A 144,179-nucleotide genomic window follows, 5' to 3' on the forward strand; every position below is an offset into this window, starting at 1 on the left:
GAAGAAGAGAGGGGGAGAGAAAGAAGAAGAGAGCGGGAGAGAGAGAGAGAGAGAAAAGAAGAGAGGGAGAGAGAGGAGAGAGGGGGAGATATAGAGAGAGAAGAAGAGAGGGGGAGAGAGAGAGAGTGCCACCCCTGCGCACCCAGGCCACACTGCTCACCTGCTGCCACCAGTGTGTCTCCAACCTCGTGCCGGTATGTATCACAGTTCACCAGGTCACACATCTGAGAGAGAGCCGTCAGCTGAAACAGAGTCCAGATATATGACTGGCACAGTACACATACCTGCACAAGACAACATTGTCTTCCCGCCCATGCACACCCAGGCAGAGGCACTCCAACCCCTCCCACCACCCATTGGAGCATGCCCGCCCATGCACACCCAGGCAGAGGCACCACCAACCCCTCCTGCAGCCCATCAGAGCATGCCCGCCCATGCATACCCAGTCCTCACTGCTCACCTTCTGCCACCGGCATGTAGACAGGAGGTCCCACCACAAGCCACAAGCCTGGAGCCCGGGGACATGGCACCCTCCACTCCATGCAGCCACACTCCGCAGGCCAACAGATCTCACGTTTGGTGCTGGGTCTTGATTACTCCATGGCAGAGGACATACCAGTGCACCTGGCACCATCGCAGGCTGCACACCCGCTCAGCCCAATGGGTGCCACTAAGTCTGGGATCCCTGAAGCGATGCCACATGGCGGTAGGCCCGTGCTGCCCGCTGGCTCTAGCCTACACTGTGGTCCAGCAGGGTACACTAAACCTGAGCTGTCCAGACCGCCGGGACAGGGCATCATCGCAGGCTGCACACCCGCTCAGCAGCTTAAGGTGTTACTGACTCAGTGCACCCAAAGTCACCATCCCGTGGCGGGGTGCCTGTGCCGTCCACAAGGCCTCAGATTCCCCTAACCCTGTGCAACCCCAGTCTGCACCACATGGCCGTAGGCCCGTGCCGTGCTCCAGGCCTTGGATGCCACCAACCCTGTGCGCAACAACTCATGGGCCCTTTATGAATGAGAAGCGTGGAGTAGCCATCATCCAGTCACCACCGGAAGAGGGGAATGTGACGTGGTCAGCCGCTTATGTTGGCGGAGTCACATGGCCAGTGACGCCTGTGCAGGATGGGTGTGGTGTGTGTGCAAGCCTGCCCTCAGGGAGTGGCTGTGACATGCTGACGACTAGACCAGTGACCTGCACACCACCAGCGTGTACGCCTGTGACGGGTAGCAATGATGGCCCCCCTCGGTGTGTCATCGGAGTGGTCTGGCCTGCCGTATGCCGGACCAGCGCAGGGCTTGCCACAATGACTCGTAGGCTCAGGGCGTGGTCCAGTCCATGTCCGGACAAGGAAGTGACTGATGCGTGTGTCCCTGTTTTAGTGTTCATGGGACCAGGTACACAAAATGCAATTTCGCACACTCTGACTTGCATCCCACCGGATGAACATCATTGATGCAAGGGAAGGCACTGTCCCCACATTCATCCACACATCCATACCTGAATGATGTAAGACATGACACAGCAGTGCATCACTGGATGTTTATTTGCAAATCCAGTGCAGTTATGCAGCTGGAGCGGTACAGGGCAATGCCGAGCACACTACACAATATGGGCCCGTGGAGGGCCAGTCAGAGACCATCCGGGGATGACATGTACTGCTGAAGAGGAAGGGTACAGTCCGCAGTCTGTCCGCCGTGTCATTGGTCAAAGAACAGGATGTGGCAGTCCATGTTGCTGTCCAAGGTGAGTGCATCGGAGTGTATCGGGGGTCAGTTGAAGGTCATGAGGCCATGTGCGGCACCAAGCAGAAACAGGTCTGGTGGCGGAAATGAATGCTAGTGCCTCCTGATCCCGAACCCATCCATGTCCTCGTCCCCGGATGTGTGCCCTGCCCCCCTGTGGGTGTTGCAGTACCGACTGTGGCACTGTGTGCCACTGACACATCAGGGGCCTGAGTGGATACGTCTGCCACACTGTGAGGCACTGACACACCAGGGGGCAGGGATGTGGATGGTGTGGGGGCAGCAGCATTCATCAGCACCATGCCTTGTGGCGGCAATGCCATGAGGGAGGTCTGCAGGGCCTGATAGTTCCCAGCTACATTTCGATGATGTGCAGCGGTGGCTGCCATACTTTCCGCCTCCATATACACCATGTCCTCTATGAGCCTCCACATGTGTGCCAGCTCACGGCTGGTATCGCTGGAGCCACTGTGAGCAGACAGCTGTTCTACTCTCCGCGTTAGGACTCCAGCGATGTCAGTCAGGGCTCGTTGGAGACCATGGGACAGACATAGACACCCAAGGATGGCGTCCAGTTTGGCAGCCATGAGTTCGAACCCCACCCGCACCTGCTCAGCCGTCTCCCTCTGACCCTCCAGCACACGGCGTTGGAAGGCTATTTGTTGTTCCTGGGGGACTTGGGAGGTTGCCGAGGCTGTAGGTGCCTCCTGCTGGGTGGTTTGGGTGGTGGGTGGGATCTCCTCGATGTAGCTGGGCTGCCCTGATCCTTGAGGTGAGTAGCGGATGATGTCAATGATGTCTAGGAGGGCTTGTGCGTCGATGCTGGTGTTGTCCTCCTCATCACCAGTGAAGAGTAGCTGGGACTGCTCTGCAGGAGGTGTTGACGATGCCCCTGCGATGTGAAGGGGAGATGGTGTATTACAATGTGTCACAATTGTAGGGTGGAGTGCACTCCACCCTACAATTGTGATGTATTTTAACAGCCTAACCTGGAATAGCACCCTCAGATTAAGACAGTTAAAATGGATGAAATTAAGGTCACATGTTAAACCTATACTCCTCACTAAGGGGAGCAAGCTTGAACTGCTCCTAAAACAACAACAAACGGGATGGACGTTTTGATGTTACACACTAAAGCAAACGTTATATCATATTGTTATCCAGCGAATGTATTTCCATCTTGAAATTCCTTTTAACATGTGTACTGTTTAATTAATTGAAGCTCAGCAATGACATTTTTGTAATAGGTGCCAATTTTTTTTAATAGGCGCCGATTTATACATCGTAAGAGTGGGCGGAGCAATCTTGCGAATGCTGGGGGTTGTTGAACCGAATGATGGGATAGAGCAATGCTGCATATATAGGTGATTTTGACATGTAGGAGCCGTACCAGTGGTTTATGGGTCTCGTAGTAAAAGTGGTAAAAGCGTAGATAATTATAAGGGGCGGGTCTCATAACGCGATGAGTTTAAAATGGAGGCAAATGTGAGAAAGCCGTTAGTCGGCTCGAGGAGTGAGAACTAGGTTGATGAAAAGCTACACAGGTACGAGAGGGATTTTTATGAAGTGTGGAACGAGAGTTAATGGGCAAGTTTTGTTATCTAAGAAAGTGGGGAGACATTCTTGTGGATGTTCTTTAACGTGGGACTGTATTGCATATACAGATGAAGGGGAATTGATCTGGTGCAGTCAAGCGTTGGGAGGAACTAGAGGGAAAGCGCCGGTTGAGCCTTTTTTTAAACAAAGCACACAATGAATAATGTTAGTGTAGCGATATGACATGTGTTTTAAAATATGAAGTATAAAATGTTGTTGTCTGATTTTGTAGTGAACCCCTGACGAAGGTTGATGAAAGCAACCGAAATGCATTGGGACTTTGATACTTCCGAGGATAAACTATGTATGTTTCCTGCTGTAAACATAAGGCTCGGATGGGCATATTTACCGCATCAGAATTGAATACATATTGGTTTTTCATGTGACGGACTAAAAGGATTATAATATTGAGAATTGGAATAAATGGATTAAAATTAAAAAACTGGATGAATCTTTTGAATTTTTCTGCAACAAAGTCTTTCAGCAGTGCTTCCAGCATGGGTGCAATATTACGTTCCCTAACTCATTGTATTACAATGTGTCCTCATGTATGTAGCCGCATGGTACAGGTTGACATTCTGACAGCATGGAATTGTACATTGTGACAGCCTGTGGGTCTGTGCGAGGAGCCAGGGTCATTGTGGGTGTGTACTGTGCCCTGCTTGATTGTGCATGTGTGCCATCGTGCCCCTCTCCACCCGTCCCCTCAGTACCTGGTGGTCACTCACCCTGTTGCGGTTGTGTTGTGGCCTGTCGAGCAGTGTCCGGTTCCCCGACTCCGGCCACAGTCTCCACACTGATGACTGTCAACACCAGCTCCTCCATGTCATCCAGCACGAGCTGTGGCGCTGGGCCCCCACATCCGGTCTGCATTGCTGCCTTCTGGTTGGCGGTGAGTTTCTCCTTGGTCTTCCGCTTGATGTCATTCCATCTCCTCTTGACCTCATCCATTGTCAGCTTGTGCTCTCCGACGGCATTCACCTTGTCGACGATGTCCCGCCATATTCTGGTTTTGGATGCCCAATGACACGTTGGAGGTGACGAAGAGTTGTTGATGGTGTTCCATCACCTCGATGACTATGATCCTGTTCGCCTACGGACTTAACTTCGTCTTCCTCATCGTCTTGTCCTTGCCCTTCCCTGTCCCTGATGTGCCGGGCTGGTCGTCCGGGGTGCTTGTGGGTTTTCGCCCGTCCTCCGGCTGCCTCCATGGTGCTTGGGTGTAGGTCAGTTTCGGTGTGGGTGTTTTTTCTACTTTTATGGTGATTTTTTCAGCCTGCCAGGTGTGTGTTGCAGGCCTGGCACTGCTTATCTCTGATTTCCTCATCGCGCTTTGGCCCATCGCGTGTTTTGTGGTTTTCTCTCCATCGTGGTGGTTGTATCGTGGACATTGTACGCGGTGTCGGTGGACTATGGCATGGTACCGCCTTGTTGTGAATTGCACATTGACACAGGGTTATTTTCCCGCGATGAGGTGCGATATTGAAAGTTGCGTTACGCTACTCTTGCGGTAGTTATCACAAGTTCTTGTGAATATACCCCTCAATCTAGATTAGAATAATGATATTCAAGCTTTCCCGTCACGTAAAACAAACTGATTAAAACACTGCAAGACACACCATATGTTAAAGGTAGGTGGTGATAAGTCACCCCCTCTGAGACAGACAAAGGTAATTGCATGCACACATAATAGTCACTCACATTCATTATATTAATATATTCATATAACAATTAATAACAGTTAATAATATCCACATGAATGTTAATAGAAAGACACTACCAAAGCAAGCTTGAATACATCTACGTTTTAGACTAGAGTTTGGCTGTGCAGTCACTTCTGCTTTGGCCATTTTGTATTCTATAAAAAATAAAAATCTATCTAAACCTATAGACTCTAATCCACTCAAAAAAATTCTAAAAATTGTAGTGTAATCCTGCACTGCAAGGCTTACTTCTTTACCACTTTCTTTTATTTCCTTCTTCAGGATTTCAAGATCTTTAAATTTGTTTTCTTTTGGTTGGCAAGGTTGCACCTAAACTTGTCACAGTTCTCTTAAGGCGGTATCAATTTGCTTTCATCAACTTGCTCAGTGTCAGAACTGTCTCTGTTGCCCTTCATCACATAATCATCTCCTGATTTATGTGCTGCACAAATTATGGACAACCCCAAACTCATATTGACTATCAGTGAATATGGTTACCCTCAGTCTTTTGGCAATGTTGCACGCTCTAATCAGAGCTATCAATTCAGCAATTTGAGGGGAGTTTACCCCTTTTAGACAGGATGCTTCTAGAACTCCCGCTATGGTGCAAACAAAATAGGCAGGGCATAATTCACCTGTCTCATTTGTAAATGTAAAATGTAAATGTATGGTTTTTTATATAGCGCTGATCACCACTACAGGTATCTCAGCGCTGTATTCATACCGCTGAAGGAACCCTTCCTGGCTTTCCATGTGAGGTGTCCACTCCTGGGCACCTCCATGGTGAAGGCCAGGCATCCCAGCACTGTTGGGGCTGTTGTGGAGATTAAGCAAGCTATTGCCCAGAGTTGCAGCGTGGGACCCATGATTAGAATAGGCACTGAGGCGAGAATATCCGGTCTGCGGAATTTATAGCCCGAGACTCTGCCGCGACGGGAATCGAACCCTGGTACCGGACCAGTGCTCTGCGTCGAGGTCTGCCGCTCTAACCATTGAGCCACACTTCTCCACTTTCTTAGACATGACCCATCCACAAACATCCCACAGTCTGATCCTTCCAATGGAACATCCTCTATATCAGGCCTGGGGTTGGTGCACAGTCCTGTCACATCCAAACAATCATGATCCGCTTCCTCTCTCACTTCCTCACAGCGAGAATTTGGCAATAGAGTTGCCTGGTTTACAGTTGTGCACCTCACCACAGTCACATTCTCGGCACCCAGAATCACTCTCTCATACTTAGTCAGCCGACTAGAAGTCATGTACTGCATCCGGGCGCGAGTTAAAAGAATCTCAACAGAATGTGGCACATACAACTTGACTCGATATCCAATCACAATCGCTTCACTTTGTTCCAGACTCACGCAAGTGGTGGCTACTCCTTTTAGACAGCCAGGTAACGCTGCATTTGTAAAAGACAATATATCCTGTCTAGTCCAAGGTACGTGAACATATCCACCACCTGGAACCTGTCTCATCGGACATGCACTTACAACTTGCTCTGTCTCTTTCAATGGACACATAGACACTACTTCACCAGCTGCTTCTTCTTTCTTTTTTGTCCATCTATTTTTCCATCGATCTACATCTCCCCATTTTTTCAAAATATTCATCAATTCTTTTATTTGCAACCTTTTTCCAGACGCATTCAAACTCTCTAAGTCCTTATCTGTAAAGGCCAATCTGTATGACTTCTGTAACACCTTTGACTTTTCTATGTCTATTCCATACACACTAGCAGCTTTGGATATTTTCTTATGAAGATTCTTCCCTCTCCAAGTAATGCTTTTATACAAAAATAACAGCTCTTCATCACGGTAAGTCTGTCTGGACTTATTGTACCAATAATCATCTCTTCCAGATATACTTTCAATTGACTCACCTTTATACTCTGGGGTTGAGGTTTTGGCTTTGCCATTTCTTTTATCCAATTATTTAATTCTTCTGGTGAAAGACCTGCTGAACTGCCTGCTACTTGAGTTACATTCGGCCCTAATTTTCTTTGGTCAATTTGAATGCTTCTTCTAGGGGTTTCTGTTATCATATCACAAACCGGTAAATCTAACAATGTCGTATGCAGGTCAGCCTGTCTATTCTCATTTGCTACTGTCATTTCACTCCTGGCACTACTTCTTGGAACTGTCAACGTATGCACTTGCGATAAATTCTGTTTTTCTCCATATAGTGGGACCACTGGACCAATAGTTACCGGAACTGTCAATGCTTCTGTATTCAGACTTAACTGATTCATTTTCTGTACCTGCTCTAGTCGTTTCTTATTCAGCAGATTCACTTCATTTTCTCGCATGTGTTATCCAGGTCTGCCTGTTCACTTTCATTTGTTACTATACCTATTTCACCCCTGACGCTGCTTCTCGGAACTACCAACGTATGCACTTTTGTAAAATTCTGTTTTTCCCCATACAATGGAACTACGGGACCAATAGTTACCGGTACCGTTAATGCTTCTGCATTCAGACTTATCTGATTTATTTTCTGGACCTGCTCCATTATTGCCTTATTCAACAAATGTATTTCATTTTCCCTTACTACTCTAGCTATGTCAGTGACTTGTGGAGTTAATGGGGTTACTTTCTGTGGTGCACTCGGAGTTACTTCCCCTGAATTCTCTTCATAAAATGGCGGAGGTCTTTTGGTCATAATGTCTACTATCAATTCATCATCAGAATCATTAAGATCATCTCTCGAAGTCTCTATATTTTTCTTTTTCTCTTTACACTTGCCTCCTGTCTGATCTTCAGCAAGTAAGACTGGGTACAGACCTTCTGTTACCACAGCTCTCCTCCATCTTTTCAGCTTATCTTCCCTCTTTTCAAAAGGATATCTGAACATCATACTCCTGTAACTTCTGTTATGTCTATATCTCTCTCTTTCGAATGCCTCAATTTCCCATTTCTCTAATGCTTCATACTGTGCAAGTCTGGGATTTGGCTCTAGTGAATGCATTCGATTTCTCAAATTCTGCAATATCCTTACAAGAAACGTACCATGTTGTTAAAAAACTATGACACCATCACTCTTCGTAAATTCCACCCAGTTCTCTAACCACATACACGTATGGTAACCTTGCTCCAACATCATATAAGAAGCAGGCGTTCTTGGGGGTGGAATCGGAATTCCCTCTCTAGTAACAATCGGTTTATCCTTTATAAAGAAATTATTTTCATATTATTAAGCAACTTTATTTTTCTAACTCCTTACGCTAATGTATCTCAATAATCAAAACATAGAAACCCTTCCGTAAGTCTACTTATTCTATTTGTCAACTCTCGCCCTATACCAGCGTGACTCACACCAACTGTCCAATCACGTCTCACTACGTAATTGCTATCTCAACCAATACCAGCGCAGCTCACACCAACTAGCCAAACAGAGCTCAGTACACTCCCGCTGCTTGACCAATGCCAGCGCAGCTTTTTCTGATGTCAGGATTTCTCCTTCTACTGACCCTCCCTTCACAAAATATTACAGCAATACTTTTTTGAGTTTACTTAAAAAAATTCTGTTAGCAACAACACAAAACAATGCTACCTTGTCCGCTTCACTAAATAAAGAGTTAGTCCTCACTCTTCAAACAGATTTTTCTTACACTGCAAACAATAATAACGACCAGCATTATCTCACTTCTCTAACAAGCTCCAGGAGGACTTGTTACTCCTCTAGGAAAAAGGCCAAGATTTCACAAGAGGACTTTTTGGTGTGAAAAGAGGTATTGTTAATTTCCTGGGGATACGGCTAGAGTTTCGGAAGTGGACCCTTCGCTATTTCAAACACTCTACTTTTATAGGACATTTCCCTAATATAACACCTACAGCCCTTTGTTGCTTTGGTATTATCACAGCAGACAAAGTACTTCTGCAGTGTGATTTCTTTACCACACTCTTCTTCAACCTATATCAGGCTAAATTCCATTCCGGGATTCCTCAGGTAGCTCCATACCTGTGCTTCTAGACAACATAGAACAGGACACTAACTCTTCGTGTTAAGGACATATGATCACTAATCAATGTTCATTACCAAACTAATCAATATTTAAACCATCCTCTGCTAACAAGAAATTGATCCAGTGTAAGGCCAATATCAGATCAGGGATCAATACTCGATAATATCACAGAACAAGGGCCCATACACCATTCACCCAAATCCCTGATGCGCCGGGGTCAATTTATATACGTTCAATTCTTTCCCTTCTATTATCCCTGTGTGACATCATAGAATACGCATCAACTTTTCTCCTACTTGGTTGATGAACCAACTGGTTGAATAGTTGATGGTAATGATATTACTATCTAACTAATTATTCAGTCAGCTAAATAACCACAGACTCTTGGTAAGGTTAATAAAGCTTTATCTCAAGTTAATTGATAAAAATGCTCTAGGCATACAGTCACAAATGCAAATAATTCACCAAAGGGAGAGAAAACATCAGCAATCTTAGATTTAAAGACAAACTCATCAATCAAATAATGAAATTGTGCATGAAGGAGTGGATAGATTAAAATACATCAGTTTCAGAAAATTCAAATGCGAAAACAAAATATATCTAATGGAGGGGATAGATGAAGAGACAAAAGATTCAGAGACAAAATACATTTGCAGGTAAATTGTCAGAATAATGCCAACCCAAAGGATTAGTAGAAAGCCACCTCTCTGGTCAAAGTGATGGTGGGGGTTTCCTAAAATAGTGTCAGGAAACAAAGATTACAGGGACAGGAACAGGAAAGGACAGGAACAGCTAGGCCTCTCTGCAAACCGACAGACAGCGACACATCTCCCCTCTCTCTCTCTGTAGCCAGCCTAATTTAACCACACCCCTAAAGGCACCCCAGTTATACCCTAAAACCTACATGACCGTCCCACATCAGTTGCAACATTTCTCGAAACTAGACAGATGATTGGAGAGTTTAGGAGGTGGCTCTGTCACACCACAATGACTTCATTCAAAGTTTGGGCATATTAATTGTTCTACACCCATTCCCACGATTTCATATTTGTTCCGTTCACACGTTTTTATTCATGTTACAATTGCACATAATTTAAAGCAATGTCTGTGGAAAGAGTCCTTTTGTCCCACGGTCAGGCACATCACTTGGCAGGCAATCATCACATTGGCCTTCAACTCCTACACTTCTGCTGTGCTCAGCGCTTCAGTGTGGTTTTGACAGATCAATTTCACTTGTTTATCCTGCCGCTCCTTTATTCGGATAAGTTAAGATAAAATGGCGTTTCATCCAGCTCACTATAGCAAATGGAAAATGAACATTCATTAATGATGTAATAATGTAGTTTTCATTGTGTACCACCCACCCTTGCGCTATTCTCTGTTAGTGTTTATTTTTGTTTTCCTAGCATAGCTTTAAGCAAAAGCAGCGTTATTTATTATTTCAAAGCAAAATGCAAGATGCAAACTACAAAATGCACATGCAGCCTAGTCATGTATAATTTCTTGCTTCTTTCAGAACTCACTGCAAATGCGATTTTTAGTTCTTTCATATATTATTTTAAATAAGTGCATTCATGCGCAAAGCTGTTTCCCTCGTGTTTATGTAGCTGTGCTGCCCCAGTCGCAGGGCAACAAAAGGCTGTTTATCTTTTACATTGGGTTGACCAAACAGATATATGCTCACTATAATTTTACAAATAGAATCACCAGAGAAAGAGACATCATATAATGGAACCAACAATGGGAGAGACACAAAAAAAGAAAAAATATATAAAAAACGTTGAGAAGATCAGGGTCCGTCACAAGCCTCCCTGGCAGGCTTCTATTGTTCACTCCTCGGTGGTGCTATTGAGTACTTTTACGTTGGAGCCACACTATTGAAGCCCATCAGCAAATGTTCACTGTTCTCAGGATAGGGCACTCTCCCTCCTTGGAAGACACCCTCAACTTATCCTGTCCTGCGTCACAGACAGTGCACCAATCCTCTGATCCCTAGTCTAATGAGGAAAAGCAGATACAAGGGGCATTGTCATTAATCTTATCAACAAAGTTCATCCCTGCTATATTCACTTCCCTTTTAGTGCACTATCCTTCCATCGAGAACGCAAATTATACTTTTCTACTCCAAGCACTGTCTCATCACAGGGAAGAATCTGAAATTTAGGGGGTGTTAGAGACCGATACTTAGGCTCCTGCGGATCAGATGAAGAAGAAGCCTGGGCAGCCTTAATTTTTGGGGGAACTGCCTCCTTCAAAACTGCCTCGCTCTCTTCCTCCGTCTGTGCCCAATTCAGCTGGGCATCGGAAAAGGGAACAAAACGTGAAACCTTCTCCATTTCGTGGTCCCCTATCCCTCCTCTAACCCATCGATCATAGGGAGGGGGAGTGGCACATGCCGGCAGTCAGAGGTATAGATCCAATGCTTCCAGCCATCCACTCTCACTCTCGTCCTTGTCATGATGAGGACCAAATATGGTCCTTTCCACCTGAGTTCCAAGCTGTCTCATTCTGGAAGTTTTTTACAAGGATGTAGTCGCCAGGCTGTATAGTATGCCTGGGCCCCTCTGGTGTTGGAGGCAAAGCTTCATGTATCTGTTGATGAACAGAACGTAAACTTTTAGTGAGATCATATAAATAATCGACTAACAGAGGATAATCAATTTAAGAAAACTTTTTTGGTCTAGGGACCCCCCACACATTTGCCGGTCAGCCAAAGACCACCTCATATGGTGATAATGCAGTTCTAGAATGAGCTGTCATTCTGGCGGACAATAGAGCAAGGGGTAATGCATCTGGCCATTGGAACCCAGTACTTTACTTAATCTTAGCCAATTTTAGCTTGAGAGCACCATTGTACTTCTCAACTAAACCTGCTGACTGAGGTTGATTTGCTGCATGGAATTGATGTGCAGACCATCGCACTCCAATTGGTTCACTTTTGCATTAAATTGACTTTTATTGCCACTCGAAATCAAATGGGGCAAACGGTAGCGCAGGAAGAACTCCTAAATAAGAGCCTTCGCCGTCGCCATTGCTGTGTTTTCTTTCGTTGGGTAAGCCTCAATCCATTTACTAAATGCACAAACAACCACTAGTCCATATATCAAATTATTAACTAGTTGCATCATGATGTAAGCCATCTTGGGTACCTCGAAAGGGAGAGAAGGTGGCGCAAAATTACCAGAAGGTGTAGTGGTACCTTTTCCAGGATTGTGCTTCATACAATTCATACAGTGTTTCACTAAGTGCACAGCAACTTTGGAATATTATCATTTTGCCATGGACCATGGTAACTACAGGAAATACATATGCATCAGGCAACATCCATCTCTGCTTCTCGGATTTATCAGTCCAACACCCTTCATTGTCTAAACACCCTGTACTTTCCTGCTACACTGTCAACTCCTCAATTGTTGCCTCACTCTGTATTTCCCTAACACGCTCTTACAAATTTTCAAACATAGTAACATCTGGTACCCATCTAGCAGGTCCTGCCACAAACAATTTTGTCGTTTTTGACCTGGCTGTATCCTTTGGTATCTGGTCTGCAAAGGCATTTCCCCTCCCCGCATCATCAGTAATTGCTTTATGAGCACCACAATGTAATATTGCCAGGTGTTTAGGAAGAGTCGAAGCTGTCAGAAGCCTCTCTATCAACAGACCATGCTGTATTTTGGTCCCCTGTAAAGTCAAGAATCCTCTTGCAGTATAAATATTGACAGTCAGTCCTTCACTTAATTCACATGCTCGCAAAAGAGCTATTAGCTCCACAGCTTACGCTGATTGGTGAGGAACACGCGATGTCTCAACTACAGTGTGAAGTGTGGTAATAGCATACGCCGCTGTAGTGTTGTCACCTGACAATTTAAAGCAAGAGCCATCGACATATAGTTCCCCTTGAGGGTCGAATAAGGGAACATCAGTCAAGTCTACCTGTCCCTTCATCTCCTCCTCAGTATAAAATAAACAATCAAGGACATCTTTGTCCTCTTCTTACGAAGAGAGGGTTGTAACATGGCTGAATTCAGTGTGGCACATCTTAATATGAGGTGCGAATAATGTTAATACATAACCAGTCAGACAAGCACTGGTAAGGTGCTGAATCTTTGTTTTGTTCAAAAGTACATCCACAGCATGCGGTACCATTACTGTGAGATCATGATTAAGGACGAGCCCTGCTGATTGTCGAAGAGAGACCGCCGAAGGCGGGGCAGCTCTTAAACAGCTCAGAAGGGCTCTGGCGATAGGGTCAAGCGTGGCAGAAAAATACTCACACAGCCTCTGCTTACCTCCAAAGGCTTGTGTTAACACTGAAAGCGCACACCCAGCCGTTTCGTGTACATACAGCACGAAAGGCTTCTTATAATCAGGCGTACCTAGTACAGGTGCAGAGCAAAGCACAACTTTTAATTGTTGTTAGAAATGGGATTTCTGGTTGGCTAGGGCTTGCACCAAAGCCAGGCAGAAACCACCATTCTAGTCAGGGCTGGGGAGTTACACGCCAAAGATAACCCCTGCTCACCCCTTTGGTAGCTTGGCACAAGCAGTCAGGCTTATCCCGGAGGCAATGTGTAAAGCGTTATATATAAAAATAGCCTTTGTATTATACCAAACACATTAGATAATATTCACACAATTTACACTGTGCCAACTGGCACTGGGCAGAATTTTACAAGGGACTATTTACACGGGACAGGGCCACATGGGCCACTGTCAGAATTAGCACAAATCACCAATTTGTACATATAGGACATATACTAACTGTAACACAAATTAGCATGAATCACAATAACACCTCAATCACATTAGGGTCCAGGTCGCACCAGAACCTAAACGTAGCAGCTGCCCACTACTTGCTGGGCAGCTGGGGACAAGCACAGGGCCTAAACGCTGCAGCTGGCACTAAGTGCTGCGCAGCTGTGGAAGTAAAATGAGGCATGGGCTCTCAAATGGTCCTTGACACATTGTCAGGATCCAAAAGAGAACATTTTGTAAGGGGTCACAGCCCCTTTTTATACACATTTTTCTTTGTCTGCAAAGGTGCAGGGGAGGGGCGAACCAGATGCAAATGGTTCCTGAGCACTTTGTTTTGCTCAGCCCCTCTCCCTATTCACAGAACAGGCCAGAGTCATCAGTCACACCACAGGGGGCGGAGCCAGCATTGTGTGGGGAAAGCCCAGCCCTATTCAGGTCCTAGGTGTACTCCTCCCACTCATCAACCTGCAGAGCTCTCCACCCACCACTGGGGTAGACCCACCCTGACTCCTGGAGCCAGGCACACCAGCCAATCACACGCCAGACAGTCACTGCACATTTATGCCAGTGTCTAGAAGTGGCGCTTCTGTACTAGCTACAGTAACGCCGCACACATCATTGCGCAGCATTCACTCTCACGAGTTTGCACATATCAAACTCGACCCTGCACTCCCCACGCATCAGGAACTAGCACGGTCACTCAGATCCCCCATGCATTCCTATGGGAGGGCAGGTCAGTCTCATTCACCCACACAGAGCGCACGCGCTTTCCACTGGGACACAGTGTGAAAGCGCCTAGAGGCCTAAAACCACTAGTACAACACAGGAAAAAGGCTAGGATACTGCAAAAAGTTCTAGGGGTGAACTTGCCAGAAGGGCCAAGTCCAACAATTGTTCAAAAGCATGCTGACATTCATGCGTCCATGACAAAGGTTCATGCACCTCTTTAGTTGTTGAGTGAAGCAGAGGCTGTATTAATAAAGAATACGGAAGCAGATATCCAGTGCCGACAATAAAAGGTGATGCCTATGAAAGCACGCACATCCCTCTGAGTCACAGGGATAGGCATCTTAACAATGGCATCAACTCATTTAGGTGTTAGCCTCCGACCCTCCTTCAGCAGCAGGTGGCCTAAATAGGTGACCTGCAGTTGACAATATTGGAACTTAGAAAGGGACACTTTATGTCCATTTTTCGCCAAATGCATTAATAATTGTACCGTGGCATCCCGACAACCGTCTTCGGTATCTGAGGCTATCAAAAGGTCATCTACATATTGCAATAATGCATTACCTGCGGGAAGAGAGAGAGAATCCAATTGACTTTTCAAAGCTTGGCTATAAATACTAGGACTTTCAGTATACCCCTGAGGAACTCTACAGAATTGAAAACTCCTGCTGGCCAAAGCAAAGCCAAATAAATACCGGCTGTCTGGATGAACAGGAATACCCACAAAATCGTTTTTCAAATCAATGACAGAAAAGAATTTAGCTGTGGAAGGAATCATTGTTAAAAGGATGGTAATATCATGGACTACCAGAAACTGAGGGATAACTATTTTTTTTATTTCCCGCAGATCAATCACAAAATGATAGACATCAGGATGTGCATCAGGGGAACCCACAGGTGTCTTTTTAAGAATAGGGAGAATGGGGCTATTGCACATATTCACTACTGTCTCCTCAACCACACCCGATTTGATCAGGTCCTGTATAATCTGCATCAAAGCCTGTTCCCCAGCCTGTGATATTTTGTATTGGGAATACGAAGGAGCACAACATTATCTTTGACCTTTATAGAAACCGGTGGTATCTGCAACAACTCCACATCCGTATCCCCTGTGGCCCACAATGAGGATGGCACAGCCTTAAATTCAGCAGGAAGCGATGCATCCTTCGCCAAACACTGTTTTGCACTAACCACATTAGGTCCGAAAGTCATATAAACACCATCCGGGGAACAATAAATGGTGGCATGTAACTTCTTCAACAAATCTAATCCTAATATATTCTCCCCAAAACTTGCCGTCAACAAAAACGGGGAGTATACAGTGAAAGGACCAACTGTAAAAGCAAGAGGTCGGCAAATGGGGCACACAACCGGTATGCCTGAAAAACCTACTGAGATATTATTACGGCCAGACAGGGCTGCCCCGGGGACCAGCAAATGAGAAACAGAGCTATTCATTGCACTTGTATCCACCAAAAATGTCTGTGCCGAACCATGCAAATCTGCAGTGACATAAGGACAATGCTGATCTACAGGAATTTGGACTGGTCCCTCACCCTGTCCCTTGCTGTCCTAGCTAGAGGACATCCCTGTAACTTCATCCATATCATAATCGTCATGATAGTACAGCCTTCCCCGGGGTCATCGAAATAATTCTGAGCTGAACAACCCCCTGAAGATGTACCAGCTTGAGCCTCATCCCGACCAACCTCCCCATAGCCCCTTGCACCTGAACCCCGCCCCCTGGGTACTGTAAGTTTCTGTAACAGGACCGGACACTCGCTTCGCTAATGTCCCTCCTTTTTACAATACACACACTGATTCTGCCCCAGGGGCAAACGACCTCTACCAGCACCCCGTGACCTTTGAGTCAGACCAGTGCCTCGGCCCCTTCCGGACCCCTTGCAACCTGCTGTATCAACACCCTTGTCTTAAAATCCTTACTCTTTTTCTCCACCTTGTCCTTTTCCTCATTTTCTCGATGCTCATAATACTGAGTCATACTTAATATCACTGAAGGGGGGGAAGTAGTCCAAGTACTCTCAGAAGCTTGCAGCCAAGCTGCGATTTCAGGAAGCAAATTCGTAACAAACCTATTAACAAACAAACGAACACTGCCTTTGACTAACAAATTCTGCCCACTGAAATCCAAGAACACCCCTTCAAAACGAGTGAGAAAATCAGACATACTGTCCTTTTTCTTCTGACGACATGCCGTTACCTTGTCCCAATCCACTCGTCTTGGTGGGATAAGAGAATGCATATAGGTAATAATGCAGCTTGGCAATACCAACATTTCAGCTTTAGGCTTTTCACCAGCCTTTCTCTCCTTATCCCATGCCCTAATCTCATTCCAAGTGACACCTAGCTCCGGTGTGGGTGATCCTGCGTATGCACCTGCCGCCAAATGTCCACTGGTACCAAAAGGCCAAAAAACATCTCAATGTCTGCTAAAGTCATAACTGACAAGTAGGCAGCCTCTGTTAATTCTTTATAGTATGCGGTAGGATTTTTCCTAGGGTCCGGTAACTGACTCTTAAGAGCAAGCACCTCACTTCTTTTCCATGGGGTATAGACCCACTGTTCCTGAAAAGGAGCCTCTACCTGCTGCTGAACAACATCTCCTCGCTGATTACGCTGCTCTGGGATCTTGGGGTGAAAAACAGGATGCACCTCTCTCATCGGAAATTGGGACACAATAGTCAGAGTTAGGTGATATCATCTTTTCCGATAACCAACAAGTATCCCAACATTATTGAGAACTTCTGTAGGGGCCATAGCAGCTGAATAAACATGGTCTCGAATGTCATATAAATCATTTGAGGAGCTGTACCACCAATGCATTGTTCCCACAAACCAATCAATGGAGCCGACATATGCTGAAGGGCATGCTGAGGCACAAATGGCTCAAAATCTTTCATCACACTCCATCTATCCTCCACAGTATAAATCGGACTCCGAGCCCATTGCGCTGCCTGATTTGCCACAATCTTTTTCTCCTCCTCACCCACATTGGATCTAATCAATGCTCGCTCCAGTCACTCTCATGCTGCCGCCCAATTCCCTGTGTCTGATCCACATACCGGTGTCCCAACACAACACTGCAGATGAAATACTCGGTGAAGACACAAGAGACAGAGACATGGGTGACAAGGTGAACAATGGCTGATTTGTAGGTGTACGAGAAGGGGAAGAAACATAAACAGGAACAGTAGACACTGCCGGGGTGCCTGCAGTCCCCACACTCAAAGCTTGCGAAACTGCACCACGACAAGATAGACTCTAGCCCCAGGCCTTTTCAAGAATAAACTAGATTCAACAAGTGGCCTGGTAGAACGTTCAAAAACACTCTGTATCACAAGGGTCCGCAGACCCACCAAGTTAATCAAGACGGTGCCGCTTTTTACCAAATATCAAGATAAAGTCACCTGGTGCACACAGGTCAAACAAGGTTATTCTCCACTGCTGACTCTTCAGACCAAACGGTCAGATCTGAGGGTTTCACCTTTTCAGGAACACAGCCCAGATGACCACTAGATGAGGGGGTGCCCGATCAGACAGACGGGGCAGCCGCGAGAACCAAGCACTATCATATGGGGATCCCCGATCCACCCATCCACCGGACACAATCCTGACCCCCACGACCGAACAACGGGCCGAATGGGTCACCTGGTGGAGTCCCTGTTTGGGTGCCAACTGAAGGAAGTGGCCCACTAGGGCCACCCAGATCACTCTTGACCTCCTCTAGCCTTCCGATAATGAAGAGTCGATGACGCAGTAGAGAATACAAGCAAACTAGTTTATTCACAAAGTACACTGCAGTGGAGTCCAATCTGAACAGCCTCCGATGATAGCTGAATAGGGACTGCCTCCAGTAAGCATAAAGTTACATTATGTATGTTGCGAAGCCCACAAAGACCCGCCTGCTATGGAAAAACACTGATAGCTGTCGTAATATAATGGGGGTACAGAACAGAAGTTTCAATTCCACTGCCTGGTACGAGCTATCTACTGCTCAAGGTCGTCTGGCTTATCCTCCCCACTAGACAGGTGGAAGAAGGCCTCCATGTAATAGGAGAGGCATGCGTTAATGAACAAGATTCAGCTTTGAAGAAACTAATCTTACCAAGGACCATTTCTCGTAAATAATCAAGTAGTAGTTTTGATTGTAATAGAAAATGGTGTCTTCGAGAAGTAAAATGGTGGCACAGATGTCAGCCTAACTAACGTTACATCTGCATTTATTAATTGCGTCTACATACAGTATGCAAATATAATGTATTAGCTATATAAATGCTATCATAATATTGGGAAAAATACGAGTAAAATGACAATGTTACATTTCAATTCTAAAAGAAATGATGCTGTTATTACTATGCATATTAGATTTCATGCGAAGGTTAGGAAATATAAATGCACTCTTTATACTTGTATCTGTTGGTAAGCGCTTACTTCTTTGTGTTTCTTTCTTTTCTCTTTTGTTTGCAGATATAAGGGTCTTCGTGGCATCCAGCAGAGGGATGCAGCAATAGGTTTCAGAGCGGCGATGCGAAGCAATGTGGTGGGCTGAGTAGAGCAGGTAAGTTGCAGAGAGTTCTAGAGAGAGCAATCTGTGCTTTCTGGGAAGCTCGAGCCAAAGTACTTGAATGCAGGCTTCGGCATAGCTTAAATACAGAGCAGCGCCCAAGTATGCCCAGGATAGTCGCCGGGGTTTGCTAGACTCCTGCGAGAGTTGATCAAACTTCTGTGTTCACATGGGGAAATGTCAAAAGGCAAGAGAGGTGAGGGGCACAAACCTGGCAGCGAGTACTAGTTCACAATAAAATAGTACAAGAGAGGATTGGATCACAATACCAGCACACAATAAAATATGTACATTCACAAATCACATTAACAGTGATTACCAGGAGGTGCTGGAGGCTGAGATTGACAATCAGGATAGTGGGGAGTCGGTGCAAGGGAATATAAGCCACTGGGTAAAGGGCTGTAAAGCATCTCAACAATAATCAAGGCATGGGACTCCTGACAGTGACACAAGTGAAATTATTCCAATGCACTAGTGATGATTGTGAAAGACAGATTATTGTAGCCCCCAGAACCACATCTATTACATAAAATGAGGTGGTGTAAATGCTTTTGGGTTACAAACAGGGATCAGTGATAATCCAAATGATTGCTCATTAATAATTTAAGCACTCAAGATCACTGGAAACTGAATATGTATTTCAACATATTTATTTATTTAAAAATGCTGGGATCTAGTGAACATAATATTGGTAACATCATAGAAGATACTAAAAAGCAGATAAGCTTTTCAACAACAGTGAAAACAGGGAAGCATTGTAGCATCACAATTGATAGCGCTTACACCCTCACTGTGCTATCTCTAAAATGCCTGCATTTTCATGGTGTGCATGCCAGGACAACAGGGTTTGATGTCTGTTTGAAATAGATTGTCAGCTATTTTGAGCACATGGCCAAGAGCTAGGATATTGTGTCTACGAGAGAATATAATCCTTACATGAGTTTGTGTGTGCTTTGCAGAGCATCAGGGAGTCTTTCTTGAGGCTCTTTCAGTCAGGATGGAATCTGGTGCTATGCTCATCTGGATCTGTGAGCTGCAACTGTGACCTGGGTAACGTTTATTTTCTAGGTGACAGTCCTTATATATTGAATCTTATCAGAGATTGAAATTTCTGACATAAATTGAGGAATGTCTGACACAGATTATGTCTGTCATGGAGTGCATTCCATATTTTTCCTTATGGAAATATAAATTGACAAGATGTCAATTCTGACTACACTGTTTTGGATATGACCTTGAAAAAGGCACCTGTCCCAGACAGAAGTTGCCTTGGGGGGTTTGTTGATGTCTATATCTGAATGACTCGGCTTTTACAGTTCTTGGAAAGATAGGCACAGACATAATCAATGTCAAAGGTTGACATGCTGATGAGTGTGCGTTTGAAGTGAAATGGCAGCATCCATTGTCAAAGATGGCAGCCTCCATTACCTAGGATGGATTCGGACTAAATGTAAAAAGCTGGACAGGCTAACTAAAATGAAAACCATAGCAAAAATGAAACCTGTCCTATATGTGTTTCAGAACCTAAAACTAAAAGTAAAAGGTCAAAAAAGCAAGTGATTAAAATAATAGAATTAAGGAGGGAAATAGACATAAGACTGATGACATTGTTGGAATATTCTCAAAATAAATAGTTACTAAATTATCACTGAATGTGTTTTTGATTGATCTTGCTTATCAGAGATAACAATTATCCATTTACAGAATGAAAATAACATGTCAGAACTGTGCATTTGATAGCACTTCATCAATTGGTACATGTTCAAAAACAGATGTCTTCAAACTGAAATGAGAAAGGGGTCTCTGCACTGGAACACATGATTCTTACAACACATGAAAGATACATTAAAAAACATTCATTATAAAGTGCAACATCATATGTAAGGAATATAATCAAGGGATTTATGCCCAATAAAAAACAAAAGGGAACTAGACAAATGTATTCATTTTCTGATTATCGTGGCTCTGTGCAAAAAGAGAAAGACAAAAATAAAGAAGGCAAAAAAGTGTAACCAGTCTCATTTAAAACTCTTTCTGTTAAAAAAAAAAAACAGGTACAGTTAATTTGTGCATCGGGATGCAATCCTGTCACCTTTGTTTATTTTTCTTGGCGATGTGGACATGAGCTTTCCACTCAATTCAAAGGTTGAACATTGTTTATTGTTTGGCAACGGTTTGTGAAAACAACACAGTGGAGCAAATAGAACTGCAGCTTCTGGATTAGATAATAGAGCTCTCGATTTGAACGGAGCAGAGAAAGCACATCATTTTCTGATGTTGCTGGAGCAGATGAAGCATATTCTTGCTGCAGATGGAATCCAATGAAGAAGAGATGGCCTGTGGCCTCACTCTGGTGGGAGCAGGTTTTGGCCCTGCTAGTGGATTAGTATTTGGTGATTTTGATGACCCATAAGCTTCTGCATGCCTCAGGATTAGCAACTGCAGTGCAGTGCAACAGGTAAATTCAACCTATTTGTTTCAAACAATTCCTTTGCTGGCAGATTGACAGAAGTCAAGTGCTCACAGGTAGCTTCTCCGAAACTAGAATGCAACTTTTATGACACTGCTTCCCTGTAGATAACTGTATTCCATGTTGCTTGTTTTAAAATAAATATTGTTGTGCAACAGGGCACCCAAGTCAGGAGGGAATCCATTCTGTGAAAGACTTTCACTCTCAGCTCTATGGAGCAAAGAAAACAACTTTCTTGCCGCTTGAGATTAAAGTACCTCTTTTGGAATTTAGGTCATAACAATCTCTTTTTAATTTGCTATTGCGCATAATCTAGCAAATCTATTCTTGTGCCAAGGCACACTTTCATAACCATCTTTGTCACAATGAAAAATAATTCAATTATATTACAACACTTTCATTTTTTTGCACAGTTAGCATGTAGGCATAATATTAAACTTGCATACAGTCAAATGGAAAACACCATTCTGAATATCGTCAAAATGTAAATACCATTCTGAATCATTTCAGTGAAATTCCGATCAGTCACAGTAAGAATTTCAACAAAATGTGCAGTGTATCTGGGTCTGTGAGTGTTGTTTGTTTTTAATCAGATTTCGCTGAAGTTTCTCTATTTCTGGGTGTAGCAAAAAGCAGATGTGCTTGCTGCGTCAGCAACAAAACTTTTTCTGAAATATTTATATTTGTTTGTGTGCAAGACCTTGCAGTGTTCCTATTGTGTATAATGGGTGTAATTGTACATTTCTCAGAATTTCAATGCTTTTGTAAATTATATCCAGGATTGTGAAAACAGTACTTTTTTGGTAATTTAAAACATGAAAACATTAACCTTAATTTTTAAAGGTAGCATAAACAAACAAATCAATCACTAATGTTTTGTGCAATATTAAATTGCCATGGACCTGAAAAGGAGCCTGGAGTTATCATATAATTTATGAAGCATTTCAACACAAGTGCCAATTGCAATGTCTCAGTGGGTCCCATAACTTAATAAGAAACCCTGTCCCAGATTATGCCCTTGGGCCTCAGATAAATTGTAATTTTGGCAGCATAGAGATCTTGACGAGCTCTGTGGGATGAGAGATGCAGTTGAAGTTCTTAAACTTTGGGTTGTATAACAGCACTTTCAGGGACGCAATGTCCATTCATTAGCAGTAGAACAACCATCAGCGATGTTAGCCATATGATGCAAAAGAAACACTGTGGTATTGGGTATCTGTCACAAAACCACGGATGTGCAAGAAGAAATCAATGGCGTTGAAGTGACTGTGGATTGTGATGAAAAGTCCTCCGTGAAGAATTCAGATTCACTTTCTTAAAGTGATGTTGCTCAAAAAGACATCATCAATGTCGATGTGGACTCTATCCTAAGTGGTCAAGTGGCCGTCTTTTTATGCTGAATATTGTCAGAGATTGGAATTTCTGACATAAATTGAGGTGTGTTTGACAATGATCATATGCGTCAAGGAGTGTGACCGAGACATTTCCTTTTGGACATGTGAGAGGATGTCAATTCAGACTACACAATTTTAGCTATGGATGGTATTTGACCTTGCAAAAGGTACCTGCCTCAGACTGATGTCGCACTGGGGGTTTTGTTGATGTATATATCTGAATGACTTCATACTTTCACAGTTCTTGGCAAGATAGGCAGAGGCAACATCCACATCAAAGGCAGACATGTTGATGATTAAGCATAATTTGAGGAAAAATTGCAACTTCCATTGTCAAAGATGGCAGCCTCCATTACCTAGGATTGATTCTGGGCCAAAGGTAAACAACCTGGACAGGCTAACTAAAATGGAAACTATAGCCAGGGCCACTGGAATTATGCGTTTCTACAGCTGCTGCAATTTTTGCATTATTATGGGTTTGTCACATTTGCCACATAATCCATCATCTGCTGCATAATCTACAGATGTTACCCCCCAAAAACTAATTTTTTCCAGCTCAAACGGATCAAAAATTACAAAACATATGCGACTTAGGCTCCTGCACACCAGAAGGTTTTTGCAAACATTTATTTGTCATACTGTATTTGGATGTTAGATACTAATAGGGTGAACTATTTTCCCAGACACTGTAAGCAGGTGTAAAAATGATAGAATAATGAGTTAATGCTATCACAAAATGTGCCATACTATGCTGCATAATTTGGCTTTTTTGCCACATAATTTAGTCCTCCCCTGCTGCATAATTTCTGTGGGCCTGACTATATCTAAAATGGAACCTGTCCTGAATGAGTTTCAGAATCTAAAACTAAAAGAAGGAAGCCTAAAAGCAAGTGTTCCCAATAATAGAATTATGGAGGGAAACACTCATAAAATTGATGACATTGCTGGAATAATTTCTCAGGAAAATAGTTACTTGATCATAACTAAGGCTCCCGGTTTTCCGTTTAAACGGATTTTTACATATAAATACAGACGGAAAAATATTTTTCCTGTGTGTGTATTTATATGTAAAAACGGAAAAATGCCAATAAATATGCTTAACTTTGTTGTAGTCTTCGAGGAGAAGACTAGTCTGCCCGAGCGCAGGCGGGGGAGAGGGCTTATCTGATTTCAGCTGAGCCAATACAAAGGTCAATGTTAAGGGGCCATTAGGTTTCCTTTTGTTTAAGTATCCTGGCTTGGAGCAGAGGTGCGGCGGGATGCACTCTTTGTGGCCTCCTCTATAACTCATAGGGGAGGTCACACAGAGTTACCTTGAAGTGCTAAAAATGGGGCACCTGTTGCGCTTTCAGTCCGTTGATTACATGTCCCCAGGAGATAAAGGATGAAAGGGGCAGGGAACCCCTTCCTATGTTCGATATGTAGTGCTCCACCGATCTCTGTTAGTTAACAAGTGTTTCTCTAATTCAGTTTCATTCTGCAGTGTCGCCTTCTCTCGCCCCGGTTTTTCTATGGGGGTCTCAGACCAACATATCTTCAGTGACACTGAAACAGAGGCGCAACTAGAATGAAATTTCGTTGGGGTGGGGGAGTAATTCTCCCAGCAATCAAATTAAATCGGCAGAGTGAAGATGCAGGGGCACTAAGGGGTGAACGTAACAAGAAAGCCTCCTGAGCAAGTAAATGGTCTTTTAAAGACCTGTGAAGTACTCAGGTGCTGCTGTGCGTGTGCCAGGGAAACTGTCTCAGTCCAGACTGACAAACCCGATGGGGAGGGAGGGGGGGAGGGAGGAGGGTGTGTAAATCAATGCATAGGATGCGTTACATAAGACAGCGGGACTTACAAGGCCCTCCATAGCTCACTGTCTTATATTAGAAGGTTTGCAATTCATTAATAGCAAGTAACAAAATTATCTTTTTGTTAAAAGCAGTTACCTATCTGCATAAATCTATCTAAACCTATAACAACCAAGCATGCATCGCCTTTTTAAATAAATGTGAATAAATACTAGCTACAGCGTCCTTTTTTTGCTCGTGACAAAATAAATATGGATAAATACAGAAAAAATGACCAAAAAATAAATATGGATAAATGCAGACGGAAATGTAAAAAAAAAAAATACCATAAAACCGGGAGCCCTAATTCATAACTGAATGTGTTTTTGATTGAATTTTCAAATCAGCGATATTCATTACACATTTACAGAATAAAAATCACATGCCAGAAATATGCATTTGATGAGATAGCAATTCTTCAATGTTACACGTTTGTTCAATAGCATGTCTTCAAACTGAATGGAAAACGTGGTCTTTGTGCTGGAAGACATGAGCCTTACAACACAATTACCACTTGTGCTTTTATACACTGACAACAACATCATATTTCCCATCAAAGTATGCCATTAAGGAAATGATTTAGCATTTGCCGGACAAGTTGTCCCATCCGCCCTATCAAGTGCATTATAGCCTATGTTACTTGTAATGTGGTGGGTAAGAGAGCCGTCATATTTTGACACTGTGTCCCATCCTTCAAACTCTACAGCCCTAAGTTGCCACAGTAGTGGAGTGGCAACTAAACAAGAACTGTATTTTTTTTTTTTATCTCAAAATCTATTTTAAGAAAGTAGCAGCATCCTTTACTGCTAGGTAACATTTTGGTGTGCCATTTCTGAAATTAGAACAATGCCATATTCTTAATATCTGAAAGCTTTGCTAGAAGAAATAATGTAGAAGTCACAGCCTTATTTGGCAAGACCAGTACATAACAAACATAAGAAATGCAACCTATTCTATGGCCTCATTTAATCTTTATTAATTATGCGCCCAGTTTCCCTAAAGGAAAATGGGATGCATTTAAAAAAAAAAAAAAGAAACGTTTTTGTTTCATTTTTTAAGGGCAGGTAGTAGTCCTTGGGAACACTGCCTGCCCTTAAAAAATATTTTCAGAGCGAGTCACAATGGGAAAGGGGTCCCCTGGGGACCCCTTCCCATTTGTGACTCCATTACCACCCTCTTGAAGAGAGTGGTAATTAGCGAGTGGTTTGCGGTCGTAAAACATTGGTACATGGCTTTGCGGTCGCTATTAGGAAGGGAACAGCCCTTTCTAATAGTGAGTCGCAAAACCTATTTAGCGAGCCGCAAATAAATTGTGACTCACTAAATAGGCTTTGTACATGGCCATGAGATTTTTGCATGCGCAAACGGGTTACAAACCTGTTTGCGCATGCAAAAACGGGTCGTACATCTGGCCTTCGGTGTCCCAGAACTGCCATGACAGGAGGAAGGAGGCAGGCACCATGCCCGCACCACGCGTGCTGAAAAGCGCTGGTAGCCTTCCGGGCACGTCAGAGCCTGAAGAAGACTGGGCTGGGCCACCCCTCTTGGCTCTGGGACTCTCTAGAGGGAGTTTGGCATACCTGTGCGGGTTCTAAGGGAGGGTACCCATAAAGGAGCCTTGCGGGTGATTATAAAATCTACAAGTACGGGAATGTGCGAGGAGTTTTCTTGAACTTTTTTAATTCTGTCCAGGGGTGGCAGGTTTGCCAGGTTTGTCTGGTGTGACTGTGGTTACATTTTAGTCTTTTTTCTTGAGCTACCTGCCGGCTAACCTGTTTATTTTACCCTTGTCTGGGAACCATGGGGGAACACAAGGCTCCGACGTCAGTACCGCAGGGCCACCAGTCACAATGATGGACGCGTTTTTATCAAGAACAGCTGGGATTATAGACAAGGAAATTGAGCTGGTGGAACACTGACTTTTTCGTTCCCCTGTACTCCGTCCTTTTTCCAGCCCACTATGCATATCGGGGGTAGCATGTCACAGTCTGCCCAGGATGCACAGCTTGACCAAGGACCCTTATCAACACCAGTAAGATACTCGTTTCTGGGGACGGATGGAGGTCATGGCCTAGATTTAGGCCTAGCCATCAACACCAGGCCTGAGTCTACGGGTCCACCTCTATCAACTAAAGACCTGGGGTGTAGCGTCAAGCCAGGGGAATCGAGGGCAAGGGCTGGGAGTAAAAAGGAAAGGCTCATTGACAGGGTCTTAGGCGAAACATCCAAAGGCAGAGGGCCCAGGACAATGTGTCAGCAAACTGCAACCACTGTCTAAGGATGATATGGTGGCTATGATGGGCTCCTTGATGACAAATATAGACTGCAAACTAGACACTATCAGACATCATTTAGCAACAATGGAGCAGGAGCCTAGGAGGATTTGCCAACATAGGCCAGCTGAGAAAACTGATTCTCAAAGTACCCCAGGGGGGGATTTAAGTTGTTCCCGGACAGCAAGCGCTATAGCCTGTGATCAAGGTCCAAGTGGGTATACGCCACCATTAATACCTGTGCATGGTAGCGCCAATCTTCCTCCCCGGCCCTTGGTGGATTCAAACTCCCAGGAGGTGGACTTATTGGGTGTAGTGGTGGTATCAAAACTACAGTGCCCGACAGCCTATCCTGGTCCAGGCAAATCCACAGAGGGGGAGCCCATGAGAGGAGGGGGGTCGTCACAGAGGCCAGTATAGCAGATGGTGGAGAGACGGAGGCAGAAGCTACTTACTATACATCCACCACCAGAATCTTCACCATATGTAGCTGTACTTGGAAATGTTCTGGTGCTCCCTTCGGGTGCCGTTGAAGAATTTGACCAACTTAAGAACAAAGTTCTGTATTGGCTGGATTGTAATACTTCCCTTGGACTAAGATTGGACAAATTTATAAATATGGTGCATAGAGTTTCCTGGAATGGGAGGTCTAAAAAAAACTTGATAGGAGACTGTGTAAATGTTAACTTTAATAGACCCCATCTGGTAGAGAGAATTTTACATGCAGTGTCACGGTATAACTCATGTAGGGTTGCCTCATCTATTGTGGCTTTCCCCCTTGGGTATTTCTATAGATCCTACAGCAGTACGTCGACGACCAATAGGGTGGGCTCATAGAGGCTCCTGGTTAATCCTGGTCATACCGCTCTGGACCGGCAGATGGTAACTCAAGATTTACCCCTTTGTAACATTTTTACACCTCTGGAAATGTTGAACTCCAGTGACTGACTTTCCTGTATAGAACCTATAGAGACAGCATCCTTGCATCACATGAAATCAGGGCCTCTCCCAACAGGTCTAGGGATGGCAAGGCTTGTAAATTTATCTCATGGAATGTAGCTGAATTAGCAAGTAAATTTTTTTGACTTTTTTGACCCCGGATGGATCGCCTACAAAAAAGGATTTAATTTGATTTGCCTGCAGGAGACGTGGACTAATACCAATACTATTTTTTTAGAGGGATTTAAGACATTCAGTGTTCCAGCCACTCCTTCACTTGGATAATATTAATAACTTGGAGAAGGTATTAGTTGACACACAGGTGGGACGGCACGGTTTGCCTGTATTACTGTATGCGGACGATGCGGTCCTCATGGCCTGGACCACGAGGGGTTTGCATATTTTGCTTAACTCCTTTGTGAAGTTTATGGAGGACCGGAACCTGCCGGTCAACAACTCCAAGTCATACGTGATGCAGGTGGGGTCGAGTTCAAAGAAGACTTTTAATTTTAAGGTCAGGTGTAACCCAGTCCCTAAGACTAGCGCCTTCTCTTACCTGGGGGTTATTAAGGACGCCAAACTAAATTGGGGCCCTTGGAGAAGTAAAAAGAAAGGGGAATTTTTACGGGCCAACGCAGCAATTTTTAACTTTACCTCACGGTTGGGCAAAAAAACAATAGGTGCTATTTTGAAGATCCATAGAGCTAAGTGTCTAACACAGGTAACTTATGGCAGTGAAAATGGGGGCTATACATCTCACGAGGAGCTACAAAGAGTTGAAAACAGGTTCCTAAGACATCTCTTAATTGTACCCCAGGAAACCCCCACTTTTACCGTACATGAAGAACTGGGTATGTCTTATCTGTCTGATCTGTTGTCGTTTCAATCCCTATCTTATTGGCTCAAAGTGTGGCTGAATAAGGGGACTGCTCTAAACAAAGATATCCTAAGGGATTGTCTGGCTCTTGACCATGCCCATCGCATCCCTTGGTTTAAATGTATCCGGGAAGAGTTTAGGACTCTTGGAAGGTCGGATCTCTTTAGTTAACCGGATTCAATTGAAAGATAGGATCTTCTGTGGGGTGAGGAGTCTTTTTTTAGACAGCGGGTGGTGAACAGGGAAGAACGAGAGCTAATGATGCCTAGAGTATGTAGACATATTATCCTGAAAAACGCACAGAACCGTACCTCCTAAGGCTGGTCATTTTTCATTGACAAGATTCTGTTTTGATTTATTCCATCTCATCCTCGCTCACCCATGAGGGAGTAGAAAAGGCGAGTCTCTGTTGCCATTTAGTTGTGACTGCAAGTCCCCTCAGGATATGATTCATCTTTTAATATTTTGCAGTTAGTATCAGGTGCAGAGAAAACATTTTCTAATCTCTATTTCAAAGAAAGCTCATTTTTTTCAAGTGCATCCTGCCTTTATCTTTTTAGTCATGCTCTTAGGGTTCACGTGTAGCATGCTATTAGCTTTTTAAAGGCCACAGTTAGGCTTAGATCAAGCTGCGACTAAGCTTTATGAATAAGAGTAGGCTTGAATGTGAGACCCCTGTCGTACTTTAATATTCGGGACCGCGTAGGGAACAGGGCCCTACCTCTGTCTATCTTGGTATTAGCGAACCGCAAATGGTAAATGCGGCACGTACGAGTGCTTTATATATCGTTCTAGCTATGAATGCACTGCGTACACGTTATTTTGCTTCGCTACGCGGGTTCCATTTTGGAAGCAGTGGCCATCTTGTCATTGCCCTCACATAGGCTATAATGGAGCAAATACGGGCCTCACAGTACATGGGCTTCCTCTCTGACTTCTCTGTGACCTGGGCAGCTGGCTCTGCTGCCCCGGGTCAAACTGGTCTCACGAGCTCCCTTTCCTCTCTCCACCTGTGATTCGTATCAGGGCTTGGCCCGTCATAAAACCCTTTTCATCCTACACAAGCCCCTGGCTAATCTCTTTCGCACCTGGCTGTTCCTGCTTAATGACTTGCTTCCCAAAACAGGAGATGCTCATGTTTATTGGGGGGATCTGTAAATCTAATGTGGGATCTGAACCTTGTTGTGTAAATCATCGTGGGCTGGCCGAACTGGAATGTGGGATGGTCATCATGACTCTGCCTTTTCTTTGTAACATATCCTTGTATATTGCCGTTTCATAAAACTCAGGAATGTATGCTTGGGGCCAGAAAAGGCCTATTTAAGATGTAGCCTGTTCCTATGATTTTCAGCAGTCTCCTGAGAACATACACGCTGGTGTACTTCTAGGATACCTGTAATTGGTCTGCAGCCAATAAACGATTCTTTGACTTCACCCAGAAGACTCTGTGTTTCTGTAGGTCCGGAACAGGGTGAAACCCAGAAGTCATAGGGTGTGTGCCCCTGCACCGCTGGGTCTAAAATACCCAGTACTTCAGTTTGGCGCCCAACTCGGGACGATTTCAGCGGTACCAGTCCAAGCCAGAGGTTCGTGAGGAGCTTCGTGTGGAAATTCCGGAGGAAGGCCGCCACTTCATCGACCCCTGCATGTCGACGTGGTCCGAAAGTCTTTTCTGCGAGGTTCTCCGCGTCCCGACGGCTACGAAGGACTGCTGCCCTGATTAATCGACCTGTTTTGGACCCTTGACGAGTTTGAGAGAGCGAAACAATCGAGAGAGTCTTCTGGTGACGTCATCGATCAGCAATATTCAGTTAAGTATAAGTGGAGCGTCTCCCATTTGTTTTGGTATCCTTCGGGATCGTTTGGTTTGATTTGGTAATTTGGTGATTTGGTGTTTGCAAACCCCAAAGCCAGAGGACTCGTGTATTCACGAGAATATCGTAATCGATAATCCTCTGACGTTTGGATCTAGACTAGTGAGCGAAGATGCCTGGTTCTGGACTATTTGGTAGATTATTCTGTTTGGGTTGTGGAAAAGGTTTCCAGCTGGAAGAATCATGTCCGGTTCCTCCGGTTGGAACTCCAACTTATGAGCTCTATGTAAAACATGGCGTAGGCCCAATTGCATATAATGAGGTGTGGATCCACTACACCAGGAAAGACGGTGTTTTAAAATGGCCCCAAAATGGTAGTTTTGATACCGATATTTTAGATAATTTGGAAATTAAATTGTTTAAGAAGAAAGCCCGGCCGGCGATGTTTGACTCTTTCCGCTTATGGCGAAAGGAAGCCAAACAGAAGGAAATTAAGTTAGCGAAGAAGAATAAAAGAGAGAGAGGTATGTCAGTAATGCAAGCAGCTGTACAATTTAAAGACAATGAGGAGGAGCAGATGAGCGAGCAAATGCACAGGCAGCGTAAGTTAGGGATTGACAAATGTTACCCAGCTTTACCACATTCTAAGCAGAATGAGTTAGAAGAAAAGGAAAAAGATCCCCTGATGTCACATTTGTTGAGTTCACCACCTCCGTATGCTCAAAATGCCACAGCACCTCCCCAGCTTGTGAATATGCCACCTCCAGTTGATATAATACAAGCCTTGCCGTTACCGCCAGCTGCTGTGCAGCCGGCTCCTATCCATGTAACGCAACCCTCTCAAGGGCTGCCAGTTGTGCTTCCAACTGCCCCCGCACTTTCTGCGACTTCGCCTAATCCAGCAGCTGCCTCCCCTAACACTCTTCCTTGCACCACTCCAGTACCCGTTTCTACATCCTCTTTTCTTCCCTCTGTTTTTCCCCCTGTTTCCGCTTCAGCTTCTCCTTCAGCGCGACAGCGTTTAGCTAATGTGGTTACTACGTTAATGTCGCCTCTCTTTGAGTCATCTGGTGCGACTCCTGGTTTACGGCGTAAGCAATTGCGTAGTCAGTTGCCTAACCCTGATGAGAAAAGGGTAATAGATAGCATGGCGCGTAGATGGATTGTTTTCCCTTCATTGTATGATGTGGAATCAGTTGTCAATGTCTTCCATCAGTGGGATGCCCCAAAACAGAGATATGTGTTTGAGAAAATGTGCGAATTTCTCTGTGAGGAATTGGAGGATAGTGGTAAAAATCCGAGCCCGCAGGAATTGTGTAGAGTGAGGTTTGATTTTGGAACTGGTGTAATTGTGGACCGCGATATAGATAAAGCAGTTGCGGTCGTATTTTCCTTTAGGAATGATGATTGTCATCAGTCATTGTTTGAGCAAGATGTCCTTGCGGGGAAAAAGGTAAAAGCGCGACAATATCCCATGAGAGAAGTTCCCCCGGTATGGAAGGAAGCAGTTGCAGCTGTCGGCAATAACCCCGCTGTGCCAGCGCATTTCCAACGTGTTTGGGTGCATGTTCCATGGAAGCGCTCTGAGGTGTTAGCACTTAAACAGACATTGCCTGATCCCCGTAAAAACCCAGCAGGTTATTATAAAGAGTTGTCACAGACGGCAGGGTCATGCGTTATGAACCTGGCCGATATAGACATGTTGTTTGGTAATGTTGTTCCACAGCCTTTATGGGGGTCAATTCGTAATGCAGACCACGATGCAGAACTAGGGGATACATGGGCTAACATTATTGCTGCTGATGCAAGACAAACTGGTGGCGCGAAACCTGAGCCTTTAGTAGCTGAATTGCCTGGTAGAATAATCACGTATATGAAGACACTAATGCCTGCGATGCGCGTAAATTGGGACAAGTTATCTGCATGTAAGCAGAAGAAAGATGAGACAGTGTCAGACCTCTTTACTAGGTTTGAGGAAACGTTTATTGACCACAGTGGGCAGGATATGAGTACTGAGGGTGGCCAACGGTTATTTGTGGATAAGTTTGTGCAGAATTTACTTCCTGACCTGTGTAAAAAGTTGAAAGACTCAGAGAGTTCTTGGGCTGTTTCTTCTTCAGCGCAAATACTGGCTACTGCACAGTATTATGAAAACAGAGATAAAGACGAGAAAGATAGGACAGAAAAGAAAACGAAGGAATTAAAGACAAAGGTCCTTTTACAGCAGGCCTATCCGCCACGTGGAGGTCAGAATAATTATAGGCAACCTCAAGGTGTTTATCACCAACCCCAACAGTTTCAGACTAATCAGCAAATGAATGGGTATTATCAACCACGTGTCCCTGTAGGTCCCAACCAATGTTCATACTGCAAAGAGGAAGGTCATTTTAAATATAGTTGCCCTAAATTAATGCAACGGAACGGTAATGCGTATGGCGCCAGAGGTAGAGGTGGTCAGCAAGCTCCTAGAGGCAGAGGGCGTGGAAGTGTTCCCCAAAACGCGCGTCCTCTTCCGCCCCAAAGCGCCATTAATAGTTTTGATCAGCAAGCTAACGCGACTAGTAATACGGCCCAGTATTACAATAATGATTATTATGTGGAGGATGGCTATGCAGAAAATAATGGTTACTAGGACAGCCATAGACAGAGAGAGGGAGTTGTTTCAGTGCCAGTGGATCAGAGTGGACCGTATGTTGATGTGACTACAGCAAATGTAACGGAGCCTTTCCTGCTAGACACTGGTGCTGCAAAGAGTTCAATAATGCATTCCAAACTCCCTGGCGCACCTTTGTCTGGCGATATAAATGTTTCAGTAGGTTTTTCTGGCGCCCCAGTTAGGAACCCGATTTCTAGTCCTATGTCACTTTCTGTTGGACCTTGCGAACTGAAAGCACCCCTGATCCTAACAACAGGTTGTGGTGAGAATTTGCTGGGACTAGATTTGTTGAAAAGATTGCACGCTACACTGTATTGTTCTCCTTCAGGAGTACAACTTACATTAGGCAAAAAAGTGATTTCCCCTATGTACTTGTCTAAAAATACAATGCCACCTGAATTGTCATCCCTTCCGGATGCCCTTTGGGCTACTGGTCCCAATGATGTGGGCCTCTTGGAGATACCACCATATGTGGTGATTTTAAAGGCTAATGTCAGACTGCCACGTATTCCCCAGTACAAAATCTCTAATGAAGGCCAAAAAGCATTGTTAGACATTGTCAGCGACTTGATTAATAAGGGTGTGATTGAAGAGACAAGAGGCAACATTTGCAATAGTCCGATTTTACCTGTCTTAAAACGAACGGACCCTTCACAGCCACCTGTTTACAGATTTGTGATTGATCTTAGAGAGGTTAATAAGATTGTTGTGCCACAGTTTCCGGTTGTCCCTGATATAACTGCCTTGTTAACGATGATTCCAGCTTCTGCTGCATGGTTCTCAGTGATAGATTTAAAGAATGCTTTCTTTAGCATCCCAATTGCAGAAGAGAGCAGAGACATTTTTGGTTTTAGTCTGGGAGGCCGAAGCTTCCGCTTCAAACGCGCTCCCCAGGGCTACTGCGAGAGTCCATCCATATACAGTCAAGCTTTGAAAGCGCAGCTTGATGCACTTGTTTTACCTAGTGGAGCTATCCTGATTCAGTACGTGGATGATTTACTAATCGCCGCGGATACTGAGAAGATCTGTAAAGAAGCCACATTGTCATTGTTGCGCCATTTATCCGCTTACCATCACAAAGTGTCTCTCTCTAAGCTGCAATATTGTCGACAAGAAGTGACCTACTTAGGTCATCTCTTATCGAAGGAGGGAAGGAGACTGACCCCAGAACGAATTCAAGCCATCGCACAGTTGAGTGTGCCAAGAACACAGAGAGAAGTGCGTGCTTTCTTGGGCATTACTTCATACTGTAGGCATTGGATCCCAAGTTTTTCTTTGTTGGCAAAACCTTTATTAGCATTAACATGCAAAGACACACCGAATCCTATCCCATGGTCTGAAGAGTGCCAGAACAGTTTTGTGGAATTGCGCAATGCGTTGTGTTCAGCACCTGTGTTGGGCACTCCTGACTATAGCAAGCCTTTTACATTGTATGTTCACGAGAAAGATGGATGTGCGTTGTCAGTGTTAACACAGCCTTTTGGCGACAGACCGCGCCCATGCGCATATTTTTCATCCACCTTGGACCCTGTAGCGAGGGCATTGCCAAGCTGTCTGAGAGCGACAGCTGCTGCAGCAATGTCTATCCGACAATCTGCTGGTCTGGTAATGGACAACACATTGATCGTTATGGTTCCACATGCTGTAGACACATTATTAAATAGGACCAAGACACAACACTTGACTAGTGCGCGATTATCAGGGTATGAACTCACACTGTTAGCGAATCATATACACATAAAAAGATGCAATACGCTGAATCCAGCCACGTTATTGCCGATTCCAGCAGACTCAGATGAGATTGAGCAGCATGACTGCCTGTTCAGAACGGAAGAAGAAACGAAAGGGAGAGTGGATCTGAAAGATACTCCCCTGACTGAGTGTGATGGTACTTTATGGGTGGATGGTTCATGCTTCAAACTCCCTAATGGTGACACGACTGCTGCATATGCTATCACGACTTTACACACAGTCGTGGAAACTGCACGAGTGCCACATAATTCGGCCCAAGCAGCAGAATTAATTGCCCTCACGAGAGCATGCGTGTTGTCTGAAGGAATGAGAGTGAATATATACACAGATAGCCAGTACGCCTTTGGCGTGGCTCATAATTTCGGGCGACTGTGGAAAGAGCGTGGGTTCCTGACGTCACATGGAGCTAAAATTCAGAATGGCAAGTTGGTGAATGATCTCCTTGAGTCACTGACCCTACCGTTGCAAGTTGCGATCATGAAATGCAGTGCGCACAGGAAAGTCACAGATGATGTTGGACGTGGGAATGCGTTTGCTGATGAGACCGCGAAAGAGACAGCACAGAATGTGAAGACTAGAATGTATGTTGCAGGCCCCGCAAGATGGGTTAATGATGTGGGAATGTGCGAGAACACAATAGAGAGTGTGAAGTCGCTTCAGGCTGAAGCTACAGAAGAAGAGTTAAGCAAGTGGAGAGAGAGTATGGGTAAGTTGGATGAGAATGGTTGTTGGATTGATCTGACAGAACATAAGCGATGGTTGTTGCCTGATGCATATGTGCTTCCAGTGGTTACTATGGCACATGGAATGGCACATATCAGTACGAAAGGTATTTGTAAGTTGTTGGCTCCAGTATGGCAGAATGCTGGGATTCCCAAGTGTGCAGAGAATGTGGTCAAGAATTGTATGGTATGCTTGAAGTACAACCCTGGTAGGGGAACCCCAACTCCAGCCGGTCACTTTGCACCCCCATCATGTCCATTCGAAGTTTTGCAGCTGGACTTTATTCACATGGACAGATGCAACAACCTAAAATATGTACTGGTGGTTGTTTGTGCTTTCTCCAAATGGGTAGAGGCTTATCCTCTGAAAGATAACACTGCCCTATCCACAGCCAAAGCCCTTGTGAAGGAATTTTTCCCCAGGTTTGGAATGCCGAGAATGGTATGGTGTGATAATGGAAGTGAGTTTGTGGGTAAAGTGATGAAGAATGTATGTGAAGGTTTAGGCATAAGGCAGAAATTCCACGCTGCAAATCACCCCCAATCAGCTGGACTAGTTGAACGCTACAATGGAGCCTTAAAGCTCAAGCTGGCCAAAATCCAGGCGAGCACCGGTCTTAAATGGCCTGACGCTCTGCCTTTAGCACTCCTGTCCACCAGAATGACGATACACTCACGAGTGGGACTTAGTCCTTATGAAGTAGTCTTTGGCCGCCCGGCCAACGTATGGGGTGTGCCAAGGCCTACGAAGTTCAGTGAAATAGAGCATCCAGTACTGCTCGATTACCTGTATGATTTGACTGTTAAACTGCGTGTTTTGCACCAACAGGTACATGATACTCTTCCCCAAGCTTCTGAACCTCCTGGACACCCTATCAACCCTGGCTCGTGGGTCCTGGTCCGGAATTTCCAGCGTAAGGGCAACGACGAACCTCGCTGGATCGGCCCTCATCTTGTGCTTCTGTCAACGAGATCAGCGGTGCGAGTAAAAGGAAGGAAGCACTGGATTCATGGTGCCCACTGCAAAATAGTCCCTTTGCCTCTGCCATATGACCAGTGGGTCAAAGAGGGTATCGCCGACACTGAGACAGACACTGTGCTTCGTTTTGTACCATTCAGTGACGCACGCCTAAAAGACACAGCTTCAGTCCAAGAGAGTGACAATATTCTGCAGGAAGCTGTGCCGCCATCGAATCGACTGGACACCACTGAGCCTGAACTTTTGTTTCAAGACCAAACGGCACCTGGCCGTCTCCGTTATAATTTGAGACCAAGGCCCATGGACAAATAAAGATTTTCCTTACTCTTTCCTTTTTGACATTTTTTGCTCTCCCATCTGAAGGACTTTCTTGATTTTTGTTTTTCGAACCACCATCCGGGTTCTGCCGCAGGGTCGCGGTGCCAAGACTTTGGGGTACAGGCCGAAGACGTTAGGTCAACGGTTCTGGTTGGTCTAGGGCGTTTCCCTGGACTGACAGGCGTACTCCTCAGCAGAAGAAACTCATCCGCCGCGAGCGGCCCGAGTAGAGGATGGAGTTGTTTAAGATGGAGAGACCGATTGAGGAAATGAACTTTCAAACAAGGATGTGTAGAATTGTGAAAAGTAAATGTTTTGTCTTTTTGTGCCTTTTTGCACTGTGTAGTATAATGATGTTTATTGTAGGATGTGTGTTTTTCTCTGCTCAAAAGCCCATTGCACCCACTGAACAGCCTATACCCCTTTCTACTGCCTCCTCTCACTCTTTTCACCCTTTGCCTGAACACGAACAGACCAGACGATCAGAGTTCGTAAATAACTCGTTCATCCAGCTCTTGCACCAGCACCAACTAGTAGTGAACACGACCAATTGCTGGGTGTGTGGGTTAATGCCACATACCGTTAACAAGGGTATTCCCTACCTGGTGCTGCCATACAGTTTCAATGGATCGTCATGGGCATTCCAGACCATGTTTCTCTATGCTCTAGATACGTACTCCCCTCGCCAACCGCGTTCCATCAGACCTGGTACAAATAATAAAGCCTTAGTGAGAGGAATTGCCGATATGAGTAGGGATATTGATGCATACTCATCCATTCCCAAAGAAGAGCTGAGACCTTATGTAGGATGGAACGCGACGGGGTATAGTATTAGTCTGGGTGAAAGACAGCGAAAAATCTCATCTCCAATCTGGGTCGTACCCCACATGGGTCGGTTCTGCTTACAGGGTAATGGTCAGAATCCTAGAGCTCAACTGGGAAGAAGTGACTGTACTGAAACGTACACTTTTCCGTCACAGTTTTCCCCTGCGTTTTTCATCTGTAATGACCGAGCATATACATGGCTGCCCCCTGATTTCTCGGGCACATGTTATATTGCGAACTTGCTACCGCCGACATTTACTGCTGCCTCCGACTATCACAAGACCAGAGTTGTGAGAGGCGTGATTAGTAAGGAGGACACTGCCGGTCAGGAAGCAGGAGATTTCTTCTTGGGTTTCCTGCCGTTTTGGGGACCTATGGTCAATAGTAGGAACCTGAGACAGCTGACTCGTGTGGTTGAATCCACCGTCAATGTAACGGCTGGTGCCCTTGGTAATCTGACAGCTGAGCTCCAAGCGGATCGCCTTATGACTTTGCAGAACCGCATGGTCCTAGACGTTATTCTTGCAGACCGCGGTGGGGTATGCAGGGTTATCCAATCCAGTTGCTGCATTTTCATACCAGATAATGCTCCAACAGTGTATCAAGCCATCTCCAAACTCCATAAAATATCTGAATCCATACACGTGGATAAGGGAGATTGGTCACTGGTGGGGTGGTTCTGGGAATTGATATCTGCCTGGGGTTGGAAAGTTCTAATGGTCATTGGAATGATCTTAGCCATTCTTTTCCTGTTCTGTCTATGCATACAGTGTGCTCCTGCGATATGTGGCCTCTGTGCTACCTTATGTGTAAGGAAACCTGTATCGAGGGACGAGCTAAGTAATAGGATGATGCTACAGCAACATCTCCATGACTTTGTGAACATTGACCTAGACTCGGATTAAGATGAGTATAGTGATTGCCTATGTAAGGGCAAAAGGAGGGTCTGTCGTACTTTAATATTCGGGACCGCGTAGGGAACAGGGCCCTACCTCTGTCTATCTTGGTATTAGCGAACCGCAAATGGTAAATGCGGCACGTACGAGTGCTTTATATATCGTTCTAGCTATGAATGCACTGCGTACACGTTATTTTGCTTCGCTACGCGGGTTCCATTTTGGAAGCAGTGGCCATCTTGTCATTGCCCTCACATAGGCTATAATGGAGCAAATACGGGCCTCACAGTACATGGGCTTCCTCTCTGACTTCTCTGTGACCTGGGCAGCTGGCTCTGCTGCCCCGGGTCAAACTGGTCTCACGAGCTCCCTTTCCTCTCTCCACCTGTGATTCGTATCAGGGCTTGGCCCGTCATAAAACCCTTTTCATCCTACACAAGCCCCTGGCTAATCTCTTTCGCACCTGGCTGTTCCTGCTTTATGACTTGCTTCCCAAAACAGGAGATGCTCATGTTTATTGGGGGGATCTGTAAATCTAATGTGGGATCTGAACCTTGTTGTGTAAATCATCGTGGGCTGGCCGAACTGGAATGTGGGATGGTCATCATGACTCTGCCTTTTCTTTGTAACATATCCTTGTATATTGCCGTTTCATAAAACTCAGGAATGTATGCTTGGGGCCAGAAAAGGCCTATTTAAGATGTAGCCTGTTCCTATGATTTTCAGCAGTCTCCTGAGAACATACACGCTGGTGTACTTCTAGGATACCTGTAATTGGTCTGCAGCCAATAAACGATTCTTTGATTTCACCCAGAAGACTCTGTGTTTCTGTAGGTCCGGAACAGGGTGAAACCCAGAAGTCATAGGGTGTGTGCCCCTGCACCGCTGGGTCTAAAATACCCAGTACTTCACCCCTTTGACCTTTATATCACTTGTGAAAAATATATTATTGTGTTTATTATCTGAATGTGTTTTTAATAATGAATGGTAATTGACGATTGATAATATTAAGAGATGGGAATCTTCTGTAATGTTGCATCCCTGACTTTTATGGTTTTTATTACAAAAGCTGAATAAAGTATTTTTGATTGATTGATTTAATTAACTGTTTTGGTTACCCTTTTATTTTTAGTTGTGGCGTAAGCCAATGCCTTTAGATTTTACTAAAATAATATTTAGGTATGGCGTTTATTAAAATAATATGCATCATAAGGGATCCTAATGTGATAGCAGTATACCTTCTACTACATGAGAGCACAGGACACATTCCAGCTTTATCAATTCCTGTCATCTGTCAATGCTATTGCAAACTAATTTTAAAGTGACCTTCCTTTATCTGACTGCTGACTTTTTACACCACTGGAGCAATTCACAGAGAAAATCTGAATATAACCTCCAGAGGGTGCTCTATCTGTGAAACTCATATTTGTCTTCTTGTCATTCCTTCTTTCTGTCCTTCTTCTTTCTTTCCTTTTTCTTTCTTTCTTTCTTTCTTTCTTTCTTTCTTTCTTTCTTTCTTTCTTTCTTTCTTTCTTTCTTTCTTTCGCTTTCTTGGATTCCCCTTTTCTTCATTTTGTTCCCTCTTTATTCTTTCTTTCCTATGTTCTTTCTTTCTTTCTTTCATTTGCTTTCTTGGATTCCCCTTTTCTTCATTTTGTTCCCTCTTTATTCTTTCTTTCCTATATTCTTTCTTTCTTTCTTTCTTTCTTTCTTTCTTTCTTTCTTTCTTTCTTTCTTTCTTTCTTTCCTTCTTTCCCAACTACAAGAGGCCGGCAGCCAATGCCAGACTAATTGGCTTTTTAAAGTCTGTTCTTAGCCAAGATCTTTTTACATTATTAAAAGTATGTGAATAACATAATTACATCTCGGTTTTTTTTAGCAAGACTTTGCTCATTAGTCTGGGATTCTGTCATTCACATTTTTCTTCCATCCACTCAAGCATGCATAAAAGAGCAATTCGAAAGACTGCTTCAGCTATTGGCTGCCTTAACTATGAGTTACGGCTTGCTGCCCTTTTACAGGGAGCACATCAATACCCAATGTATTTCCCTTCAGTGCCAGGGAGTACTATGTCAATGTTTGTTTTGTAAGACGTAAGTGATGGCGTGGCAGTTTCCAGAACAATAAACGTTTGCAAAAAACATGACAAAACAAATCAAGAATCATCAAAAGGCTGGCAGCCGATGTCAGACCTATAGGCTTTACTAATGCTTGTTTAATACATTGGTTTTTTTTGCTTTGCGTTTTGTTACTGTATTGGGTTCTTTTATGCTCTGTAATAAATTCGAGATTTCAACAAACATAGCTATTTCCAGCCAAAAGCAACACATTCCTTTAACATTCCGGTGACAGCTATTTCCAACTTTCTTAGGAGCTAAAATGGCACTTACCAACTATTCAACTATTTAAGACACCAGTCTGACCAAAACTGTGGCAGAGACATACCTTAAATTAGAACGTCTGTGCTCACTTTATGTGATATGGCCTCATGTCTTAAATTTGAACTTTTCAGGGCTCATTTTAGGAGATATTGCCCTTCATTCTTGCTTACTCTTGCACAATTGTGAAACAACCCAGTATACATATGTATTATCCTTATTATTATTAACCTGTATGACAGATATCCAAAAGAAAATACCAATTCTGATTCAGGGAATCACAACTGGTGGAATATTATTCTCGCATATATGATTCACGGGTGTAGAAAATTCAGCCTGTATGGTGGGTTTTCCACAATAACAAATTTTGAGTTAGCAAAGGGATAATGTCTACCTCTGACAAAGGCACGCGTAAGTGTCTTTCAAGGGTGGAAACAGGCAATGAACACTGCCATATTTAGAGCAAAGGTGTAGGGGTTGTCATTTATTTTAAGGAAAACATATTTTCCTAACAAGAAACCAAAAGTAAGTTTGTGCAAATGCAAATCTGCCTCACATCTGCCTCAAATTTCTGCATGTGGAAAGTTCCACCTGGTGGAAATGCTGTTATATGTACAGTTTATGATTTCCAGAATTATGCTTGAGATTTCCAGAAGTATTCTTGCGAGCACTCAAGCTTCAATGCATACCAAACGTAAACGTAAAGGATGCATTCTAGTATGTTGTGGTCTGTCTCATTTACCTCTGTGTGTATTCCTCCTGTGGTTGACATAGGTGACTAAGGGGCATATTATCAAGGGCAATATCGCCGCTTTAGCTGCACTTTTTGTGCCGCTAAAGAGGCGATATTTTTATCGCCCTATCAGCAAACTGTCGCTAACATCTGTTAGCGACAGTTTACTGGCAATTGCGCCCGTTTGTTTGCAGCTTTGCATGTCAGCGATGAATATCGCTAATGACATGCAAAGTAGGCATTCCCTTACATCTCTCCGTGGAAATCCGCACTGACATGGCAGCGCAATATTAGCAAGCCTCGAGCAAACCCGCGAAGCGATAAAATGAACCACGCTAACCGCGGTTATCGCGGGTTTGCAACGCCTGCTTTGAAACTGACTTAGCCATACTTATCATGGCAGATGGATTGTACGGCTGAGGCAACGGGGCATATTATCAAGGAAACGCGATAAATATTGCATTTCTCGATTTGCGCGATTCTGTTTGATGCCGCTATCGCAGGATTTGATCGCCGTGGAGATATGCGTTGATAATAACGCGATATCTTGGGGATTGAATCCTGCCATACGCGGCGTTAAGCAGAATCGCGCAAAGCAGGAAATGCGATATTTATCGCGTTTCCTTGATAATATGCCACTATGTTTCTTTTTAGTTACAGAAGATGTTGTGGATGCTCCAAATCCTCACCCCTGTTCTTAAGATACATATTGTAAGCTAACCTTGGCAAGTGCTGTTTCTTTCCTTTTACTGACAGAATGTATTTTTAACAAATGTTGTGCCGCTTTTAAAAATGTATTTGCTGTGTGTGAGTAGTAGCTTCACTTAAAAAAGCTTTTTCATCACTAACTGGCAAGTATGTCATTTTACTATTCAAAACTTTGATTTTTGAGCATGGTTCGTCAATCGACATAAACTTGTTCATGATATATACTCTTCTATGGATATATGTTTTCCACCCTTTATAATACCCAGGACAGACCACGCCAGCTATGCTTGACATTAGGCTGTAAATTCCTTTACCCTGTTAATTATCCAAAGGAGCCTCAGAGTGGAGCTATTACTAGCAGTTACAGGCTCCATCAGATGTCTTATGAGGTCGACAGGAATACTGCGGATCTCTTTACTTTTAGCCGGCAATTTTGGCTGCAGAGAGTGACCAAAATCTCTGTGTGAAAGTATTGAGAAGAATTAGACAGTACTGAGGGGATCAGACACAGAATTACCAACTTCCAAGGTAACTCCTCATTTCTTTGTAGTGGGCCACATTTTTCCCACCCTCAGAATAACAGGTACCCCGACATCAGTGGGTGGGGAAAATCCAGCCCCTTTACTGGGCCACTTATAAAGAGGGCCTAGGTACAGGGATTAGCTTTGGTGACATTAGGTCTGTTTGTCCTGACAAATTCGTGCATGAGTGACAACTGCATTAATGGTTAGTATACCTTGACTGTTACACTGGCTACCAAGGCAGGCTTAGTTGGAAAGAGAATGGTGAGTAGCCCACTAACATGCAATGAACAGCAAGTTTATTTTCGGTATTATTCCAGATCTAGTGGATCTAATAGAAGCCACCCACAGTTGTTGTGATTTCACAATAGCAGTTATATGCTCTCAATGGGGCGTGGCTAAACACTGATGGCATAGGAGGCACAGAACAGTGCTCCTGCTGGAAAAACACCATCCTGATAATACATCCAGACTGAGGGGACATTAAAATAACCATATGCAGATACTGAATCCCATGACACCTGTTGTATATACGTGCTTACTTCATTATGGCTACTTGGTGTCAGTAGTCCCTCCTTTGTGTTTCTATCTTCTCAATCTCCCATAGTACCCATGAGTGTTCTATCTGGTATGTGAAAGTTCCAGTCTTGGCAGTTGATGGTCTGGTCAGCTAGCGAAGTGTTTATCTCTGCTGTGCTATCTTAATAAATCTATCTTGTAACCTGAAGACGTGTCCTGCTGCCTACCTAACCCACTTACAACAACACCCCCAATGGCAATGAACAGCAGTCACTGAGATGAGATATGCAGTCGGCGGGTGCTAGAGCTGACCAGCGGGACCAGGTCTCCCAGCAGAGACGAGAAAGGTGCAGGACTGCTTCGAGACTTGTGGTGATCCTGCCGATGCATTGGCCCAACACAGTAAGGGCTGGCACAGTAGACCATTGCTACAGTAAGTGAGTGTGACATCACAGTGCATCCCACCCGAGAAAAATCCTACAAGTCTTGGCTTCACACAAACTTCTGAAATAGCCCTTTTACAATTAGCCTAAGGAGGAGCAGGCCAACATCATTCACCGGAAGCCGCCTGAAGAATATAGAATGGAGCAGAGCAACTGCAGGAATATGACAATGACTGTGCTGGTGCTCAGGCCATAGACTGGGCCTCACTGGCATCTACCTGGCCGGGGCTGCAGACGTTACCGTGGCAATCAAACAGCCAGGTGAGACACCACCCAAGGAAATCTGACGGAGAGGATTTACTCAATGTCTCCCAAGGGCCACCTGCATGACAAGACCGGAAGGGCAAAAAGACATGAGGTCGTCCTGCAGAGAAGAGAGGAGCTGATTTGGCTTCCGTGGCATATCGGTCTGGAAGCCGAGGCATCAAAGTGGGAATTTAAGTGGTGGGTCGGAGCCGTTGACAAGTAGGTGCAATGCAACAGTGCAACCTGAAAGAGGGACAGAGTTATGGCAGCGGCGCCGCAAGCTGCAACCAGCAATAGAGCGCTGGCTACCTGCATGACTGCCCGCCCCTAACACTGCCTTAGTAAAATTTAGGGAAGACATGGCTTGGCAGTTCGGTCTGGACTGTTCCCATGAGGCACAGGGTCAAGACTGATTTGCATATGGCCATGTCTGAACTGGGGTGGCGTGGTGAGCAAGATAACGATGGATTAACCCCAGATCTGTGACTGGGGGTGAATGTTTTGCCTATGTGCAACATTCCGTCCATCGTCTTGTGTGTTTTGCTGTTCGCCCTATGTGGGAAGGGTATGCCCAGACGTGGGTCCCGTGCTCACTATGCCACTGGAGTCAAGCTATCCTGGCTGAAGAGGGGTGAAACCCCGAAACCGGTCCTAGAATGCTTGATTCCGGTCCAGGGAAGACATGGCTTGGCAGTTCGGGCTGGACTGTTCCCATGAGGCACAGGGTCAAGACTGATTTGCAAATGGCCATGTCTGAACTGGGGTGGCGTGGTGAGCAAAATAATGATGGATTAAACCCAGATCTGTGACTGGGGGTGAATGTTTTGCCAATGTGCAACATTCCGTCCATCATCTTGTGTGTTTTTTAGTAACACTGGCCAGCAAATATAATAGCCCACATAACCTGTACAAAGACTCACCAGCACAAGGGCCTTGCGCAGGTAATTGATAGCCCACGGACAGCACAAACCCAGCGGGGATAAACAATTGGGCACATTTGAAATGGGCATGGACCAACACTACCTGGCCCCTGAAGGGAAAGTGGAGGCGCAACAAGCTCCAGGGCAAGGTAGCACAGTGCCTGTGGGGCATTTAGGGTGGCCAGCAATGGTCTTTACTTTAATTGTAGTGTCAACAAACCTCTACCAAGCATAACAAAGAAGGTTAGGCCATTAAATGGGGGTGAAAGAATGACTGAGCAATAAACTTGTGCCCGATACACATAAGCGGACCCCTGCGGTGTTGTCAAAGGGTCCTCGAGAAACACTGAAACTTGGAGACTCTACACAAAGAATGGATGGAAGAAACAACTAACCTGTTCATCTCCATGACCCATCAGATAAAGAACCCAGCTTGGGGCCCTGTACCTGTTGACCTGACAAAGTGTGCAACGTGACCACTCCTGAATGCGTGAAAGAAATTATGGCAAGACCAGCCAGAGACCAAAGGAACAGATCTCCATCCCAGATGTGATCAGAGGCCCTCTCACCTAGGGCTACCGAGCTGACAACCAGCATACATCTGTGATAGTGAAAAGAGTTCATGCTAGTTGTTGCAGTTAACCTCTCTGACAACATGGGAAATATCACTAGGAGAAAAAAAACACGATGTGGGAAGCACACCTGCAGAGGAGTCGTTTGAGCCTCTGAGGGACGATGGGAATCTGACCTCAAAACCCAGATCCCCTGAGGGTCAATCTCTCCATGACATCCAGCAAGCTATCACTGCCTCTAGAGAGGTGCTCAAAGCCAAAATAGACACACTGGTGGTAGACATGGGAATATTATCGGATGTCCACTCCACCCAGGCAGAGCGAGTTACCATGGTGTAAAAAGACCTAACTGAAGTATCCCCTGTACTGTCATCAACGATTGAGCAGCTATCTGCAACGCAGGCGCAGGTTCACACACTGGAAATGTGTTTGAAAGATGGCGAAAACAGATCGGGCCATAACAACATAAGAGTGGTGGGCACATTGAACATAAACATATGTATTTGTAAAGCACATGTTCACCATTACGGGTATCTTGGCACTGAATAACAGATGTTTGTTGTTACCCAACTCAATGGTACTCATTTTATCGACCTCAGATGGATGAAAGGCTGAGTGGACCCGCCGGGATTTGAACCTGTGACCATGAGATCGAACACAGGCTCCTGCAGTAGACGCATTAGTCCACTGAGCCACCAGACCTGAAAAAAATAAAATGGTGGTTTACTTAGAAAGATGGCTCTGGGAGGAAGTCGCCACAGGGGGCCTTTCCCAGTTCTTTGTGCTGGAAAGTGCAAACAGAGTCCCAACATGATCCCTGCTCCTGGGACCCCCGCGCCCGGTGGTGGCCAGGCTACTTATTATAAAGACTGGGAACACATCTTTGAACAGGCCAGGACAAAAGGAAACCTTACCATAGAAAACAGCACAATTCAGGTCTTCCCGGACTTTCCATGAGAAGTGCAGAGGCAGCGCTATATGGTCCAAGAGGCTAAGAAAATACTCAGACAGATGGGCATACCCTATGCAATGTTGTTCCTGGCCCAGCTGAGAGTAGCGATGCAGGAGGGGACACAGTTTTTCCAGACCCCGGGGAGATGTGGAGTTGGATAAACCAGCACTCACAGCTGTGGTCAAGCCAGCAATCCCTAAGAGACCGCCCTCATAGGGCCAGATCACGACAATGGCCCAACAAACATAGTAAGGCTGCCCTCTCTAAGGTGGAGGCTTAACAGAAACACCGGAAAATGATGGCGGTAGTGGCATCAATGAGCAGCAGCGGAGCAAGTCCCCAGTCCATGATTGAGGACAAGGAGGCATTGAACTCAGACTCAGATCATAGATCCAGCTCCTCCGGAGAGTTGAACACTAAACTGCTAACAGTGACTCCTGAGACATCAGATGAGATCATATGTACCCTTTATCCTGTTGGTATAGTAAAGAGACTGCAAATTCAAAAGAGTGCACAATGAGCTTGGCGGTGTCAGAGAGAAAAGAGTAATCAGATTTTCCCCTGAGCCACAAATACCTTGCTTTTGTTGGATGCTGGTTGGGGGGGGGGGGACCCTTGCAGAAAGCACAATACAACTACAACCTCTACATAAGTGTTACAGGTGGGTACTCCCACGAGTGCTTGGACATTGATTGAATGTTTAGATACCTGATTTTCATGGAGAGTGGGAGTTGGGATGAATGTTATTTGTTGTTTAGAAGGGAGTGCATGAGTCATAACCTACTTGCTTTTACCTCCCTATATTGCAGTGGACTGATGTTGGATTATGGTTGTACTAAATTATGGGGGTGGAGAAAATATGGGAATTGTAATATAGAAGAAAGGCTACACCTATGACTTATAAACTACTCTCTTGGGAATGCACAAAATGACAAAACGGTTCAAAGTATTTTCTTATCTGTACAGGAGAGAGATGGTAAATGCACTGTTACAGGAGACACTCCTCACAGCTAAGGAGGGGGCCTCACTACATTAAAGATGGGGAGGTAAGTCCTACTAGATGATCTGGATTTGCTCTGGGGTCCCCTTCCAACATACAGGAGACCTAGTGGGCCCAGAAGGGAGATATGTAGCAATGACAGGCCAAGATTTAGCACTAGTTAACCTATATGACCTAAAAGTAGATCAGGGAGCTTTCCTGACAAATCTATCAGGCCCACTGTTCCCCTACCTAGTCATTCTACTCTCCTGGGAGGGAACTTTTACTGTGTAGTGGACTCTCAAACTGATCACTCACATCCTGCACTGAGGGACTCCCCAGTATACAGGACATCCAGGAGCTTTGGCAACTGAAGCCAGAATCATTGGAGGACCCACTGTACCAAGAGTTGATTGGTGACCAGATTAGATGATATTTTGATGATAACAACTTCACAGCCTCTTCTCCCCTTGTGGAGTGGGATCACTTTAAGCCGGTGATTAGGGGAAAATGCATTGCGGAGTCGGTGGGAATCAGGGGCACATTAATGCAGGAGGTCTTAGAAGCAGAGCAAGAGCTAAGGGTGGTGAAGAAGTGCAGGCCAGGGCCCCCAGAATTGCAGCAGACCCTACTAGATGCTATAGAGAACGTGGTAGACCTGGTAAAAAGACTCCACTGCTTTGACTATAAAAAATATATGGTACGAAGTCATGCAGAACTGGATTCCTACTGTCCTGGCTTGCCCATCCAGCTAAGAGAAGCTCAGTCATAATGGAACTCACTACAGTGGAAGATACCCATTTATATAGGCAAGCGGAGAATAATAATCACTTCTTGCAGTACCACACTGGCCTCTACACATCATGCCCAGGGAATATTATACACCTGTACTACTACCCCTTACAATCCTCACGCAGGAAGAGGATGAGAAACTGAGGGGTGAGATAACTGTTCAAGAGGTAAGAGCATCGACAAAAGGGCTGGCACATGGTAAGACATTGAGGTCTAATGGACCCCAAGTCAAGTTTAATGTGACATATATCAGTGACTAAGCCCCCAAACTAGTCGACCTCTACAAAACGGCTAGGGACACATATTGCATCCCGACTCCAGTTAAGAGGTGCTAATGGTGCCCCTATTAAAACCATGGAAACCAGCACAAGACTGCATGTCCCACAGACCACTCTCAGCAAGGTACTAGCCTCCATACTTCTTCCCCTTCTGCCTGAGCTAGTACACCCTGATCAAGCCCAGTTTATACCTGGCAGGAACAGGGCAATACGTATCCGATGCCTCCTGGCGGTGCTGGAAGCCGAAACCTATGTGCGCAACAGGGCGGCAGAGTTCACTGTCAAATAGAAAAGACCTTTGTCAGTCTAGGATGGGGCTTTCTGTATGGGGTAATAGATTGAATACAGCTAGGGCAGGGCTTTTTGGCATGTACCAGACTGTTAGTTATAAACCCCATGGCCAGCGTCTGCACAGGAAGAATCCTCTCAGGGAGCTACGGAGTGGAGCGAGGAACGCAACAGGGATGCCCACTTCCACACCTGCAGTTTGTTCTGGCGATGGATCCACTGGCCAGTCTTGCGAGAGAGGGGAACAGATATCAAGGAATCCAGATTGACGTCCATTAACATCCCATAGCGCTGCATGCAGAATACCTCCAGGAAATGACTACAGTCCTGAAGGGAGCTAGCATCATGCTAGAGGAATTTGGTTCCTTGTCCGGCCTACAGGTAAATTGGCAGAAAACCCAGCTTTACCCATGAGTGACAACTACCATCCGTCAGAGGGAATGGGAGAACTGAGATAGGAGCATCACTGTCTAACCTATCTGGGGATAAACATTTTCAATGGCAGGCAGGATTTGCTAGATGGGAATGTGGGACTCACCATTGGTCTTTTAGATCAAGCATGGAGTTCTGGAGAACAATGTCGGTAGCAGGAAGAGTGGCATTACTGAAAATGGTATCCCTCCCTTGGCTGTTGTAATTCTTTACAGTGCTCCTAATATGGGTCGCTAGGGCAGTGCTCAGGAAATTAGACTCCCTGATGACAGAATTCCTATGAGGATCCAGCCAGAGAACAGTAGCGCACTCTAAGCTGCTGCACCTGTTGGGAGATGAGGACTGGCAGTGACGGAGTTTGAAACATATACCGGAATGTTCCACTCAAGTGACATATATTGGCTGGTGGGCAGACTGTCCCGGAACTGCACGTTAGGGCTGTTTGTTCAAGAGCTTTCTAGATTGACAGGAGTATTGTTGAGAACAGGGCGACCCTCTGAAGAGGATACCCAGGAATTTAAAGTCATACTCGCTGTTGGGTACACAGATTAGAAAAACACATATTCAAATTCCACACTCTCCTGATCATCCCATGATAATGCTGAAAATCCTACCCCTGGCGGGATCTGGGAGTGTATAACTGTATGGAGCGATGAAAGTGGGGGACTTATTCCACACTGACGAACTCCTTCAGGTTGAGGATTTCCGATCAGACTTCGACCTCCTACAGGGCCACTTCCAATTGCATAGAGCAGTGACAAAAGCATTCCAAAACCATTGGAATACTGGTACGATGGAGCCACAACCCCACAGAACCTTTCAATTTGTGGCACTGGCGGCAGGCACCATTAAAATGGGTACAAGCTTATAGAGGACCATACAGGAGGACACGATTCCGCCATTAGAGAGCCTGAAGACATGGTGGGAGGAAGATTTGAGGTACCTCATACCTGAATAAGACTGGGCGAATCTCTTAGGAAGGGTACCAAAGGTATCCAGAAATGGCTGATATAAATTGATTAATTACTACATCTTTATAGAGCATACCTTACCTCAGGCCACATCAACAATTACTTTTACAAAACAGTTTCAGTGTGCCCGAGATGCGAAGAAGTAGGGGCTGTGCTTAAACACATATTATGGGACTGCCCTTAACTAGCGCTTAATGGGAAGAAATCACAACAGTGGTGGCTGATACCTTCTTCAGAGAGGTTCACTGTTCACCCTGACATTGCATACTGAACTGATTTGCCCATACTTCCAAAAGAAAAGTCACAAGCAGATTCCAAGACCTAGCCTTTATCTTGCCCAAAAGGGAAATCACAAGGGACTAGAAGGTCCCCAGGGGACCCCGAAGTGCCATGTGGTGTAAAGAGCTTGAGATGTGGGCCGGATATGAGGGATAAGGGCTTTTCAGAGAGGCCAGGAGGGGATTACACTCAATAGAGGTAACACGGGCCTGGGAGACACTGGCAAACTCCCTAAAAGAACCAGACTCGCAGTCTGAAGAACCGTACCCTGAGGGTTCACCTGTCCCAAACCTCTCGCTGCACTAAGAACATAAAGTGCAGTCCTCACGCTAACTACCTCACATCTCATGTACCCAACCCTTGACAACGTCAGGTACCCCCTTTCACCCTGAGGGCCTTATTGCAACATATAGAGGTGTGTCAAGACAACCAGTATCATGAAAGACCTTTTTCTTTTTCTTGTTGCATTTTGGTAACGGCTCATTCAGGGTTGGGAGGGAGGAGGGGAGTTGAAGAAAATTGAGGATTTTTTAATGGTTTGGTAATGTAGAGGATGGAACTGTAAGAGTTGGCACCAAACACAATGTAATCAATGCTATACTGGTGATAAAACTTCCAATAAAATATGTTTACAAAATAAAACTGTGGTATGCTCTCAAGCATACGTTGGTATTTAGAGATTTTTTAAGGCTACTGTGCAATATATAGCTTTGATAAAGGTATGGGGCCATACAAATGATTTACCAGTCACAAAATGCTGGTAGCAATTTGCGATTACTGTATTTGGAACTAGTAAAGATTTTATATACAAGTACATCAGTTCTTAAAAATCCAAATCATAGTGGGTCAGAATCTGTCACAAAGGGAGAAGGCAGGAACCTTCAAGAGTGGGATGTAGGGGCAGGGAGTGTCTGGTAGTTGTTTAAAGAAGCATAAATTAGGTTCAAGACCACGCAGCCTTGGTGTTTGGGGCATACCCTAAAAATGGACACTCATGAGTAAAAGTAGGTGCATCATAAATGTACTTTAACCGATCATTCTGTTTTAATACAGGCTGATGGAGGATACTCGGTCGGAACTGATTTTATGAGCCCTTGCGTCACTTTTGCACCGCCGGTGCGTCACTTTTTGTGACGCACCAGCAGCATAAAAAATTAGCCTTGTTGCACCATATTTACAAAGTGACTCATCTAGGTAGATGCGTCACTTTGTAAACCCCTGCGCTACATTATACCTGCGTCAGGTATAATGTATGCAGGGTGGGCGTTCCCACGTAAGTAAGCATCGTAGAAGTGACGCAGTGAAATCTACGAGATTTCACCGTGCCACTTCTAGGGTGCAAATGCGTCAATATCTTACACCTGCCTCACAGCAGGCGTAAGACTGATGCAGGCCCTTTCACATGGGGCTTGCCCCATGTGAAAGGACACATTGCTGGAGTTGCGTCACTTTTGTGACACACTCCAGCAATGCGTCACTTTTGCGCCTACAGATACGTCAGAAATATTGACGTATCTGTAACTCCTTGCGACATGATGCGTCATACTGTAAATATGATGCATCCATCATGTCGCAAGGAGGGCGCACTGAGAAGTGACGCATCGCTACTTTCATGCAGCGATGCGTCACTTCTCATAAATGAGGCCCTGAGTTTTTAGCAACATTATTCAACTGGGAGATAACATGCCCAGGTTGACAATGAGCCTAGGTAATTTTCAGAGCCCTCACTGATCGTGAATCTTTCTAATTGCAATTCTACAGAAGTTATATAGTTGAACACATTTTTTCTTTTGTCCCAGACACAGAATACGAATCCTTCTATTGCCAGAAGGTGAATGCCAAATTCTTCTTGACTGACATGACAGATTTCCCCAAATCTTTTACTTTAACCCGCCACATACACACACTCAGAGATTGTGCAATACACATTTGAAAATGCTGTTCTTAAAGTAGACACATTGAAAAAAACTGCAGTAAAAAACCTTTAAAAGCCTGTGTACTCCAACTGAATTGAATGTATTTGTTTGTAGAGCACGACAAATGCTGATGGAAGAGCCTCAGTGTCTGAAAACCTTGACCAAAAAGCAGATCAGAAAGAGACAATGACAGAATTGAAGACCGGCAGATGAAGGGGATGCCACTGTTTTGCTGAAGGCATTCACAGGTTTTGGTAAGAGGCCTGTAGGCATTTGAATGACAAGACAAACTATTTGCTGTTCTCCATGGTTCCTAGTGAGATCATTTGGTCTTTGACAAAAAAGGCTTACTCAGTAATAATGCATGTAAATGGCACTGGACCCCCCCGCCAAGAACCCGATTCCCTGGTGGCAGACAGCCCCAGGATCTCACTGTTCTGCATCCTCCCAAAAAATCCATGAGAATGAGTTTCCAACTTCACGGAGAACCGTCACTAACGGTATTGGAAAAGTAAGCCCAATTTGCAGACTTTTTAACAGATCTAATGCTTTACAGACTGCAATTTGTAGAGACATCAGGCATATCAGACACCATAATAAAATGGTTGCGCATGAAGAAGAAATATTGCAACTCGTGGTTATCTTATGATGAATAGTGAAACATATGTCATTGAAAACCTTGCATACATTTTTGCAGTATTTCCAATAATGTCCATATAATTAAAGGTGTCCTGATATAAAGAAAGAGACATCTTTATTATTTTTTTAATAAAGAAAGAAATTTATATACCTATAATTCTGACAAATTAATGGGGGTTTGAAACACATTCCTACTACTATTGGCAAATTACACTGTAGCCACACTGTGAGAATCTTAATTTATACTTACACAATATAATTTGGTTTAAACTGTGTTAATCACACATGATGCATCACTGCTCCCACATACTGCACTATCCGGCAACATCATAAAGGAATTATGAATCAAACAAATCTTTGTGTTATATTCATTTTACTTCTTCTGATGTGCAAATTGTACAAGCATAAACTTTAAAGCAGAAGCCTCCTTTAATTTCCAATTACTTAAAGTGTATGCTTCTTCAGATTTTAAGTTACGTTTTGGCTTGCTTGTGTTTTCTTCAAAGTGTTCTGGCAGATAGTTTTTTCTTCTGTGTTTGTTCATTCTTATGTTTTATTTCTTGCTTGTACATGACTATGGTGTTATCACTGATATCATCAGTAATATTATGAGTGATATCTTATTATAATTAATTTTTTAAGCCATAAATTTAACAGATATCATATTCATGTCCTTACATTAGAAGGTTAGACACAACAACAAGAAAAATAGAATAACTGATTAAGTAAACAAAGAAGGACAGTCCTATACCTTTAAAGCCAAGAATAAGAGACAAAAAAGAAAAAGATGAAACACCGTCATGCGTAAATAACAACTTGTTGCTCCCATAACTGGTCAGTCCAAATCCGATTAAATTTCAGCCAAGAACGCGTTCCCCTAGTTTTAGCCAAAGCAAGTTCCATTTCATACACCTGTCTAAGTAGAACCCATACTTCATTAACACTGGGACTGTTAACATCTACCCAGGGTCTAGAAATACATAAATGGGGACAAATAATAATATTAGTTGCCAAGAGATTCCAGTTCCTAACAGCCCCACTTCTGATCCCAAGAAAACTTATTTTGCAGTAAGCTGATAATTAGGGCCCATGATTGGGCTGAGAATACTGGTGACCCCCTTTCAGAATTCATCGAGCTTTGGACAATCAATAAACATATGCCTAAAGTCTGCCACATATAACCGGCATTTCAGAATATGATATTTCTGTGTTTCCAGAAGCCCACTTAGCTATAACCGCCGGAGTATAGAACAAAATCTACACAGCCCAATGCTGTTGCAACTTTAAATTGACTGATGTTACCCCTTGATCTAGTACTTCCATACTCTCCCAGATGTCCTCAGCGGCTATTTCCACCTGTAAGACCCGCTTTAAGCGCAATTTGTAAGCTATCATTGCTAACCCAAGCCAGAGGTTTTTGACAGACTAAGCCAATTACCCCCCGACCGGTGCATGTATATATTCTGTCCAGTATTTCCGAAGATTTTGGCGGTGTTAATAACTTCTTGCCTCGTAAAAAATAATCCCTGACCTGCAGGTATTTGAAGAAGGTTTTTTGCGAGAGGCCGAATTCCTCCTTAAGTGCAATGCCAGTCTTTACCAGTATGATCCTGGAATATGTTGGGCATCGCTGGATTGCCCGATACCACGGTGCATTGATGCTGCGCCGGGAAAGAGTATTGCTTACATATGTCAAGCCAAATTCGATTTATGTCTATAACTACCTTAAACTTTACCCGCTTCAAATAATTGGGGTCAGCGGTTTTATACAACATAAACCCCACTATTGGGCCACAAGCAAGCTGATACGGTAACAATATTGGGCCGGTTTCCAGTCCGCAAAGCAGACCACAGAGCCGACCAGCAAAAGAAGCCCAAAAATAAATCTGAAAATCTGGGAGCTTAAAACCACCCTGTGCGTATTTTAGTTTCATAAACTTGAGAGCCTGACGGCCACGCTTATACTCCCATATGAAACTGCCTATTACACTATTCAATTTCCTAAAGAAAGACGGGGGGACATGTAGTGGTATAGAGCGAAACACATATAGGAATTTAGGGAGGATATTCATTCTTATACCATAAATCTGAAAATCTGGGAGCTTAAAACCACCCTGTGCGTATTTTAGTCTCATAAACTTGAGAGCCTGACGAGCACGCTTATACTCCCATATAAAAAAACTGCCTATTACACTATTCAATTTCCTAAAGAAAGACGGGGGGACATGTAGTGGTATAGAGCGAAACAAATATGGGAATTTAGGGAGGATATTCATTCTTATAACCTTACACCTCCCATAAATACTTAATGGTAGTCGATGCCAACTGCGCAATTTGGTTGCGACAGTTTTCAAAAGTGAATCATATTTTAATGCAATAATGTCATTAACCTGACTACAGATGCTTACTCTGAGGTAAGTTGCACACCGGGTAACACCCAATGTTGTAGGCTGAGCATCACATAAAAAAGTGACAATTGTCTGAGTCTTAGTGGAATTTAGCTTATAACCTTAAAAGGAGCCAAATAACTCAGGCTCTTGCATAATGTGTGTAATGGCGTCGGCCGGGTTAATAGAATAGACCGCAGTATCATTTGCATATCCTGTAACCTTGAGTTCCATTAAGACTAACAGGGGAAATCTTTTGTTTAAGAAATAAATGCTTTATGTATGGCACGATATAGAGAGCAAATAACAAAGGTGACAGGGGGCATCCCTGTCACTTCCCGCGTTGTAGATATGAGTGATATCATCAGTGATGTCATTAATAATGTAATCTAGCAAGTCATGAGAGATGTAATAGGTAATGTCATAAGCAGTGCATTGCTGGGCTACAAGTTATAGTTAGCTACACCTCCAGAGATTCAGGAAGTGCCCACTCTGTCCCTTTGAATCAGACCCCCACACCAGTAACTGGTGTGGGAGTATGATCCCACCCTTCTAGAGGGGGAGACATGACAGCACCGGTATACCCGGTACCAGCAAACAGAGCCCTGGCATCACAAAATGGATGCTGCCAGCCACAGACACGAGTCTGGCCTCCTGCTGCTGACCGAAACTTCAGCAGGGGAGGCCTGGACAATAGGTTTCCTGTCACAGGGAGGTGTTATCACCTCCCAGACAGGCCTTAGTGGATTAGGGCTGGGTGGGTCCACTCCAGGAATGCTTAGAATTCTGCAATGGGGGCACATTTGGTCTCCCTGTGCATAGTCCAGCTCAAACCGGTTGCAGGGACTACCAGCCTCTGCTCTGGCATGAAACTGAACAAAGGAAATGGGTGTAGCCAACCCTTTTTCTTGACCCTCCCATAGGTGGGTCCCCAGAGTATGTCCGACCCCTTCCTTGGGTATAAGAAAGGAACCCCTGGCTACAGGCCTTTAGATTACACCTGGACGAAACTCTGATACAGAAATCCTGGAACTTCGATGATCTACATGACTAGATGACTGAAGAATCTTCCTTGGAGTAAAGGAGTTACTCCCCTGCAAGGCAAGCACCAAAGACGCATCTGACCAGTTTGCATCTCCGAAGCTCCCGCCGGACTCCAAAGTATTTGCAACACAGGAGGTGGGTTTCCAGACTTCCCAGAGGCTGACCCGAGTCCCCAGCAAAGCTGAGACCCATAGCCCATGTGGGTACTGTGGAACTGGAACCCCTTGACACCTCGCACATTTGCAATTGCATTAGCCTCTTGACGTCCCTTGAGGCTGTGCATTGGGTTACTTGTAGCTCAGACTCCGAGCACCTTTTCCTCTGAAGGTTGATGGCCTACACTCTACGAGTGTTCCGTGTGCCGGCCCTTTGTGTTTCTGCTTGAGGTACTTTTGCGATCCCTGGTCCGTCAACTGGTGGGTCCCTAAGAAGGAAACTTTTACTTTAACTGAGATTCCCTGGTTGCTCCAGATATGCCCTGACTCTCCATTGCTTGGGGAGTCCCCAGAACCTTGCTGGTCCGTACCGAAGCATCTTTCCTCTTCCTGTATGGGTTGCTGTTGCCAAGGCTTGTTGTATCCAATCCGGGCACCGACACTCTAGCACTCAACATCCTTCATGGGACAGCTTGAATCAAGCTCCTGGTTGTCCTCGACGCCTCCTGGTCCTCGTGGCTGAAGAGTCAAGCTTCCCCTTTTCGCACCTGAAGCACCCGACATCGGTGGGCATTCGTCTATCGTGCCCCTGGTCACTGGCAAGTGATCCAGACTCTGTCCCCTCTGCTTTTAGGCTCTTCATATCTTCGATCCAGACTTGGATCTCTTCGGACACTTCTCTTCTTCCCAGCAGCAGCACTTTTCAGTATCCTGCCATTGAAATACGACGACGCGACCCGACACCATTTGACACCTATGCACCTTGCTTCCCTGGGTGAAGTAACACGAGTTCTCCGGTGCACCCGTGGGTGTCGGCCCTGGAACCATCTAAGTCCAAAAGGGTTTGTTCCTAGTCCACCTCTAAGTGTCCTTAAACTTTAAAATTCCAACCGCGACTGTGCCCATAGAAGCTAACGGAGCTCGCGGCTGTGTTCTCACACTGCACACGTCCCCCATGGGTGCCCTGTGTTACTACCTTGGGTGGTTCCTTGGGGTCCTAGCAATTCTATAGGCTCTAGGCCTTGTGTCTAGTCAAGTTGTGGTTCTTATACTACGTTACTACTTTCTTGATATATGGTTTGGTTCGCCCCTAGGGCCTATTGTATATTGTACTAATTTAATGTGATATTTGAAGTGTAACATATGTTCTTTGACCTCTAGCCTCATAAAGAGACTAGTCAGATGTGTTTAGTAATAAATACATATATTTTATATATATACCTGGTGTGGTTCTCCTTTCATTTGGTCATTCAAGAGATTATAGACTGGTAAAACAAGCTGCTTTACATTCCTTCAAGACATAGCCTAAAGGCTGCTCTCCATAGCTACCACTAGGATAGCTTTCAAATAAGATTGTCTTTAACCTATCACCTCTAAGGGGTTGTTTGGACTGGTGCAAGGTGCCCACTGTAACTAGTGGACAGCATATGCCAGGCCAACTTCTCACAAGCAGTGCATGTGTTAGAGCCTGGTCCATTGAATGAGTACATGGGTCCTGACTGGATGATTAGAGTACTGCAAGGAAAGTGCATGGTGAATTTATAAGTGCTTGGATTTTGGCAGAGTGATTGGATAAGTACATGGTGGTGGATGGGCGATTGGAGGAGTGCAAGGGTAGTGACAGGGTGATGGCTGGACTGCATGGGTAGTGCTCAGGGGATTGTACCAGTACATGAGTTAGTACATGGGTCATTGCATGAGTGCATGGGTAGTGACAGGATGATCAAAGGGCTACAAGGACAGTCCATGGTGATTTTATAACTGCTGGGGTTTTGGCGGAGTGATTGGATAAGTACATGGTGCCGGCTGGGTGATTGGAGAAGTGCATGAATAGTGACAAGGAGATGGCTGAACTGCATGGGTAGGGCTCAGGGGATTGTAGCAGTGCATGTTTTAGTGCCTGGGTCATTGCATGAGCACATGGGTACTGACTGGATGATTAGAGTACTGCACGGAGAGTGCATGGTGAATTTATAAGTGCTTGGGTTTTGGCGGAGTGATTAGATAAGTACATGGTGCTGGCTGAGTGATTGGAGGAGTGCATGAGTAGTTACAAGGAGATGCCTGGACTACATGAGTATTGCTCAGGAGATTGTAACAGTGCATGTGGTTGTGCATGGGTCATTGTATGAGTACATGGGTAGTGACTGGATGATTAGAGTGCTGCAAGGACAGTCTATGGTGATGTTATAACTGCTTGGGTTTTGGCGGAGTGATTGGATAAGTACATGATGCTGGATGGGGGATTGGAGGAGTGCATGGGTAGTGACAGAGGGATTGCTGGAGTGCATGGGTACTACCTGAATAATAGGAGGAGTGAATCAGTAGTATGTAGGTGGTTAGTGGTCTCCATGGGTAGTGCACAGGGGATTGTAGCAGTGCATGTGTTAGCGCCTGGGTCATTGCCCGAGTACATGGGTACTAACTGAATGATTAGAGTACAGCAAGGAGAGAGCATGGTGAATTTATAAGTGCTTGGATTTTGGCAGAGCGATTGGATAAGAACATGGTGGTGACTGGGTCATTGGAGGAGTACATAAGCAGTGATAGGGAGATGGCTGGACTGCATGGGTAGTTCTAAGGTAAATGCAGCAGTGCATGTGTTAGTGCCTGGGTCATTGTATGAGTACATGGGTAGTGACTGGATGATTAGAGTACTACCAGGAGAGTGCATGGTGAATTTATAAGTGCTTGGGTTTTGGTGGAGTGATTGGATAAGTACATGGAGGTGAATGTGTGATTGGAGGAGTGCATAGGCAGTGACAGGGAATTGGCTGGACTGCATGGGTAGTGCTCAGGGGATTGTAGCAGTGCATGTCTTAGTGCCTGGGTCGTTCCATGAGTACATGGTTACTGACTGGAAGATTAGAGTACTACAAGGAGAGTCCATGGTGAATTTGTAAATGCTTGGGTTTTGGTGGAGTGATTGGATAAGTACATGGTGCTGGCTGGGTGATTGAAGGAGTGCATGAGTACTGACAGGGCGTTGGCTGAACTGCATGGGAAGTGCACAGGGGATTGTAGCAGTGCATGAGTTAGTGCCTGGGTCATTGCATGAGTACATGAGTAGTGACTGCATGATTAGAGTGCTAAAAGGAGAGAATATAGTGATTGTATAAGTGTTTGGGTTTTGGTGGAGTGATTGGATAAGTACATGATGCTGGATGGGTGATTGGATGAGTGCGTGGTTAGTGACAGGGGGATTGCTGGAGTGAATGGGTACTACCTGGGTAATTGCAGGAGTGAATCAGTACTGTGTAGGTGGTTAGAGGTCTGCATGGGTAGTGCACAGGGGATTGTAGCAGTGCATGTCTTAGTGCCAGGGTCATTGCATAAGTACATGGGTACTGACTGGATGAAGAGAGTACTGCAAGGAGAGTGCATTGTAAATTTATAAGTGCTTTGGTTTTGGTGGATTGATTGGATAAGTACATGGTGCTGGTTTGGTGATTGGAAGACTGCATGGGCAGTGCACAGGTGATTGTACCACTTCATGTGTTAGTTCCTGGTTCATTGCATGAGTATATGGGTAGTGACTGGATGATTAGAGTACTGCAAGGAGAGTGCATGGTGAATTTATAAGTGCTTGGCTTTTGGCAGAGTGATTGGATAAGTACATGGTGGTGACTGGGTCATTGGAGGAGTACATAAGCAGTGATAGGGAGATGGCTGGACTGCATGGCTAGTGCTCAGTGGATTGTAGCAGTGAATGTGTTAGTGCCTGGGTCATTGTATGAGTACATGGATAGTGACTGAATGATTAGAATACTGCAACGAGAGAGCATGGTGACTTTATAAGTGCTTGGATTTTGGCAGAGTGATTGGATAAGTACATGGTGGTGACTGGTCGATTGGAAGAGTGCATGGGTAGTGCCAGGGCGATGGCTGGACTGCATGGGTAGCGCTCAAGGGTTTGTAGCAGTACATGAGTTAGTGCCTGGGTCATAGCATGAGTACATGGCTAGTGACTGAATGATTAGAATACTGCAACGAGAGAGCATGGTGACTTTATAAGTGCTTGGATTTTGGCAGAGTGATTGGATAAGTACATGGTGGTGACTGGGTCATTGGAGGAGTACATAAGCAGTGATAGGGAGATGGCTGGACTGCATGGCTAGTGCTCAGTGGATTGTAGCAGTGAATGTGTTAGTGCCTGGGTCATTGTGTGAGTACATGGGTAGTGACTGGATGATTAGAGTACTACCAGGAGAGTGCATGGTGAATTTATTAGTGCTTGGGTTTTGGTGGAGTGATTACATAAGTACATGATGCTGGATGGGTGATTGGAGGAGTGCATGGATAGTGACAAGGAGATGGCTGGTCTGCATGAGTAGTGCTCAGGTAATTGTAGCAGTGCATGTGTTAGTGCCTGGGTCATTGCATGAGTACATGGGTACTGACTGCATGATTAGAGTACTGCAAGGAGAGTGCATAGCGATGTTATAACTTTTTGGGTTTTGGCGGAGTGATTGGATAAGTACATGATGCTGGATGTGTGATTGGAGGAGTGCATGGGTAGTGAAAGAGGGATTGCTGGAGTGCATGGGTACTACCTGGATAATTGGAGGAGTGAATCAGTAGTGTGTAGGTGGTTAGAGGTCTGCATGGGTAGTGCTCAGGGGATTGTAGCAGTGCATGTGTTAGTGCCTGGGTTATTGCATAAGTACATGATGCTTGCTGGGTGATTGGAGGAGTGCATGGGTAGAGACAGGGGGATATCTGGACTGCATGGGTAGTGTTCAGGAGATTGTAGCAGTGCATGAGTTAGTGCCTGGGTCATTGCATGAGTGCATAGGTAGTAACAGTATGATTAGAGCGCTTGGGTTTTTGCAGAGTGATTGGATAAGTACAACGGTTCTGACTGGATGATTAGAGTACTGAAAGGAGAGAGCATGGTGAATTTCTAAGTGTTTGGGTCTGGCGGAGTGATTGGATAAGTACATGGTGCTCTCTGGGTGATTGGAGGAGTGCATGGGTAGTGTGAGGGTGATGGCTGGAGTTCATGGGTACTACCTGGGAAATTGGAGGAGTGAATCAGTAGTGTGCAGGTGGTTAGAAGTCTGCATGGGTAGTGACCAGCAGATTGTAGCAGTGCATGTGTTAGTACCTGGGCCATTGCATAAGTACATGGGTACTGACTTTATGATTAGAGTACTGAAAGGAGAGTGCATGGTGAATTTATAAGTGCTTGGGTTTTGGCGGAGTGATTGGATAAGTACATGCTGGTGACTGGGTGATTGGAAAAGTGCATGGGTAGTGACAAGGAGATGGCTGGACTACATGAGTAGTGCTCACAGGATTATAGCAGTGCATGTGTTAGTGCCTGGGCCATTGCATGAGTACAAGGGTAGTGACTGGATGATTAGAGTACTGCAAGGAGAGAGAATGTATAAGTGCTTGGGTTTTGGCGGAGTGATTGGATAAGTACATGATGCTCACTGGATAATTGGAGGAGTGCATGGTTAGTTACAGGGTGAGGGCTGGACTGCATGGATAGTGCTCAGGGTATTGTAGCAGTGCTTGAGTTAGTGCATGGGTCATTGCATGAGTGCATGGGTAGTGACTGGATGATTAGAATGCAGCAAGGAGAGCATGGTGAATGTATAAGTGCTTGGGTTTTGGTGGAGTGATTGGATAAGTACATGGTGCTCGCTGGGTAATTGGAGGAGTGCATGGGTAGTGACAGGGTGAGGGCTGGACTGCATGGATAGTGCTCAGGGTATTGTAGCAGTGCATGAGTTAGTGCATGGGTCATTGCATGAGTGCATGGGTAGTGACTGGATGATTAGAATGCTGCAAGGAGAGTGCATGGTGAATTTATTAGTGCTTGGGTTTTGGTGGAGTGATTGGATAAGTACACACATGTCACATCAGACCCGACCCCTGCCTTCACCACTGTACAAACGTGCCCCCTGGTAGGTTTTAAGTTGGGTGAATAATTCCCCTACCTGGTGGGCTAGTTGGCCCCCAGGGACCCAGAGGATTCAAGGGGAATTAATACCCCAACTTAAAACATGCCACAGGGTGTGTTTGTACACTTGTCACATCAGGCAACGCCCCCATCCCTGCACCACTGTGCAAACGCGCTCCCTGGTGCGTTGTAAATTGTAGGATTAAGTCCTCTTGAGTCCTGAGGATCCATGGAGGCCAACTAGCCCACCAGCTACCTCCATTAAGCACCACAGAGCTGCATTGTAGAGTGGTGTAAAAAGGGGGCGTTGCCTTGGACCACCTCTCTGCAACGCAGCTCCCTGGCACTTACTGGAGGTACCTGGTGGGCTAGGTGGCCCCCAGGGACCCTCATGATTCAAGGGGACTTAATACCCCAACTTAAAACGTGCCATGGGGCGTGTTTGCACAGTGGTGAAGACAGGGGGCGGGGCCTGATGTGACAAGTGTGCAAACGTGCTCTGTGGCGTGTTGTAAATTGGGGCATTAAGTCCCCTTGAATCCTGAGGGTCCTTTGTGTCCAACTAGCCCAACAGGTACACTGGTGGGTTTTAAGTGGGGTGATTAATTTCCCTACCTGGTGAGCTAGTTGGCCCCCAGGGACCCTGAGGATTCAAGGGGACTTAATCCCACAACTTAAAAAGTGCCACAGGGCGTGTTTGCACACTTGTCACATCAGGCCTCACCCCCCTCCCTGCACCACTGTGCAAACGCGCCCCTTGGTGCGTTGTAAGTTGGGGGATTAAGTTCTCTTGAGTCCTAAGTGTCAATGGAGGCCAACTAGCCCACCAGGTACCTCCAGTAAGCGCCACATAGCTGCGTCACAGAGTGGTGTGAAAAGTAGGCCTGGGCAGTAAATTCCGTTCCGCTCGCGGAATATGGGTAATTTTGCGTTCTGTGGAGAACGCAGAATTGCCTAAAATTCTGCGTTCCGCGGCTTCGCGGAATTTTATGCTTGTTCGCGCACTCAAAATGCATGTTTGCGAGATTTTTCCCCCCGAGCACACAAACAGCATTCGCTAACAGGAAAAAAGCATCGCGAACAAGCAATTCCGCATGTTCGTGGAATTTCTGCCTGCTCGCGGTGATTTTTTACCATTTCGCAGAGCATTGCGTAGCGCGAATACGCGAATTCGCCCACCCCTAGTAAAAAGGGGATGTGGCCTTGGACCACCTCTCAGCAATGCTGCACTGCGTTGTAGAGTGGTGTAAAAAGAGGGGTGTGGCCTTGGACCACCTCTCAGCAACGCAGCTCCCACCAGGTAACTCCAGTAAACGCCACAGGACTGCCCTGCAGAGAGGTTGTCAGAGACCCTGCCCCTTTTTACACCTCTCTGCAACACAGCTCTGTGGTGCTTACTGGATGTACCGGGTGGGCTAGTTGGACCCTTGGGACCCTCAGGATTCAAGGGGACTTAATTCCCCAACTTAAAACATGACATGGGGCGTGTTTGCACAGTGGTGAAGGCAGGGGGCGGGGCCTGATGTGACAAGTGTGCAAACGTGCTCTGTGGCATGTTGTAAATTGGGGCATTAAGTCTCCTTGAATCCTGAGGGTCCCTTGAGTCCAACTAGCCCAGCTGGTACCTCCAGTAAGCGCCACAGAGCTGCGTTGCAGAGAGGTGTAAAAATAGGCTTAGCCTTGGACCACCTCTCTGCAAAGCAGCTCTGTGCCGCTTCCTGGAGGTACCTGATGGACTAGTTGCTCCCCAGGGACCCTCAGGATTCAAGGGGACTTAATTCCCCAATTTACAACATGCTAGGGGGCACGTTTGCACAGTAGTGCAGGAAGGGGGTGGGGCCTGATATAAGAAGTTAGCAATCCGGCTGTGTGGGACTTACTGGTGGTGATAAAAGGGATAGTTGGCCCCCAAGGTTGACGTTGGGGGCTAACTACTCCTCCTGTTACCTCCAGTAAATCCCACACAGTGGGATTATTAAGAGGTGTTTCGGAGGCAACGGTCACCTTTCTCCACCATTCTGGAAACACGACTGGTATGTTATAGTTAGAAATTAGCATTTAAAAAACCTTTGGAATTCACTGAAAAAAACATAGTTTTCAGAGACGTTATAGTTAGAAATTACCATTTAAAAAACCATTGAAATTCACTGAAAAAAACATAGGTTTCAGGCATGTTATAGTTAGAAATTAGCATCTAAAAAACCTTAGAAATTCACTGAAAAAAACATAGGTTTCAGGGGCGTTTTAGTTAGTTGGACATCTCACTCGTACAAAACCAGAGAAAGTCCGCCATTATAGTTAGTTCAGCTAACTATAACTCGCGCCCCCGCAATGCACTGCTGATGATGTCACATATTACATCATTCATGACATGGTCATTGACATCACTGATGACATCTCAAATGACATCACTGATGACATCACTGATGACCTCATCCAGTGACAGTGGGTTTCGGTAAAGTTTAAATATGTATTGTATATATGCCAAGGTGTATTGAAGAATGAGTGGGTGTATAAGTGTCTGGATGAAGGATTTAGTAGGTGCGTGACTGACTGTATAAGTGAGTGATTAAATGTGTCTTACTGAATGAATAATTGTGCAAGTATTGTTAACGCCAAATATGCAGTTGGTAACTGTAGCAACAGTGAGACATTGGCTTTGCCAACACTTGTGTTTTTTACTTATGCTATTTTTTTAATTGTTTTTTAGCCAGACTGGAGGCTGAAGTCCTTTCAGATATTCTCTCAATGTATTCATCAGTAGATGAACAAGCTCTGCTACTGCTTTCATATTCATGCGTTCAAATCAGGGCAAACCCGATCTTGGGTTGCTTGTGCTCTGGCTCAGTGAATAACTCGCTTGGCATTTTGGCTAAACTGTTTATACTGGAGCAGGGTCAAGACAGATTTGCATATGGCTTGGTACAAACTGAGATGACAGTGAGCAAAAGAACAATCAATTTTTGTGTGTTTTATGTCTAAATTGATTGAGCAAGATGTAGGTTAATTTGACTATTAAACTATGATTACACCATTTTTATGACAATACACATTTTGCAGTTCCCTATATTTACAAGTTTACTATAGTCACAAAATAAGGAATTTGGCCATGTCACTGGTTTTCTTGAGCTGGGCCATGGCTAAGTGTAAAATCAAAAGGTCACATTATTCGTTCACGCAAAACACTGCCCTTGTGTAATGGAAGAGTGTTCTTTAAAACATATGTTTCCTCGTGTCCGCAGACTTAACCCTGAATTACACGAGGTTGAGCTGTAGCACTTTGCAACTTATTTGTGCTGGAGCAAAACCTAGCTTCTGTGTTGTGAGCCATGAAAACTGTTGTGTGTTATGCATATTTGTGGGTGCCAAAGGCTACTCCTTAGAAATTCCTTGTCACAACCTCAGTCCACCTTGTTAGATTAATTCATAATTTAAATGTGTACAAATTACACAGTTGTAGAGTGAATCACACACACTAGAGCACACACCTAATCAGCAGGCTCAAGAAGGTGTTATTTTATCTCCTCACATGGCAATTGCACACACAGAAATTGGGCAAGTGGTATTTTGCTGTGAAGGCTACATACATACATACATACACCTCTAATGCCTATTGAACATCAACACACTGTAAGGTATGTGTATATTCACTAAAAGTTTGCCAGCATTTTTCCACTCTGAAAATGATTCTAAATGCATTCTTTCAAGGGTAGGAGTAAATGTGTTTTTTCAGTAGAAATATTGAGACAACACATCATAACTCATATGGGTGAAGATGAAATGATTTCTCAAAAGAGAAAAATATTTTTCTCTATGAGAACAGAAACAATTTTTTTTTACTTGCAAATGCATTTTTGCATAATACTCTTTATTAGGACATACACAATTGTCAAATTGCCATATGAGAAAACAGTTATGTGTTTGAGTACACATGGATATCTACGACTTGCCTATATATGCCGGAGTACTCTTGAAATTCTCCAATAATTCCAAAAGATTTGAAACCTTTTTTCAACTGTAACAATTCTACAATAAACTTGCATCTGCTTCTCTGTGGTTTTTTGATTTACGCCATAAGGGCCTACTTAATGTTGGATCCAACAAAGCACTGCCATGGTGAATTTATCATCTCCTTAAACGGTACAGGCTGTTCACCATATTTGGGTTTTCCAATACTTTCATCAGGGTAACAAACTGTTTGCCACAAAAGGGCTGTTTCTACAAGTCAAAGGTCCATCGAGACAGGCCGAAGTGCTGGCAGACAAACCTGCAGTGGCACCAGAGCTGCTTTCTCAGAAGTTGTTGGGGTGTAAAGTCATCTACTGCTGAAGGCGCACAACTAATGATGCTAATTGGATTTCGCTGTAGAAACGTGATACCATCTGTAGCATGCCTGCAGAATTGCATGGTTACAGATCTTGATGGAGCATGTCAAACTTAGTTAAGAAGAGCAATAGCAGTAGGCATGGCAGCACAATGCTGTGTGCCGCATCACATGATAATTGAGGGTAAATCCATTGGCAAATCTCAGAACTCATTGCAGGTCATAATAGCAATCAGGCCCTCTGTGCATACAATGTGAATCCATTCTATTGAATACAATATTGGTAGACCAGGAACACCATGTTTGTTTGAGTGTTGGTAGACATCATGACGGATTGCCTGCAAGGGACCCATGTCCTCCATGCAATGTAGGTTGGCATTTGGTGGCCATGAAGGCAGGCAAAGACAAACTTTTTCTCTAATAAATCTGTGAATTATGCAAATAAAACCAAGGCAATATTTGAGACAGTTAAGGAACTCTCAAATCCTGACAGAGTAATCACACCATTGGTTCCCTCTCAAGAACTATACAATGACTTCTCAGGCAGAGGAAGTTACCTCATTCCTTTAGGGAGGCTGTAGTACTCCCCCTAAAAAAAAAAAAACCGAGGGCAGATCCAACCAATCTGAAAACCTATAGGCCTATCTCTTTACTTTCTTTTTTGGCAACATTTCTTGAGGCATGTATTGCCCAACACCTTAGTATCTTCTTGCAGAAGGTCAATTTTTGTATTTCTCATTTTGGAAGCTTTGGATGATTTAAGGGATGGAGCAGATAAAGATGGCACACAGGCACTGGTCCTTTTGGATCACTCCGCTGCTTTCGACACAGGCGATCATTCTATCTAGATCGACCTTGTCATTAATGCTGGCGTGCAAGGCTGAATAAAGTGCTTTTTACATAATCATACCCAGGCGGTTCTCCTCTTTCCAATCTGCTCTCTGAAGGTTCAACTTGGCTGTGGAGTGCCCCTGGCCGCACCCCTTTCTCCTAGGCTGTATAATATCTATTGTCAGCCCTTGATACAGGCTCTCCAGCATTGGAGGGTGAAGATATTGAGATATTCTGATAACATGCAGCTGATTTTCACAATCAGTAACATGCCAGAATCTAAAACCTTTTTTCAATATACAATGACTTACATATGGGATCGGATGGACAATCATCAATTGAAATTGAACTCCTTCAGAACTGAATTAGTGGTGACAAAGTACAAATTTCAATTATGGAACCCCTCCTTCTGGCCTTCAGAGATGGGCGCTCCTCTCATCCCCAAATAAGTGCTGAAGAGCCTAGACATCCTCATAGAAGAGGTTTTATCAATGAAATCCTAGACAGGATCTGTGACCTCAAACAAATAAAAATGTTCATCCAATTTTGAAGGTGTGCATCAATAGTTGAGCTGACAAAAGAATAATTTGGACCATTTATTGATTGATCAACCACATATAATTGAAGGGAAAAAGTGACAAATAAGTAAATAAGTCACACACACATCCAAATGATGACAAGCAAAACATCCAAACTGCAGCCCCAAAAATGACATCACACATTTGTAGCAAAGGTATACACTGTTTTACATGACAGTGCAGGAGGGAAGATCCAAAAGGACCTGCTATAGGGTTTAAAATGCAGCACTCCTTCCATAACATTGCATAGTCTAGAAACACAAAGACAGAAGACAGAGTTGAGGCCAAATAATTAATATGTACAAAGGACTTATATTAAAATTATTTTGTGAATTTTCAGTTCTCTACAAGATTGGATTCAAAATCAATGAAATAGAACAAAGCCAACACAAGTTTTGCAACTCTGATAATTACTTCTTCAGGGCTCCAATCATAATTTATCAAATTTGAGACCTTGTTTCCACTCATTGAGAAGCTTCAAACATGTATTATGTTTCAGTTGTGCGCGTTGTAGATCTAAAATGGTTCTTCGTGGTGGAGAATTGCACTTGTATAGGACTTGGTCATAATAAACTCAGTAGTTTCTGTTCAATGCATGTAGTGTGTTCCTGAAGATCATGCAGATAAATTAGTAAAGCAGAAGCTGTTATCACACACAGCTGTAAAAATGTTGCTGGTATGGCAAATCTGTGCAAATTCTCCTGGTGGTATGAGAGGCACATGGATGGAGTCAATTGCCAGAACAGCGGGTGCTAAAAATGTCCCCTCATCTCAATGGTGCTGTATTCATCCTTTGTGAAGTAGATTGATCATTTCATTAGGGCATCATGTCCGAATGAGAATTGGATGAAAAGGGATAGTGTGAAATTAGACTTTATAGACTTACAGTCACCTGGAAAGATTGTGAGACACTAAAGTGCAGACCTTACAGCAATTTCACCAAAGCTTTCATTTCTGTCTGTCAAATATTTGTGAGTCATAGTGTGCCTTGTTCAGGTCTGAAAATCTTCGGGATATCTTAATTCAAAATTTGGATGGAATGGCTACATCAGAGGTACATGAGGGAATTGTGTTTGTCCATGTGCCACTTTCAAGGAGCTTTCTTGATCTGCAGATGTCTGTGTGGCTTGTTGACACTGAAATGGCAGCCATGTTTTTGCTTAAAACCTCGATGATTCCTACATGTACCTTTTAAAAAAAAATTATGCGTTGCTACATCATCACATGATAGCGCAACTCAGTGATAGTAAATGCTGTGAACTTATTTCATAATATTATGCATGGCTAAGTATCATGTTAATATGTAAAAAAGAGACAGACATGTACTACTGAATGGACAAGTGAATACAAAGCTCAAGGTACGTATATTTCCAATAGGGATGAAGTGTTATTGAGCTAGAAAGAGACTTTTCTCTTGTTATGCTACAATTTCAGAAACAGCAAACTTCGTTGCAGAGCACAGATAGATGGTTACACAGAGATACAGGTAAGATATGTTCTTTCACTGTTATGGTTATGGAGAACTTCCAAGCAGGTTACTTGCTAAATGTCTCCTATTGCCTCTAAATACCCACTTCAACCTACTGACATCAACGCGCCGGCAGAGGTGACAAGCCAGAGTGCTGATCCCATTACTCTTTCTCCTTTTTTTGCCAATGACCCTCATAGGTAGCCTCGTTGTGCATGGTCATTGGTAGAGACGGGTAGAGAAAGAAGAGTGCATTGGTCACATTGAATCTAGAGTGCAATGTTAGTTCTTCCTGGCAGTTATTTAAGGGGAAAAAAGGGGTACCTAGAGTTAACTGAGGAGTGATTCGGCAAGGTTTCAACCAACACAAAGATATATGGATTGCAATTAGCAGTGGCATCATGTGCATCTAATCTATTAGTAGTTTTGTGGAGGACATCACAATAAAGGAATAGATAGTTTTGGAAAAGGGTGCAATATAGGTTCAATCTAAATCTGAATAAAGTAATTGAGTTGAACCTATCTTGCTTGTATATCTGTATTACTATTTCCCTGTGTTCTGATATGAAAGTTTGCTGTTCCTGAACTCGATAAAATGGGATGAACCTGGTACAGGCAAAGTTTGATGATAAATAACTGGGAGTCATAACTGTCATTATTGTCAAAGGAAGAGGGACAAGATTATTCCAGGGCATCATGGACTATATAAGTTAGTTATTTGCAGAATTGACCGTAGCCTGTCATTGCACTGACTGCAAATGTTGAGAATGTGGAAACACAAAGGAGAAGGTCAGGGCAACAATACCCCGCACCAGTCATTATAGCATTATTGTTAGAACTAGGTGCAATGGACCCATAAGGATTATATCTCAAAGATGTTAGAACTAGGTGCAATGGACCCATAAGGATTATACCTCAAAGAGCATATGATATGTGTCTTTCACTCATCAAGTCCTGAAGAAGTCTCAAGGGGGACGAAACGCATCGGCTGTCTTGTTCTTTACAACCAAAACGCCGACTTACGCTCTTTCTTTTGGGAAGATATAACTTCACTTCTTCGTGCTGGACTTTGGACACTAATTGCATGTATCAATTACCTACATGTTGTTTTGAGTGCAGGGCCATTTCTGTTTAAATGTTGAGAATGCCAATGGTATTCCACATCAGATTGATCATCTCAGTATGAAGATAATTTTTTGAAGAGAGATTAGCAGGGAGGTTGATTTATTCAAATTAAGAAATGAGTTAGGCTCAGAGTGCATCAAGCCTTTTGCTTAGGAAGTAGATCACCATGAAAGAACTACTCATGTTGACCAAATTGCTGAAGTGACTGAATAGATTCACCAGTGCCTAATTTGAGCCTGTGGTTTCTGGTGCTCAGCACCGGCACTTAATCATCAATCACAAGCACCAGTTAATGACATTCATATCCGGTAGGCACTGGGAGATTAACCGATTTTCCCAGAATCACAGGCTGTTGAGCCGATGCAGAGACTCAAAACTGGTTCCCCAGCTCCGAAATGGACAGCTCTGGCCAATATGCCACATTCTCCCCCATGGTTGGTAGTTGGTTGTGTTTTAAGCGGTGCTAACAGCAGAAATGGGCTGGTGCAAGCTGCCTTCTGATGAGAGCCCCTGCACTTATTTTGTTACAAATTAACCACTGAGATTCACCAACTGCTAGTGATTTTACTAATGCCTGATTTACAGAGCTCAGACTCAGGGGACTTGAAGAAAGGGGATTAGGAACGAATATAGACAAAATGCTTTAGGGTTTAGACAGAAAGGTAGGGCTTGGAAAGTAGGAGAAAGAGTAAGGAGGGATTTTGTTATAACAGGGAATCAAGTTGAGACTTGTCATATGCCACCATTGCCAAAATGGACAGAGGAACCTGATTGGGAGAAGAAGAAATAATAGTCTCATTGTCAAGCGTAGTGACAGAATGCTTGAGCCAATTTGTGACCTTGTTTGCTGCTACTACCAAGCCCCCAAAAAGTCCAACCTCAGGGCAGTTACTGCATAGGAAAGCTCAGAAGTGAGGGAGGGGCATCAAAGTAGTCCCGAGCTTTGATTGTTTGGTGACCTGTACAAAAAAATACCCACCAGCACATCAGTGTGTTTAAATCCACACTGCCTTCTCCTACTGCCAGCATTGATGGCACCTCTCATTTTCTAGTCCTGGATAACTCCAGCTTTAGAGTGGCATCATGGTGGTGTTGTGCAGAAGTGGTGTGTCAAAATAGTGATGGGAGTTGCTGGAAGGCCATGTTGTAGTCCCATCTTGAGTCTACTTATTTATGTGATTTCCCCAATTCCTAGAGTGGCAAAATTTCCACCATGCATCTGACAACAGATGTCATGCTCTTAAATGGGTTGGAGGACTGCTGCTATTTTAGATATGGAACCTGTAACCGAGGACATTGTGGCATCAGCCAACATGGCAGGTAAAATGAAATGACATGATTATCTGATTTAAATACGATAAAAATGCCACACCAGAGAAAGATGTTATAGGAGCCAAATTTAGGAAGAATGCTTGTTATCCACATCTTCTAAATCAATCTCCGAATGTTAAGTTGAGTTTGTGGAGAGCTTGCAGTGCAGGATTTCTTTCCCTTGATGAACAATTACTACTTATGCACAATCTAAGGCTGCATGACTTTTGTGAACGCCTTTTTAGGTGTTGCCTAGGCAGTGTTTGCGCTGTCTCTTTGAGACATGCTGTATTCATGATATGTGCATAAAGCTCCGCCTACTTTTTGCCCATCTAATTAATTGGCTTCACATCTATGTTAAACCACCTATAAATTTCCCTTTATCAGCTCCACATAGCGCACACCTAATCCAGAATTAATATAATAATTATTTTGTCACATTTATAAGCTACTAATTGTATATATTGAATGTACTATGGTACTGTCTTCCATGCAATGCATTATGGGAATGGTGGATTTACCAGATCTTCAAAGTTTATGATACCTTCTAGGGACAGCTAGGTGGAGCTTGCGGTACTGCACCTACACATCTCACATTTATATTAGACCTTCTATAAATTTCCCTTCTTCAGTTCCACATAAAGTACAACTTAATCAGAATTAATATAATAATTGTTCTGTCACATTTCATAGCTATTAATTATATATATGGACATAGCTATTTGAATGTACTTGTGGTACTGTCTTGCATGCAATGCATTAGGGAAGTGCCACATGTGACCAAATGTATGATGCTCACTAGGGACCTCCAGGCGCAGCTTGTGATACTGCACCTACACATCTATGTTAGACCTTCTATAAATGTCCCTTCATCAGCTCCACAGTGCGTACAACCAAATCCAGAATTAATATAATAATTATTTTGTCACATTTCAAAGCTACTAATTGTATATATTTAATGTACTGTGGTACTCTCTTCCATGCAATGCATTATGGATAGGGTGGATTTACCTTATCTTCAAAGTTTATGATGCTCCCTAGGGACATCTAGGAGCAGCTTGCGGTACTGCACCTACACATCTCACATGTATATTAGACTTTCTTTAAATTTCCCTTCATCAGCTCCACATAGAGTACACCCTAATCCGGAATTAATATAATAATTGTCTTGTCACATTTAAAAGCTATTATTCGTATATATGGACATAACTATTTGAATGTACTCATGGTACTGTCTTGAATGCAATGCATTAGGGGAGTACTATATGTGACCAAACGTTTGATGCTCACTAGGGACCTCTAGGAGCAGCTTGCTGTACTGCACATACACATCTATATTCGACCTTCTATATATTTCTCTTCATCAGCTCCACATAGAGTATAACCTACTCCGGAATTAATAAAATAATTCTTTTGTCACATTTCAAAGCTACTAATTTTATATATTGAAGGTACTGTCTTCCATGCAATGCATTATGAGTAGGGTGGATTTGCCATATCTTCAAAGTTAATGATGCTCCCTAGGGACATCTAGGAGCAGCTTTCAGTACTGCACCTACCACATCTCACATTTACATTAGACTTTCTATAAATTTCCCTTCATGAGCTCCACACAGAGTACAACCTAACCTAATCCGGAATTATTATAATTTTTCTGTCACATTTCCAAGGTACTAATTGTATATATGGTCATAGCTATTTGAATGTACTCTGAGTACTGTCTTGCATGCAATGCATTATGGATAGGGTGGATTTACCATATCTTCAAAGTTTATAATGCTCACTATGGACCTCTAGGAACAGCTTGTGGTACTACACCTAGACATGCAGTGCTAGTCCCTTGCTCACCAGGGAGCTCTAGTAGCAGCTTGCGGTACTGCACAGAGACATACAATGCTGGTTCCTGGCTCACTATGCAATCATTTGCACTAGGTCTCGCATTACTGAAAGTATGAGCTATTGGCGTTGCATTATTATTTGAAACATCAATACCTCAAACTATCAGTAATGCGAGGCTATCAGTAATGCAAAACCTATTGCATTACAAATGCTTGTTATGCTTCTTGCGGACCTACTTTGTTTGAGTCCTTTCTTGTCATGTGTAGAAGCCTTTGTCTTTTAACTTCAAAAGTAAATGCTTTTTGACCTGCTGAAGTACAAACACAACTTCTAAAAAAAATCTTAAAAGAATGGTTCCTAATGCGATATGTAACCTTTGTAGTGCAAGTCACTCAGCATTTAAAATTGGCTGCTGATGGCTCTTTTTACTTATTCTTCTGAAATAAGTGGAGCATTACAGTTTATAGCTTTTAGGAGACATGCTTTTAATTTGAATCACTTGATATCACAGTAATATCTAAAGTCTGTGCCAACTAAGTGGATGCTGGCCATCTTCCATTATTCAAATCAACTGCTCAGCATTTGCCTACAGAATAATTCAACAGCAGGAGCCACTATCTCCCTGCAGAGTTTTTATCCTGACTGAAGAATATTACCATTTGACTTCAGCAGAATGCTGAGCCAATCTGCTATATATTTAATGCTTTTCAAAGTTCCAAAACAAGGTTTAAGAGCAAATCTTGACAAATGCAATGCATTTTGTTTGCATATTACAAATCATGCTTTTCTTCAATTGTGGTTTTATTGTGCTGTATTTTTATGTTTTCTGTATATCATATAAGCTGCTGTATAGACATAGGATACAACATATCCGGTTTAGGCAGAACTATTCATTAATTAAAAAAATCCTGGTCTTAAGGTGGCGAAACAAGGAGAAATGCTTCATTTCTCCTCACTTTTGCTTTTCCATGTGTGCTGCCTTGTGCAGCACAGATGGAAAAAGCAAATTGCCAAGGTGTGTTTATGTACAGGAAGGCGTCCCTTCCTGTACATAAACAAACCTTTTTTTAAATGTCATTTTGTAATTTATATGTGTGCTGCATGAAGCAGCACACATGTAAGTTACAAAATGGCATTTAAAAAAAGGTTTGTTTATGTACAGGAAGGGACACCTTCCTGTACATAAACAAACCTACCTGCTCGCAGACACCCTTGCACTCTGGTGCAAGGGTGCATGCGTTGGCGTTGCCGTTAAGTCATGACAATTAGCGCCATCGCAGGGGGAAACGCCAGGCTGCACCATATCCTTGGTAATATGATGCAGACTGGTGCTTCCGAAGTGGCGAGAGACATTAAGCCAAGGAGGCTAACGCCTTTCACCGCCACTTCCTAGATAATATGCCCCCATGGGTTTGCCATGGAGACGGTAGTAAATTACTCCAACCACACGGTGGAGAGGCCGCCCACCTAATTTATAAATGGTCTCCAAGAAGGGGGTCATTTATAAAGGGATTGGCAGAAACCACTTCCACGGTAATTCCTGCCAATGCCTTTTTCTGTATGCTACGGGTCTGCGTCGGAAGAACCCAGCACTGTAGCAAACAGTATTCTTTTCTTTAAAAAAAAAAATCCTGAAAGGGGATTTTCTTTTTGAAAAGAAGAAATGTAACGCTTCCCTCGCCATGGGAGTCTTCTCTCGTGGCGGGGGGAAAATTATAATCGTTCTACTATTCCCTAACTCTAGGTTTTACCTGGTGGTAAGAAACAGTAAAAAATTACGTCAGTCTATCTAAATTGTAGCCATTTCCCCAAAAGCACTTATTCCACAGGGCCATGTGAGAAGTTTGCCCACAGCAGAGACAGAATAGTAATTTTGCTGGTGGATCACTTTATTGGCAGGGCGGGAACGCCGCCAATATTGCGACGAAGTATCCACTCCGCAAATATATAAATCAAGCTCTTCTCAATTTTCCTAGTTGCTAAATTTGGATAACAAATTCAATGGAAGTTTTTTTTTAAATGGTAACTATAAACTAAAATGTACAATGATCACACTTTAAAACCGAAAAGGGGTGTTTAAAGCATCAGCTTGCTTCATTTCAGACTGATAAAAGCATCGCTTCTGTAGTTGAATTATAGTCAGTGTCACTGGAATTATGCAGCAGGGGAGGACCAAATTATGCAGCAGTGTTGACTAAAGGCAAAGTATGAGGCATAATGTGATGCATTTTATGTTACTTTACCTCATTACTTTTCCATGTTTATGAATGTTAACCTTATCTGGGAAAAAGGCTTAACCTCAATAGTACCACTTTGATACCCAAATACGGAAATAAGAAACAGAATGGTGACCGGTTACCCTTTACGAAGCGCCTTTCACTGCATGGCACTACGTGTTTCCACATTTTCAATAACTCTTCATGTGTTTGTGTCAGAAAAAACAATATGATGCAGTGGATGTATTATGTGGCAAAGGCAGCAAATCCATAATTATGCAAAAAACACAGCAGCTGCATAATTACATAATTTCAGTGGCCCTTGTTATAGTCTTTTTTCAATTGATTTAGTAATCTATAGTGAATTTAGTTTCTTTATATTAAATCTTTCTGAAAGTCAGGCTTTGACTACAGCCAAGAGTCAGTTAATATGATGTTTTTATCACAGATATTTTAATTCGATGTACATATGCCCTGAACACATGGATTTTAACTTGCCCACCTCCGGTGGGTGGCACACGGTCTGGAGGAGGTCTTACACCTACCTATTCGCAAGTCTTCCTTCTTCACCCAGCTGAATCACATTGATTCTTTCTACTAAATCTTCAGTTGCATTTCTGATGCTCTGAATTGCTTGGCACAATTGTCTGCTACCAAACAGTTTTATGGTCAATGTAGGAGAGTAGGATCTGCTTCTTATGGTTACCCCCACTTTTTGCTGATGTTTCACTGTTTTTCGACCTTAGTCTGGCTTGGGCCTTGCTATTCAGGACCCCAGTCTAGCTGATTCCTACTACCTTAGGTACACCACAGATTGGATTCTGGGGTGCCCTTATAAGTCCCTAGTATATGGTATACTATCTACCCAGGGAATAGGTACCCCAGAGGCCTACCAGGGGCTGAAGCATGTATTATGCCACCCCTGGGAAGCCCTCCAAAATGACACCACAGGTCTGCTACTGCAGCCTGGGTAAGGTGGTGCATGCACCCCTTACTGAGATATAGGTTCACTATATCTCACTGCACATATAAACCTATCAGTCACCTCTATGGCAGGCCTTATCAATCCTGAATGCAGGGTGCTTGGTTTTATGTGAGAGGGTGCCCATGCATGAGCAGAGCCCCTCTGCAGCCTTCGGAATGTATTCTCCGGGGTTGTCTGTGATGCAGCCTGACCATATACTCTTAAGTGCATTATAACCAAACGGTAAATGCTAACTTTGGACTGGCTGCACGGAAACATGTTGCGTTTGGTGTCAAACACCTTGGAATCATATGATCTCACCCTTCTAGAGGGAGACACATTGCAGCACCGGTATACCCAGTACCAGCTTAAAAGAGCCCTGGCATCACAAAATGGATGCTGCAGCCACAGACACGAGTCTGGCCTCCTACTGCTGACCAAAACTCCGGCAGGGGAGGCCTGGACAATAGGTTTCCTGTCACAGGGAGGTGTTACCACCTCCCAGACAGGCCTTAGTGGATTAGGGCTGGATGGGAGCACTCCAGGAGTGCTTTGAAGTCCTGCACTGGGGGCACATTTGGTGTGCCTGTGCATAGTCCAGCTTAATCAGGTTGCAGGGGCTACCAGCCCCTGGTCTGGTGCAAAACTGGACAAAGGGAATGGGTGTAGCCACGCGTTTTTCCAAACCCTCCCATAGGTGGATCCCCTGAGTTAGTCCAACCCCTTCCTTGGGTATAAAGAAGGAACCTCTGTAGCCAGAACTTTAGATATACCTGGACAAAACTCTGAAACTGAATCCTGGACCTTCGATGGTCTGTTCACCGCCAGATGACTGAAGGATCTCCCTTGGAGTAAAGGAGTTACTCCCCTGCTTGGCAGGCACCAAAGACGCATCTGTCTGGTCTGCATCTCCGAAGCTCCCACCAGACACCAAAGACTTTGCAACACTAGAGGTAGATTTTGAGACTTTGCAGAGGCCGAACCAAGTTCCCAGCAAAGCTGAGACCATAGCTCTCGTGGCTACCGTGGAACGAGAAACCCTGGACACCGTGCACATTTGCAAGTGCATCAGGTTCTCAACATCCCTTGAGGCTGTGCATTGGATTACTTGTAGCCCAGACCCCAAGCAGACAATCCACTGAAGATTGTTGGCCTACCCACTCTGAGTGACCCATGGGCCGCCATTTTGTGATTCCTCTTGAGGTCCCTTCGCGATCCCTGGTCTGTCAACTGCTGGGTCCCTGTGAAGGTAACTCTGACTTTCCTTGGGCCTCCCTGGCTGCTACAGATGTGCCCTCACTCCTCCTAGCTGAGGGCATTCCTCGGACCTTGCTGGTCCACACCAAAGCATCTTTCTCCTTTCTGCGTGGGTTGGTGTTGCCAATGCTTGTTGTGTCCAATCCGGGCACCCACACAGCAGCACTCGACATCCTTTGTTGGCCAGCTTGAATCCAGCTCCTGGTTGTCCTCGATGCCTCCTGGTCCTCGTGGCTGAAGAGTCAATCTTCCCCTCATCTCACCTGAAGCACACGACATTGGTGGGCATTTGTCTATCATGCCCCTGGTCACTGGCAAGTGACCCAGACTCTGTTCCCTCCTACTTTCAGGTTCTTCACATCTCTGATCCAGGCTTGGATCTCTTCGGACACTTCGCATCTTCCCGACAGCAGCACTTCTTCGCCAGCTTCCATTGAAAACGACAACACGACCCAACACCATTTGACACCTATGCACCCGTCTTCCCTGGGTGAGGTAACTCGAGTACTTCAGTGCTCCCATGGGTGTTGACCCTAGAACAGTCTAAGTCCAAGAGGGTTTGGTCCTAGTCCATTTCTAAGTGTCCCTTAACTCTAAAAATCTAACCGTGACTTTTGCAATAGAAGCTAACTGGAGCTCGTGGCTGTGTTCTCACACTGCACACGGCCCTAGTGGGTCCCCTGTGTCACTACCTTGTGTGGTTCCTTGGGGTCCCAGTGATTCTACAGGCTCTAGGCCTTGTGTCTAGTCAAGTCGTGGTTCTTATACCACTTTCTTAGTATATGGTTTGGTCCGCCCCTAGGGCCTAACGTGTATTTGTGCTGCTTCACTGTAATATTTGAAGTGTAACTTATGAGCTTTTACCTCTAGCCTCACAAATAGACTAGTAGGGTGTGTTTAGGAATAAATACATATATTTTATATATATACCTGATGTGGTCTTCTTTCATTTAGCCACTCAAGAGATTATAGACTGGTAAAACAAGCTGCTTTACATTCCTTCAAGACTTAGCCTGAAGGCTGCTCTCCATAGCTACCACTAGGATAGCTTTCAATAAAGGTTGTCTTTAACCTATCATCAATAAGGGGTTGTTTGGACTGGTGCAAGGTGCCCACTATAACTAGTGGACAGAATATACCAGGCCAGCTTCTCCCATTGGTGTGCAGTGTGTGAGGTTCCAGCTTGCTATTGTTTTACCAGATAATCTCAAGTGAGTGACTAACTGAAACCACTAAAGGTACCCAAGGTGCATATAATACAAGCTTAAACTACAGTAAGTTCTACTGCATTTAGAGTTGTGTGTCAAGGGCTTAGCACACTCTTTCTACAACTCAAGAGAGTTTAGTAGGCCACACTAGAGTAGGTAGTGTATACACCACACATCACTAGTAATGTCTTTAAGGCCAGGAACCAGTGGGTCCTTGCCAGAAGCCAGTGGGCTTCTTCCCTCCAAGGATGATAACCTCCCATTCGTGGAATTGAGAGCATTATGCAGTACTAGGAGACTGAAGACAGGCAAAAGTGCAAACACCCAACGCCTCATAGAGGTACTTCTGTTGGATGATCTCAGAAGACCTACAGGGTCTGACAGGGTAGGCAGAGTGGGTGGGGCAGCTGATGAGGGAGGGCCTAGGGGTTCAGACACCCCTAACCTGACCTCTGGAGCTGGCCAGGAGGATGACAATTATCCTAACCTGGACAATGCAACTCCTCCTGAAGATGAGGAAGATGGCCATGATGGCCCTCTCTTTACTCCACTAGGAAGAGTTTGGAGTGTGCCTAGAAGGTCCAGATCTCCTTCTCAGGAGTCTAACCATTCTGACACCTCCATAGGGACCAGTGTCTCCTCTCATAGGAGGGAAACCTCTCAGGAGAGGAGGGAGAGACTGTTCCAGTATGAGCAAGCACAGCTTAAGATCAGGAGAGAGCATATAGCCCTAGAAAGAGAGTCCCTAGATCTCCATAGAGCTAGACAAAATATGGGACTAGAGTCCCATGGTGGCAGCAACATCTCTATTGTTAGGGAGAGGTCTCATGACCATAGAAACCTAAACAAGATTGTCCCTCCCTACCAGAGTGGGGATGACATCCACAAATGGATTACTGCACTGGAAAGAGCCTGTTAAGTTCAAAGGGTCCCCCAGGAGCAGTGGGCAGCAATCTTGTGGCTCTCCTTTGCAAACAAAGGCAGAGATAAGCTTCTCACTGTAAGAGAAGAGGATGCTGATGACTACCAAAGATTGAAGAGTGCACTGATTGATGGGTTTGGCCTAACCACTGAACAATATAGGTTAAAGGTCAGGGATACCCAAAAGGCACAGAATCAAGATTGGGTGGACTTTGTAGATTGTGCTACTAAGGCTCTGGAGGGCTGGTTGCTTGGCAGGAAGGTGTGTGATTTCAAAGGATTGTACAACTTAATTATGAGGGAGCAGATCCTTAATAATTGTCAAAATCAGCTGTTGCATCAGTACCTGGTGGACTCTGATCTGACGTCTCCCCAAGAATTGAGAAAGAAGGCAGACAAATGGGTCAGAACCAGGGTGAGGCAGAAGGTTCAGAACCAAGGTGGTGACCCAAAGAAGCAAGATTCTAAGAACTCTGACAAGGGTGGGGAGAAGGGTAAAGACCAGAAATCTTCACATGGTCCCCAAAAATCTTCTTCAGGGCGGAGTCCCAATCTAACAAAGGAAAAGGCCAAAAGAAACCATGGGGCAAGATATATAAGCAGAAAACTCACTGGACTAGTGATTGCACCAAGTCCAAAGACTCGATGCCAGCCACCATTGCCCCTAAGGCAACTGTTCCCCTACAATTGGTGGTGGTAATACTCAGAATAAGGGTGTAGTAGGGTTAACCCTGGGTTCTGAGATAGACTCTGGCCTAGTCAGAGTTCCAACTCAGGCTGTCCTGATCTGTGATGGAGTCATGGACATGTCCTCCTTTTGAGTCCCAGTAACTTGGACAAATGCAGACAGCAGCCTTTGATTAATGGAAAAGAGGCTTTGGCATTCAGGGACACAGGAGCAAGTGTCACAATGGTGACAAAAGATCTTGTGGATCCTTGGCAGATTGTACTTGGTGAAATGTACCAAGTGACCAATGCTAGCAATGTCAGGACAGACCATTCCTTGGCAGGTGTTAATTTTTCCTGGGGAGGGGTAACTGGCCTCAAAAAGGTTGTGGTAAGTGCAGAGCTCCCTGTTGAATGCTTGCCTGCCAATGATCTAGAAACTTCAGCATGGGCTGAAGTGGAGCTCTGACACATGCAGAAATGCTAGGGATCCCTGCATATGTATTTGCTGTGACTAGGTCACAGATCAAAATGTCTAAAACTGAACAGGCCCTGGATTCTGGAAGAATGGACCAGGAGCCTCCCAAGAGGAGGAGCAGTAGGGTTAAGGCAGTGCCTGGCCCCCTGACTCAGAATACAGATCAGTCTCCTGAGGGAGATGATCTAGGACCTGAAGAAGGAACTGTCCCAGAGGAGCTTGAACCTGACCAGGTTGAGTTCCTGGGGACAGGGGGCCTTTCCAGGGCAGATCTGAGCCAGGAGCAGCAAAACTGCCCCTCTCTTGAACCCCTCAGAAAGCAAGCTGCTGATGAGGCTGCTGGGAATGCTAGTGGCACCCATAACATTTATTGGGATGTTGAACTCCTATATTCAGAGAGTAGAGACCCCAAGCCTGGTGCTTCCAGGAGGATGGTAATACGTTTGACGTTTAGGGGCTTCCTACTGACACTAGCCCATGTTATTCCCCTAGCAGGACACTTGGGCCAAACAAGACTTGAGACAGAATTGTCCCACACTTTCATTGGCCCCACATGTCTGAAGACACTAAGGAGTTTTGTCACTCATGTGTAACCTGTCAAGCCAGTGAGAAGGCAGATGGAACCACCAAGGCCCCCCTGATACCACTACCTGTGGTGGGGTTCCCTTTGAGAGGGTTGAGATTGACATAGATGGTCCCATGGATCCTGAAACAGCATCTGGGCACAGATTTATCCTGATGGTGGTGGACCATGCCCCTAGGTACCCAAAAGCCATTCCCCTTAGGACCACTACAGCACCTTTGGTGGCAAGGGCCCTCTTGGGTATATTCTCAAGAGTGGGTTTCCCTAAGGAGGTAGTATCTGACAGGGATGCAAACTTCATGTCAAGTTACTTGACTGCAATGTGGAAGGAGTGTGGAGTGAATTTTAAATTCACCACACCCTATCACCCACAATGCAATGGTTTAGTTGAAAGGTTCAACAAAACCTTAAAGGGCATGATCAAAGGTCTCCCAGAAAAGCTTAGGCACAGATGGGACATCCTTATGCCCTGCCTTTTATTTGCCTACAGTGAGGTGCCTTATAAGGGGGTTGGTTACAGCCCCTTTGAACTTTTATTTGGCCATCCTGTTAGGGGTCCTTTGTGTCTGGTGAAGGAGGGATGGGAGTTACCTCTCAAACCCCCTAAACAGGACATAGTGGACTATGCACTTGGTCTCCACTCCAGGATGGTTGAGTATATGAAAAAGGCAACTAAAAACCCTGGGGCTAGTCAGGAATTGCAAAAAGCCTGGCATGACCAAAAGGCTGTGCTGACTGTTTACCAGCCAGGGTAGAAGGTGTGGGTGTTGGAGCCTGTGGTCCCAGCAGCCCTCCAACATAAATGGAGCGGCCCCCATACAATTGTTGAACAGAAGGGGGGGTTACCTACTTGGTAGACCTTGGAACCCCCAGGAGTCCCCATAGGGTACTTCATGTCAACAGACTAAAACCATATGTTGACAGGGCAGACATGAGCTTGCTCATGGCTACTGATGAGGGACAGGAGGAAGAGAGTGACCCACTCCCTGACCTGCTCTCTCAGACCCCTGATGATGGATCAGTAGATGGTGCAGCCTTGGCAGGCAGCCTCACTGTCCAGCAGCAAACTGACTGCAGACAAGTTCTCAGTCTGCTCAGACATATGTTTTCTCTGACTCCAAGTCAGACTACCTGTGCACTCAAGAAGTGGACACTGGGGACAGTCTGCCTGTGAAGAATAAGATCTTCAGGAAACCTGATCATGTCAGGGACTGTATCAGGACAGAAGTCCAAAAGATGTTGGATTTGGGAGTCATTAAACCCTCAGATAGCCCTTGGGCTAGTCCAGTAGTCCTAGTGCCTAAACCTCACACCAAAGATGGAAAGAGAGAGATGAGGTTTTGTGTGGACTACAGGGGTCTCAATGCAGTCACTAGGACTGATGCCCACCCCATCCCAAGGGCAGATGAGCTGATAGATACTTTGGCCTCAGCCAAGTTTCTAAGCACATTTGACTAGACAGCTGACTACTGCAGATCACACTAGCTGATAATGCAAAGCCAAAGGCAGCATTTTCTACCCCTAGTGGGCACTATCAAATTGTGGTAATGCCCTTTGGTTTGAAGAATGCCCCAGCCACTTTCCAAAGGTTGGTGAATCAAGTCCTTACAGGCCTGGAATACTATAGTGCAGCATATCTAGAGAATATTACTATCTTTAGCTCCACCTAGGAGGATCACCTGGTCCACCTAAGGAATGTTTTGGAGGCCCTTCAAAAGGCAGGCCTAAATATCAAGGCTACTAAGTGCCAGATAAGGCAGAGTCACGTTGTGTACCTGGGCCACCGCGTAGGTGGAGGCCAGGTTCAACCATTGCAGAGCAAAATCCAGACCATAATGGACTGGGTTGCTCCCACTACCCAGATGCAGGTGAGAGCCTTCTTAGGCCTGACTGGGTATTACAGAAGATTTGTAAAAGGTTATTGATCCATTGTGACCCCATTGAATGACCTTACTTCCAATAGAATGCCCAATAAGGTTCAGTGGATAGCTAGCTGTCAAAAGGCATTTGATGACCTGAAGCAGGCCATGTGCACTGCTCCCATTCTGCAAAGTCCTGATTACTCCAAGAGGCTCATTGTGTAAACAGATGCATCTGAGTTGGAGGTAGGGGCTGTACTGTCACAGTTGAATGATGAAGGTCAGGATCAGCCAGTAGCTTTCATAAGAAGAAGGCTGACCCCCAGAGAGAAACGCTGGTCAGCCATTGAGTGGGAGGCCTTTGCTGTGGTTTGGGCTCTGAAGAAGTTGAAGCCATAGTTGAGCCATACTCACTTCATTCTTCAGACAGACAATAAGCCCCTCTTATGGCTAAAACAGATAAAGGGTGAAAACCCCAAACTTTTAAGGTGGTCCATTTCCCTACAGGGGGTGGCCTATACAGTGGAACATAGACCTGGGAGTAACCATGTCAATACAGATGGACTCTTCAGATATTTCCACTTAGAAAGAACATGAAGACTCAACTGGTCAAGTTTAGTTTAATGTCCCTGCGATGGTGGGGGGGGTTGTGTAGGAGAGTAGGATCTGCTTCTTATGGTTACCCCCACTTTTTGCTGATGTTTCACTGTTTTTTTTGCTTTAGGCTGGCTGGGCCCTGCTATTCAGGACCCCAGCCTAGCTTCTCCCTCTCTAAATTGATTCCTAGTACCTTAGGTACACCACAGATTGGATTCTGGCGTGCCCTTATAAGTCCCTAGTATATAGTATAATATGTACCCAGGGCATTGGTACCCCAGAAGCCTACCAGGGGCTGAAGCATGTATTATGCCACCCCTGGGAAGCCCTCCAAAATGACACCACAGGTCTGCTACTGCAGCTTGGGTAAGGTGGTACACACACCCCTTACTGAGATATAGGTTCACTATATCTCACCTATCACTGCACATATAAACCTATCAGTGACCTCTATGGCAGGCCTTATCAATCCTGAAGGCAGGGTGCTTGGTTTTGTGTAAGAGGGTGCCCATGCATGAGCAGAACCCCTCTGCAGCCTTCGGAATCTATTCTCCAGGGTTGTCTGTGATGCAGCCTGACCATATGCTCTTAAGTGCATTATAACCTTGCAGTAAATGCTAACTTTGGACTGGCTGCACGGAAACATGTTGTGTTTGGTGTCAAACACCTTGGAATCATACCCCCACACCAGTAAATAGTGTGGGAGTATGATCCCACCCTTCTAGAGGGAGAGATATGACAGCACCGGTATACCCGGTTCCAGCTTAAAATTGCCCTGGCATTACAAAATGGATGCTGCAGCCACAGACACGAGTCTGGCCTCCTGCTGCTGACCGAAACTCTGGCAGGAGAGGCCTGGATAATAGGTTTCCTGTCACAGGGAGGTGTTACCACCTCCCAGACAGGCCTGAGTGGATTAGGGCTGGGTGGGAGCACTCCAGGACTGCTTTGAAGTCCTGCACTGGGGCTACATTTGGTGTCCCTGTGCATAGTCCAGCTCAAACCGGTTGCAGGGGCTACCAGCCCCTGCTCTGGCATGAAACTGGACAAAGGAAATGGGTGTAGTCACCCCTCTTTCCAAACCCTCCCATAGGTGGGTCCCCTGAGTTAGTCCAACCCCTTCCTTGGGTATAAAGAAGGAACCTCTGTAACCAGAACTTTAGATCACCCTGGACGAAACTCTGAAACTGAATCCTGGACCTTCGACGATCTGTTCAACGCCAGATGACTGAAGGATCTCCCTGGAAGTAAAGGAGTTACTCCCCTGCTTTGGAGGCACCAAAGATGCATCTGTCCGGTCTGTATCTCCAAAGCTCCCACCGGACGCCGAAGACTTTGCAACACTAGAGGTAGATTTCCAGACTTCCCAGAGGCCGATCCGAGACCCCAGCAAAGCTGAGACCCATAGCCCTCGTGGGTACCGTAGAACCGGAACCCCTGGACACCTTGCGCATTTGCAAGTGTATCAGCTTCTCGACATCCCTTGAGGCTGTGCATTGGGTTACTTGTAGCCCAGACCCCGAGCAAGAATCCACTGAAGATTGTCGGCCTACCCACTCAGAGTGACCCGTGGGCCACCATTTTGTGATTCCTCTCGAGGTCCCTTCGCGATCCCTGGTCCATCAACTGGTGGGTCCCTGCGAAGGTAACTCTGACTTTCTTTGGGCTTCCCTGGTTGCTCCAGACGTGCCCTCACTCCTCCTTGCTGGGGGAGTCCCTCGGTCCTTGCTGGTCCGCACCAAACATCTTTCTCCTTTCTGCGTGGGTTGCTGTTGCCAAGACTTGTTGTGTTCAACCTGGGCACCGATGCTGCAGCACTCGACATCCTTTGTGGGACAGCTTAAATCCAGCTCATGGTCATCCTCGATGCCTCCTGGTCCTCGTGGCTGAAGAGTCAAGCTTCCCCTCATCTCACCTGAAGCACCCGACATCGGTGGGCATTCGTCTATCGTGCCCCTGGTCACTGGCAAGTGACCCAGACTCTGTCCCCTCTTCTTTCAGGTTCTTCACATCTCTGATCCAGGCTTGGATCTCTTCGGACACTTCGCATCTTCCTGGCAGCAGCACTTTCGCCAGCTTCCATTGAAAACGACAACACGACCCGACACCATTAGACACCTATGCACCCGGCTTCCCTGGGTGAGGTAACTCGAGTGCTCCGGTGCTCCCGTGGGTGTTGACCCTAGAACTGTCCAAGTCCAAGAGGGTTTGGTCGTAGTCCATTTCTAAGTGTCCCTTAACTCTAAAATCTAAACACGACTTTCCCCATGGAAGCTAAGGGAGCTCGTGACTGTGTTCACACACTGCACACAACCCCCGTGGGTCCCCTGTGTCACTACCTTGGGTTGTTCCTTGGGGTCCCAGCAATTCTACAGGCTCTAGGCCTTGTGTCTAGTCAAGTCGTGGTTCTTATACCACTGTCTTAGTATATGGTTTGGTCCGCCCCTAGGGCCTAACGTGTATTTGTGCTACTTTACTGTAATATTTGAAGTGTAACTTATGTGCTTTTACCTCTAGCCTCGTAAAGAGACTAGTAGGGTGTATTTAGGAATAAATATATATTTTATATATATACCTGGTGTGGTCTCCTTTCATTTAGCCACTCAAGAGATTATAGACTGGTAAAACAAGCTGCTTTACATTCCTTCAAGACTTAGCCCGAAGGCTGCTCTCCATAGCTACCAGTAGGATAGCTTTCAATAAAGATTGTCTTTAAACTATCATCAATAAGGGGTTGTTTGGACTGATGCAAGGTGCCCACTATAACTAGTGGACAGCATGTACCAGGACAACTTCTCACAGTCAAGAGATGAGTGCAACAGCTAGAGAACAAAAACAGTATTTTTTTAAAGCCTAAAGTGAGTGTTGATGTGGATGAGAGCACATCCAGAATTCTTACACACAGGGAAGCTGCAAAAGGTTGAGAACCATGTGGTCCATGGATGGTGGCCTGCTGTAAAAGAAACATACGAGAAATCATTGTCTATTGACCGCCATTTGCTTTTGCTCATCCCTAATGTATTGTGGAAGAAAAAAGTTAAGTATGAACCTTTTTTTATGTAGACACTTCAAAAAGAGGGGGATTCACTTATCTTGAGAAACTCTACGTGTGACAGGAGCTTTGTTTGGAATGAGGGATCTGAAAATATCTGAGCTTTTGGCATCCTCACAGTCAGTTTCTCCAGTGTAGTAGTAGTAGTAGGTATACTTTATTTAGATATAAAAATATCTTTAAAAGATCACCTCAAAATTACACAGCCAAACATTTTTAAAAACAGAACCTTGACATAAAAACAGTAGTTAATGGAAACTTCAAAATACAATAAAAAAACCTCACCAATCTATCAATGGAAAAGAACTTAGTGTGCAAAGTACAATGACCAGTTTAACATTTAAAGTGCATTTAGATTCCTGTCTTTGACAAGGACCATAAGTTCAAACCATGGACCATAAAGTAACAGCCAATTGTGCAAAGCAACAGTTCAATAAAAAGGTATAAGCAGCAGTTGAGAAATCACAGGATAAAATGGAATAGCTCTTAAAAAAGCATAAAAGCGAACCAGCCCGTAACTACTTAAGAGAGCGGTAAGCATTTCGTAAGAAAATTGTAAAAGCGATGTTTAGATCTGTGTTTACTGGCATTAATGCTGCAATGATTGCTTGTCTGCAAGATCGGATTCCCAGCCTGTTCCACTCAGTTTTCAGTTTACGTCTACGTTGTGACAACAAAGATGGACAGAGACAGACTATATGCTCCATGGTTTCGGGAGACATGCCGCACCCCCTGCAGATTACGTCCTCTGACAGACGGCGCCAGACGGGAAGATCTTTTAGAAATTGCCATTCACCCAGTCTGGCGGCCATAAAGCTGATTTTTAGGTACAAGGAGTAAGTGCAGGATAAGTAAGATGCGGGGGCTAACCGACCATATGAAGACATTGTTGCCCAGGCATGTCTGCGTTTGGCAAATTGGGCTTTGTCAATGATCAAGGACCTCATTCGAATACAGTTCTTAATGCTATTTTTAAATGCTGCTTTACTAGGGTTGAGGTCCCATAATGTACCGGCAGTCATTTCTCGGATCGAATCCTTAAAAAGGTGGCTGTATGAGCCGCGTGGATTTGTCTGGGAAATATCCAACCAAGTTAAGGACTCCAATGATCCTGGCTTCGCCTGTCTCAGTTTGTGGCACAGGTTTAGATACAGACCAGTGACTGAAATTTCATAGTTTAACAGACCGAATTCTAGTCTGATCTGAGCAGCAGAAGCTGATTTGGGCAAGTGGAGGATTTTTTTGTAAAGTTTCGTCACGTGTTGGTTAAAAGAGGAATTTAGTTTCCCCCTAAAAATCTCAGCACCATAAGTCAAAGTGGGCCAAATTTTTGCTCTCATGACTTCCAGTAATGGGGACAAGCTTGGGCCAGACAAATTTCTTGAGAGCGTACAGAAGCTTACCTGTAGGTTCATGGCTTTTACTGAGATAACCTTACGCTGTTGGTTAAAGTTGCCCCTGGAGTCAAAAGTGACCCCAAGATATTTGTAAGTATTTCCTGTTCTAAGGCTAGAGTTGTTAAACTGCCAACCACCCCCACGGTATAGCTTTCTACCAAAAGTGACGACTTGGGTTTTCTTTAAATTGACCTCCAACCCATTCGTGGTTGTATAGGCTTCCAGTCTGTTTAATAGCCTCTGCAGCCCTACCCGTGTCAAACTAAAAAGGACCAAGTCGTCGGCATATAAAAGATTGCCTATCGGGACACCTCCCATCTTGGGCGGATGACTGTTTGTTTCCTCAAGGGAGGATGGCAGATCTGCTATGAACAGATTGAAAAGAAGGGGGGCCAGCACACATCCCTGTTTGACACCTCTAGTTGTCATGATTTTCCGAGAGAGATGTGTGCCGGTCCCCAACTTCACTTGTACCCACGTGCCCGAATGCAGTTGGATGATCGCGTCCAGGAGCTTATCTGTGATCCCCCTTTTTTTTTAGCTTCTCCCATAGAGCAGCCCTTGGTACCCGATCAAATGCAGCTTTAAAATCTATAAAACAACAAAAAACCATGCTAGATGTGACTAATGCTTTGTTGACAATAATAGACAGTGACAGTAAGTTGGTCATGGTGCCTGAGGAGGCAGTGAAGCCAGTTTGGTTCAATGGAATCAGATTGTTCTGCTCTACCCAATGTCTCAGTTCCCCCAGTAATGTTCCTGCAAAGAGCTTGGCTTCGATGTCTAACAAAGCTATTAGTCTATAATTGTTTGGGGATGTATGAGAGCCGGACTTGTAAATCGGGTGGATTATTGCCCCTCGCCATGAATCCGGGATGGTTGAACTTGTCAGTGCACAATTGAAAAGATTGGATAAATATCACGACCATAAATCAATGTTTGTTTTGAACAGAGACTGTGGTAGGCCGTTTGGACCGGGAGCGCCGTCGGATCTTGCTTTTGCAAGGACTTTGGTGACCATTTCTTGAGTGACTTGCAGATCTTCACCTCGTAGATCAGAACGGACCATCGAGCTGCTCCTGTTCAGTTGTGGATGGAGTGACAATTGTTTATGAACGGATAAGATTGTAGTCACAGAGACTTCAGAGGCCCTAAAATGGTCAGTCAGATAGGCAGACCAGGTCGCTTCTGCGATATTTGCTGATCCGGATCTAGAGGAGCTACCGTTTTGGCGGTTGATTAAGGCCCAGAATCTTTTGGAGTTGCAGCTTTTGCTCTCCCATAGAAGTTTGCACCAAAATTGGGCTAGATGGCGACGTTTATCAGATTGTATTGCGACCCTGAATAGTTTTTGGATTGTTTTATACCCATTCGAAAGCTCAGTATTTCCTGGGGATGACTTAAGAGATCGCAGAGCTTTGACTCTAGATTTTTCAGTGCCTTTGTATAACTGGAGATTTGGAACTGGTGGCTAACAAAAGCCTTGTGAGCGTGTTGGCTAGAAGGCTTGTCAGTTGGGAGCAGAAAGATGACCACGCACCCATGGAAAAGACCGCTGCGTCGGCGCTTCCTGTAATAAATACCGAACAAGCTTCCATGATGTTGGGGCTGATATCGTCGTTCCATTTTAGCCGTTTTAGGTTTTCTGTGTAAATACCTGGGCATGTTGTTGAGGCAGATATATGAAAGTCTGGCTGAATATTAAGGATAACAACTTGGGGACGGTGATCACTTCCTGATCGAGGGAGAATACTATAATTGGTCAAATGATGGAACAGCGCTGAATTGCAGATGGTGTAATCTAAATAGGAGCATTTACGGCCATTTGACCAGGACCAGTTGGGGGGAGTATCATTCGTAGATATGCCATTCATTACCAGAAAACCAATACTTAAAAATTGCAGCACACAGAGCTCACCGAGGCCGCAGTAGGCTTGATGTAGGGGTTTGGACTGGGTCTTGAATTCCGGGGTAGTTAATGGAAAAAGCCCTTCGTAATCGGTGGAGTTACCCTGGAAAAGGTTAGTGTTAAAATCTCCAGTAATTAGGTAGTCAAAGTTGGGATAATCCGCCACCAGGTCACACACAATTTTCATTAGACGCGTTAAGTGGGCCTTCTTTGAGCGGGTGTTAGGGTTGATATAAACGTTAAGAAGAAGAAGAGAACGCTGATTATTCCATGCACTGATTTTAACACCAAGTAACCAGTCTTCGTCAAAGGTCAGTATCTCAATCGGGCCTTTTAGGTTATTTGAAACGTATATCGACAGGCCGCCTTTAGGATGGCCGTAGAGACAGGATCTAATTGCCGGTTTCCAGAATTCCATGAAACCAATAACTGGGCTGGATTGAGAAGCCCAGGTTTCTTGAAGTGCAATTAGGTCATGACCGAAGATGAAAGAATGGATCTCTGAATTAATAAGTTTCTGAGAAAGACCACTAATATTCCATGAACATAGGGAGAGCAGAGACTGTGGCTGGGGGAACAGAGTGATTGAGGGGGGATGTAAAGGGGATCCTGACTGAGCCTGGGCTACAGGATGGTCATCACGTGGTCAATCTGATGTATTACGAGACAAAATGGCTGGGAGCCAGCCCCAGTCAGAGGTTTTATCAAAATTCAGGGGATTGGACCGTGCATCTTCGGTCGATTGAAGTGATCCTAAGGCATTTTTAAGAATTGAATAAGGCCTTTTTTTCTCCCCGCTTAGCAAAGTAGGGGGATGTTGAGTTAACATTGTGGGGTATCCAGGCGTGGAATAGGGGTAGATTTTGATGCCCCATTTCCGAAATAGGGGCTTTTGGTCTAAGAATAGTTGTACCCAAGTGATAGACTTAAGGGACACCACGGTTACCTCAGAGGGTTGAGGACCCCTTGGGGGGAGAAACTCGATTGACTCGATATCGTCCGAAGACAGGGCCTCAAAGCCCGGAACACTATTGACTAATTTAATTATATTAGATCTGTTGAGAATATCCTGCCGACCTTTTGATTTGTATTCGGGGGCAAGGAGAATTTTTAGAGAATGTGTATCTCTAATATCAGTGTCGGAAGGCCGGGATAAATTAGGCTGTAGGAGATTGGCACTTGGAGTGTCTGGGTGTGGTCTCTGATGGGGTCGGTGAAGGGCCCGTATGCCTTGCCCGGATGACCGAGAATCTTTTGGTAAAGTTAATATATTATTGGATATTGTTTTATGGATTGTCGGAGTACGTTGAGATGGAGTTGACAACGACGCCACTTGAGGTTGGAAAGATGTAGTTAATGGCCACATTGTGGTTATCTCAGTAGAACTGCCTCTTGGATCGTTTATGGCCGGCTTAGATTCTGAGGGCCCATTTTCCGGTGGTGCAGGACTTAGCTCAAGACTGCTCAGAGGAATCTGTTGGTTAGTGGTTGTAATTATGTCGGCCTTGTGCGGGCTTCGAGACGGACTTACTAGTGTTGCTAGAGGTAGTGAAGTGCTAGGGATGTTTTTATTGGTAGTGATTGAAAACAACAGAAATAATTTAGGAAGGTCAGCTTTGGTGTTCAGTCTTGATTTATTCCGTTGTTTTCGTTGACGCTTGCGCTCACTCTTACTGCATGGTGGGATGGGGGGGTGGAGCGTTTCAGGGATGGGGGAGCCACGACCGCTGAAATGAAACTTGACCCTGCCTTATTACTAACAATGCCATCAGGGGGCCCGTTTATTGTCTGAGGGCTTATAGCAGCTTGTACCAATGGAGCCGTCAGACATGGAGAGCCTTGGGCTGGGTGAGTGTCGTCTTGATGGTCCGACTGTGTTGTAGAGCTTTTTTGTTCCTCTCTCGTCTGGACCCCAGAAACCGTTGGTGTTGGGGTAATCGCCTTATCTGAATCGCGAGTTGAGAGAGATCGAGGGGGTTGATCAAGCCGAGACAGAACGGCGCCACCCTTCAACAGTTTTTACTTCGTTGAGGACACTGGTTAAAAAGTCTGGAAGCGAGGAGAGGGAATCAATAATGGGTGAACAGCAGCAGATTGACTGAACCAATTTTGAAGATGCTTGCGCACTCATTATTAGATTGTTGAGTTTGTCCAGCTTGCTGTCGATCCCTGCAGTGAACAGAGCTAAAGTGTTCAGTAGGTCCACCTGAGTGTCCAATTTGTCCGAATGGTAATTTAGGGCAGTGACTGTAGATTGAAAGGTCTGAAGTAATTGGGGCCAGACGGTCGGGGTTGTGACAGGATCATGGTGAGGCTCCTTTTCTGATTTTGAGTGGGGTGAGTTGTTAGGTGAAGAGAGGTTGTTCATGAAAGAAAAGGACAGATCTACTAGCCGTTGATCTTTTAATTCTGACTTTAGTAAAACCTTTGAAGAGGTTGAAGTAACTGCTTGGGGTGAGAGTGGACGCTGTTGCGGTTTAACTTGGTCAGGGCTCCCCTCCAGAAAGTTTAGGCCCTGCGGTGAACCGGAGCTGAGCGTGTCAGAAATGGGAATTAAGTCATTATGCCCATGAATTTGTGGAAGAATTAGATGAATATGAGGCACAATGGGAGCCATCTCACGCGCCTGAGGATTATGTGGAGATATAACAAAAAAGTTCTCTGATTGCGAAACATACGGAGCTGGAAGACTTAGATTGTGGATTGGACTCACAAACTGTTGCTGATTGGGGCAGAGCTCTTGGTTAACAGATACATGTGGGAGGGAAGGCTGACTTGGTAAGGGTTGATGATGGCTTAAACCCGGTGATTGGGAAGTAGTCAAAGCACATTCTGAAACAGTTTTCCGAAAGTCAGGAGCTGACCCAAAAATGAAAACATCCGGATCATGAGCCGGAGTGGTGGATACTTTGGGGAGAAAATTAGGTTCAGAGGCTTGAATTGGGTTACGAGGTTTGGCTGCGCCCGGGGCTTTTTTAAAGTAGTCCAGCAGCGAATATGATTTTAAGGAGCGCGCAGGGGATATATGAAGTGGTTGCATGTCGCTTTTGTTGAAATGTTGCCGACCCTTAGAGGTGGGAGACCTCGGTGGATCCGTGGACTCTGGAACGATCTCCGGAATGACAAGAGCAGACTCCGCGGCTGCGGCCAGCCGTTTTAATTTCTTCCGTTTTAAGGCTGGAGGGGCTTTTCTCGTATTCCCGGATCTCATCTCTTCCGTTGTTATGGAGAGTTTGTTAAGTCTGTGAGTTGATAGACTGGGTTGTTCAGCACTTAGACAAAATCCTTGATTACCGGGAGACCTACCAAACTGGAGTGTGTTTACTGGAATACAAGGGGGCGTAGGGGACCGGCTTGACTCCCGGACAGGCCAGGCTTACTAGGATTATCCGAGCTCGGCCGCGACCATGGCGGAAAGAGCGGACTCAGCTGATTTTGACAGCTTGGACAAGGGCACACCCCCGCTTCTTAGACCCCGCCCAACCACTTGCTGATCCCTTGCCCTTGGTCGCAGCCTCCCAACAGGTGCACCCAGCGGCTTTTAGAGGGTTGACCCTTATGACTAGTCACCTTGCCAAACTCCCAGTACCCCACCACCCCCAAGCCTTCACGCCCGCGACTGACCGGTCAGGCAATGCCCAGTTCAAAAAGCCGGTAAAGTCGCAACGCGGCTGCAGGGGGAGGGAGAAAGGGGACTGGACCAGCGTAAGGGGCCGAACCCCCCCTGGGCCGTGGGAGCAGCGCTGGGTGCTAATAGCAACGGGCTGGGGCGGTTGAGGGGCGCGGGGGGAGCAGAACTGTGGCTGGAAAGCTCAGTAACTGGCGAGGTGACGGCGACCAGAATGGCTGACTAGCTGCCCGATGGGCTGACCGAGGCAGAGGAGGGGTGAAGGTTGAACCGAGCGTTGCAGAGCGATAAGCGACGAACTAGGAGCCCAGAGCTATCAATGAGGTGATATGGAGAGCCACAGCCAGGGGCAGTCAGGGAAGAGAGCCCAAAGGCTTAAGATACCACAAGCAGAGGGGGGGAGGAATGTGAGGGCGGAGGCGCAATGCGACGTGTGGAGGAACTTGGTGCATAGTGTTAGGCAACCACATACCCCCAAGCCCCCAGGTCGACTTACTTGGTGGTAGTTTCGAGCCCGCTCCGCCACCACGCCTTCCACGAGGCTGACTGGCCTCTACCCCCCGCTCTCCGCCGCTGCTGCCACCGCTACCGCTACCGCAGGGCCGGAGACACCACCGGAGACACCACAGATATCACCGGGTCTCAGCAGGTCTCTCTCGGACCTCTCAGTGCCGCTCACTCACTCACTCACAAGCGACGCTCAGCTCCGCTCCACTCGGCTCCACCCACAAGGCCTCGGCTGCGGTCACAGTCAGCTGACTGACGCACGACACTCAGCACTCGTCACGCTGACACTCCTCCCACAGTACGCGACCGAAGTCCGAAAGACACTCGAATGGGCTCCAGTGTATTTACAACCAAAACATTTATCAGTTCAGTTCCCTCCATATAGCCCATCCTCCACACCATGTGCTTTGCAAAATCATCTTGACCAGTAGTAGCTTTTCTTAGAGAGTGGGCCAGATTGATAATTTTTCTAGATAATTGGTTATGATAATTATTTATGATCCAACAATTGCAGTTTGAGAATGACTCAAAAAAAGAATTTGATGCCCATCTCTGAAACTCTGATTCCTAGGTTTTAAGACAGACTAAGTGGAAGCTTCCATTTGTCTTCCAGGAAACATAATCAGCATCATCAAGAAGATCCAAGCCATAAAGAATGTTTTTTTTTCTCCCAGAAGATTAGCCAATGTGGTATGGCTTTTGCCAGGAATCATTCAAGACATATTTCGCATCCCTTTGCATATCAGGCCTGTGTGTAGTTGAAAGCATTGCAATTATGCTTTGGCCTTCCATGTTCTGCGTCCATCATCTTTTTTAGACATACAGTGGATGAATTGAAATAGTGATTATGCCACATAGAAGTTAGAAACAGCAGACAATATATGAAACCGTTTCAGAAAATATATTAGAGCCAGATACCAGCAATGTATTTTAAGGAGCATGGCTTGGTGAAGATTCCACAGGAAGATAGTGGTCAATTGAAGAAGACATAGAGGTATAAGTGACTTTTAGCTGTTTGCAGGATCAATGCAATCGCATGTTCTTCTCAGAATGGACAATATATCTGTAGTATAATAAATCAACAAAAATGGGAAGAACCAGGACCTAAAGGCTAGTAGATGTGGCTCAGGTTTTCTAACATTTTTGCCTCAACAACAAGAATATGATTGAGGCAGAATACATACACAACCTTTAAAAATATAAGCTATTGAAACTTCCGTTTTCTACTGGGCAAAGATGAATGTGGTCTAGCATGGGATGGGTTCCCTTTTCTTGCTTGACTGTTAGGTTCCTTAACTTTTTGCTTATCAAGCAGAGTTCAAACAGTTTCCAGCTGGAGACTAAGGTCCAGATGTACAAAACATCTGAATTGCGATTACCAAATAACGTTTTGTAGTGAATTGCAATTTGGTAATCACAAATCACCATGTAAGGACGATGGGCGTGAAAAAATGTGAGTCACAAATTAGTGGCTGCCTTATTTTGGGAATCGCATTTAGCGATTTCCAAAATTGCAAATGCGATTGAAAATATTGAATACATTCGCAAAAGTGTGATTCTGCTTCCTGGTTCAGGGAGATGATCCTGAAAACAAGAAGTGCAGGATCCCAGAAGTCAATAAAAGAGGCAGAGAGAGGCTGGGGAGTTGTTGTGCACAGACAGTGAGCTGAGGACCCCAAATAATATTTTTTGCAACACCAGGAATGGCCAACCTTTAGCCACAGAAGGAGGCAGGGGTGTTAAAGCAAAAAATTAAGTTTTCAGAAAAGGAACTTGAGATACTGACCAAGGAGTGCTACAAAAACTAAGACCTCCTGTTTGGCTGGTCATCTATGACTGTGCCTGAGACACAGAAACGCAGAATATGAAAAGAGATGCAGCAGAAAATAAATGCGGTAGATGTGGTACAGTGCTCCATGAAAGAGACATGGAAGAGGTGGTGCAATCTCCGTTCTCACACTAAAGCAAAGCTTGCAACACGCCTGAGTGAGTCCCAGGCCACACGTGGTGGGCCCTCAACTGCACCCAACCCAACACACCTGGGGCAAGGGAAGAGACCACCCTGGAGCCAGAGGCAGTCGTTGGTTTTGCCAATCTGGACACATCTGCACCTATAGCATCGCAAAGCAAGTGTAAAACTTCAGTAATTGTGAACTTAAAACTGGTCTCCACATGCATGTAAAAAGAAACTAAATCAGACGAATCAGTATGGGATTACACCATATAAAAAATAGCCCTCATTGTGCATTACGGGACTTGTAGTCAAAGGCAAATCTAGTGCTGTCAGTGTCAGACATTTATTAAATGTATTTGTATGACTAAAGAGAATAGTGTTCCTCAAGTAATGAAATGAATAGTATTTCCATTATCAAATAGATGTACCTAAGAAAAACATTGAATGCCCAACTGATGAGGGAGTAGAACAGGCACAAATGGTGGATGAAGAAGCAGTAGTGTTGGAGAGTCAGCCCACAACACCTCATGGCCACTTCAGCAGTGTGTTCTTCTCCCCATAGCCACCATCAGTTGAGGATGAGGATGCCATAAAGCCTCCTACTCCAATCCTGCAGCCAGTCATGAGGTCCCGACAGCAGTGTACCACAGTGCATGCTTGTAGGTGCTGTAACACTTCCCAGCCTTCTGTGTCACAGGCAACTGCAGAACAACAAAAAGTGGATGGTGGGCTTGAGGTGTCAATGTTGCAAGTTCAGTGCCTGCAGCACAAACAAATCAAAATGGTCAATAGGAAATTGAAGACCATGCAGCATTCCATTACTGTGGGATTCAACACAGTGGCCAGCCAGTTGGCAGACAATCAGTCACTATGATGGATGGACACTAAAAAGGACAACCTAGCAAGTTCCCTTCAGAAACTATGCACACAGATGTTAGAGGACACTAGCACTTAAAGGCACAGAGAGAGGATCAGTGCTGTACGCATGGTTCCCTTGATGGGATCCATTGGAAGGCTCGCACACGCCACCACCACCTTATCAAAGCGTACTGTTATGCTAAGGGTTGAAATGGGCCACTTCACTGGGGATGTGTCAAGGACCCTTGGCTAGATAACCACTACAGTGGAAGCAATCCAAACAGTGCAAATTGCAAGTGTTGCGAGTGCAGAGCATCCTGATTGAGGAGTTGTCCAGAATCAGCAGCATCTCTGCCACAGATGCACATGTGCTGTGACTCAGTAGCAGCTGTACACCTGCACCTCAATATGGTTGCAAATCCTATTATAGACACAATCACAGAGATAATAGAAAGGCACCAATCAAGGTGACTTCATGTTGTGTACATGTAAGACAATGACAGCTTGTTTGTCAAATGTTTTATAACACCTGACATTCAAGGTATCTTTACTTTGAGAAACCAATCAAGCGTGATGTACGTATGTTACATATTTGTGGATTTGAATATGTCTTACCATGAGAAGTAATGTGTGGCACTGTGGTCCTTTCTCCTCTCCTCCACTGCTCCACTGGGATCTTCCTTCTCTGAATCAGATTTGTACACAGCAATGTGTAGGCCTCTCCTGCAGGCAATATTGTGAAGAATGGCACATGTTGGTTCAATCTTACATGTGATTTATGGTAGATAGTGCAAGGCACCCTCACTCTAATGTAGGCAGCGAAAACATAATTTGAGTAGTCCAAATGTCTGCTCTGTCACACTCCTGGTTCAACAATGTGCACTTTTTCATCACCTTTCATTTTGGGTGGTGGGAGAAAGGCAGGGTGTGATAATCCAGGTACGTAGGGCATATGCACTGTCACCTGAAAATCATATATTAGCTTGAGACAACATGCATAGTGTGAGGATTGGGCACTTACATTTCAGCATTTACATTCATTGTCAGTGCCTAATAAGTATCCATCAACAAACTCCCCACTGTCCAGTCGTCTGTATATTCTGCTGTGCCTAAACATGAAGGAGTCATGGTTGCTCCCTGGATACTGTGACACAATGTCAGTTATTTTATTGTGGGCATTGCAAGCCACTTGCATATGAAGGTAATGAGTATTTGTCCTGTCCTAAGAAGGCATTCAAGACAGGATGGAGGACATAGGGGCATATGTGTTCCATTTATACACCCTATGACCTGTGGAAATTTGGCAATCCTGTAGAATTGCAATTTGGTACTATTCATTTTCTCAGCATTCCCGGGCAAATATACTGTGGCGGTGGATGTAGAGAAGCATGGCATTGAGGAATCAACAGAAGAAACGCAAAAGGCCCCTTTGCGACATCCCACCTGCAACAGCTACCACATCACATAAAAGGGCTATTAACTGAAAAATCACATTTCTACTTAGCCCGTATTTTGTCATATATTTCTTACTCTGTTTGGTCAGAAATGGTCAGCCTGACTATGAAAATCCTCTCTTGTCTCTGCCTCCTCCTCTGCTGAGCAGCCAGTATGCGCATCCTCATGCTATCACGTACAGGGCAGCCATTGTGGCCAGTCGTGATATATACTGGGCCGGCTTTTATAGGCTGCACCCAGTTACCATCTTGGTTTTAATTGGTGGTAAATTGCATATGCAAATGGGCCATTTAGTGACTATTCACTAATTATGACTGCCTCTAACATCCAATTTTCGATTCTCCAGTTGGGATTTCTTATTTGCAACTCACTATTTTCGGTAGCTACAAATACAACTCATAAACCGGTCGCATAACTCTTTTTAATTTGCAAATTGCTTCCATACATCGCAAACCACTTCGCAATTGCTTGGCTAGTCACTATTCATCCGTACATCAGGCCCATAATCCTTATGCATGAGCTTTGGGTGCATTTGTACAAACTTTGGAGAGAATTTGTTGTTGTTAATTTCCCTCATTGTCTATGGTTTTTAAGACTCTGGTTCTTTTTAGGGAGGGGTGAATCTTCCTTTTTTCTGTTAAGTCGCTTGAAGGCAGCTTAAGTGTGGTTCCATGAATGTCTGGTGTACGCAATAGACTAGTACAAACAGCTTTAAACTTTCCTTTTATCTCCTTCAAGCTCTAAAAAAAAATACTCCCCATCCCCTATTGCAAGAACATTTGGCATTGCTGGATTGGCCGACATTGGAAGCATCTTAGAGTTCCTGTGGACATTCAGGGAAGAATTTGTTACACACCAGAGGTTTTTGAGCCCTCTACATTTAATCAGGTAGTATTGTGTTTTTATTTTAAAATGGTAGGGTCACTTACATAAAGTTATTAAAGGAGGAGAAGTAACTGTTTTTATAAATCTTATGTTATCATTAATTCTGATAAGACCAGTAATAATCAACATAGAAAAGTAATGTTATTACAAAAGATGTTTTGGAAAAGATATTTTGGTAAAAAATATTTAGGAACATGATTTTATCATATGGAACCCTTAAAGGGGGCAGGACATTTTGCTTGTTTCTCTTTACTGTGACAAATATGTCATGTGTTTCACTTTTTGCTACTTCATCAATAAAAAAAACGAATAAAATATTGTTCTCGTATTAATAATTTGACCAGGCAAGAGGATGAAGAATATACATCTGTTACAACTAAAAAAGAACATAAGTTAATGAGGAATGCAATATCTTTACTACTATAATAAAACCCATTTCACTTGGATTACTAGCGCATTCCTGAAATGTACCTCAAATCTTTTGAAACCTAAAGCCCCAGCCCCTACCCTGATAGAAATTTGTCTCTAACCACATACATTTTCTTCATTTTACATAGCCATTGATACACTGAAGGCAGCAACATATGTATATGTTTCTAAGTGGTTAGAAAATATGCCACAACAGGAACATAAAAAGTCACATTTTTATCACTAGAACTATATTTTTCAGTGCACCTTCTCCCCATAATGGCACTTCCCATTTTCTCCCCATTTTCTTATAAACTGGCTCCCACAAAATGAATACACTGGTTCCTAGAAAATTCCTACTGTAGAACACGCCATTGCATGTTGATCCTGAAGTCCACTTCTATATGACACCACATACATTGGTCTCCTAACTCTAATGAGATTCTACCTACGTGTAAAAGACTGTTTACTGATACATATTAAATGCAGCTTAGTTATGAGCTAATGCAAGGATGTATATATCTAGATGTATTCCCTGCAACCCAAATCCTGAGATTTCTGTTTGCAAATCTTGTCCCCAAATTGTTATTCTTTTTGCAATATGACTGATTAAAATGTATACAGGATTGCTACAAAGCCATAGTTGCAAGAAAGAGGAAGTGTCAAATTAAACAGTCTTCTTTCCTGGCGATTACGAAAGTGCATGTTAGATGAAGATACCTTAAGAAATTGATTTGAATCCCAATACCAAACTTCTCTGTTAGTTTTAAGCTGGAAAGGAAAGCTTTGTGCCCTAGCACATGAGACACCTCCTGAATCTCATTGTGTCTCCAATCCATACTCACTTCTGTTGATTCTATATGGAGCAACTGGTTCATCCCCAGCTATACACATCCAGTTTCCCCTCTACATTTTAGTTGCTTCATCAACAGTGCCTATTCTTCATGTAGGGTTCTAAGGATCTTAAATTTCACCTTCTTAAATAACATTTTACTGTGAGACTCTACCTCAATTCCCCATGGCCAATGGTTTGCCTTGATTTTGTCCAGTGTAACTGTATAAAAAGAACTTGCATGATAACATAGCACTCTTCTTGGGGAACAACCTTTACAACGCAACTTTTACAACGCACTACCATTACAACGAAACTGTTACAACGCGAGTGCATTGACAATGCAGGACATTACAACGCAAGTCTTTACATCGACTTGCACTAGATGGCGTGATAGCATTAAAAATAGTGTAGTTTACTATCCCAACACCTTCCCTACTGTTACGTGGACTGGAGTTGGAATAGTAAATTACACTTTTTTAATGTTAGCACGCCATCTAGTGCAAGTCGATGTAAAGACTTGCGTTGTAATGTCCTGCATTGTCAATGCACTCGCGTTGTAAAACTTTCGTTGTAACAGCATGCGTTCTAACAGCATGCGTTGTAACGTCATACATCCCTCTTCTTTGAAGCGAAGAAAAGCAGCAGCTACAGCTAAATAATAATGTAAAACATTTTTTGGCCACTAGCACCAAATACAGTGAGGGGGGGCCCAAATGGCTCTCCAAGGCTTCTTCTACTTAGTATATATATAATAATCAATGAGGGGGGAAGGAGAAGCTGTGATCCATTCGGCTTCCAATGATTAGCACAAAAAATCAATAAAGAATGGACCACTTGTCCTGTGTAGCCAGGGTCTTTTTTGTGTTGGTTCCGTCATAAAAAACCCTCATAACTGTACACAGGTGGAAATGGCGGTATATTTTGGTTCTCTGCTTCAGTGTACTATTGCAGCATCATCATAGGGTTTTTTGTTTGTATGTATGCTGACCTCCACCAGGAGGAAGACCAACTGGTTTTACAGTAGCGTCCAGGGATAAAAGGCAAAAATAAAAATAAAAACTACTTTGTCCCATGCATTTTCATTACCCATATTACAGATACGTAACTTATCATACTCAGATTTCTCATGGAAGTTCACGTCAACTGGAACCCCGGAGTCAAAGTAAAAGAAGACACACATAAAGCAGGAAAGGAAACAATTAAGAGCTATTGCAGGCCAACGGTCTCCTCCTTGACATGTTCTCAGATCGTCCAAAAACTACTGCTGCTCATGAGTTCTCTAACAGGGAGTTAAAGGAAATTAAGGCACAGCTATAGGGGCTAGATCAGAAGGTTGAACAATTTCCAAACATGATCTTTCAAGTGCAAAAACAGAGTCAAAACCGTGGAGAAGGTTCTAACTGATCCATTGAAAGATACTTTACTTTTGGGCTCTAATGGAAAAAATATAGATTTGTCCATTGCCAGAGCCCACATGTCTTTTCAAAAACATATTAAGGGGAAGCACACATGTACTATTGGTGTGCTTTACAGGACTTTAGAATGAAGTAACTCTTTCTGGATAAAGCAAGGGGGTGAATAACATAAAACTCCTCTGGATATACTCATTTAGAGTTTTGCTAGATTTCTCAGTTGAAATAATTCAAAGAGGACAAAAGATGCACTCATTGATTGTTTTTGTCTAAGGCAGTGGGTGTGCAAGGTCAAGTGATTCTATAATCCAGGTTGAAGATCATGGACAAGGTTGTCGAGGAAGATACTGAAGTTCAGGTACTCTCAGAGATGGTCGCAGCAGATTAATAGATTTGTGGAGGGTGAAAAATAAAGAACCTCATCAGGACAGGTGATGGAGGAGAGAGTGAATGTGCTTGGGTGCAAAGGTGAAAAAGGTAATGCAAGTTTGATGGTTGAGAACTTTATTAAATAAGGATTGGTATAGGCTGGTGATCACAGATAGCACAAAGGGCTTATTCTTAATTCCTTTCTGGTCTTTCAACAACACTGAAAAACGTTTTCAAGGATGTGAAGATTGGGACACTCATCTAGGGCTTTCTGAAAGCCTGGACTTGTGTACAAGGAGGGAGGGTGAGGGGAAAACAGTGAGAATGGGATAGAGAAAAAAGAATATGAGGAAAATGAGCTGGTGTTACATTTTAGGGTACAAATATGCAATATTATATGACGGCTCTAGCAAAACTAATATTTATAAAATGCAAATGGTATGGTCGCTACAGGTAAATGAAGTATGTTCATGCACATGTTAGATGTAACAAAGGATGAAGAAATGTTACTGCAAGAAACCCACTTCTCAGGGGCTAGCACAATAGGCTGTCTACATTTACCTGGGTACAGAAAACAAGATATTCAACTGCAATTGTGGTAGTTCTTCTGGTAGTACTTATTTATTTAATACCATCCCTTTAGAGTTCCCAAAAGTTTGGTTTAAGAAAGTGCAGAGCCGCTTTTCGAGTTTTATATGGGGAAATAAGAGACCGAGAATAGCTCTAAAAAAACTCAGAAAAAGAAAAGAATATGGAGGAATTGGAACCCCTGATTTGTATTTGTATTTGTGTGAATTCCAATTAAAAATCGTTCGGCAATTAATGATGGAAAGTTCCAAGTTCTCTTCCCTTTATAAAGCCCTAACTTTTGATTTTTCCAATCAAGCCGGGCACTTCCTTCTAAAATTTGGTCACCCAAATTTTTAAAAAAAGGTTAAACTGAAGATTTTGTTATCAGCAATAAAACTTTGGTCCCAGGTAAGACGACTTTTAAAAATCCCGTACTACAATGAGATCACACCAATATGGGACTCTCCCGGAACACCACTGTGCTTACAAGATGCCCTTGCAGCTCCTCTTAAGAGTTGCGGTATCATTATATGGGGACAACTTTTATTAGAGGCGGAACTGATTACCTGGCCTCATCTATTGGCGATCTGTGGAAATCAGGTCTCAAAGATTAAATACTATCAACTGCTGAGCTGGACAAAATCTTCCGGAAATGAGCTCAAAGGGAACTCTAACTTAGCACTAAGGATAGTTTCTCGGCAAACAAAAACAAAAGAAGTGGCAGAGTGGTACTGGCTACTTGTCCAAAATGGGGAAGAAGAACAGGCCTCATTCATGGAGACATGGAACAATGATCTGCCGGATGAAGATCTTGAAAATATTGGGCAAGTATCTATGTCTTCACAATGGTCTTGTGTAAATGCTGCTCCTTTAAAAAAGAATCACCTTTTTACAGTTCACAAGGCCTATTGGACCCCCCAGAAATGATCAAATATGGGAAATCGAGAAATCAAGAAGTGCCCTAAATGTGGCGAAGATAGAGCAAACGAGGTCCACATGTTTTGGAGATGTCCGGCAATAAATGCATATTGGAATAATGTGGGTAAGACCATATCAAATATTATGGGGGTGGATATATAAAATTAACAACTTTGTCGGTAATTTTTGGGCTACCACCTAGGGAGATTGATGGAGACGGGTATTAAATAAAAGTTATAAAGCTCGGTTTTTTACCTTGATATTACTAGCCCAAAGGGAGCTTTGTATCAAATGGATTTTGTCATGTCCACCCACAGAAGAAGAATGGATTCACTCCATTCAGAGGATATCCTCTTTAGACCAATCTGGTAAATCTACTAGAAAATCAAAATATAGGGAAATTTGAGATAAGTGGGTGGAGCTGCGTTCGAGTCATATAGTGTTTTATGAAATAAGCTCTGCTTCTCCACTATGTCTTTTAGATCCTGATGAGTGGAGGACAAAAATGGTATGGTGTTATTTGTTATTATCTATATATATTTATTTTTTATTTTTTACATTTTAGATTTTTGGGTCCAATGATTAAAAATATGCCCTGGATAGAGTCCCAGGATGGGATTGTCTCTCCCCTCTTTAAAGAGAGAAACAGTGGTCTATCAAGATTTCAAGATTAAGGTTTGAGACTAATTCAGGTAGTAGAAGGAGCGGCTCTGGAGATACGTGGTATCTCCCTCTCCCTTGGGAGTGTGACCAGGCCGGTAATAATTTGCCTTTGAAAGCCTGAAATGGTCAGAGAAATCTCTTCTTGATTTCGGAGCATATTTTTGTTAAATGAGGACAACAACAAAAAAAAAAAGACATGTTCAGCTTTTGAACCATGGCTAATTGAGCTAGCTAATTTTCCACCACCATTTATCATATGTGGAGCTTTTAATATGGAACTAGAGAAGCTCGATAAGAAGAGTTTTGGGACGATAGGGGTTCATAATAGAAGTGTGAAAATGAGGGAAGCTATAGTCTTGCATCAGAGTGACTTTGGATTGAAAGATATATAAAGGAAAATCCACCCAGAATTTGGATGTACATATTTTATTGAGAAATATAAAAGCCAGGCCTGGAGAGAATTTTAATGTCACCAATGATTAAATGTAATGGAACAGGTACTATACCCCCAGTTCTGTCAGATCACACTCAATTTCCATAGATTGTTTAGCTGGGAACACCCTTAAGCTACAGGAGAAAGAAGTGTTGGTAGACTGCCGCCAGTCATTCATCTGAGAATTTTTGTTTTCCAGATAATAATTGGACAGTCAGTGGAGCTACGGTTTGGAGGCCTTCAAAACCTTGGTGCATCAAATTCTGCATGGTAAGGCTGCTGGGGTTAAATGTCAGGAGAAAAGGGTAATAAAGAAAAAAGAAAGTGAATTAGTTAAAGTACAAAGAGTATGGTACTTGGTCCTACTCCATAGAATGCAGATAGGATAAGGAGGAAAATTGATTTGAAGAAAAGGGGATGTTGGAAGCTACCTCGTGGTTTATCAAAAAACCTTTGATGAGAATAATAATATTGAAATTAAGATTCTAGGGCTATTGCAGATCATGTGAAATTTATCAAGAACAATGAGAAGGGAGCCATAGAGCAGAAAATAATGCTGGAGATTTTTTTCAGATATTATAAATGATTATATGAAGAATTTCTGAGCCCCTTGAAAGCAGACATTGAAACATTGTTGGAAGAAGTAAGGTTAGGTAGACTTTGCTCCGAGCAACACACTGAAGTTAGCAAATCTTTCTTGGAAGAAGTTGTTAGTGGTAAAGTAAGACCAATAACCTCCCCTAAAAATTATGATTGAAGATACATTTTTCAGGGAACTATAAAAAATGTTTAGGGCCCTCTTGATGCCACAGCTAAAATTAGTATTCAATACTAATATTTCATGTAGGGAAGTCCCACCTTCTTTTAAAAACGGGTGCATTGATAACTTTCCTTAAACCAGGATAAGACACTTAGGGCCATATGTATGAACACATTTTCTCATAGACACAGAATGGGTAAAACCCTTTGATACGATGTCGGGCGGATGACACTATTACGGAAAGGAACCGCCCTACCTCAGATCAATAGTTCCAACCACAGTATTTAGATACAACCGCCCACAGTGCGGTCCCAAACCTCCATTTCTCAATGGAAGCTTGTGGAGCCAGTGGAAAAGGCCCTCAGCACAAGCTTTCATTGAGAAAAATTGTTTTGAAACATCCCTGCACACACTGTGCCACTATGTTTAGGGGGTAACCTATTTGCCCATTGCGGAAGGCCAGGGGGAAAGAGGGCCCTGCTAGGGACCCCCAGTGTCGCTTTACGTCAGCCTTTCCATGTTGGAAAGCCCGACATGGAAAGGCTGTCAAAACCAACATCATAATCCCAATGGAAGAGCCCTCGTCATTAAGGGATTATGTGGTCTGTCTGACAGACTAACGGGCTCCTTGAGCCCGTCAGAACCATGTCACAGTCCCCCGCAGGTTTAATTCCGACCGCCGTCATCCTAATGCAGTGGTCAGACTTTAAACCTACCATATCAGGCCGAAAGCATCCGCTGGTCAGAGGGTTTCGGCCCGACATTGTGATTAGGCCCTTAGTCATGTGGTTCCTACAGGCTAATTATTTTATTGAATGTAGATTGAGAGATTTTTACGAAAGTATATACAACAAGTCCGGCTAGAACAATTTGTTGTCCGGTCAACCCAAATCTTTCAGGTTTCATTCCTGGGAGGGTGTTTGCATCACATGTTCATTATTTTTAGGAGGGCTTATATTATGCCAAAGTTGATACATTACATTTGCAGAAGGCTCTCAACCTGGTGAAGTATGTTTCATAAGAACTTTATGGAAGCCATGAATTTTCTGTCCCAGTCCAAAAGGGTGCTCAGGAATTTATATGGAGGCTTCACTACAGCTTTGATGCTAGTGGGCAATTTATATGGACAAATCAGTATTCAAAGAGAGATAAGACAGATCTTTTTATTTTCTGCTGTCTGTACAGACCACATTTAAAGATATTTTGCAAGGGGCAAACAAGTTAATGCTCGTCCTAATGTTTCCTCAGAACTTAACATGATATTGTATGCCGGTGATGGGGCTCTCTTTTTAGCACCAGAAAATCAAACTCCGATTGCAGCAATTAAAGGAGTCCAGCTTTTTCCAAACCTGTCTAGCTGCAGGATAAAAAAACAGAGCATATAAGGATATATTAATAAAAGTGTGGGAATCAAAACTTGAAGGAAAATTACAACGAATGTTAACTTCTCAGTTCATTAGGTTCATTTGGTATTCATATTAGTAGTAAATCTTCTTTTATGTGTAAGATCACGAACCACAGGCTGTTAGAATAATAGAGTTTGATTTATGCCATGGAGACATATAGACTTGTCCATTGTGGGCTGCATTAACCGGGGGGAGGTAATGGTAAATCTACCTCAATGTTTACTTTTATTACAATGTCTACTACGGCAATTAAATCAAAGATTGTATTAGAAGCTGAATTGATTAATTGCAACTTAGATTTGTATAGCAAAGCCCCAAGGTTCTCCGAGAAAAAAATTATGTGAACATTTGGAAAAAAGTGGATGAGCGTTGCCAGGCTTTTGTAGTATTGTTTAGCTGTTGAACCGCTGTTGTTATCCAACAGAGAATATGTATAGCTCAGCCTGGAAATCTCGCGGTGCCTTTAATAGAACACTCACGGAAGGAGGATACTACATTGTGTTTAAAACCATAAAACGCCTTACATATTTCATCGACTAACTCTGCACGGCGGACACTCAACACCTTCACGCCTACATGCCTGCTCCTGCGCCTGGATACCCTCAAGGGTTTATAGTTCTGCTATACAAATCCACATAACATAACATTATATTACATAACATATAATCAGCGGTTAAAATCAGTAGGAACTAACTGGAAGGAAGTCAGGCTTCTTTAATTTTTAGTGTTAAAAAGTTCCACTGCTTTTGCAACCACGTTTGCAGTTACCTTTCTAGTATATTTCCTTTTGCGTTTTATAGCAAACCAAAATTATATTTGACAATGTTCAAATGTAACAGTTTTACGTGCGCTGTACATACTGTTTCAATGTCCACATGTTTTGTTTGCTACACTTTGAACTTTTTTGGAATTGCACGCATTGAGGATTCACTGCACTTTATGAGTGCTCATCTGTGAATGCAACGGAAGTATTTCTTTGTGATTTTTTGTGTTTTTGTGTTGCTTATGCCATTTACTAAAGTTTCCCTTGTTTTATAGCTCATGTTTTTCCATTGTGATAACATGACTGGTTATCATTTTGCACCCTCACTTCTCTGAGAGGCAACAGAAGGCTAAATGGAAGATTGGGATACACACAGGGCCTTATATATGAGCCCTTTACACTACCAATGCATCACTTTTTGTGATGCTGCTGTGGCGTAAAATACGCGCCACACTGTGCCATATTGACAAAGTGATGCATCTATGCGCCTACAAATACGTCAGAAATTCTGATGTACCTGTAAATCCTTGCGACATGGAGCGCCGTACAGTAAATATCCATGGTGATGCAAGGAGGGCGCACTGAAAAGTGTTGCATCACTGTTTTCAATCAGCGATGCAACACTTTTCCTAAATGAGGCCCACAGTGTAAAACAATTTCCTTAATGACATCAAACCAGAGCTAAACTGACTGAATTAAACTGCATTTTTAACCAAATTCGAATGAAGTGATATGGGGCATTTATTTGATTATGATATGTGCTGTCACTCCCAATTTGCATAGATGTGGCTTCTCATGACTTAGTCTGATGCTGTCCGTTCTCCCCTGACTTTACCTGTAGGTAAACAAGTTAAAGGACTTTAAAGGGCACTTTAATGTGTTTTAAGATGACTGGTGTTTATTCCATCTCGACTTTCCCTTTGCCACACGTTAGTGTCATTGGTATGACTCTTTATGCTTTGGAGTTTAGATGTGTTTTTCTCTAATCCTAGAGGGGCTGGCAAGCTTTTTGAGGGATTTCTTTGCACTTTGTTTTTCAATTGTAAATTGTATGTTCTTAGAAATAGTCAGGTTTGCTTCAGATTTTTTGACAAGGTGGTCAGATCACAGTCCATATTGAAGTTTCAGCAAGAGCAAATTTTTGTCCATTTATCAATGGGTACACTGGGACTGACACATGGACTGTGAGACCACAGATGAATACCCCCACAAAGATAGGGTTGATATATGTTGTGTAGTAGCGTATGATGGAAATTTGACACTGATCCTGATGAATTGACAAAAGCATTGGGTTCCTAAGATTGATGTGCTACATCCTATACCTTTCAAATAATGAAATACTGTAACTGACGCCCTTCAGAGACTAGGGACTATCATAGCCTCAACCTCATATTCTTGTGCACCGTCAACTACCGCTGGTGGAAGTGGGCTACGATTAACTGAGTGGACTGGTTTAACTCATGAGACATCCACTACAAGATATATACACCAGGATTTAGGGAGGCTAAACTGAACTTCTGCACCACACTAGTGGTTAAGTGGTTCATGAAAACCTGCCAGCTAACTTACAATGAGTACTGGGAATAGTCACATGCTTGGAAGACAGCCAGACTGAATTTCCTTTCCTATACAAAGGGCTAGGTGCCTGTGTCTATAGCCATATTTATTCTAGTCCAGATTAGCCTACTGCAGAACTCTGTTTTTAATTCACATATCATAGGACCACCGGCAGTGACGGTGCTTTTTACTGTGCCAAATGTACAGGGCTATAATATGGATTGGATACCATATTTGAAGGCAAAAAATTATGCACTGTTTTAAGAGTCATTATACGCAAATTCTGCAATAGCAATCTGTAAGAAATTGGGTTATTGGTTGTAGGGTGGTGGAAGTTCCACTCAAGCGTTAACCACAATCATGGTGAACCACAAAAGTCACTAAATTAACCTGTGCTTAAATCTCTGGTGGCTTGGCACAAAGCAGTCAGGCTTAATTTAGAGATAATGTGTAAAGTGTTAATGCAGCCCACAAATAGTAGTAAAGTAAAGACATAACAGAAGAAAAATCACAAACCAATTTAGAAAAAATAGAGTAAATTTGAATAGATAAACTGATACCAGAATGGCAAAAATCCAATCAGTAGAACGGGAGATTTTCAATTTTGAAGGTGTTAGTGAAAGTAGCTTCTAAAAGCGAAAAGCACCACTCGCGGTCATCTGGTCATACTAGTCTCAAGTTCAGACTGACAGTGATGGAGAGCAGGTTGGATGCAGGGACTAGTTTAGTCCCACTGAAAAGTTGCCTTCTGATTCCTGCATGAAGAGTCACATTCATGTGGGAGCAGGACACACAGAGCACGCATTGCCTCATGGATGGTCGTCACTGTATTGCCAATAGCAGGCCAGGCATTGCATATGGTTGTTATTGTAGCGCAAAGTGTTGCAGTCTGTGAGAAGTTGGCCTGGTATATGCTGTCCACTAATTAAAGTGGCCACCCTGTACCAGTCCAAACAACCCTTATGGTGATTTAAGAGATCAAAGATAACCTTAGAAAGCTATCCAACTGGTAGCAGTGGAGAGAAGACTTCAGGCTTAGTCTAGAAGGAATGTTAAGCATCTTGTTTTACCAGAATGCAAACTTATAGTATTGGTTAAATGAAAGGAGAACCACACAGTAATTATAAAATATGTATTTATTATTACAACACACCTTAAATACCTCACAGTATCTGCTACATGCAGATAAACACAAAGCACACAATACTCTAGCACAGAAACAATCATAAGTAGCACTAATGCACAGTGGGCTCCAGGGGGAGACAAAACCATATATTAAAATAATGGTATATGAACAACGACTCTAGTCAAGACAGTGTCTAGAGGATGTAGAATCACTAGGACCACAAGAAACCACCCAAGGTGTGTAAAGAGGGACCCCCAGGAGGACAGGTGCAGTGTGAGAACACAACCGCATGCTACGTACAATTCAATGGAAGAGTTGTGGTTGCAGTTTTACAGTTTAAGGGCCCTTCCCAGTGGATTACAAAGAAACCCTTTGGACGTCAGAAAGTTGGAGAGCCACCCATTCCCGTGGCTACCAAAGTACCAGAGTTACCTATTCCAGAAATGCCGGATTCATAGGGCTGAAGTGGCGTCCGAAACCGCCAACGTTCTCTATGGGAATCTTCAAAGAAATGCCACTGCTGGAAAGGAGAAAAGTGTCCAGTGGTACCCACAGATGTATTCTTGATGGAAGGAACCTGAAAGAAGAGGGGACAGAGTCTGGGGCATTCAAAAGTAACGAGGGGCTCGGTAGACGAATGCCCACCGATGTCGGGTGCTTCAGGTGTGATGATGGAGACCTTGACTCTACAGCTGCAGGGACCAGGAGATGTTGAGGACAACCAGGAGCTGCATACAAGCTGTCCCACGAAGGATGTCGAGTGCTGAGGGGTCGTGTCCGGCAGGAGCACCAATAAGCCTCGGCAGCGGCAACCCATGAAGAAAGTTAAAGAAGGTTGCGGTCTGGCCCAGCCAGGACCAGAGGACTCACCACAGCAAGGGGAGTCAGGGCAGGCCTGGAGCAACCAGGGGAGCCCAAGTAAAGCAGTGTTGAAGCCTCAAATGGACCCACAGGCCGGAGGCACAAGAGTCGCAAGGGGACCTCTAGCAGTTTCACAAAGTAACAGCTTGCAGGGCACAGAGTGCGAGGAAACCAAAGTCCTTTGTAAAAAATGTATGAAGAGGTTGGGGCTATTGATAGGCCAATTCACGTAGCTGGGAAACGCCAACAAGCATATGCACTTGCAAAAGTATGCAGTGCACAGGGGTTCAGGTTATGCGGTCCCTACGAGGGATAATGGCCTCAAACTCGGTGAAAGGACAGCTCAACGTCAAGGACCATACGAATCCACCTCATATATTGATGGAGCCTTTGGAGTCTGCAGGAGCACAGGATCAGCAGACTGGTCAGTTGCATTACGGTGCCTGTGAATGTAGGGGAGTGACTCCTTCACCCCAAGGGAGATCGCTTCAGTTGTCCTTGATGCTCCACAGGTCCTGCACTGAGGTCTGGTGCGCGGCCACAGATGTTGCTTTGGAAGGAGAGGAAGACGAAGTCAGGCCCAGTCGAAGTCTAGCGAAGTCCAGAGTGTCAAGACAGTCGAAGGTCAGTGGTTTCTTGTTCAGAATCTTTTCCACGTCGAGTATAGGGTCCTACAGACAGGTAAGCCCTTAAGTACCCACGGGAGAGGGTTGGACAGATTCAGGGGACCCTCTCAGGGAAGGGTCAGGACAGTGGGGAGGATTCTCCCCTGTCCTTTGTCCAGTTTTGCACCAGAGCAGGACCCAATGGTTTCCAGCACTGGTTTGAACTGGACTATGCACAGGGACACCAAGTGTGCCCCTCATACAGACTTTTAGGCTCTTTAGAAGTGCACCTACCCAGCCCCAATGCACTAAATCCTGTCTGGGAAGTGGTCACACCTCCCTGTGACAGGATGCCTATTGTCCTGCTTTCCCCTGCTCAAGCTAGGGTCAGCAGCAGGAGGGCAGAAATGTGTCTCTGGTCGGCAGCAACCATCTTGTGTTACCTTGGTCGAGAAGGCTGGTACAGGGAAGACCAAGGACTCCACGAAGTTCGCTTCAGAAGGGTGGAATTATACCTCCACACTGTTTACCGGTGAGGAGGTATGATTCCAAGGTATTTGATACCAAACACAACATGTTTTGTTTAGGGGTGGGCGGAATTTGCGTAACCGCGTTACGCAAATCTCCGCGAAACGGTAAAAAATCTCCGCGAACACGCAGAAATTCCGCGAACACGCGGAATTGCTTGTTCGCGATACTTTTTTCCTGTTCGCGATCGCTGTTTGCATGCTCGGGGTGAAATATCTCGCGAACACGCATACTGAGAACGCGAACAAGCAAAAAATTTCACGAAGTCGTGGAACGCAGATTTTTGGGCAATTTCGCGTTCTCTGCGGAACGCGAAATTACCCAAATTCCGCAAATTCCGCGAACGGAACGGAATTTACCGCCCAGGCCTAGTTTTGTTGCAGACATTTTCGAGATCGCATTTTATATGAGCATATAATGCACCTCTACCTATATGTCTGACTGTGTCACCAACAACCCAGGAGAATGGTCTCTGATTGTTGCAGGGGTGCTCTTCTCATGCAGGTGCACCCTCTCACGTAAACCCCAGCACCCTGCCTTCAGGATTGTCAAGGCCTGCTAGAGGGGTGACTGATAGATATAGTAAACCTATATATATAAAGTAAGTGGTGCATGCACGATCTTACACAGGCTGCACTGGCAGGCCTGTAGTTCCATTTTGCATGGCCTCTCATGGGTGAGAAAGCAAAAGACACACAATTGATAGACAGAATGTAGAACAAATCAAAACATTCACCCCCAGTCAAGAGATATGGGTTAAATAGCCTGCCAGTTCGGGCTGGGCTGTTCCCATTGGGTGCAGGGTCAAGGCGGATTTGCATATGGCTGGGTCCAAGCTGGAATGGCATGGTGAGGAAAAAAACGATGGATTTAGGCCCAGATCTCTGTACTGGGGTGAATGTATGACATTGTTCTGCATTCTGTCCATCAATTGTTCTTTTTGCATTTGTCACCCCGAGTGGGACGGGTATGCCCAGACGTGGGTCCCGTGCTCTCCTTTCCACTGGAGTCAAGCTATCCTGGCTGATGAGGGCTGAAAGCCCGAAACCGGTCCTAGGATGCTTGTTTCCAGTCCAGGGAGGACCTAGCCTGGCAGTTTGGGCTGGACTGTTCCCATTGGGTGCAGGCTCAAGACTGATTTGCATATGGCTGGGTCAAAATGGAATGTCATGGTGAGCGAAAAAACTATGGATTTAGGCCCAGATCTCTGTACTGGGGTGAATGCATGATATTGTTCTGCATTCTGTCCATCAATTGTTCTTTTTGCATTGGCCTCTCATGGGTGGCATATTTCATGCTTTAGCCCATGGGAGGCCTCTGGCGTACCTATGCCATGGGTACATGGGTACCATAAATTTGTGACTGACAAGGGAACCCCAGTATCCAATCTGGAGTGTACCTGAGTATGTTGCATAACATTATAGGGAGAAAGCAGATAGACTGGGGTCCTGATTAGTAGGATCCCAGTCAGACTAGTCAGAAACAGTGTGACATCAAGCAAAATGTGGGCGTAACAATAAGAAGCAGATCCTACTTTCCTACACAGACAGTCATTGCTTTAGCTTCACATTGGCAGTCGTGCAGGACTGTCATTGCTGTAGCACATAATGCGGGTATCGTGTTGGTGTTCGTAACCGGACCTCATTGTCGAAGCGAAGAGCAGATCTCACTGGAGTTTGGCATTGGTGGTCCTCATGGGTGACAGAGTCTTGGTGCAAATTGAGATTTTCAGGATCAGGAACTGATTCCAGCAGATGCCAGCAGGGCTCAGGCAGATCCATTTGCAGGTCCAGCCAGAACCAGCTGCAGCAGGTCAGTTGGAGAGTTGCAGGAAAGTCTTTATGTCCCTTTCGCTAACACAGGGGATCAGCAAACTGACCCTTCAAGTCATGGAAGAACGATTCATAAAGGGCCTCCACACTTGTGGCAGAGGCTCTGCAATCGTGATGGGGGCCCACACTTGTTGCGGGAACTCCGCACTGCAGTTTCTCATTTTGCAGGTCCCACCACAACTACAGACCCACTGCCAAGACTGCGGGACCTCTGTCATGAGTGCAGAGGCCCTTTGTGAATCAGGCTCACTCTGTTTAGCTTGAGACAAAAGAAGCCAGGCCCAGTCTTTCTTCTCAGACAGCAGGGCATTTCATCAAGCAGCTTAGAAACCCTGTGGCAGCAGGGCAGTCCTTCTTCTATAACTTCCACAAGCCCAGGAGTGTTCTGCTGAGTGACTCTGGGGGTCCAATATTTATACCTGGCACCAGTGTTTGTTTGTGGGGTTTCCCTGTCCTACTGCCACATCTATGTTATGGGAAACTTGTCCTCTGTTAAGACTCTAAACTGCCTTGGGGCAACAAAAGGCAGGGCAGGACGTGTGTCAAGTTCCTTTGTGAGTGCAGGAGGCAAAGCCTTTTGAAGTATAAGTGAGGCTGAGTGTAGCCCCTCTCCAGACATTCTGCAAGGATGTCCCATTCTGTCTGCCCCTAAGCCCTCTTTGTCTTAATGTCTGGAAGCAGAACACACACTACAACAGCAGAGCTATTTACGGTCATATGACCCAGGACACTGGCAGGAAGCAGAAATGGCTCCTCGATATGTGATGAAAAGGCCTCAGATCACACAGAATGCTGATGCCCGGCTTCTTATGAAGGTTCCTAGGCACCAATCTGCTAGGAAGGCATTGGAAGATCTTTAATGGCTACCTGTGGAGCAGTATGTTCAATTTAAGGCCCTATCCATTTTTATTAGGGCTTGTCATAAGAGAGTTCCTACTCTGTTAAGATCACTAGATAACCCGTACAGTCCTTGAAGGTCACTCAGATCTTCCTCTACCCATTTGCTGCAGGTTCCCAGAGTGAGAAGACCATGCTGCAGAGGCTGATGCTTTTCCTATCAGGCTTCCAAACTCTGGAATTCCATTCCCGCTGAGCTAAGCCAGCTGTCCAATTAGTTACGCTTTTGTAAGGCTGTGAAAACTTGGTTTTCCACTTCTTTGTCTGGTTGGTAAGCTGGCTTTAAGAGGACCTGTTCCAGTGCAGGGAGTGTCCAGGTAGGTATGGGCTTATAAAGAACTGCAGAATAGAATGGTTGAGACAAGAAAAGGCCAACTTGCTAAAAGTGGCATTTTCAGATTTGTGATTTAAAATCTGACTTTACCATTAAAGAGGATTTAAAATTACAATTAATTGGAGTGTAAGAAGCATATCTGTAGCTTCTCTTAATCCAAACCTATCCCTTATTCAATGAAATAATGTAGCCCTGCTTTAGTCAATGGGAGACGTAGGCTTTACTACAGTGAAAAATGGCTTAAGAGGTTTTTCACTGCCAGGCCATGTAAAAGTTAAGTATACATGCCCTACATTTTAAAAACAATAAACTCTGCCCCATGACCCTTTATGGCCTGCTCTAGGGGTGACTTATAAGTGCTAAAACTGAAGGTTAAGGCATTGAAAACGTTTACTTTGCCATGTCAAAATTACAGTTTAAAAATGTACTACAAGGTGTGGTGGCAGGCTGGAGACATGATTTAAAAGGCACCTTTAGTGGGTAGCAGAATGGGTGCTGCAGGTCCATCAGTAGCAACAATTTACAGGCCGTGTGTAAATGTAATACCATTTACTAGAGTCTTATAAGTTAATAACATGTGCCAATTAGGTGTAGGCCAGATTTACTATGGTTAGCAGTGGTAAGGTGTACTGAGTCCTAAAGCCAAAAAAGAACCCATATTCAGCATAATAGGAGTGGTGAAGGCAAAAGGTTTTGGGGAATACCACACCAAGGATGTCAGGTCTAACACAAGCCATTTGCCCCAATCACTAGTGCGATCTATAACCTCGCTGGTGATTAGCCGTGCGCTACAAATCTGGGTGGATTGATTGATTGAACCATCAAAAAAATCAGAAGTAATGATTGGTGGCCTGATTCTCCCTTTCAGCCTGTCCATCTGTCTGTGGATGGTGACAAGTTGTTATATATTTGACTGACACCAAATGTTGTAATAGCTCATACCAAGCGGTTTGATATAAACAGTCCCCCTAATATTATATTAATGATGATTTCAAGGAGTTCATGAAGACAGATAATCTTTTGCAAGAACACCCTAGCTAATTCTATAGCTTTGCAAGTTTTATGAATGGTACAAAATGAGTGAGCTTTGTAAAATAGTACACTACCACAAAGAGGTTAGGCCATTGGAAGAGGGCACTTCCACAGTAAGGACCATTGAGATTTGAGACAGAGACTTTTTGGGTACCAGAAGAGGTTCATGGTGCGAACATATGTGAAAAACATCTTGATGTTGTCCTTCACTTGTTTCTGCCTATTCAGCCACCACCCTGGCCTCTGTATTCATGGATGCCCTGATACAGGTGTACAAAAAGGGGGTGGTGATGGACGGAGCATCAGAACCAATCAAACACTCACACCCAGTCAACATATCTGGGTTTGATCCATCACTGTTCTTTAGCCCACTCTGCCACCCCAGTTCAGACATGGCCATATGCAAATCAGTCTGACCCTGTGCCTCATGGGAACAGTCCAGCCCGAACTGCCAAGCCATGCCTTCCCTGGACCGGAAACAAGCTTCCTAGGACCGGTTTCTGGCATTTCAGCCGTCTTCAGCCAGGCTTGCTTGAATCCAGTGGCAAAGTGAGCAAGGGACTCACGTCTGAGCATACCCGGCCAACTTATGGTGAACAAAGCGGTACAAAAAGGGGGTGGTGATGGACGGAGCATCAGAACCAATCAAACACTCACACCCAGTCAACATATCTGGGTTTGATCTATCACCGTTCTTTAGCCCACTCTGCCACCCCAGTTCAGACATGGCCATATGCAAATCAGTCTGACCCTGTGCCTCATGGGAACAGTCCAGCCCGAACTGCCAAGCCATGCCTTCCCTGGACCGGAAACAAGCTTCCTAGGACCGGTTTCTGGCATTTCAGCCGTCTTCAGCCAGGCTTGCTTGAATCCAGTGGCAAAGTGAGCAAGGGACTCACGTCTGAGCATACCCTGCCAACTTATGGCGAACAAAGCGGTACAAAAAGGGGGTGGTGATGGACGGAGCATCAGAACCAATCAAACACTCACACCCAGTCAACATATCTGGGTTTGATCCATCACCGTTCTTTAGCCCACTCTGCCACCCCAGTTCAGACATGGCCATATGCAAATCAGTCTGACCCTGTGCCTCATGGGAACAGTCCAGCACGAACTGCCAAGCCATGCATTCCCTGGACCGGAAACAAGCTTCCTAGGACCGGTTTCTGGCATTTCAGCCGTCTTCAGACAGGCTTGCTTGAATCCAGTGGCAAAGTGAGCAAGGGACTCACGTCTGAGCATACCCTGCCAACTTATGGCGAACAAAGCGGTACAAAAAGGGGGTGGTGATGGATGGAGCATCAGAACCAATCAAACACTCACACCCAGTCAACATATCTGGGTTTGATCCATCACCGTTCTTTAGCCCACTCTGCCACCCCAGTTCAGAAATGGCCATATGCAAATCAGTCTGACCCTGTGCCTCATGGGAACAGTCCAGCCCAAACTGCCAAGCCATGCCTTCCCTGGACCGGAAACAAGCTTCCTAGGACCGGTTTCTGGCATTTCAGCCGTCTTCAGCCAGGCTTGCTTGAATCCAGTGGCAAACTGAGCAAGGGACTCACGTCTGAGCATACCCTGCCAACTTATGGCGAACAAAGCGGTACAAAAAGGGGGTGGTGATGGATGGAGCATCAGATCCAATCAAACACTCACACCCAGTCAACATATCTGGGTTTGATCCATCACCGTTCTTTAGCCCACTCTGCCACCCCAGTTCAGACATGGCCATATGCAAATCAGTCTGACCCTGTGCCTCATGGGAACAGTCCAGCCCGAACTGCCAAGCCATGCCTTCCATGGACCGAAAACAAGCTTCCTAGGACCGGTTTCTGGCATTTCAGCCGTCTTGTGGAAATATGGATTTTTATGATCAGTTATGTCCCCTATCTTGGACCCCAACGGTTTCATGTATGAATCACAAGTACATGTATGTTCCCTCCAGTTCCAGTTATGAAGACGCAAACACATGTGCGTCCACCGTCAACATGTCCTCTTTCAGATCCGCCATGAATAGGCCGGATATTCCATTCCTAAGTATGAAAGGCCACCGGCTTTATATGGTTCACTTATGCCATTTTACAGTCCAGGCAAGTAGGCCCTGATTCTGTCATCAAGCTTTTCTTGCCTTCTGCCTCTGAAAGCTCCAGTCTGAGCCTGCATCTGTGACCATGAACTTTGTCTCATTCCCTGCGCGGCTCACGAAGTCTGACATCAGCCTGTTGCCTGCCAAAAACTGTATTTCACCTTCGAAATTATCTGCTCCGCTCCCTGCCCAATGCATTCCTGTCTAGTAGTTTAAGTAAACATTCTTCCAGCTACCGAGCAAAGGCCCGGCTTCTCTGTCTTTATGCAAGTAATTCATAGCCCTATTACTATGGAAGACTTCTGCCCTCGCATCTAGTGTAGACACTTAGACGCTTGTACACGCACTAACAGTCAGTATAGTCAGTATAGAATAAGATTCTACTCTAAGAGACCTCTCTTTTGGATAACATAGTTCTTTAAACATAGGATGTTAGATATGATTTGGGATTAGGTTGACTTGACCCTCCAGACTTCTGTCGCGACATGTAGAGCTAAATGTCAAGTCCCCTTCACCCCCTAGTTGCACGTCAATCACACGTCATGTTGCTGCGCGCGCATTTCTGCCAAGTATTTCTGCTGACATTGCGAAATTCTTTCATGGAACCACCCTATTATGACATCACACCTGATGACGTTCTTTAGTCACACCCAGTTACGCCTATTTTTGCTACGTATGTATCTCTTATCTACACTATCAATTGTTACGCCTCTTGCATTTGCTTCACTGTAATGCCTATTGTATAAAAGTGATTAATTATCAATAAAGTATGTACTTCACTTCCTGAACCTTCGTGGTGATGGAACTTGGAGCAACCGATTCGAATCGTCCATTGGAATAAAGCCCATTCCGAACCTCTAATACCACGGATTCTGCCTCTTATTTACTGAGCTATTTTTATTATGTTTCTGTATCAAATTAAGTCCCGGTAATTAAATTATTTACCACATGAATGGCGCCCGAACAGGGACACTTTCTCATCTCACGCGCCGGCGGTGCGTTGCAGGCCCGGTCTCCTGCCACAGCTGGACGGACAACAACGCGTACCAGCAGGATTTCCTGTATCTCCCTCCGGTCAAGCGGGGGCGACTGAGGCTGCGATCAACACCCAGACGAGGCGGTGAGAAGTGCGAAGTATCCCGACCAGAGCCTAGCTGAGAGAGCAAGATCCGAGGTATACAGAGGCCCACCAGGTGTCCGAAGTGTCCGAAGTTTTCGAGTCGAGTCCAGTCCGGTCCAGTTCAGTTCCGTTCCGAGGCCTTCCGTTCCGAGCTACCCGGTGAGTACCATTACTGGGGAGGCGTTCTGACGTGCACATAGGTTGAGCCGGTCAAGACGGGTTTGGGTACACAAATCCGGTCTGCACTGTTTCAGCAGTGTATCTGTACTGTTTAGCAGTATATCTAGTATATCAAGTATATAAATTCAGAATAATCCAGATAATGCCGAGTATTATGTTTAAGTGATTAAGTTTTCCTTAGATCGTCATCATCATTGTTGCTCAGTTAAATGTTAAATGTTAAATGTTTTAAATACGTTCTGCATATTGTGGTATGAATGACTGTTCATTATTGTGTTTATTTGTATTAAGTTTGTTCAAGATCAAGTATCAGATCAGTTCTCAAAATGCCGCTCTTTTCGAAATTAAGACAGATCACAACAAGAAAAGGGGTACTCGAAGAAGCTGTTCCTATTCCTCCTAGGGACACTCCAGGGTACTTCATGTATCATAAACATGGCTTAGACGCTATATTATTTCTTGATTTATGGGTAGACTACACCAAGGAATTACCAGAAAGTCAGAGGTGGCCCGCAGCTGGGACCTGGGATGCAGAGTGCATCATGAAAGTAGAGGAAGAGTTATGGAAAAGGAAAGTCAGACAGTCACAGAAAGACGCCGTTGAGTTATGGCGTAAAGAATCTCATAGACGTACAGAAAAAGCACTCCGACAGGAAGAGAAAAATAAAGAGAATTCAAATAAAGTCCGAGAAAATCTATTAATTGAAGAAGGTACACGAGTGAAATCAGAACAAGTAGACAGACAAAGAAATGCCCTTATGAATGGTATGTATCCCCTCCTGGCCGAGGGATTACCTAAGGCTACTCCGGAAATACCAAAAGACTTGCCACCCCCATTGTTTCCAATAAAAATACATCCTAAGGGGCATCCTAGAACCGCAGAAGATGTTTTTCTTTCCTCATATTTAGATGACGCAGCTCCCGAGTACGCTAATCCCGCCCCACATAGACCGCCTGCCAGGGAGGTTCAACGCCAAGATCCAGTATCTGTATCTCTACAACAACAAATCCTGACACAAGTTCCGGCAAGCACATCTGTTTCTACATCTGTTCCTACAGCTACTTCTATAGCTGTGTCCACACCTATAGTTGCTGTATCGCGTTCAACGAATCCTTTCACGCCCGATACCCCAGATGGGGCTACGGGAGGTGCTACCAACATTTTTTCTACGCCACCCAGAGTAAATAAACTTACCTTTCAAGAATCAGCACATCCACGTACCCCCAAACTCATAAATGCCCGCACGCTTAAGGAACTTCTTATAGATTGTAGATATGACCCTGTGCCCGGCAAAGAGGACGAAATGATCATGGCATCATTACGTATCAGACGAGCCGCGGTGTATTTAGGGAAGATACCAGGAATGACTATGCATCTAGATAATATATATCATTTTGTCCAAACAGGGCGAGATTCTGAATGTTTTAACAGAGCTATGGAATACCAGAAAGTGGAGATACAGGGGGAACTGTTACGTTTCCTCATAAATTGTGTGATCAGAAATCAAGACCGACCGGGGGTAGACCCGGAAGCAATGCAAACTCTTACCAGATGGAGCCAGAATATATCAGAAGGGAGACATGATAAGCAAAATTGTATAATAGCCATGTGCCGAAAGATCCGTAAAGAAATAGAACGCCTACACGAAGAGAGATTAGCGGTAGACCAGTTCGAACAAAGCGAGGAGGAAGGATCAGGACTGCCCACAGGACAGTCAGGCACCATAGCCTATGTAGGTAGAGGAAGATCTTGTAATAGTACTAGATGTTTTATTGACCCGATACGTCCGATATGTCCAGATAATAACAGGAATTTCCAAACACCTATAATAAATATAAGGTCCCCCGAGCATTCGTTCCAAGCCGCTGACAAATTACTCCGAGAACGAAGGGGTTATCATTTTCTCGATTCTATGGATGAACAAGAATTAGCCAGGTCAGCCGTTCATTGGGTTGACAGTCCCGGAAAGTATGGTGATGATACAGTAGCACACACATTTTTGAATCTCACCCCAGATGAACAGCGTTTAGCTGGGATTTATATGATTCAACAACTCCTTATACTATATCAGAGTCAGCATTCAGATCCTGGTCCCTTACCTGATATATTGACTGAATTACTCACGAATAGATGGAGAGGTTCAGGTACTAAATTAATTAAAGAAATACTAGAATCAAGAAAGCAGTACATTCTCTTTGTATGCCCAGAACATGTCTCACTGCCCATCAAGGAAAGAACCACGTATTACATGGACAGACAGAATCCCTTACGAGAAGTACACCCGATAAAAGGCGAGGACAATGAGTTTAAACGTGTATTTGTATATACGCCCATATCGAAAATAGAATTGTTACAAATGAAGAAAGTGGTACCCAGTCATGACAAAGACCCAGCGGGTTTCCACCGAGAAATTAAAGACATGTTACTCATGGGAGAGTATACCTATCCCGACATTATGACAATATTAAAGGTATTGATGCCTGCTGGCATTTATGAAAAACTCAAGGAAAAAGAGTGGGAGGTGGGAGACCAAAAGATAGACTGGTCAGCATTAGAAGCAGAAGAAAAGGCCCGAACTGCAGGAGCAGGGCTTGGGGATAAAACTAAAGCACTACCAGGTTTACTAGTACAGGTACTGCCACGTTTATTAACTACGAAAAAGGAAGACTGGGGTACAATTTCAGCCTGTAAACAAAAGCAAGATGAAGACACTAGTGATTTCTATGCCCGATTTGAAAAATGTTTTGGTATAAATAGTGGCATAAAAGCAAGTAGCGAATCATACCCACATCTGTTTGTGACAAAATTAGTTGAAAACTCCTTACCCCAAGTGAAGAATAGAGTATTAAAATTCGAGAGTACCTGGCAAGGTAACACCCCATCACAAATGTTACAAATGTTACAGTATCATCACAATAGAATTAGAGAGGAACAAGAACATGAACAAAGACGCATGAAAGACACGAAAATGAAAATGCTAGTCTCCCAGACAGTTCCAGCTGAAGGACATAAAAAGGGTACGACACATTCCGGTGATTCAGCAGGACCTGTAAAAGGGACATGCAACTATTGTAAACAACCAGGTCATTATATACACGATTGCCCAGTCCTGAAGCGTAATATCGCCACAGGTATTACAAAAGAAAGACCACGGCCACTTAGACAGGATCAGAATGAACAAGGAGCCCCGCAGCATGCACAGTCCATGCCAGCTCCACCACAGTCTATACAGTTTGTGCCAGCTGCACCAGCGCTGCCTGTTGCTGCCACACAAACCACGACACGACAGCTGTACCAGACCGCACAGTACGACTATCCTGATTATCAGCGATACGCATGAACCAGCCTAGAGAGGGAAGTTGACTTACCCCTTATCGAGGTCCCTGTAGACCAAGAAGGACCTTATGTACATAGTGAATTATTAGGCCAAGATAGAAAATTTTTACTCGATACAGGGGCAAGTCGAACAACCATAAAACGTAGTGAAGTTCCAGGGGCACCCCTCTCAGGCTCACAGAATATTTCCCTTGGTTTTTCAGGAAAACCTATTGTTAATGAAGTATCACAGCCTCTTCCACTTACGATAGGACCTTTGACCCGAACTACAGATTTATTGCTTACTAAATCATGTCCAGAAAACTTGTTAGGTATAAAAACACTGAAAGCTCTAGGAGCTATAATATGTTGTTCTCCGGAAGGAGTAAGATTGTTTTTACGTGATTTTAAAGGTCACTATGTGTCTAGAGACATGGATCCCCGACTGCAGACTTTACCTACACATCTATGGGCACAAGGCCCTACTGATGTTGGTTGCATGAATATTACACCATATCGAGTTACACTAAAGGCAGGAGTGGTACTACCACGAATGCGACAATACAAGTTACCACCAGATGCTGTAGTGGCTTTACTGCAAATCATTGACGAGCTCATTGCCCAAGGAGTGGTTGTGGAAACAGACTCCAATGTATGTAATTCCCCGATAATTCCGATTCTTAAACGAACAGATCCAAAGGCCCCGCCAGTATATCGATTGGTTATTGATCTGCGCGAATTAAACAAGTGCATTGTGCCACAATTCCCTGTGGTCCCAGATATCTCGTCATTACTGACAGCTATTGATTCCGAAGCAACATTCTTTACTGTAATTGATCTCAAGAATGCCTTTTTCAGCGTCCCAATAGATCCGGAAAGCCAATACTTGTTCGGATTTAGTTTAAATGGACGTAGCTTTAAATTCTCACGCGCACCTCAAGGATTTACAGAAAGCCCCAGCATCTATAGCCAAGCACTGAAACGAGAACTCGACAGTATCCACATGCCAGTTAACACTGCCTTGCTTCAATATGTCGATGATCTGCTGATCACCGCTAGAAGCGAACCCGAATGTGAGAAAGCATCACTGACAGTTTTACAATTTCTAGCCGAAAAGGGGCACAAGGTGTCCCCTTCTAAGCTGCAATTCTGTGTCCAGCGAGTTGTTTATCTTGGACACTCGCTGTCCAAGGAGGGAAGGCAGCTTACACCCGACCGCATTCAGTTAATAGCTAACATGCCAATACCCAAGACACAAAAGGAGGTGCGGGCTTTCATAGGCCTCACTTCATATTGTAGGCAGTGGATCCCTCAGTATGCATTTCTAGCAAAACCACTCATTCAATTGACAACACAGGAGGCAGCCACATCGACTGTTCTCCCTTGGACTCAGGAACATACACAAGCTTTTGAAAGCCTAAAGAAAGCCTTATGCCAAGCACCTGTTTTAGCAACACCATGTTACAATAAACAGTTTACACTCTTTGTTACAGAGCGCGAAGGTACTGCCTTGTCAGTACTCACACAGGAACAAGCAGGATCACACAAACCGTGTGCTTATTTTTCTAGTACATTAGATCCCGTAGCTCAGGCTTTGCCTGCATGCCTAAAATCAGTGGCAGCAACAGCTTTAGCAATCAGACAAAGCGATGCCATAGTGTTAGGACATCCATTGACAGTTCAAGTACCACATGCAGTAGAGGTTCTCGTGAATCGAACGCAAACACAACACTTGACTATAGCGCGACTTACAGGGTATGAATTAACATTGTTTCAGCCACATATAGAAATCAGACGTTGTAACACATTGAATCCTGCCACACTTTTACCTGTAATCGGAACAGACCCACTAGCTCATGACTGTATTGAAGTTATTACAATCACGACGAAACCCAGACAAGACTTGATAGATGTCCCATTGTCAGACCCAGACCTGACGTTGTATGTAGATGGTTCATGTATGAGAACAAGTACAGGAGAGTTAGTGGCCGCTTACGCAGTCACAACAGACACTGAAGTCATCGAAACAAATTGCATAAATACCTTGTCAGCTCAAGCCGCAGAGCTCATCGCTCTGACACAAGCCTGTATTCAAGCCACAAATAAAAAAGTCAACATATACACTGATTCACGTTATGCATTCGGAGTTGTACATGACTTCGGCGTGCTGTGGCGAGAGAGAGGTTATTTAACTTCTCACGGTGCCCACATTCAGCACGGACCCCTCATTCATGCCTTATTAGAGGCAATACATCTACCCACTGCAATATCAATTATGAAATGTAAAGCTCATACGAAAGTTACTGATATCATTTCCCAAGGCAATGATCTAGCTGACAGAACAGCTAAACAGACTGCTCAAACTCAAACATCCGACATGACAAAGACAATAGTCCTGACGCCAACACATTGTATGACGATTAAAGATCCTACTCTTGACGTAATTGACATACAGACACATGCTACACCAGATGAAATAAGGAAATGGACTGAATTAGGAGGGATTCAAACGGATCAAGGATGGATGACGAAGGAAAAATCTGTGTGGTTCCTTCCCGATTCAATGGTCCAAGTCATTATTAACACTATACATAGTCCAGCGCACCTAGGAGAAAAAGCTATGCTAGACAGCATTCAACACATTTGGTTCAATAAACATTTACGAGCAGCAGCTAAACAAAAAGTTCGTACCTGTATGATCTGTTGTCAGTTCAACCCAGGAAAAAGCGTTCCCGTAGAACAGGGTGGATTTCAGCCTCCTGATCACCCTTTTGAAGTCCTCCAGATGGATTATATCCAGATGGAACGATGTCGAGGATTCAAATATGTTCTCGTAGTTGTCTGTGCTCTTTCCCGTTGGACAGAGGCATACCCGGTTTCAGATTACACTGCCCCGACTACTGCCAAACAGTTGGTTCGAGAATTCTTCCCACGATACGGTTTACCACGTGTTGTCTACTCAGATAACGGCCAGCCGTTCTCATCCGAACTAATGAAACACGTTTCACTTTTGTTAGGCTATCAGTGGAAATTCCACTGTGTCCGACACCCCGAGGCAGCAGGTCTCGTAGAAAGACATAATCAGATCCTGAAAATCAGATTGTCTAAAATATGCAGAGAGAAAGGTGTCGACTGGGTAGTAGCGTTACCAGTTGCACTCTTTTACATGAGAATGGTAGCACACTCTCGAACAGGGCTATCCCCGTATGAGGTGATCTTTGGCAGACCACCAAATATGTGGGGGACGCCCATACCACGCAAAATAACTGATATTGACTGTAATATGCTGACAGATTACTTGGCTTCCTTGATGTCTGCACTACAATCTTGTCGTTCACAGGTAGCTGCAGCTTTTCCTGACAACACTGAGGTGAAACCCCATGACGTAGTCCCGGGGGACCTGGTCTTAGTGAGGAACTTCGATCGGAAGACTCAGCTGGATCCTAGGTGGAAGTCGCCGCAACTTGTCTTGCTCACCACAAGGACAGCCGTGAAGATCGAGGGCAGGAAAGGCTGGATACATTCAAGTCATATCAAGAAATTTCATGGACTACCATCGGATGTAAATACCACACCTCGTGTGTCTTCACCCATTGACTCAAAACTTCCTTTGGTTGAAACGAGTAATCACGAACAATATAAACTAAAACTCAGATCTAATCAGTCAAGCAATTTGATTGTTTAAGTCCTCTCCAAGGTGAAGCGGTTGAATTGTCTCTGACATGTATCCCTTAGACCTGAATAGAGAACAAACCCGAAAAATGTTGAAACGACATGCGTACTGTAAATCACTGCGTAGTCATTGCACAGTGACGTTATTAATTTTGTTTTTCTTAAGTCTTTTAATAATTACTGCAAGTATATTGTTGCACATATATTATCCTATTTCTAGACATGTTTATAATATTACTGCTGAACATTCTTTTAGTGAATTACCTCCGCTTGAGTTGTCTTATAGATTTGCGCTGCGCAATAACACGTTTATTAGTATGTTACATCATTCCCATCAGGTTAGCAATGCTACAAATTGTTGGATATGTGGCCGACTCCCTCCCTATCAGAATTATAAAGGAATTCTACCTCTCTTTCCATACCCGTTCACACACAACGGCTCCTGTGGAGCATGGTTTAGTTTAATTAATTCCCTAGATTCGAATTCTGCAGTTTATCAAGATAACTGGGTATGGGGAAATTTGAACTTAGTTTTACTTAAAGTCTGCTACCCTAACAAGGAGGGACTTCCCAAGAGAACAGGAACTGATCTAGAAAATGAAGTGTATGGATTAGGTAATTTTACGCTTAATCTTATGATCCTAAATGTCGAATCCGAAGCTACTCCAATTTTGCCCGCTATGTCAATATTTCCAGTAAAAGGTGAATTATGTGTAAGAAAGAATGGTTCCATACATATGGGCCATAGTAGATGCACCACTGTAGTAGAATTTAGTGATCAAGGCAAGTCTACATTTAGAGCTTCCCGCCATTCCTATTTCATATGTGGTCAGACGGCATATGTACGTTTGCCTCTAGATTGGGATGGTACCTGCTACATTGGATTTCTTTTGCCACCTGTTTTCCTAGCTCCTCCTGATTATCACAGAAATACTCATTTAGTATATAATAGAGTAAGGAGAGATCTCCCAATAGTCGATTACACTGAAACAGCATGGGAAAAATACACAGATTTCAATAAAGGTCTCTTTCCCTATATAGGTACCGTTACTAATAGTAAGCTGATACGTAGATTAACTAGAACCCTTGAAGCAGTAGTGAACGAAACTATTTCCGCCTTAGGCAATTTAACAGAAGAGCAGTCTGCTATGCGGATTGTTGTGCTTCAAAATCGTCTTGTCCTTGACGTCATCCTGGCCGATAGGGGCGGAGCTTGTAGGGTCATCGGATCAAGTTGTTGCATTTTCATACCAGAAAATTCGCCATCTGTATATAAAGCCATAACTCGCCTTCATAAGATTGTAAGCCAGATACACCAGGATCCAGGCACCTGGACTTGGTCCGGTTGGTTTTGGAGTGTATTATCTACCTTTGGATGGAAGGTCCTATCTTTCCTAGGTATTGGCCTTCTCATACTATTCAGTTGCTGTCTATGTCTACAATGTGGACCAGCGATCTGTGGTCTGTGTGCCACATCGTGTATTCCACCACCAAGATTTCATTCATCCCAGAAGAAAAAAGAAGAACAAATGATGCTATATGAACAGATCAATGGATTGATGAAGATTGATATCTCTTGACGGGCAAGTAGGGGACAAGGAGGGAATGTGGAAATATGGATTTTTATGATCAGTTATGTCCCCTATCTTGGACCCCAACGGTTTCATGTATGAATCACAAGTACATGTATGTTCCCTCCAGTTCCAGTTATGAAGACGCAAACACATGTGCGTCCACCGTCAACATGTCCTCTTTCAGATCCGCCATGAATAGGCCGGATATTCCATTCCTAAGTATGAAAGGCCACCGGCTTTATATGGTTCACTTATGCCATTTTACAGTCCAGGCAAGTAGGCCCTGATTCTGTCATCAAGCTTTTCTTGCCTTCTGCCTCTGAAAGCTCCAGTCTGAGCCTGCATCTGTGACCATGAACTTTGTCTCATTCCCTGCGCGGCTCACGAAGTCTGACATCAGCCTGTTGCCTGCCAAAAACTGTATTTCACCTTCGAAATTATCTGCTCCGCTCCCTGCCCAATGCATTCCTGTCTAGTAGTTTAAGTAAACATTCTTCCAGCTACCGAGCAAAGGCCCGGCTTCTCTGTCTTTATGCAAGTAATTCATAGCCCTATTACTATGGAAGACTTCTGCCCTCGCATCTAGTGTAGACACTTAGACGCTTGTACACGCACTAACAGTCAGTATAGTCAGTATAGAATAAGATTCTACTCTAAGAGACCTCTCTTTTGGATAACATAGTTCTTTAAACATAGGATGTTAGATATGATTTGGGATTAGGTTGACTTGACCCTCCAGACTTCTGTCGCGACATGTAGAGCTAAATGTCAAGTCCCCTTCACCCCCTAGTTGCACGTCAATCACACGTCATGTTGCTGCGCGCGCATTTCTGCCAAGTATTTCTGCTGACATTGCGAAATTCTTTCATGGAACCACCCTATTATGACATCACACCTGATGACGTTCTTTAGTCACACCCAGTTACGCCTATTTTTGCTACGTATGTATCTCTTATCTACACTATCAATTGTTACGCCTCTTGCATTTGCTTCACTGTAATGCCTATTGTATAAAAGTGATTAATTATCAATAAAGTATGTACTTCACTTCCTGAACCTTCGTGGTGATGGAACTTGGAGCAACCGATTCGAATCGTCCATTGGAATAAAGCCCATTCCGAACCTTTAATACCACGGATTCTGCCTCTTATTTACTGAGCTATTTTTATTATGTTTCTGTATCAAATTAAGTCCCGGTAATTAAATTATTTACCACAGTCTTCAGCCAGGCTTGCTTGAATCCAGTGGCAAAGTGAGCAAGAGACTCACGTCTGAGCATACCCTGCCAACTTATGGCGAACAAAGCGGCACAAAAAGGGGGTGGTGATGGACGGAGCATCAGAACCAATCAAACACTCACAACCAGTCAACATATCTGGGTTTGATCCATCACCGTTCTTTAGCCCACTCTGCCACCCCAGTTCAGACATGGCCATATGCAAATCAGTCTGACCCTGTGCCTCATGGGAACAGTCCAGCCCGAACTGCCAAGCCATGCCTTCCCTGGACCGGAAACAAGCCTCCTAGGACCGGTTTCTGGCATTTCAGCCGTCTTTGGCCAGGCTTGCTTGAATCCAGTGGCAAAGTGAGCTAGGGACTCACGTCTGAGCATACCCTGCCAACTTATGGCGAACAAAGCGGTACAAAAAGGGGGTGGTGATGGACGGAGCATCAGAACCAATCAAACACTCACACCCAGTCAACATATCTGGGTTTGATCCATCACCGTTCTTTAGCCCACTCTGCCACCCCAGTTCAGACATGGCCATATGCAAATCAGTCTGACCCTGTGCCTCATGGGAACAGTCCAGCCCGAACTGCCAAGCCATGCCTTCCCTGGACCGGAAACAAACTTCCTAGGATCGGTTTCTGGCATTTCAGCCGTCTTCAGCCAGGCTTGCTTGAATCCAGTGGCAAAGTGAGCAAGGGACTCACGTCTGAGCATACCCTGCCAACTTATGGCGAACAAAGCGGTACACCACCCTCTTTTATACCAGATATGTTGACTGGGTGTGAGTGTTTGATTGGTTCTGATGCTCCGTCCATCACCACCCCCTTTTTGTACCGCTTTGTTCGCCATAAGTTGGCAGGGTATGCTCAGACGTGATGGACCAAACCCAGATCTGTTGACTGGGTGTGAGTGTTTGATTGGTTCTGATGCTCCGTCCATCACCACCCTCTTTTATACCGCTCTGACACAGGTGTGGCACGACAAAAAGTAATCACTTTTTCTTGTATTCTTTGTTGTGGGATTAAAAACTGCTAAGGGCAAACCATACTGAACATTCTGTACACCAAGATTTACCAGGATCCAAAAGTTAGCATCCATCTGTTGTCGGGCCTGACATAGTTGACTTACCTTGCTTGTAACTTCCTAATTCTTACCCATTTGTTTCTACATCTCCCTCCAGTGTTGGATGTCTTCAAATTCTCGGGGAAGCTTTTGAGATGACATTGAAAGGTAGTATCATTTTCCATTATCCCTTCATGTCTAGTCAGTGTTCCCAACTTTGAAACAGTGCATCCACCTGCACAGAAAATGGTTTACAAAATTCACATGATAGCTTTTAAAGAAAGGAGAACTCCATCACCCCCCACAAATTGAATCCCCTGACCAAGAGGGGAAGCTGCTGTGAAGGCAGATCTTCTCTAACTTGTTGGAGCCATGGCCCAACCTCCAAAGCACATCTACCACTTACTGGTGGTCCAGTTTGCCTCCTTCTTCCAGGTTCAGAAGAATATCCAGTGACACAGCTGTGCAAGGCACTTCAGCTTGCCCTTCCTCTCTGAGGTGTTCCTACATGTCTGCTTTGACACTCCTGCTTGGCTTTCTCCCTTCCCCAGTTATTCTCATTTGCCACTCCTCTGAAGAAATGTTGCTTGCCCCTTACCCATGCTATGAGTCACTCCCCTTTGGATTGTGGCGAGACACAAATGATGCCACCAGGCCACCAACTTGCTCCTTTCCATCCTTCCCTCATTCTGGGAGTGGCAATTTGGGAGCATCTGCAGGGGTCTGAGTTCCACAGGTAGTCAGAAAGTTAGCTTGCCTAAGGAAAGAAAAATGAAAGATTGATGCTATGTGTGTGTATTTGCGTGTGTGTGTATGGAAAAAAGTGCAAACACATCTACAAGAGTGTGTGTGTGTCTGTGTGTGTGCCTGTGTGTGTGCATGTCTGTGTGCATGTCTGTTTGTGTGTGTGTGGTGTACTTGATTGAGGAGCATGTTGAGTCCACAGCACACCCTGATGAAAAGTAACACTCACACATCATTGTGGGCATCCATGGGATGAAGCTCTGTTCACTTTGCTTAAAATGTTGGACCTCAATAAAGACGGTGCTAATTGGCAATTTTGGGCTTTCATGGGATAAAGCCCACTGCCTCACAATGTTGCTAGTTCATGATATCTTGTAGGGAACCATGGGATAAAGCTCATTGCTTAAAATGCTGACCCTCAGTGATCAGGATAGTACTTGGAATTTTGTGGGCATCCATGGGATGATGCGCATTACTTACATGTATAATAATGGTCCTTGCCCAATGGTGGTCATACTTGGCAACTTGTGAGTGATAACGACTTGATGGATATCCCATTGAAAATAGTGGATCTTGTACAATAGTGGTAATTTTTGACACCTTGTGGACATCAATGGCATCTTGCGCATGCCTTATAAAATACTGAACCTGGTTAAATGCTGGTAGTAGTAATTCATTACATATTGTAGGAATCCTTGCACCAGGCTGGTAATTCTTGCCATTGTTGTGGTTTCCAGACGACTTGCTCCAGCTATAATTATGGCCCCTGAGCTATGGTGGCAATTCATGACATATTGTAGGTACATTTTGCATGATGGTGACCACACTAGCATAATGCTGGCCTTGGCTTAAGGGTAAATCCTGGCATATCATATGCAGCCATGATTTGATGTTACCAAGCTGAACATGTAAATAATTTAGAACACATTAAAGTTCATGCATGCTCATAGAAGAGAAGAAGCAATGCAAGTGAACATATACAATGAATGTGTTAGTGTACAAGCTTCGCTACATCTTCTCTTCCCAAAACCTTGGACAGACATATGTTTGCTAATACCAGAGGATTAGGGAGATAATTAGGCAAGGTGAAACATATTGCATTTGAAAATGCTTGCTTTCCTAATAAATGACAGCGGCTCTATGAATGTACACACATAAGTATGGATGTATGAATGTATGTAGGTATGTTTGTTTGAATGAGGTATATGTAGAGCACATACTTAGCCAAAGGCAGAGGAGCACTGTCAATACTCAAAAGCAAGGATAACGTTACTAAATTATTGGAGCTGGTTTGTGACTCTTAACACATCATCATGTAGTATTCTTTAAAGAGGTGGGCCTTTATACGTTCCTGAATTGAAGCAGAGTTGAGGCATTAATGATAGACACATGATGTTGTTCTTAATCCTGGGAGCATACATGGAAAAGGCCAGTCACCCAACTTTTATTTTTTTACTCTTCTTTCTCTCAATTGTAATAGTGTCCTGGCTGTGGATGTGCCAAGGGACACCAAAGATGTCAAGCTCCTCTTGAAGATAGTTCAAGCCAGAAAGTAGTCAGTGAAGTTACATCGGGTTGAGTTGATGTGATCATATTCCTTCAAGCCCTAGATGAGATGTGCTGCAGATTAAAGGATGCCCCTAATGGGTGCCATTATAAAGCCTCAGCAGCTGTTTAGAAGAGGATTTTCACCATTTACAGTTGTAATACTCATTACAGCATGATTTCACTTTTTAAAATGAAGACCATTTGAAGCAAACCTCTTCTGGTTTTGCTCTAAAAGTTTGTAACAATCTTAATATAGACATAAAGACTCAAAGTGATCATAGAAACGCACCAGCACTTAGGTCATTGGAGCCTATTGCCTCCACTCCCCTGATGGAGAGCCATCAAACAAACACAAGGAAATGATGGATGGAGTGCGGAAACTTTTCAGACACTCACCCCCAGTCACAGATTTGGGTTGAATCCATCATTGCTCTTTAGCTCACTTCGCCACCCCAGTTCAGACACAATCATCCTGGGACCGGTTTCGGGCTAACAGCCTTTATCAGTCAGGTTAGCTTGAACCAGTGGTAATGTGAGCAAGGGACCCATGTCTGGGCATACCCTGCCAACTTAGGGCAAACAAAGCAAACACAAGGAGATAATGGCCGGAGTGCTGAAACTTTTCAGACACTCAGCCCCAGTCACAGATCTGGGTTGAATCCATCATCGTTCTTTAGCTCACTTTGCCACCCCAGTTCAGACACCACTATATGCAAATCAGCCCTGACCCTATGCCTCATGGGAACAGTCCAGTCCGAACTGCCAACCCATGTCTTCCCTGGACGGGAAACAAGCATCCTGGGGCCGGTTTCAGGCTAACAGCCCTCATCAGCCATGCTAGCTTGAATCCAGTAGCAAAGTGAGCATCAAACATGCCTAGACATTTTGGCCTGCCTGGCAGAGATCTCTATATTTTCAGAGCAGGTGTGTCGGGTTCTCTGAAAATAAAAATGTTTGCTGACTTGGCAACAGGTTTCTTGTGCCCACTCTGCATTCAGTGTTTTAAAAAAAGTTTCAAAGCTAAAGTTTGATTTTGCAAAACAAAACTCGGGTTTTGACATGGAAGGAAATTGTTCTTGCCTGTTGTGACCATTAGTTGATTTATCTACCCTGACTAGTATGATTTCCATGCTTTGTATAGCGTTTCCGTACAGGTAAATCTAGTGACAGTGGTCCCGTCCTCCAAAAGACAGGTTGAGCGTCACTGTAACCTGGCAGCTCCGTGGCAGATTGGCCTCCAGCTTAAAGGTATATGATGCAAAGCCAACTAGGATCCACCACTGGAAAGCTAGTTCTCTGCTTACCTGTAAATGGGGGAGGGGCAATCTGCAACTTTGGCCTGATGGATGACCCATCAATCTCTAGCGATACACACGCCCTGTCAAATTCGAAATTGGGCCATGGTCTTCTTTGAAATCCAATGTATAATATGTTAAAATGAAAGCACTTAGTCATATGATTGAAAATAAGGGCCTGAGTTAGATGCCGGCAGACGGCCCGTGGGTTTGCCATGGGGACGGAGTAAATTACTCCACTCCCATGGTGGAACGGACACCCATCTAATTTATAAATGATCGCAAAGCAGGTGGTCATTTATAAAGGCATTGTCCGGAACCTCCATGAAAGCGGCTCATGTCAATGCATTTTGCTGTTTGCTGCAAGGCTGTGTCAGATAGACGCAGCCCTGCAGCAAGCAGTATTATTTTTTCTAGTCAAAAAGAAAATCCCACAACTGGATTTTCTGTTTTAAACGAAAAAAAGTAATGCTTCCCTTTCCGTGGGAGTCTTCTCCCATGGGTAAGGGAGCATTAGAATGGTTTAACTGTTCCTTGGTAAGGTAAAGTAAATTATGGCTACATATCTCCCGATCTAAATTGGAGGGCGGACATGTAGCCATTTCTCTGACAAACCTTACTCCCCAATGCCATTGCAGAAACAGAGTAGTCTATGCTGTGGTCAAAGTTAGGGCCTGCCTGTAATTAAACTTGGAGGGCGGGCCACTATATTGATGAGGATGGAATTCCGTCATGACGGTGTACCCTCTCTGCCAATATATAAATCAAGCTCTAAGTTTTTAAAAATCGTTTACTAATTTAATTCTGTGATAACACATTTTGTAACTTCTTTAAGTGTAAGCTATGATAAAATAAAACATGCAGATATTTTTGAGTGGCGAGTAAATGGTCTCTGCATTTTTGGCATATTTAGGAAAACAAGAAAGGACAGACTCTATGGGCCTGATTCACTAAGGTAAACTTAAACGTTTGTGTAAGTTTACAATTCCTTGCTATTCACAAATGTATGTGTTTGTTTCCCTTTATGAATCAGACCCTTTGAGAGATAAAGCACACAACTCTGGGGTATATTCTCAAGAACGTGTGATAACCATCGCAAAAGTTACATAACGCAACCTCCAACATCGCAGTCTATCGCGGGAAACTTACGCCGTGTTAACCAAGTATTCACAACATGGCGGTACCATGCGATAGTCACCAGATAATGCGTCAAATGGCCGTGTCAAAAAATCAACGCCACGCCAAAAAAAATGCAAAACACGAACGCAGAAAAAGCTGTGATGAGGCCAAGAGCGATACAAAAAGCAGCGAAAACCAGCGGCAGGCCTGCAAATCCCACACGTCTGGCGGGAAAATGCACTATAAAAGCAGAACAAGAAAAACACACCAGAAACAATCCAAAGTGCGCAGCAACATGGAAGCACCCTGACCGAGCGCAGAGGCCAATGCGAACCCCACAAGCCCCACAGACCATCAGCAAGGTACAACGGGTTCGGGGAAAGCCAGGGAGAAAAGGGAGAGGAAGACGGGGTGCAGTCCGCATGAAAACAAGACCAGCGTCACAGAGATGACAGAACACAACCATCAACTGACCAACAATCAGACTACCTTGAATGCAGCCGGAGTGTCGAGGCGGCCAATGGAGGAGACAAGAGGCGCTGGCATGATTCGAAAACCTAAACCTGGAAAAAAGACGCCACCATCAGGAAGGCAGCAACGGTGACAGGAGGTGGGAGTCCTGCACCACAGGAGGAGCTGGAGGAAATGGAGGCCAGTCATCAGTGTGGAGACGGTGCAAGGAGGTGGGAGTACGGACACAGCTTGAGAGGACCTGACACAACAACAGCAGGGTGAGTAACAACCAGGGACTGGGGAACAGGGGGAGATGGGCACAATGGCACACATGCACAAGTAAGTATAGCACAATGCACACCCACAATGACCCAGGATCATGTTCTTTATCCCCCTGGCACACTGCAGCACACACACATAGCAATCACAGCACGTCCCATGACAGTGTGGCACCAATTGAAACACCGACACTGCAGAACAAGGGTCCCGACTGAGTCCCCTCATGCGCAGAAACAGGCCAATCACATTTGACAGAGCAGGGAACTGTGAGATGCATATGTACGGGTACAAACTCACATCCGTCATGTAGTCCAAATGTCCACTCTCCCACGCCTCAAATTGCCAGCACCGCCCGAACAGTCACAATGTACATTGTCATATAGTCTGCATGTCAACAAGAACAATGAGCCAACATACATGTCAACACAATGTCAACATGCATCTCCCCTTCACATTGCAGAATGACAAAAAACACCTCCAGCAGGTCAGGCCAGACAACCCAGCAGTGATGCCAGAGACGAACACCACACCTTCGACACCAACGCCCTACAACAGCTCATGGACATCTCAGGCAACCCACCCTGAAGAACCGGGATTTAAACCCAGCAGCGCAGGGGGCACGCCCAAACGCTTCGGGTACACCTGTCTTAGAGTACAGAGACACGGGATTCTTCTTGGTGACATCAAAGATCACATTTATTAGCTGCAGTCAGTAACAGATATCCTAGAAGTACAACACGGTATATGTTCTCAGGAGACTGCTCAAATTCATAGAGCGGAGCATCGTCTTTTATGCCAAAAATCACGTTCCTGGCTAGCATCAATTACTTACAAATTGACCAATCAGAGGATGACATTACAGAGGTATCACATAATGACAAACCCACTTTCAGTTGTCCAGCCCATCAGAAATGACAAGGCAAAATCCAGCATTCTTGCTCGAACAGGCCGGACGGGCCCATCATAAAAGACCTCAACCCAAGTCAATAATTAGGCCATAAAGGTAGAAACAGAAACAGATGAGAAGCAAGATAGAGGGGTGTGTGTGTGTGTCATAAAATCAGCAATGTCCTGCTCTTTGATCTCTATCTGACCAGCTGCTTAACAAGGAACTGGCTCAACAAGTTTAGCCTCGGGCAACAGGGTCAGTTGACTCAGGTCAAACAGGAGTCAACACGAACTCAAGCTAAGGTGCATGTGTCTCTAGAGACTTGTTTGGCCACAGACATCCTGTAGTCATCAGCCTATGTGAGGGCAACCACAAAATGGCTGCTATGCACAAAATGAAACCCAAGGGTTCAGACTAGATCGTCAAATACACAGTGAATCCATCGGTGTAACATGATGAAAACACTCATGCATACCGCACTCATCATTTGCGGTTCGCTGATACCAAAATCGTCACGATACGACAACCTTCATTGAACGGGTTCAGGATTCACGGAACCTCAGACCCTTCTTTTGCCCTTACATAGGCAATAACCTAAACTCACGTCAATCTGAATCCAGGTCTATATTCATCAGATCATTAAGATGTTGTTGTAGCATCATCCTAGTACTTAGTAACTCTCTCCGGACAGGTCTCCTCGAACACGAGGTAGCAAAAAGGCCACATATAGCTGGAGCACACTGTACACAAAGACAGAACAGGAAAAGGATAGCTAATATCATCCCAATGACCATCAGAATCTTCCATCCCCAGGTGGATAACAATCCCCAGAACCATCCCATTAACGACCAATCTCCTTCGTCCACATGTACAGACTCGGAAATCTTATGTAGCTTGGAAATGGCTTGGAAAACTGTCGGAGCGTTGTCTGGAATGAAAACACAGCAGCTCGATTGAATCAATTTACATACCCCTCCTCTGTCTGCAAGTATGACATCTAACGCCACTCTGTTCTGAAGAGTCATAAGGCGATCCGACTGGAGCTCAGCAGTCAAGTTACCAAGGGCACCGGCAGTTTCGACTATGGTGGACTCAACCACTCTCGTCAATTGCCGTATGTTCCTGCTGTGAACCATAGGTCCCCAAAACGGCAGAAAACCCTTCAAGAAATCTCCCAATTCTTGTCCTGCGGTATCTTCCTTACTGAAGACACCTCTAACAACTCTCATCTTGTGGTAATTTGCCGCAGCTGTAAATGTAGGAGGCAACAGGAACGAGACAAAACATGTGCCCGAGAAATCAGGGGGCAACCATGTATACGCTCTGTCATGGCAAATGAAGTAGGTACCCTTAGCTGCTAGAAACGATGGGGAAGTCTGGGACGCAAAAACATACGTCTCAGTGCAAACACTCTTCCCTAACTGAGCTCTCGGATTCTTGCCATTACCTTGCAGACAGTAATGACCCTGATGGGGTACTATCCAAATCGGAGAGGATCTTTTCGCTCGCTGGTTTCCACTCAGACTAACTCCATATCCAGTAACGTTCCATCCAATATACGCTAGCGTCTCATCTCTCGGGATAGTCTCATAAGAACCTATTCCTCTAATCATGTCGACTACTCCCTTGACCAGAGCACTATTCTTCAGATTATCCTTCACAGAACGTAGGGGGTTAACTTCACGGGCATAAATGAACATTGTTCTGTATGCCCACACAGAACCATTGTAGCTAAATGGCAGGACCAGGTAAGGAATACCTTTATCGGTAGTATGGGGCATAAGGCCACACACCCAACAATTAGTTGTGTTCACTACTAGCTGGTGTTGGTGCAGAAGCTGAACAAAGGAATTATTAGCGAATTCCATTCTCCTAATGGACTCATGTTCGGGCAGAGGGTGAAAAGAATGTGAAGAAACAGTAGGAGGAGGCATAGGTTGCGTGGTGGGCATGAATGTCACTTGAAAAGAGAATGTCACATATCCAATTAAAAACATCATTAAACTAAACAGCATAAACAGACATAATATTAAAAAACGTTTTCTACTCATTACTATACACATTTTGCTCTTGAAGCTCATTCTTTTAGCAGGTCTCTCCATCCCGAAAAACTCCATCCTCTAATCGTGCTGCTCGCGGCGGATGGGTGTTCCGTGCTAAGGAATGCGCCTGTCGGTCCAGGGAACGCCCTTAGACCAACCAGAACCGTCGACCTAACGTCTTCGGCTTGCACTCCAAGGACTTGGCACCGCGACCCTACAGCTGAACCCGGATGGCGGTTCGAAAAACAAAAATCAAAATAGGTTCTCGGAGGAGGGCTAACCTTAAAAATAGCAAAGAAAGAACTTCATTTTTCATTTGTCCCGTGACTCTCGGTCGCAAATTATAACGCTCTTTGCCAGGCAATGTCTGTTCTCGGAAAAGTAGCTCAGGTTCAACAGTGTTCAAACGGTTCAATGGAGGCACAGCTTCTTGAAGAGTCACTTTGAAATGAAATGAAATGAAAAGGAAGGTTTATATAGCGCAACTGTCACTCCTGACGGAGCCTCCTGGCGCTGCAGATAACCAGACTGACTGTTACTGTGCAATCTAAATAAAGGCAAGAGAGGCGGTATCTGAAAGACCAAAGATCCAGGTCTTAAGGGCTCGTCTAAACAGATCTTCCCGTTGGATTGCCCTCAGTTCCTTTGGCAGATGATTCCAAGCTTTTGCTCCCAGTATCGTGGCTGACTTCCCTCCTTTTGATGACAGTTTAAACCTACCTATTGCTAAAAGATTAGCCGAGCTTGATCGTAGTGTTCTAGTCGTGATGTAAGGTTTAAATCTGGCGGAGAGATAGGCAGGGCCGACTCCTCGTACAGCTCTAAAGGTTATCAGAAGAAGTTTGAAAAGGATTCTTTTAGGAATTGAGAGCCAATGCAGGATCTTCAGAGCAGCTGAGGCCGATGATTTAGGGGGGAGTCCCAAAGCCAATCTAGCAGCTGCATGAAGGACCACCTGAAGCCGTCTCAGGGAAGATTTATTAGTCCCAACGAGAAGGCTGTTGCAGTAGTCCAACCATGACAGTATGAGAGCTACTGTTACCGTTTTCCTTGCTGCTGATGGAATGAGATTGAAGAACTTTTTCAGTGTACGAATATAACTGAAACAGATCCCCGTTAATTTTAAGACATGTGGCTTGAATGAAAGTGAGGAGTCAAACAGAACTCCCAGATTTCTAGCAACCTCAACAGTTGATGGGGGGGGCTGCGATATCCTCTGGCCACCAGTCTTTGGGTTGAAACGTATTGTTTTTACCAATGGGAAGAATCTCTGTTTTATTGGTGTTACAACAGAGATGGTTGTTAGACATCCATTTAATGATCGCTGAGAAGCAAGCTTTAAAATTCTCTTCTGCTGATGTTGATCCATCCTCCAGAGACAGAATGAGTTGGGTATCGTCGGCGTAGGATGTGGTCTCAATTCCAAAGGAAGAGATCAATGAGATCAGTGGAGCCATATATATGTTGAACAACAGGGGACTGATAGAGGCCCCCTGAGGGACACCCGTAGAGACAGTGCGTTCAGATGACACACAAGATCCCAAGGAGACGACCTGTTTCCTGTTAGACAGGAATGATGATATCCAGTCCAATGCCCGGTTTGTGATGCCGCATGATCTTAATCTGGCTACCAGGATATCATGGGAAATGGTATCAAACGCGGCAGACAAATCCAAAAGAATCAAGACTGCCTTCCTGCCACTGTCCAAGATGAATTTTAGGGTGTCAGATATCTCAAGTAAGGCTGATTCTGTCGAGTGTTTGGGACGAAAACCCGACTGTCGAGGATGAAGGATAGTTGCAGATTCAGTGAAGCTGGCAAGGTGATGACATACTATTTTCTCAGTGATCTTGCCCAAGATAGGGAGGAGAGAGATAGGCCTATAATTGGATAAAATTGAGGACTCTACAACCTGTTTTTTTTTTTAACGGTTTGACAATGGCAAATTTCCAGTCCCTGGGGACAATACCCAAGGCGAGGGAGGAGTTCACTATACCATTGATAACTGGATTAACCACATCGATAATATGATGTAAGAAAGTTGGGGGGCATGCATCCAATGGTGAACCTGATTTGCAGGCTACAATCGCCTCTTTCGTTTGGGCTAATGTGGCAGCTTGCAATGATAGCAAAACAGGAGGGTTGGAATTGGAGTCTGATTCTCTTACGTCAGTGAAATCTTCTGATTTAAAAGTCTTAAAGTTCCTTTGAATGTTTTTAACTTTGTCTTCAAAAAAGCATGCAATTTCATTGCAGAGTGCCACAGACGACGGTATGGTGGAGTACAGGGCCTTAGGATCAATAAAAGATTTTACAATTTTAAATATTTCTTTTTGATTGTTCTTGGCTATAGTAATTTTATTGCAAAAGTATTCCCTTTTTGCAGTATTAATGGCCAGCTTATATTTCTTCCTGAAAGCTTTGAAGATAAGCAGGCTGGATAGTTCATATCCCCTCCTCCACTTACGCTCCAGCTGCTTGCTATGTAGGTGGAGATCCGCTAGGTCCCTGGAAAACCAGGGATCGTTGTGGATTTTCCTTTTGGATATTCTAGTACCTCTCCTAGGGGGTTCCAATTTATTCCCAATGGATGTGATCCAATTAAACAGCCTGACTGAGTCCTCTTCTGGTTCCCCTATGAGTTCAGGTACAGTGTTTTGAGCTGTAGTTGTCAAGAGGGGATCAGAGGCTAACGAGAGCCATTTCCGCTTATAAGCGTAGGTGTGATCACTGTCATTTATACCTGTACTAGCTTTCTGGGGAATAGAAAAGACAAAAGGGATAAAACTGTGGTCCGACCAGACCTGTGGCAGTGAGTTGCTAATCTGTAGGGACTTTAAGTTGGTGCAGACGGTATCAAGCGTATGTCCTCCACAGTGAGATGGACCTTGGACCATCTGTTTAAGTCCCAGAATAGAAATAGTTTCTAGAAAAGATGACACTCCCGGGCTACTCTCGCATTCCAGGTGCAGATTAATATCCCCAAGAAGAGTGAAGTTCGAGTACCTAAGCACTGCCCACTTTCTTGCTCAGTGTTTGTTCCAATCAAACGGGCATCGCTGAAAGGCAGAAAACGAGGCACGGTCTCAGTCTCAGAATCAGGAAGTCCTTTTTGGACCCACCGGTCGTACGACAGAGGCAAAGGGGCCCTCTTACAATGTACGCCGTGAATCCAGTTCTTTTTACCGTGCACTCGTACTGTAGAACGGGTAGATAACAACACCAGGTAAGGTCCTGTCCAGCGGGACTGCTCGTTCTTGGTTCGCTGAAAATTCTTCGCGAGCAGGTTCAATGGCGTGCCCTGGATCTTCAGAAGCCTGTGACAAGATATCATGAACCTGTTGATGCAGAACGCGCAATTTAGCCGTCAATTCGTACAGGTAGTCAAGCTATACAGGGTGCTCTATCTCACTAAATTTTGTCGGCCGCGGCACTCCCCAAATATTTGCCGGGCGACCAAACACAACCTCATAAGGACTCAGACCCATTCGCGAATGC

Source organism: Triturus cristatus, chromosome 6 (genome assembly GCF_964204655.1).
Source record: "Triturus cristatus chromosome 6, aTriCri1.1, whole genome shotgun sequence".
In the NCBI taxonomy this organism is placed as follows: domain Eukaryota; kingdom Metazoa; phylum Chordata; class Amphibia; order Caudata; family Salamandridae; genus Triturus; species Triturus cristatus.